The 130,731-nt window shown below is 35.8% G+C and overlaps 11 protein-coding genes, 1 long non-coding RNA gene and 1 other non-coding gene across 14 annotated transcripts in view; 7 read left to right on the top strand and 6 right to left on the bottom strand.

Annotated features, from left to right (window-relative positions):
- Positions 1 to 9,293: 9,293 nt before the first annotated feature.
- On the bottom strand, positions 9,294 to 10,526 carry LOC144425679 (uncharacterized). The gene has a single exon (XM_078115185.1). The coding sequence runs from the start codon at positions 10,524 to 10,526 to the stop codon at positions 9,294 to 9,296; it is 1,233 nt and encodes a 410-aa protein (XP_077971311.1).
- Positions 10,527 to 16,359: 5,833 nt separating this feature from the next.
- LOC120346592 (choline transporter-like protein 2) lies at positions 16,360 to 19,158 on the bottom strand. The gene is made up of 2 exons (XM_039416353.2): positions 18,673 to 19,158; positions 16,360 to 18,319 (listed from the first exon to the last, which is right to left on the bottom strand). Exons 1-2 carry the CDS (start codon positions 19,137 to 19,139, stop codon positions 16,360 to 16,362), a joined length of 2,427 nt encoding a protein of 808 aa, XP_039272287.2. The 5' UTR covers positions 19,140 to 19,158.
- A 2,032-nt stretch (positions 19,159 to 21,190) lies between these two features.
- Positions 21,191 to 25,395, top strand: LOC120346593 (sulfotransferase 6B1-like). Its single transcript, XM_078115447.1, has 7 exons — positions 21,191 to 21,475; positions 22,392 to 22,505; positions 22,589 to 22,698; positions 23,203 to 23,335; positions 23,570 to 23,685; positions 24,080 to 24,251; positions 24,666 to 25,395. The coding sequence occupies exons 1-7, from the start codon at positions 21,244 to 21,246 to the stop codon at positions 24,776 to 24,778; spliced, it is 990 nt and encodes a 329-aa protein (XP_077971573.1). The 5' UTR covers positions 21,191 to 21,243; the 3' UTR covers positions 24,779 to 25,395.
- A 15,991-nt stretch (positions 25,396 to 41,386) lies between these two features.
- LOC120346224 (uncharacterized) lies at positions 41,387 to 49,300 on the top strand. Its single transcript, XM_039415925.2, has 6 exons — positions 41,387 to 41,532; positions 41,901 to 42,166; positions 42,735 to 43,005; positions 44,506 to 44,664; positions 47,710 to 47,922; positions 48,521 to 49,300. The coding sequence occupies exons 2-6, from the start codon at positions 42,145 to 42,147 to the stop codon at positions 48,975 to 48,977; spliced, it is 1,122 nt and encodes a 373-aa protein (XP_039271859.2). The 5' UTR covers positions 41,387 to 41,532; positions 41,901 to 42,144; the 3' UTR covers positions 48,978 to 49,300.
- Positions 49,301 to 54,601: 5,301 nt separating this feature from the next.
- Positions 54,602 to 54,691, top strand: Trnai-uau (transfer RNA isoleucine (anticodon UAU)). Its single transcript is given in 2 exon segments — positions 54,602 to 54,639; positions 54,656 to 54,691. It is a non-coding gene; the product is annotated as a tRNA-Ile (tRNA).
- Positions 54,649 to 58,381, top strand: LOC120346238 (uncharacterized). Its single transcript, XM_039415946.2, has 5 exons — positions 54,649 to 54,764; positions 54,954 to 55,134; positions 55,990 to 56,154; positions 56,532 to 56,657; positions 56,721 to 58,381. The coding sequence occupies exons 2-5, from the start codon at positions 55,064 to 55,066 to the stop codon at positions 57,031 to 57,033; spliced, it is 675 nt and encodes a 224-aa protein (XP_039271880.2). The 5' UTR covers positions 54,649 to 54,764; positions 54,954 to 55,063; the 3' UTR covers positions 57,034 to 58,381.
- LOC120346594 (heme oxygenase 2-like) lies at positions 57,246 to 59,047 on the bottom strand. Its single transcript, XM_078115271.1, has 2 exons — positions 58,523 to 59,047; positions 57,246 to 57,937 (listed from the first exon to the last, which is right to left on the bottom strand). Exons 1-2 carry the CDS (start codon positions 58,911 to 58,913, stop codon positions 57,609 to 57,611), a joined length of 720 nt encoding a protein of 239 aa, XP_077971397.1. The 5' UTR covers positions 58,914 to 59,047; the 3' UTR covers positions 57,246 to 57,608.
- Positions 58,916 to 60,226, bottom strand: LOC120346221 (general transcription factor IIH subunit 2-like). The gene has a single exon (XM_039415922.2). The coding sequence runs from the start codon at positions 60,173 to 60,175 to the stop codon at positions 58,961 to 58,963; it is 1,215 nt and encodes a 404-aa protein (XP_039271856.2). The 5' UTR covers positions 60,176 to 60,226; the 3' UTR covers positions 58,916 to 58,960.
- Positions 60,227 to 77,751: 17,525 nt separating this feature from the next.
- Positions 77,752 to 90,318, bottom strand: LOC144425727 (uncharacterized). The gene is made up of 2 exons (XR_013477600.1): positions 90,184 to 90,318; positions 77,752 to 79,026 (listed from the first exon to the last, which is right to left on the bottom strand). It is a non-coding gene; the product is annotated as an uncharacterized LOC144425727 (long non-coding RNA).
- Positions 90,319 to 96,984: 6,666 nt separating this feature from the next.
- On the top strand, positions 96,985 to 106,744 carry LOC120346198 (lethal(3)malignant brain tumor-like protein 4). Its single transcript, XM_039415877.2, has 18 exons — positions 96,985 to 97,395; positions 97,468 to 97,635; positions 97,800 to 97,922; positions 97,995 to 98,061; positions 98,242 to 98,412; positions 98,487 to 98,663; positions 99,963 to 100,165; positions 100,533 to 100,668; positions 103,284 to 103,375; positions 103,520 to 103,853; positions 103,922 to 104,007; positions 104,077 to 104,219; positions 104,549 to 104,675; positions 105,282 to 105,343; positions 105,651 to 105,739; positions 106,012 to 106,077; positions 106,150 to 106,266; positions 106,373 to 106,744. Exons 1-18 carry the CDS (start codon positions 97,345 to 97,347, stop codon positions 106,618 to 106,620), a joined length of 2,460 nt encoding a protein of 819 aa, XP_039271811.2. The 5' UTR covers positions 96,985 to 97,344; the 3' UTR covers positions 106,621 to 106,744.
- A 7,533-nt stretch (positions 106,745 to 114,277) lies between these two features.
- LOC120346199 (uncharacterized) lies at positions 114,278 to 117,828 on the top strand. The gene has a single exon (XM_039415878.2). It carries the CDS (start codon positions 114,429 to 114,431, stop codon positions 116,847 to 116,849), a length of 2,421 nt encoding a protein of 806 aa, XP_039271812.2. The 5' UTR covers positions 114,278 to 114,428; the 3' UTR covers positions 116,850 to 117,828.
- Positions 117,829 to 117,973: 145 nt separating this feature from the next.
- On the top strand, positions 117,974 to 122,395 carry LOC120346222 (D-beta-hydroxybutyrate dehydrogenase, mitochondrial-like). The gene is made up of 8 exons (XM_039415923.2): positions 117,974 to 118,482; positions 118,790 to 118,963; positions 119,493 to 119,648; positions 119,764 to 119,908; positions 120,484 to 120,625; positions 120,944 to 121,087; positions 121,306 to 121,481; positions 121,869 to 122,395. The coding sequence occupies exons 1-8, from the start codon at positions 118,350 to 118,352 to the stop codon at positions 121,918 to 121,920; spliced, it is 1,122 nt and encodes a 373-aa protein (XP_039271857.2). The 5' UTR covers positions 117,974 to 118,349; the 3' UTR covers positions 121,921 to 122,395.
- Positions 122,396 to 122,827: 432 nt separating this feature from the next.
- LOC120346193 (lethal(3)malignant brain tumor-like protein 4) overlaps positions 122,828 to 130,731 on the bottom strand; it is a 15,213-nt gene continuing 7,309 nt past the window's right edge. For both annotated transcript variants that reach the window (XM_078115076.1, XM_078115075.1), the window contains exons 8-17: positions 130,437 to 130,572; positions 130,131 to 130,231; positions 128,715 to 128,943; positions 127,876 to 128,072; positions 127,516 to 127,658; positions 126,745 to 126,874; positions 126,150 to 126,217; positions 125,651 to 125,709; positions 125,313 to 125,414; positions 122,828 to 124,749 (exon numbers count right to left, since the gene is read on the bottom strand). In XM_078115076.1, coding sequence (XP_077971202.1) covers positions 124,514 to 124,749; positions 125,313 to 125,414; positions 125,651 to 125,709; positions 126,150 to 126,217; positions 126,745 to 126,874; positions 127,516 to 127,658; positions 127,876 to 128,072; positions 128,715 to 128,943; positions 130,131 to 130,231; positions 130,437 to 130,572 — 1,401 coding nt within the window. In that variant the 3' untranslated portion in view covers positions 122,828 to 124,513. The remainder of the gene's footprint in view (positions 124,750 to 125,312; positions 125,415 to 125,650; positions 125,710 to 126,149; positions 126,218 to 126,744; positions 126,875 to 127,515; positions 127,659 to 127,875; positions 128,073 to 128,714; positions 128,944 to 130,130; positions 130,232 to 130,436; positions 130,573 to 130,731) is intronic.

Here is a 130,731-nt window from a genome sequence, read left to right as displayed (position 1 = left end):
GTTGAATTTGGGCGTTGAAGCTTGAAAAATAAAAATACACGAGCGTGAACTCGGGCAAAGCATAGGTTCATCAGTTTTCGGTTTAGATTTTAGAATATATTCCATATTTGAAAATATCCTTTTGAGCGTATCCTGAATAGCTAAGTCTTAGGCCATCCCGATGAAAACAAAACTTCACTTCAAAATTACACTACATTGAAAAACCATCGCCATTACCTGGATCAAATCAAAAGCATTTAAGTACTTGCAAGTAATAGAATTACAAACAAGAGAGCAATGCTCAAATATATGGACACGCAGAACAATTCCCCAAAAATCATATGCGGTGACCAACGACTAACATACCGGCGGTGACTTACCAGTACCTGTATCGGGGTACCGTGACGGTACAGGGACTGTCATAGATATTTTAGGTCCTGTGACAATTGAAACATCAGTTGAAATATCTCGTGAATTATGTACCGTATTATCGGATCAGGTACCGAACCACAGTCAAACATTTCACATAAAAACGATACTAAATAACATGCGTCAACTTAACACCAGCCGAATCGGGGTACAATTTTTGGTACAGTGACTGTCATAGCCGTTTAGGGCTGATGGACAATTCGACTACACGGACAACTCACCAGGCCTAGGGTGGTGTAGCCAGTCTGCGGACAATTTCATTCAAACCGCTATAAAACAAAAACCAATATATCAAACCCGTTAATTTTTTCACCGTGGGTGCATTGGCGGCATTTATTCTACACGCTAAACCTCGTATTAACTTTCTACGACAAAGGGTTGAAGCTATACAAATCCCCAAAGTACGGCACTCGAAAGACGTATTTGCGACCGAACAACCAGTGTGCGACCACGGATTTCAAGCCTTGATCATCGTTTATGCTGCGTCGAGATATCGCATACGCAGCCATACAGCAATCAAACAGACAAAACACGGTGGTCGCAAATTGGTTGACAATTGTTGGTCTTGTGACAGCGTGAAAACATTGGGCTTCTAATTGCATTTCTGACCGTCTTATATTTCAAGAACACGGTTATTTCGAACAAAACTCGTTAAATTATAAACAAAGCACCACATCACAGCAATCAAACAGACGAAAACACGGTGGCCGCAAATTGGTTGACAAAGATATTATCGACGTATCGGAAATGCACACCCCCCTATTTCCCCTCCTTCAAATGTAGAAACGCGAAACTTTCAAATATGGTTAAAAGAAACACAACTCTACCCACCTGCCAAGTTTCATCTTTTTATTTCTCATATTTGTATGGATTTTCAAGCTTTTGACAGCTACGAGTTAGTTCAGTGTCACCGCGCTGTGTTACGGTACCAGAACTTCTCTATCTTTAGAAGGTCCTGTCTTGTGACAGCGTGAATTGAAATTGAAAGATGGTCCGTTGGACACAAAATGGCGTCCGATATCCGCAGAACGTTTAGTGACGTCATAGCAAACAAAAACAAACCTTACAGAGCTAACAGAAATATTTGAAATAAATAAAAGTAATAGCCTTCTGGAGAAAAATTTCATCTTCAACCACTGAAAATTTCAAAGCAATTAGTCCAGTAATCAAAGAGAAAAGCGACTTTTTAAAAACGTGTCAAAGAACAAGAATAAGAACAAGAACAACAACAACAACAACATAATATTGAAACGATCGTTATGTCCACTACGTGTCCAATAAGGCCTCAAAGAAGTTTCTGCAACACGTACGTAGCTCTGCAGCGAAGCCAATTTTCTGACTTCGTTTTGATTAGAGCTAGTGATGAAAATATTTGTTCGCACAACGCATATACAGTAAGTAAATGGTTGAAAATACGGACAACAGTTTGATTGCTTAGCGATGGGTATTCGTTATCAAGAGACATCCAAAATTGTGACAGTGATTCTTTTTTAGATCTGGACTGTAAAGTAGAATCTCAATTTTTATCAAGCTTTTTCATCTGGTTTATCATATTAATCCCTCTCCAGTTGATCGATGCTTCAAACTAAATGAATTTACATTACAATGACAAAGTCGTCGGTAACCTGGCACCAGGCTCAAAATATTGGAAAAGATCTCAGCGGCCCATGCTTTTTTGAGCGTCGCGTGACCACCTGCAGGGTCGCAACAAGTTCATATCTTACTGGAATATTATACTGTTCTTTACTTTTTTCTGGTTTAAACAAAGAAATATGCATAACGTTTTATAAGGATGGTCATATTAATCATGAAAAGCATGTAGAACAGAAAAAGCACGCTTGCCAATTTGTAGGTTTCTGAATTTTTGCGATATTTGATGGAGCGCATTCGCGATGAATCGAAGCTTAAAAAGCGAAAAGTGTGATTCCTCGGCGCCTAGATGTCGCGAAACACGTCGCCGCGATGTCGCAATATGATGGCGGAAGAGAAATTGCGTAACGAACCAACGTAATCCTGTATTCGGTAAAGCGATTGAGACGGCATAAAAATAACAAAACAACGAACTTTCTCGCAGACCGGCAAAAAAGCTTCGCGGACCGGCGGTTGGGGACCACTGGTCCAGCCCACCTCTTCATACCTCCAATGTGGCAATTCCGATTGGGCAATTTGCCATTAGGAGACACCTACTATAATCAGCTTGGCGCTATTTTTTTAGAAATATTTTTCTATACATTTTAGTCCTGTGAACTAATTCTGTATCCGATTTGTCAATTCTTACAAAATTATTAATATGGTTTTATTTCTCTTTACTTTTTGTTTGTAAATTTTTTACCAAGTAATATTTCTTATGCTTCTCTCTTTTTATCGCTTCTAATTTTATTTTGTCTGCGTGATTGTATGTATTGTGCGTGTTTTGATTAACTCAATACCTCTGAGTGGGCAAGCACGTACCACTTCTATTGACAACGCCTTTAAAAATCTAAAACCTGTACGTTTTAAACCTTACCTAATTAAGGTCTTGTTCGCTTTGCTGATTCTGTAATCAGATTCATTTATTTTACTTTTGTCATTTATTTTATCGTCTTTCATGCTGATTATGGAGTCAAAATATATACTTATTAAAACCAGATACAGAACGAAGAAAGTTTGGAAGAATAAATGCCAAAATGGCGGCGATCAATTGATCCCGCAATGAGACAACGCAGAACGAGAGAGTAAATCGTTCCATATAGATTTCCAGTTCAGTGGTGCGGTACCGTTACCGATATATGGCTTCAATAAACAAGCATGGTCTTCGTTTCTTCGAAATAAAAACATGGTTGGACGCAAGTATTGTTATAGCAAACGCAAATATAGCAATACGCAAATATAGTTATTATGGATGCATCTTTGTTTGTTTATGTTCCATCGTTGTCTCGCAACGCTTCAATGCGTAGCACTCAAGCCCACCCGCGGTTTTGTTGCAGTTTATGAGATTCAGATTCAGATAATTTATTTCCATCATGCAAGAATCAACACAAAAATTAAAGCACGAAAAAATGACAAACGTGTATAATGACAATCGTAAAAATGTAATTATGCACATAAGAATTCATACAAATGAGAGATTCATAGCAATAGATAAGGAGTCGCGAAAGACTGTGACAGTCATCGAGTCAGCGACACCTGTGGGCTGAAGTTTAAGAGGGAATGACAAAAAAAATTATACAAATTTAATCAATCAATATTAACAGAAAAACAAAATCACAACATATCACCAGAGTAATAATACACGCGACAGCGCCCTTGTGGGGTTCAACTGTGTGTTCATGGACCGTAACAAGAAGTTTTAGAGGGAATGACAGGAAAATTATATAAATTTAATCAATCAAAATTAGCAGAAAAACAAATTATCACCAGAGTAATAATACACGCGACAGCGTGACGAAAAATATAGAGCTCAGATCTGTTTCAATAGTCGATGAATATGGAATTATGGAATAAGTTTGGTATCATATAATAAAAAAAACGCTTACTTCATATTTTGTGCTTCAATAAAACTATGAACATCAATCATCCCGCCCAACATTTTTGAGCTAATTAATGTATGAATACTTACTAGTATTCGATTCTTTTTCGATTCCGAATCTCGATTCGAAATACATAAACGTAATGGCGATCCCGAAGTATGTGCACCAAGATGGCGCACAACCTTAACCTTGTACACATAGTATGTTCAGGTTCATTTCACAACAATAAGAAATGATACACTTAACAAGAAATGATATTGTGGTTCTCAGGTGTAGTAATCATGAAATATTTTGATATAAATAAATGATATAAAGTTGTAAAAGGAAATATTATTACCAGAGACTTACCAACGATAAAAAACTAAGTTTACGAATGAGGTGGCAACGGTTAGTTACCTATCACACAAGACATCTTATACCATACTGCAAAGTGTGTTATTGCTATTTTCGTCAGATATCGATAGATATTTTACAAAACCTCATCATCGTTCCAGTCATTTGTCTTTGATATTTTGTTCTTTTATGTTGTAAATGTTTGAATATTTGCAATTAGATTCGGGTCCGACAACGTGTAATTTATTATACAGGAGAATTGTTCACCACTCTTATAACAAGTCAATATACTGTGTCAACTTACACTGTATATAAAAATAAACGAGTTCTACTGAAATTTATAGCAACTGAACTGAGAAAACTTTTGCAAGCAAAAATAAAATATGACGCAAGGCTAACTTCCGAATTCTCTTACAAAACTAAAAATAATGTCATTTAAAATGTTTTTGCAAAATGAATTTATGTGCGATATATTCTTATACCAAAACTAATCCTAAATTGAAGATTTCAACAGTCTCCCAACGATATAATACGACCATTTTCTGCAATATGTAAATCCTTCCAAATCATGCATTTTGTAATTTGTAAAGTGAGTTTATACAGTTAATAACTACACAAAAGTAAGCTACTGCGACAAAATCTGAAAATAAAGAGAATGCGCCTCGACAGGAAATAATGTTAAAAAGACAATCGCGTGACATCGCATCTAATATTTTTGAAGACCACAAACTTAGACTATAGTAGCTAACTTGTTCTAGGATATGATTCCAAAAGAATGGTATTTTCTTCAAATTCATAATCCCCAAATGCTCTTTTTGCCGTCTATGCTTTGAACAAAGGAATAAATCTATAATCCTCTTACACGCTACATTCTATAGAATTGGAATCGAATGATTGTTTCAATATTTTCTTTATCATTGCAACTAATTTTAAGCTTGAGCTAAGCTGTTTCTCATCAGGAAGGTATGCTTCAAATTGTTCAACTGTAAATATTTGTCGTAATTATTTAATTTGGGTATTAGTCTAGTTTCTAGATCATAAACATGAAGGAACTTTTAAGGACAACATAACACACCCAAAGATAGAAATTGATGACGAATCTTGTGTAGCGAGTACATAGGATAGTTACTGTGTATTATAATACTTTTCACCACTTATTGCTAATAGTGCATGTTATTTGCCTGAAACAAGGTCGTTGCCCGATGTCATTTCCTTCATGATTATTTTCATGAAACGTTTGATGCGAACAAGTTGAGGATGTGTGTGTGTGGTATGGTAATATATGGCGCTTTAAACAATTTGAGTCTTTTGCGCCAGACAATTTAAATCAAAATTTTGTATATGCCTATAATACTCTCTTGGTAGATTTCACAAAATCAACAAGAGCAGGGAAAATGCTAGGGTCGCGTAAGATAGCTTTGAGTTGAAATTCAATGCGGCATTTCATCTTTAGTATGCGTCTTTCATTTCTATATGCACGACAGTTCATTAGAAAATGTTCTACTGTCTCTGGATCATTACAGAAATCGCAAAGTCCATTATTATGGCATCCTATTTTATGGAGGTGCCCATTTAAACGGCAATGTCCCGTCTGAAGTCGAAATAAAATTTTGTCCATTATTCGTGGTGACCAAGTGGAATTCTTGATGCTGTCTTCAATTGAGGGGGAAATTGTCTTGTAATGAAACGCTTGGTCACTTTGTATAAAATGTTGATCCCATTTATTAGCGCAGAATTGTCGAATTTGTGATTTGACTTTGTTTTGTGATTGGGATAATCTTTTGTCCACATCGACTTTCGCCGCTGATACCTTTGCTATTTTGTCGGCGACTTCGTTACCCGGAATGCCAACATGTCCTGGAGCCCATAGTAGTGTGATTTTGCATCCTTGTTCCTGTAACTCAAAAAGACAAGTCTGAATATTTGAAGATATATTACTAATTTGATCCGAGTTATTATTTATAGCGTGTATAGCAGACATACAATCCGATATGACAAGTATATTCCTTTTATAGTTATTTTTTGACCATGTAAGGGCACTATATATTGCAAAAACTTCGCAATCAAACGAGGAACAGTCTTTGTCTAGCCTAAAACCCATACGAGAATTATTATATGGAACATAAACCGCAGCACCGCATTTGTCATCAATTTTTGACCCATCGGTATAGATATGCACGTGTGATTGATAGGATTCATTTATATAATCCAAACTTATAGCTTTTGTTTGGTCGGGCGTGAAGGAAAAAGTATATTCGATAATGCATCGTCGATATTAATTTCGTCCAAATACCATGGGGGAATTTCTTCGGCTCTAATAATACTAATATCCAATTTGTCAATATCGAAAGTCCTTGCAATCATACCAAATGTACGAAATGCTGGAGAGTTGGGAAATATTTCATGCCATGAGTGTTCGATGACTTCGTGGCAAGGATGGTCAACAAATGTTAGCAGTTTAGCCTTATATAAGAGGCATAATTGTAGTCGTCTTATAATCAATGGCATCTCATTACAACAAACTTGTAAAGCAATTTTAGGCGTACTCATCATGCCACCTGCAGCGATGCGTAGACATTGAGATTGGATAATTTCGATTTTTTTTATGACATTTATTGATGCTGAAAAATAGGCTTCCATACCATATTCAATAATGGGTCGAACTAGGGATCTGTACAATGACAAAAGGGGTGATTTGTTAGCTCCCCAGCTAGTTCCAATAAGCAAACGCAGCAGATTAATCCGTTTACTACATTTTTGTACAACATATTCGATATGTCTCTTATAATTTAAGCGCCTATCGAAATAGACTCCGAGGTATCTTACTTCATTCCTGACTGGGAGTATTACACCGTTTATGTGTAGTTGTATTGGTGGTAATTTTCTCTTTCGGGTGAAGAGTACAACTATTGATTTTGTGACCGAGATCTTAAAACCCCATTGATTGCACCAGGACTGAATGCAATCCAACGAGTTCTGAGAGGAAATGATTAAATCTTCAATATTGAGACCAATGTGCCATAGAGCGCTATCGTCTGCAAACAATCCAACATTATCTGATGAAATAGTACTAGGCATATCGTTTATCATTATATTGAATAGCAGTGGACTGATTACGCTCCCTTGAGGAATTCCGTTTTCCAATGAGAATATACTTGAAAGACGACTGCCTACTCTAACCTGAAATGAACGATTTGTCAGAAAAGATGCAACAAAAATCCAAATTTTCCCGGTGACACCAATGTTATATAGTTTGTATAACAGTCCTCTTTTCCATACCATGTCATACGCTTTTTCCATGTCTAAGAAAATGCCAAGTACAGATCTTTTATTTGGTAAATCTTTATATATGTCATCGTGTAATTTTAGATATGCATCAGTTGTAGATCTCCTCCACCTAAAACCGCTCTGTTCTCTACATAATATGCCATTTTTTTCAACAAACCACTTCAGTCTGCGAACTATAATTCTTTCCAAGACCTTACATAAATTGCTAGTTGAAGATATAGGCCTATATGAAGATGGTTGGTCTTTTTGTTTATTGGATTTAAGAATCGGAATTACAACAGAGCGTTTCCAGGTATCTGGAATACTCCCTTTGTTCAAAATCAAATTGAACAATTTGAGTAATATGTCTTTACATTCTGCGGGCAATTTTATAAGCATCGCGTAGCAAATCTTGTCTAGTCCTGGAGAAGTGCTTTTTCTTGGTTTTAAAACTTGATTAAGTTCTTTCATTGTGATATTTTTATCCAATTTGTGATTAGCCTTGAAGATTGTTACGTCATGTGAGGATTCGAATGCGATCTTTCTTTGAAGAAATTTCGGAGTGTAGTTTTCATTGCTACTGACCGCCGAGAACGAACTCGCCAGAAGCTCAGCTTTTTCGGAATCTTCGATTGCTGTTATACCATTGTGTTTTAAGGCCGGGGATTTGTTCGTATACCTTGCTTTTAGTGAAGCGCCTAACCATTTTCCATACGTTGCTGAGTTTTTCATTCTTGTCCAGTGAGCTACAGTAATCATGCCAACTCTGCCTTTTAGCCTTCAATATTATTCTTCTTGCTTCAGATCTACGTTTTTTATACATTATCACATTTTCGATGGACATCGACCTTTTCATTTTAAGGAACGCCGCTTTTCTTAGCCGTATGGCTTTGTCGCAATCAGCATTCCACCATGGGATGCCATTTTTTGTGTAGGATTTTGTTCGTGGTATTGATTCATTTGCTGCTAAGATAATCGCATTTGTAAGAAAATCATTGAATTCATTTATATCGCTTGTGACTATATTCTCACTGATGCGCGTTTTACATAATTCCGAGAACTTATCCCAATTTGCTTTATCGAGTCGCCATGATTCCATGTAATTACTTGTGTCACCGACTTGTGTTACGTTAAAATAAGTTTTAACCATTACGTGATCACTTCCCAGTAACTCATTGGTCACAATTGTATTACATCTATGGGCAACATCAGGAGATGCTATTGTTAAATCCAATAACGACTAATTATTTACTCTGTTATGGGATAAATTTATCCTAGTGGGAACAGAGGTGTTAAGTACTACTAAATCAGTGCTGTCAATAGCTCCAGCAAGAGCTAGTCCTCGTTGATTGTTTGTTGGGCTACCCCACAAGAAATGATGTGAATTAAAATCCCCACAAAAGACTGTTTGTCGTGAAAATTGATCAAAAAATCGTTCGAAGGCATATTGAGAAATTCTAACATATACGTATACATTGACTATCTTAAGATTTCCCAAACTGACACTTTGAGCTTCTGCGCCATTTAGAGGTTGTAAAGGTATTTCAACAAAAGATATATTATTTTTTATAACAAATAAGATGCCACCACCTTTACTAATCAATCTATCTTTGCGTACTAGGGTATACCCTGGTATGCTAGGATTATGCTTTGGTGTGAGATTGCTTTCTTGGATGGCTATTACGTCAGGTTTCTGGTGTGAAGCACTAATAAAGTTTTTCAATTCACCTAGTTTCCGGTATATACTACGGCAATTCCATTGGATGATAGTTAATTTTACTTTTTGGTTGAATGTTGTTTTATTGCATTTTTAAGGTTGCCAGCGTCGACATCGAATCCAAATTGAGCGCCAGCGGACATCGAAACAATAGCGTAAACATCACATTCTTTTCCACTTTGAGAAACCTCTAGCGTATTTTTTATGACTTCTGCGATAAATGCAAAAAAATGTATTGGGTCCAGAGATATAGGTGCATTCTTATCTTCATTTACCTCTTTCGAATTGGGGCGACTATATTGGCCTATAATAGGCGCTTGTTGAGATGACTTGTCTGATGACAATATATCTTTCGACTTTCTAATCATAAGGACAGGTGTACTTCCTTGAAAAGGAACTTTACTGTGAAGAGCCGGAAAATCATTTGCCGAAAATTGCGCAGTTTCTGAAATAGTTTGCTTAATGTGGTTTTTTGCCCACTCATACGGTAGTTTAGTACTCGCCATTGTTTTTTGAAGCAACCGTTCCCGTTTATATACTTCGCAGCCACCATATGCGGCGCTGTGTTCTTGTCCACAATTACAACATCTTGGAGTTTCGGAATCACATTTATTATATTCGTGGTTTCTACCGCACTTGGCACAGCGAACTTTACATCGACAATTTTTAGCTACATGGCCAAATCTATTGCAATTAAAACAACGAATCGGTGGAGGGTTATACACTCTGGTCCTGAATCGCATATAGCCGATAGTCACGATTGATGGTACAATGCATGTGTTAAAACAAATTAGAACTGATTTACTCTGCACAAACTTGCCTTCGATTTTTCTATTAAGCCTTTTTACAAAGACAACACGTTGTCCAGATAATGCGTCCAACAATTCATTATCGGCCATGTCAATTGGCACATCGCTAATTACTACTCTAGTATTTTGATCATTGTTTACAAACAATTCAGTCTTCACTGGAATGTTGGTTGTGCTATCGCCGATATCATCACATTCCAACAATAGTTTAACTTGCTTTTCGTTTGAACATTCAATTTTCAAACCAGAACCAAGCACACGTACCGATTTTAGTGTTCCAAACTTCTGCACCAGATTTCTATGTATAACTATAGGATTGTACGTTCTCATCTTACGCTGGGTACCCCGTATAACAACGAATGTAGATATAACGTCATTTTCTTGACTTATTGTGTTAATTTTTACTTTACTTTGGGCATTAGAATTACTATCGTCCCCCTTCCTTTTCACTCCGGAAGAAGTTGGCGATTCATCGCCGTCCATCTTATAACATAAAACAGCTTTATCCGTAATAAACGTTCACTCTCCAAAAGAAAATTTGTACTGGATCTCAGTCAATTGCACTTTATATACAGCAATATATACAGATCGAATATAAAGAAACGATCTCACCGTATTAATGTAGTGTTGTATCCAGTTTAATCCACAAAACAGAAGATAGTTTGTATCCAGGTTTATGCTCACAAAGACGTCCGCACTGCGCGACGTCGCGTTGTCGAGTGTGAAGTTGAGGATGTCTTTCCCACCTCGCTCAAGTGTTGCTCGTCTTTGTTTTATCGTTATTTGTCAGCTAGAAAATTGGTTTCATCTCATATACTTGCGTTAAGTTAAGGTTTTAAGTGTAATTCGTTATCTGATATTAGGATCAATTCTACGATGAAACTGTACAATGTAGATACATTTGACCTACCACTTATTATGTGTAGTATTTTTGTTTCGTTTGAGACCAGCAGCGTCTCATATAGCGTAGCACTGGTTTCATACCACAAAATAACCAGTGAGTGCAAACAAATCTAACACAAGTTCACTGCCGCATCAACCAGCGATGCCCCCAATAAGCTCGGACGACCGCTTGGGATAAAATCGGGCATCTCACAATTACGTTGAAAGAGTCGTGTAATTATCGACCAGGAAAATACCTTTTTCGCGAATCTTCATATTTTGTTACAGTGTTCTAAGTTATTTAATACAAAAAAGTATGTTTAAAACAAAATTGATACGAAAAAATGAAGTTATTAAACTCCCAGAGGTTTGCAGCAGTTGCAAAACAAACACCACACTGGTTGCCTTGTTGGGAATTTTGTAATATTGAACTCTGGTTGGGACGCATGCGGTTAAACAGATCATCTGGTGTATCTTGGAGAAAATCTTTGTATGTTTACAAACTAAAGTTTACAAATGGTTATGAACTGCTAATCCGCAAAGCATTGTTCACATCTAAGTTTGAAATGCTTGCAGAACTTTGGTGTTTTGGATTAAACATAAATCCCCGTCTAACGTATCAGCTGTTGTTCAAGCAGGTCCGAAAAGTGGAAGGTGTGCGGAAAAGTAAGCGAAAAGATTAGAGTGTATAAAAGAGTGGCTCGGCATACTACCCACTGTTGACTCGCATTATTGCAGAAAGTTACAGAAACATTGAAGTTTTGTATCTATGCACCACAATATCTGCCCTCCACAGACTTTGCAAAAATATTGCAGAGGCAGCAAACAGGAGGGTCGATAGTGAAGCCTATTTCAACGAGATTCTCCACAGACACAAATACTCAGCTTTTATTCCCTGAACGGATCAATGTGGTAAGTGTATAGGTTACAAACATGAGTACTGAGTTAGTTGAGTATAGCTTGAATCAAACTGAAGGATGATGCTAGAAAAGATGACCGACAAAGATTCTGCAAGTGCAAATAAATCAGTTTGGATGATGGACCTACAGGCAGTGCTTTTATGTCCTGGGACCTAGAACCAGAGCTAGCACATCCTATTACAGAACTAAGCTACATATACACAATTCCACGCTATGATACAAAATCAAAAGCAGGTTACTGTTACGTCTGGAATGAAACTGATGGCAATCTTTCAAGTGAAGTATTTGCTTACTTGCATTTTGAGCATTCCAAGCGAATCACTTGTAATAATCCCGAGCTGAAGCATGAATGTGGAGCGAGGAATGTGGTTACCAAAATAGGAATACCACGGTAGCTAATGCATGTTTTAGTTTGGCAAGAACAACAACATAAATATTGAGCAAAAATTTTGGTGGCCGGGCACACACAAATAGAATGTGACTCAATGCACAGAGTCATTGAACGTAAGATAGTAGGGGACATTCGTACTCAACGAGATTTAATCGTACTCAGTTGTTCCTTCAAAGCATTAGATCCGGAAAGAGAGCAGGAGATCCCAGAGTGCATGACTTGCGTGACTTATAGTGATGGTAGTATTCGTTACAAGTTTTCGTTTGAGGTAGCAATCTGGAAAACGTTACCACTTCGTGTACAGTATGTTCAAACTCAACGGGTGCCAATGTTAGATCTCATATTCCATCCTGTGCAAGGAAATCTTCAAGGCCAATTGACTGCCATCGTATTTTTGATAACCTTCCTCACGAGTATATTATATGAACTTTAGAGGAGTATACTTTGAATTCATGTATTGAAGTTGTTTGTTCATGTTGATGTTGTAGGTTCAAAATAAGTTATTGATGTTTTGATTGAATTATATTGTTTTAATTGTGAAATTTTACATTCCTCATATCAATTGAATAAAACACATCTAGTCCAATGGTCATCATAGCCAAATTATAATCACGGAGGTACATCGCATTTTTTGACTTCTTTTTTTTGACATATTAATTCAATCGAAGTTACTCGCTAAATATTTTTTTTCAATTATTGCCGAATGAACTTAGGTTATGCGAATAATATTGCCCAACGCAGGGTGCGGGAATAAAAAAAAAATGTCAATTTCACCGCATATAAAAAATAAAATTTGAAAGTTATATATATTCTAGAATAATTAAAAATATGATAAGATAAATCTGAATAAAGAAATTTTTGAAACAGATTGAAAAAGTTATGAATTTTTTTTTTGATTTACTCAAAATGCGAAAATTGACTTAGGCCTTTTTTTATTAGGCTGGCGATATATGTTTGAAGATATTGAACTAAGATTTACAGTTCACCTGTTTGTGGATACGATGCCAGAAGAATAGTATTTTCTTCAAATTCATATTCTTCATATGCTCTTTTTGCGGTCTCTGCTTCAAAAAATGGAATGAATCTGTAACCTTTCCGCTCGCTACATTTCATAGACTTAACATCGAATGATTGTCCCAACATCCCCTTCATCGTTGAAACCAATTTTTGAACTATAGGTTTTTTCTCATCAGGAAGGGAAGCTATAAATTGTTCTATTGTAAAAGGCTCCTCTCTATGTTATTTAACTACTATTCGACGTTTTTCTGTAATGTTAACATGGAAGAACTCTAAATTCACAACATCGCACACACATAGTTGAAAATGGATGCTGATAGTTGCAATGATGGAACAAGAAAAAATTACTAAAATGAAAACCTTATATTGTTCCATTAGCAAACAAAATATATATGAGAAGGATACTTCTCTATGACACATGATATTCGACTGGACTCCTGAACAGCATGTGAGGATTTTATAAATAATTCATATTCTTTGAATCCCTTGAGACGATCTTGAATTAGATTAGAAAATATTATTTTGCTGAATGGTCCTAAATACTCAAACGCGACCATAGCGCATTGGAAACTAATTCAAACCACAATCTGTTATCATATGAGTGTTTGGTATACCCCAGAAGGTATAGAACTGAAATATCATATATTTTTCAGTTACGGTTCTCTTGAATATTCGCCCTCAAATTCTATATTATTAAAATATTACAAATAACCGATTATAATAACACAATTCTGGCTGTTTTATATTTATGTTTGAACGCACTACGAAGTACATGAAACATAATACACGTGCATGAATGTATTAAAATATCTATGCTCAATTGGCACCAACGAAGATTTTTGCAGTAGAATACCAGACGCCGAGGCTCACCAATTCTGAATTAAACATATTTAAAATAATACTCCCCGTTGTACTATGACCTTATCACAGTTAATCGCTCAATAAAGGCCAACAACGTCTTTTACAGCGAACAGCTTCAAAGTCCTACAAATGAATGATCGTCTGTTTGCTTAGTCATGTTGGGTTTACGATAAAATACTATTGAATTAACTTGTTTGTCCAAAGATAATCGTGACGGACATTATTATTCCTTTGTTGAATTTTCATCGAGATAAACCAAATCATAATCTAAGCATTTAGAATTTAGATGGCGGAAATTATATCATTTCTCAATAATTTTCTACCTAAAAATTTCATCTAAGTGGATCTACTTTACAAATTATTTATTTAAAAGCATAAAACTTACATGAACATTGTACTTGATTTGCATGCAGTAGCCTACGTATCAAAATCAAACCCGTTGCCAATTATAGATGCGCAAGGAGGCCATTCAAAAGTTCATTTGGATGATATGACAATCCACACACCGAATGTATTCTGCGCAACTGATCTATTACCTTCCACTGTTGCTGAACGGAGTTAGATCTGGGAATATTCGGTTAATCGGTGAACCGTTACTAGATGGTTAACGCTTACTATTAATATAAACCGTGATTAGTCACCCAAGGTAGGCCTCCATTTTCCAGTGTGAATTCCTCTAATAAAATCATTTTGCACGTATACCTATTTTGTGATATTTACTTCATGGTACCACTAACTGAATTATGCCGTGAATGTCATGAAGGCAACAAATTACTTCAAAAACCAGGACTGCTAGCAATAAAAATGTGACAATACAAAGTTCATAAACAGGTACCGATCCCACCATTCAATACAAATTATATGACCTTAATTTTGGGAATAACATTCGAAACATGCAAAGTCTGTGGAAAGAACATAAGCAATAAAATATCTTCGGGAAGTAGTGCCAGATGCTGCGAATTCACAATGTCGCCGCCGCACTTAATACAAAATTGAAACATTGACACGTAAGTTACATTAAATGTCCGAATCGGTATTAAAATACCACATATATATTTAAAAGAGTCCGCATCTCTTTTGTGAAAAAGTGACCAAGAAGAACTACTAGAAGGGAATTTTCGATCCGTCCACAATTTCTAGCAATACCAAGGAAAGTTTATGACAAACTGCTTTATAATCATAATGAGACGTGTTTTTCCATTTTAACACGTCAAATGAGACGGCGTTGTTTCATGCTGCGCCTTTGACCCCGCCAGTCGTTAACCGATCAATCTTGGCTGGTTAGCGGCTAAATTTTCTAAATTCCCAGCCCTAGCCATAGGAAGTAGTCCGAAATAGGTTCTATGAATCGAGTTTTGTTGCACATAGATGATGACTGAAAATATTTTTCGGATTTTATGGCAATATGCATATATATTTGAAAAAATTTCAAATCAACTTTTAAGTAAACACATTTTTAGGAAAAAGGCAGTATATAAACGATTCTTTATTTAGGATTTGAGAAGTAACACACATCAACGAAACTTGGCACAAAAGACTGTCATACGCTGATAAAGTTTTTCAGGCTTTTGGGTGTTCAATATTTTATTAGGTAGCCATCTGGGTATTTAAAACTCGAGATACTCTTTAATGAGATCTCCTTCATAAACAGATAAAAACTGTAATAGTTGAGGATTTTAGAAAACAAAAGAACAGCCGTTGGGAGAAACAGTCGAAGGAAGGACCTGGATTGTTGAACTGTTTAAATTTGCACCGTGCACGTGTGCACAGAGAAGAACGGAAATCTGTGAGTGTTCTTAATTGAAATTAAAAAAGTTATATAAGCATATACGACTCTTCACGTTAACTTTCGGTGCTGTCTTTTATTTGACTCTAGCGGAGGCAGCTCTAGACAATTGTAATCAACATCACAATATGTTCAAATCCCAGAATTCCATTCGATACCGTTTCAACTCACAACATGAGTTTCGTGTTGTGCAAAATTCATATATTTTAATTTGTTCGAGAATCGAGACAATTCAATTCTTTAATGAACATATACCGTTTAGGTACAAAATCTGAGAGGTGGTGTTACGAGACAGTTTACAAACCCCCTAGGTTTTTTGGTGTTATTAGAAAACAATAAAGAACAAGTGTAAACACACCTTTTTGTGTGTTTAAAAACTCGAAAAATCAAAATATAATTGGTAAATAAATGAAGAAAATAAACGTATATATTATGTGTAAAATAGCTGGAATGTCTTTGTCACCACCAACCGTCCCATATATCGCTGGAATCCTCCTTCTTAATGGATTTTATGATTTTTATTTTATTTGTTTTAGAGTACTGCATCATTTTTGCAGTTGAAAGTGCCAAAATTCTCCATTTGGGTAACCGTGTCTTCACTGTGAATGCTGCTGAGTCAGTTGTACGAATTGAAATATTGGCAGATTTTTTTCTATTGTTGCAAGGTTGAAATATATTATCATTTGCTGAAAGTTCATCTTCATATTTTTGGTTGAGTGAGTACGGAACTAGAGGCTGTTCTTCTAGCATTTGTTCTTCGCTTTCAATACTGTTTTTCGATATTTGAGACATTGATAATTCGTGTGATGAATTATCAATATTCGCACATGCCAAAAATTGGTTACTGACGGAGCATGCATCTTCACCAGGTATTATGTTTTCCTTAGAGGGAGACTGATAATTCAACAACTGACTTTCTACATGACAAATCCTTTTTAAGATTATATGCGAGCTAGCTACATGTCGCATAGTTGATTTTTTCTCGAGTGGTCCACTCGTATTTTTGGTGAGTTTATGAACACTCGTTTTTTGGGAAGGAGCTTTAGAGGGTTTTTGTTTCATAATCTCTATACGCTCTTCTTGCTCTTTAATCCGTATTCGTCCTTTATGTGTTGCATGTAAAGGAAGAATAACATTATGTAAAAGATGCGCAACTTTACGGTCACAATAATATGGCCTTTCGTCTCCGTTGTTCCTTTCAAAATCTTCACATATGCAGATAGCTAATCCGGTGATGGTCTCAAGTAAAGATGCCGTAAAAATCCCCACCACAAGCCAAACGATTGAACCAAACAGTAAAATCAGGACTGAAGGAATATACAATCGAATATTCGATGTCAATGCGAGAAACAGGCTCGTTGAAGCGCACGTTAAACCGATTTTGAATGCACAAATTGCGTTTCTAGTTTCATAGTAAGCTTTTGTAACTGCCCTTTCAACTTGTTTGCTTCCTGAACATTTTAAAATAGTATCTCTCAGCTCTCCGTACACTCCAATGGAAATAGATGACAATGAAGAAAAATATCCCAGAAACTTTGTGCTGTTGAATCCATTTAAAAAGAGTTCGATTCTCTCCGTGGCATTTCCAGAAAATGAAGTAGCTGCAAGACTGCCCATATTATACCGCAGTACATCTTGAAAAGCGGTGGTTATTGGGTGATTATGAGATTTGAAATACCAGTTTGCTGCAGCTCCTGATAGTATAGCTGCTTGACATCGTCCAACCAATTCTAGAAACCATATATGGAACAACAATAATGGTAATAGTATCCAAGTATCAGTGTTTGCTTCGAATTCAACATATTGATTTGTTGTTGATGCTTTGATTTCTCGACAGCCCAATACTGAGAGAAACAACAAAACAGAGAGAAAAGTTGCTCCGGCATTTATGAATAAGGTGAGCAGAGGTTGGCTCAATATTTTTGGATTTTCATTTATACAAAGTGATGCACTATGCCACAATCCCCTTGCTTTACTAAAGTTACCTCTTGATGAAATCAAGCAGTAAATTATAAAGGATTCTCCAAAAATACAGAACACGGATGTTAATAAATATGGAATCGTTCGCGATGTCGTAAATAATCTTTTATTGTTGTAAACATCGTTTTCATAATCTGTCATGCCGGGAAGTAACTTGACCACATGCGCTATCATGTATGAGCAGGCCAGTGATGTCATCAAGAAGGATGTCACATAACAGCACAGCGATGCATATTTTGGAAAGCGAACGAGAAGCATGTTCATAAATATGCTACCGATAAGTATGAGTACGAAAATTGATCCGCTTGCAGTCAGACTGCTTATTATATCATCAATGACGTAACTGAAAATAGTGAGGAACTCTGCAATTTCGACATAACCACCCTCCACCAGTTGCTCCTTTATACATCTGTTCAATATAACGATGCTGTTGCTGGCACTGTAAAATAAATGTGCAAATTTGCATATTGGATGTGGTTGAAGAAATCCTTCAACTCGTTTTTTACTTTATTTAAAAAAAGACTATTCAAGAAAAATCTTACTGATAAAATATTGCAAGCCTGATGCGGCGAATTTTTAGAGTTTATCAATACTTTCAATTTCAAGGACTTGTTCTTCTTTTTACAAAATATTGCTCATGCTAAACATTTGAAAAGTTTGCCATAAAATAGCAAATTGAAATTAGTATATAAATTAGATTGAAATAGACAAAATTTTCCCTATTATTTTGATTGGTAGTCGAAGTAACAATTAAAGCATACCACCTAATGTCTACTATACATGGCAACTCACTTCAATCGTTTTGGTGCACACGCGTCGTCACATCCATTTATCAATGTTGTATCATTGATAAAGTTGTAGCCATTTTTCCAAAATATGTTGGAACACGTAGACGAGTTCTCCAACCACTCAGGACATTTTTTAACGCAGAATCTCAAGGTTGTATTGATGCATTGCATTCTCCACAAATACGTCGAATCGGCCTTTACGTCGCCTGATCCTTTAACGCCTTCAACCACACGCGAAGAGCTTGGATCGCCTCCACAAACGTTCCCCCATGAGTCGGTCCCAGCCCATACATACGACGGATAACATTTCTGAAAACAGTGCATGGATATTGAAACAAATGCAGCAACGAATAATATATAGCAGGCAAGAAATGGCAAGTCTCGGCATTGTCGCTTCCGCAATGGTATCGTTTTTGAATCATATTCTTCGTCGCCACCTACGGGATGCACGACATTAGGACTTGAACACATGCCCACACAACAAGAGGATGCCGTTGTTATATTCACTGTATTTCAGATTTTATACAGTCGCTTAAATATATTGCACGCTGATTGTGACTTAATAATTCAAAATGGTTTATTTCGTCCTATCTTATCCTAAGCGCAGTTTATTGAACGGGAGGCGGGAGACTCGACTACACGGATAACTTACCTGAGACAATTCGACTACCTAGACAAGAGTAATGATGAGTTGTCCGTATTGTCACATTTTCTACAAGGCGTGTTTTAAGACTATAGAGGTGTAATTTCGATTATTTCGGGGTTCCAATGGCAGGAAAACACATCAATATTCTCACATTGATATTTTTATGTGCTTGAGCGGCCTATTTTCGAAAGGCAGACAACATATCGGCCGAGTAATCGCTCGGCGAAGTTGCGATATCGATGCTTGAGAGGAAGACCGAATACCGAGCAATGGGAGGCAGAAAACTCAACATCCGAGCAATCAGTCTGCAAAGTTACGATATCTATGCTCGAGAGACTGACAACTCACCTACTTGGATAGCGTTTCCCTAGTGCCGACTGATATTAGTGACAACCCAAAGCCACACAGTTTAAGTCGTGTCCATATATTTGAGCATCGCTCTCTTGTTTGCTTTAAAGGTTATATTACCCAAAGGTTCGCATTTGTAAATATTACAATGAGGTTTATATTACAAGATATTTCCATAAATTCTGCACCGTGTTGAGTAAACAATACATTATTTGCCGCGCTCATGTACAGTTTTACAGTATGAATATATTGATTATAAATAGTTGAAACTTTTAAAATTTATTAAAGTTTAATACAGTCTTTGTATTGTTCGACGCTAACAGTACATTCCACAATGGAACGATAGTAATATATTTGAACCAACAATCTACTATAGTGGTTCTCTTTCAAAGCATACACCGTACAAAGTGCAGTCGTATAGGGTCAACATGTACTACGTGATAAGACTAAGTAAACATTCTAACTCAAACTAGATAAATATATACGATACAGAAATTAGGTCATTGACGAGATCATTGAGTCTGATAGAAATGTGAACTCATTAAGTTCATGCAGTTGTGCATGGATGCAAAGTTTTATTTTTTTAGTGAATGTTGAAATTGAAATATCTTGTTTTGAAAATTGTACAGATTACGGTACATCATTTACATGGTTCCATTACATTTGAACCCACATACATTTGAACCCATGACAATTGCACCTGTATGCTATTGCACCTATAGAATTTTTTTTGTGTCACGGATAGTTAAACCCATACTAACCCTAACCCATGGGTTTTAGCACACGCATATAGATTGAACCCGTGGATATACGCATGGGTTCAAATGTACGGTCACCCATTTACATTCTCCTATAAACCTGACTATTTCTCCCATTTATAGTATGTGGTATCATTATTCGAGGGTGCTATATGTCCAAATTTTATTCTTATGTATATATATTATGTATTATATTTCATGTTGTATTGTCTCTATTTATTGATATTGGCTTGTCCTACCAACTCCTTTGTACAAACAGTTGGGCATACTCCACCGTTACCCATGTTGCCTAATCCACCCTCTTCGCACAACTGTCTGTATGAAGGACCATATTATACTTATTCGATTTATTTCATTTTATGCTTATCATAAGAGGTGTATGCCGCACGTTCATGTGTTTTAGGCCAGTGTGGTCTTGTGTATACATCCCGTCATCTTCAATGTTGATATTTACTAACTCCTGTGTTTTTGCTTTTACGAGACGAATAAACATACATACATACATACATACATACAAGAAGCTGACTTCGGTAAAAATAGTTTGTCGTGGACTCAAAGAAACAAGTAGGCCTACATATAGAACGAGCTAATCCGAAATAATAGTGGTGGCTACTGGCTACTGCAGGCATCGAATTTTAGAACATCATTTTTAGATGACTCAGGGCCGCAGTCGAGAGCAACGACATTTATTACTGATAATAAATAATAAAAGGAATGATACAGCATTTAATTGCATAGCGGTTCAACTATATAAATTTTTTTGATGATTTTCTATTATATACAAAGCTTAGCTAGATAAGTTATATGAAACCAAAACATTATCATGAATCAGTTATTTGCTTCGATACCGAACAACAAAAAGATAATTGTTCAAGAACTGACAGCTCTGGTTGAAAAAATTGTGCAACAGACGTTCGACTTTGGTGCGCTTACATGTAGTGAATGGAAAGGATACAAGTTTATTCCGCTATTCGAAGCAGATACTGCAAAGCGAGCATATGACAATTACGAATTCGAAGAAAATACTGTTCTACTGGCATCTTTTCCGAAAACAGGTTTGCAGTTAAAAATATTTTACACACCGAGAAAACAATTAATTGAGCCTCATGCCTAATGGCACAAGACTAAATTTCTCACACTCTTCAGTTATGAAAATAGCTCTACAAAGCATTTAATATCTATCCATGCTAACAAAAGCATGGCAGAATGTCTAAACAAACTGAAATTTGCCATGATAACCAAAACCTAAACGCAATCTAACCGAAACTACTAAAAATGCAAATTGGGTCTGGTGACAACATTTTCCATAAAAATAAATATTAAAAGCTTTTTACATCTACGCTTTGGGTGGATTTTAATGTATTGAGTATCAAACGTCTGATAATGTTCCCAATGAAGACGGGGATATTTTTTCGTAACTCTATAATTCCTATGCATCTGTTAGTTTAGATATGTTACTATATCTTTGTTTCGAAAGTTTCAAATAATTTGTAAAGATGTACTCAATTGGTTAAAGGCAAGGATAGAATTTTATTGTGTTTTGTCTGTCATCCCAGACCAGTGAAAGATCCATATCATTTTATCTGGTTCTTTTCATACAAAGAACCCCACAGTACACCAAGAGAGTACTATAGGCATATAAAAAGTTTGGTTCAAATTGTCTTGCGCAAAAGATTTAAATTGTTGAAAGCGCCATATATTTTCATACTACATACACACACAAAATTGTGTGGTAAATATTTCGAAATTAGGCCTTCGTTCTAAGCAGGTATTGGTGTATTCAATTTAACAGAATGTGATCTTTGAAACAAACACGTGCTTCAGTAAATAACACTGCTTAGTTTTAAAAAGTTCAATATCGTCGCATGTTGCTTGAACCATGTTGAGCTATATAAAAATTTTAGTTTAAATTTTAAACTATTAGTATTAAATTTTCAACAATTTTATTCTATATTAAAATTGTCATTCTAGGAACTAATTGGACGGCTGAAATTATTCGCCAAATATTTTACGGACAAGATGAAAAGCTCGATGCTATTTCTAAGTCGATACCTCCAGCGTTGTCAGTGTTAGAAATTTGGAAGGGTGAGTAACTTAAATTTTAATATATCTCTTGATTGATTTTACACAGAACTAATAGCATAATGATTGAATATATTTTTATGCAGCTGAAAAGCTTGATCTGATGGAGCACCTACCTTTACCACGTAAGCTATTTGTAACTCATCTTCCGGCTGAATTGATAAACATCGACAAGTTAAAAAAGAAAAACGGAAAGGTATTAAATCTACAATTTTGAATACAAGACAAACAACGCACCTCCCAGACCGAAATCAGGAGTTATCACTGATGTGGCGACTAAGATTAGCCCTATCACAAGTTTTGTTGCCTTGCCATTTCTCTATAATTTTTTTCAAATGCTCTCCATTTCATAGTTTAATGAATGTTCTTCGTTAGGTATTCATTGACATAACCTACCTTAGGTTGATTATATATATATATAAATATACTTTGAACAAAGATCTCGTGTATAAAATCGGCCACAAAAATCTATCACGATATTTGATTAGTAGAGCTACTTTATTATTACGCAATGGCCTTCATATTGGCCTAAAATATGGTATCTCACTGAAGCAATTTCTGGTTCAACAGCACATTTTTTATTATGCTTCATGCGTATAACTCACATTAAAAATGAGGCTGAAATTTATACTATATAAGAAGTAGAAATATATATATTGTTTTTGTCTTAACAAATTTACTTTCTTTTCCATGTCTAAAGGTTGTTGTTCTTGTGAGAAATCCAAAAGATCAAGCGGTTTCTTGGTATCACTTTTCGAAAAATCATCATTTTGATTCGGTGCGTGACGTGTTAAGCAGCGATTGGAATCAATTTTTCTCAGATTACGTGCAAGGTATAATGTAGCTAAAATCGTAACACAACTATAAAATACAGGTAGCAGGTAATAGCGGATATGAAGTGGACTACATGGCTTGTTTTCAAAATCAAGAAGCATATGCAGCTCAAATTTAATATTCGGACCGCTCGTTGAGTTACCCTGAACTATAGAGAGCCAAAACATGAAACGCGATAGTATTCTTGTTTTGATCTCTAATTGTATGCTTTTCGTGACTTATTTTTCTTTCAGGCAAGCACCCTCTTATAACAAAACCGGGTGAATGGTATCCTGAATTTTTGCTGGAGTGGAATAAACACAAAGATGGTAGTAACGTCATGTTTCTAATATTTGAAAATATGAAAAAGGTTAGTAATATGTAGGCAACTTCTCACTCGGTTAGCAGCTTATATCAAATACAAGCACAGGGCGACTACCAAGAATAAGTGTTGTTTTAATTGTCAATATCATAAATTTCAACACAGACCCATCTTTTAATTTGCGCTATTAATTTATTAGACACAAAGTATAACGATGGATCGTTTGGCTAATTTGTTGTTAATGTTGTGGGCAATCGCTTTCTCCGCAACTTTGCTGTTTCATTTTAATTTACGGGAACATTTTTATACGTTAAAGAGTGTATAGCCTCTAAAACAATTGCTGTCAACATCGTTATTAGTTTAATTAAAGCAATTGCTTTCCATATAGTTATGTCAATTATTGATATTATTTCCTAATAAATATTATATATTACTTAACAAGGATATTAAGAGGGAAATTCAAAGATTAGCTACATTTTTGGAAGTTGACATAACAGATAAAAGAGTAGCAGCGATTGCTGAATCTACATCGTTTGGCGCCATGAAAAAAGATGCAGAATTGGGCGTAAGTGAATTTGCGAAAGTACAGAATATCATGACAATGATGAGAAAAGGTAAAAACAAATTAATCATTAATTTAATTAACAGGATATTTACAGGGAAGGTTTCGTAATGCTTTATCTCAGTTGAGATATCATGCTTACACTAATTAGAAGTAAAAGAGAACCGAAGTTTCACATAGAATTTGTTAATACTATTTACATATACTATTATCTTCCACAGTAACTGTGTTTTTTTCAAACATGCTTTACTGCAAAACAGCCCTTTTCAATTTATTCATCATTGACAAATCTTCAAACCACGTGCGAAGTTTCGTACTTTCCCTTGCAACTTTTTCGTAAGAAAAATTATCAGCACACAAATGTTTTTTGAATTACTACTCTCGTGAGACGTCTTCTGTTTTGTAATGATATTAATATTAAAATGCCAGACCCTGTGTCACATAGCAAACATAAAATGTATTTTAGGGCAGGTTGGAGGATGGAAAGAGACGTTTACCGTTGCACAGTCTGAATTAATGGACAAAATAATAGAAGAAAAGCTTGGCCATACGGACATCAAATTTACATACATGCTTTGATATCTTAGCATTTATATGAAGTATATGAGTTTCATCTTCTGATATTACAAATCTAAGCTATAATTGCTGCTGCCAGATTCTGCTGGTCTTAGAGTTTTCATTGGTCTGAAAAGTTATCTAATGGCGAGAGGAATTCTTTTATGAAACAAAATACTGTATTCCATAACAATTCAGGTTAGATACAAGCGATAACAGAAAATAATCATATGAATATGATGCAATATATAAACTTTTGTCCGTTATGAGAATTTACATTTTAAGATATATATTTGGTGGAAGATCGATCCTGTCGTGAATGTCTTTTATTAGATTGGTAGGCAGGGACAGTGACGTAAATTGCATATGTATGCGAGGAGAAACGCACTTGTAATCATTAAGTAGTAAAATTTGAAATCAAATTTTCCGTTCTTTGCGGTGATAGTCCAGTTTTCCCAAATATAATACCAACAAGAATTTAGTACAATATCAACCTAATAGCCTCACCACGGAACTCTTAGTTTACCAACAATATGTAAAATTTCGCTTCATGTTCAAGTAATTTCATTTGTGCGAGGTTTATACTACAGCGACTTGTAGTTTGGAATTCCTTCACTTTCACCAAGTGCAACATCAAAAACTTTATTGTTTTTGAAAAATATGCGAAATAAACACATATTAATAGGTGTACAAGTGTGATTTTACTCGCGTGTCTTTGGTGGTGATTTTCAGCATCGCAGGCACAAAGTCATATACAAATTCAAGCAAATATCACAAGGAAAATGTATACTATATAGTATATAGTCTTATTTATCTGATATCACAACATAAATAATATAGGTATAAAAATACAAAAGTAATCTAAATGTTTCTCTGATGAATTGTAAACAAAACGATTCATCCATGCAAAACACATATTATCATCTTCGCTTTCTTTCTGCACTGTGATTATATCCGTAACCGAAATATATTGCCAAACCTAGAATAGAAGTGAAAGTATTGAGTAAAGCAACTGAAAGTAGACTTGAAAAATTACATATTAATTGAATTCCCGTTAAATGACTTAAATGCAAAGAGGCTTCTTTATTCAAGTTATGACTTGAAAATGGCTTAGTTGTTTGCCTCACAGCAGCCGTAGATTAACCATATACAAAATGAAGTTCAATCGTTACCTTGAAATAAACATGCAATGACCGCCCTAGGCAGATGACAAAACCTAAGCTGTGGTATTCTTTGCAGTATACTGTAAGATTACAACAAAATCGCGAATCGAGAGCTTTCAGCTTACAGTAGAAACCTCGATGCTAGAAGTTACAAGCTATTGTTTGGAAGATAATAATTACATAAATATCGGTTACTAAAGATATTTAACGTGTTTGATATTCCTTAGTTACCCAATCCACTGAAACTTACCCAATATTCAGCAAATTCCAAGTCTTAACCAAGTCATTGGCTGAAGTTTTAAAATAAGAATAATATTTATGATTGCACTGAGAAATGGGACAAACGGAACTCCAGGAACCTGTGTAAATTAAAATAATATAAACTGATGATAATAAATGACTGAATTATATTTGTGAGATATTGTATTGACATCGCATAATTTTTTTTTTTTAATTTGAGCACATATTGTGATGTCGCCATTCTGTAGTCGAAAGAATTTTTTCAAATATAAATAAAATACCTTAAAAGTTTTGATGCTTTCGTCTTGCTTGAATACGAGCAATAGCAGGATTGATACTGTCGCGATGGATGAAAATATGAAAATCAGAGCAATGTTCCACCATGAAGAGATGTAATCTTGAGTGAATATGCCGAGTGCAGATGTAACGGTAATAGCAAAAGTTGCCAATATTAGAAGATAATTTGGAACTTCTCCGGCTTCAAATTTCACTAGAGGTTGAAAAAGAAAACCAAATTCGCTAGATAAAATTTCGGCTTTCACACTACCGACTCCTTGATCAACAGTTGGCCCAGTCTCTTCGAAGAGGGTTACTTCGGACTTAGAAGATAAACTCGAAGCACTTTGGGTTTTTGTCTCATCTTTCTCGGGAGTTTTTACCACATGCGACATTAGCGGAAATTTTTCGATGCATCAGATTGGTTTTCATTAATGGTATATGAATCCATGAATCTGAAGAACAACAACAAAAATAAAACATTGTAAACAGCGTCTGCACTTATACTAATTTGCGATAGTGTACTTTTACCCATTATTAATAATATATTGAACATGCTATTTGCTAAATAATATGTTTACTCCAGTCATGTAGAATCATAAAAGCCTTGCAATTAAACAAATACATTCATTTTTAACCGATTCATCATTATCAGGAAAATGTTACCTCGTAATGGAATTTGGTTGATATCTAAGTTTTATGACGCAAATTGCGACGAGAGGTGCACGCAATTAGTTGTCCAATTGAGACGAATTCTACAAGTGCATCAACTTCAAATGCAAAAGCAAATAGTACACATACTAGTCCGCAAGTCACGATAGAAAATATAGGAACCTGTAATAAAAATTTGTTCATTCAAAAGCTGTTTTTTACAGTATTGCCCTGAGGGGACCTTCTATAGTCATTATTAAATCCTTTGTCTTTCTGCGTCTAAAATGCAACTATACTTACTAAATTGTATGGAGATAGAAATTTTCATTGTGGATGGAGCCATATATATGATGAAAAATTCTGTTAAAAATTTGACATTGCAAATTGAGCAAATTTAGTTCTTACATTATGTAAAGCAGGGGTGTGTATTCTTTAATACTGGAGGGCCAGATACAAATACCTTGGTGAAACCGCGTTGCACACAAATTCTAGTTATTGGTCTTATGACATAAATTGTTCGCTTTGCACAAGCTCGGTGTTAGGGCATTGTGAGGTCATAGTCATAGACAATAAATTGGACTCACATATATACAGGCTTTGCAAGGCAAAAGGATTGGACTTACTAGCACGTGCCAGATTAAACTAAATCAAAAACTCGTTTCGCAGGCCGTACACCTTTTTAAATGGGCACTTCTTCTTGTGTCAATTAACAACTTGTCCTTGTGGGCAGCAAGTTGCACACCCTGATTATAGCACATTCAGATTGAATGGCAGGCTTTGAATAACAGAATTTTTGGCCGTTACTCTGAAATAACAATTTGGTCAGAATTTTCGTTAGGACATAACACGGACACGCAAAAGACTATTATTTGAACAAAAACATGCAGATTGATTCAACTCGCAAAAACAGACAAACTGGGAAAATTGGTCTTGGATGGAAAAAATAATAAAAAATGGTTATTGAACCCGGCTGAGTAGTAATTGAATTGACATGTTTGTACTATTTGTTTATGATGTTTTTTTTTGCCGAGCATCTTTACTTTTCTTTCATTCATTTTACCTAGTTTTTAGCATTCTTGCTTATTCACGGAATACCCCATTAGCCACCTAGCAGGCCGAATGTTAATTTTTTGTAATTTGTGGCGCACGGTTGGTTAGTTAACAGTCAAATCCTCGCCCATCAATGATACCATTACTCCGAAATTCAATATTTTAGACCTCGCAAATGTTCAACTCGAACCTTGAGTGTCGCTGCTTGACAGCTTTGGTCCCTTCGGCTTTCCTTTCCCAGTAAAATGTGTGTTTATTTCTATTCTTTTAATTTGGCATGCTATTTTTACTGTGTGGAAAAAATAAACTTGACCATGACTAATATTTAGTTTAGTATAACGCTCTCATCTCATCATAAAACACATTTAATTAATATTAAATATATTTAGATGTTAAAGATAATATATTGTGTCAACTTACATTACACTGTGTACAAAAATAAACGAGTTTTACTGAAATGTATAGCAATTAAACTGAGTAAACCTGCGCAAACAAGGATAAACAATGACGCATGGCTAATTTCGTAATTGTACAAAACTGGAAATTGTGTCATTCTTTCAATATCAAATATATATAAAAGTTAAAGATAGTTTCAGATTCGTAAAGGGGATGTTTATCATATATCAACTCATCAAATACGGTCTGAGTAGAGCTGGGTGAACTTTTAATATTGCATTGACTGTTTAAGAAGACTTATATACCCGAAAAATAAAGATTTACGTATTTGCAATAGCATTGTTACATAATACAATGCATAGCACAATATACATATAATAACGAATGGTAAGCTTTCCCATGTAGTGTTGTCTGGAATTGTCTCGCAAAGCAGCAATATTTCAATGTTAAATTTGCCCTCTTCTGATTCCTGTACGTGCATCTGAACCAATACGTGCATTTAGTTTTGAAGAAAACTTGGAGATGCAAGATAAAAAAAAAATCGCAACACATTCAAACTTTGCGTATGATAGTTTTAAGATTGACAATGAAATTTTTATTGATTATCAAAATTTGCTACAATTATTTAGGGTAGCATTTTAAAATAAGTATTTAACGAATTATGTAGTTCAGATGTAGGAAAAATTATGGCCAATATTGTTAACGAGTATTTAGTTAGTATTTATTTAGTAGTTACAACCTATGGTCATAAGCCGCCCCAATAATCGTTGCTATATTAGCAGTGAATATGTTTGACTAGGGGTACGTCACCTTTTTATAAAATATTTGCTTTAGTCAAACTGTAGTCGAAACCGGTAAAATAGAAAATTAAACTCTCGAGGTCGGATATGCTTTATGTACTTCGCAAACGAACCCGGTTTGGTGGTAAATGTATAATGGTATATTTAAATTGATTTAAATCAAATAGTGTAAATAGAAATTAGTTACTTGCCGTTCCATCACACATACAACAAAAATGTCAGAATGGGAGAAATGCCGGCTAGTTTTTTCATTGCATATCATTTATCCCTTGTTAACCTCGTTAAGTGGTGAAGAATTATATCTAACTCCAAGTACTGCCTGAACATGGACCGAACGTTAAAAGCTACATTATAAAAAATGCTATCTAAGTATTATGTAAGAGATGAGTACGTGAGGTCGGCATTGGAGCGTTTAGCAAGGGTTCCCAAGTTTTTTTCAGGACGACCCCAAAGACAACTTTCAAGTGTCCAGCGTGACCCCAGTTCAATTTTGAGTTTGGTCATGTGGTGGTATCAAGTAAAATAAGCTAAAACCAAACAGTGATGTCGCAATAAGCACCTACATTTTCTATAGCATAAGCCAGTGTTTCCCAACCCGAATCCGCGGTCTCAAATGAGTCCGCAACGAGCCAGAAATTCACTGCGGGCCGCAAACGTTTTTGCGAAATTTAGGTATCCGCCAAGTTACGATTTACGTTAGAATTTACATGAAACATAAAAAGCAAGTTATTCACATAAATCAATAGTCAATAATTATTGGTTACTGAGTAGGGCTGGGCATATATTCAAATATCCAACTAATAAAATAGCAATTTACAATTCAAAAATTTGGTAACAGGTGACGCGACAGGTCACTTGTGCGTCGCTTAATCAAACAATTGGATTTCACAACTCACTTGTGGATTTCCGACGAAAACACGAGTCGGCACACGCGTCAATAGATACATATCGAAAGTGGTGTTCCTCGCCAGTTCGAACAACGAGGAATTAATTTTTTTCCTGGTAGGTGTCAATGATGGCAACCCAAATATTCTAGATTGAAAAGCGGCAATACAAAATACTAAAAATAAAACGGAGAACACCATAAGTTTCATGTTGGTCCGCGACCGATTAAAAACGCTTTTTTAGACATTGCAAATCGCAAACTTTCGGGTGCTACCGTAGTATACTAACCAGGGCATTTCCCCTCAGGATTATTTGCTTTACTGTCTCCATATTGGTACGTACAGTACTGGAGCGCCGTAGGTATTGTACGAAAAACTCAGATTTGTCGAATTTACAAAAATATCAATCAAAACATAATCGAGCACTTTACCACGCATTTTTGTGTCCACGAATTGTCACGATGTTTCCTGAGTGGTATTGCTTTCATTTAGTCAACACAACCGCAGATTAAAATGGTCACAATTAAATTAATAACAAAGCAAGGCGATGAATATGTATTTTTGATTTACTAATATACTTTAAATATATTTTTAATAAGTACTAAATCAAGTTGAACTTTCTGGAAATTGATAGCAGATAGTAGGATTTTTCTAACGGCGATAACAAATTCGCAAGATCGCAAAAAATATGTATCAAAACTAAATATAATCGGGTAAGTAATGCTCTCATCTTGTCGTAAGTCGACACAAACGTGAGTTACCATAAAATATAATTAAATTAAAATAGAAAAACATTTCAAATTGTCGTCGTTGTCATGGATTGAATATTGTGCCACAGAAAAGACCATTAAACACTGAAACAGTCGACCCTTTTAACGAACGCGTGATTGCAGCGAATATCCGATTTTGAAATTTGTTAAATTTCTGTTGTGGTTGGTTTTATTGTTTCTTCACACAGAGTACGGTTACAATAAACGCACCTTGAGTCCGCAAAGGTTTTTGCCGTTGAGAAAATAGTCCGCGATCAAAAAAAGGTTGAGAAACGCTGGCATAAGCATAGAGCGATGCCTATGGGCCTGTTTTACAGTGAGCCATGGTGCAAACTGCTAAATTTAACATGGTTTGTCAAATCTTAGATGTTTTGTACATCCATCCTCTACCATACCTCAGCGACCCCATGATCTGTTTACGACCCTACCCACTTATCACTCCGACCCAACTTGGGGTCGCGACCCCTGGTTTGGGAACCCTTGGTTTAGAATCTTGTTTGTTCCCACGAAACCACCTATTATATCACTCGGGGAATCCCCCTGGCGGTACATTTTTTCTCTCACACGATATAAGCACGGGTTGATCTCACTATACCTCATAACAAAATATTTTTAGCAGATAGAACCTTAAGAACAACAAGGGTAGAAAGATTGTGCAACTATTATGCAATCGGTACTTGAAAACATCTGTGCCTGGAAGGCACCAACAAGCAAGCAATACGAAGACATTCAAGAATATCTCAAAATATCATCTCTATTCTGTATTTACGTTTCTCGAGAATTGAAAGAACCATTTAGACACACAAGCGTTGTACTTTTCTTCGATGGAAAGCCTACTTTTCTTATAAGTCGAAGAATACCGGATAAGACTTCATTATGTAATGCATTATATGGATCGAAAGCAGTTACATACATTGAATCCGTCGAAAACAACACAAGAGAAAGCGAATACTGCGGTCCAATATGGGAGACTCTGTGCAAAGTCGAAGCCAATGCAATGATTAAACGTATTTTAAATGACTGTGAAATCATCTATAATTTATGGGATAAAAACTGTCGAGATCACGTGACAAAAACTATTCAAAATGCAATGCGGGGAAAAGAATGGAGATTTGTTTCGGAAGAAAAATTTTACGAAATTGTTGAAAATGTTCGAATTGCAGAGGGTATTCGTGTATTCCTCCTTGTCGTGTTATTTTTCACCACCGCATTTTTGTTCTGTACCAGAATATTTTTAATTGCAGCAATTTTGTTTTCAATATTATATATCTTTAGCGATACTTGTCACGAAACCGTGGACAGTATTTTTCAAACAGTTTTAACTACTAAACTGTGTTGTCAAAAACAACTTTTTCCACAAATTATTGGAAGTTCATAAAAATTGTGGTTGCATTGTTTTAAGACAAACATGATTTGCGCTGATAGGTTTTTCTTGATTTTTTATGTATTTATTTGCTTTTGTACATTGCCGAGTTTGCTATTCCGAGTATCAAGCCATATTATGTAAACTTTTGAGTTTATTTTATTTTCATACACTCTAAATTGCTTTCTTGTTTTTTCTATTTACTACCCCACAAATTTTACCTCAAAATTAATTAATTTAATAATTAAAAATATGCAATTTTTATATAATTTATTAACTTTATTTATAACGGCTATCATGACAAAAAATAAAATATTATAATAAAAATAGGAGTTTGTGCATGTTGAAGTTTGTAGCTTGGGAAAAGAAAACGAAGAAAGGCTAATAGATTTGGCATAACTGAAAAACTCCAGATGTAACTTTATTTATGATAATTCTATACCTGGGCTTGCGTAGAAATGATCTAATAGAAGTTAAATGCTGAACTGATATTGCCACATTTCTAATTCCATCTTTACTTTTTGATTCTTATGTTTATGGGTTACATAGAATTCCACATAACAAAGATTTAGGATTGAATTAATGATGCTTTGTGGCAAGATTCAGGCTTTAAAAAAAATAGGAAAAACTTTTCAGATTATCAAAGCTATATTGCTTTACAATATTGGCAGGGGTGGCTAACACGTCGATCGCGATATAGCAAGTCGGCAATGGTCGATCGCGTTTTATCGACATGCCCAAAACGAACCTGTTGCGAACCAGTTTTCAGCTGAAATCGACTATATTTTTTGCATGATTTTGCGATCGACTGATGGATAATATATTCACGTATTTTCTGATGAGGGTTGGTGACAGTATAATATATTTCTTGCATGATTAGTAATTATTGTAACGAGGCGAGCATTCGAGATATATTGGATTTTCATTTGCTGTTAGTCATTTTAATTTGATTTGCTATCTTTTAAGTAAGAATGCATTTTGTGTTTAGGTATGGTATTGATTGCTCTGGGGTTGACTTGATGGCCAAATTGTTGATAGTGTGATATGATCAAATTTCAGTGTTTATACATGGCGTGATAATCTCTTTTGTGCCCCAAACAGACTTTCCTCCTGGATCCTCCAACCATCAATATATAATGATAATTTCATGCTGCTTCCCAATGATCAATTGAAGTCTAAATGAAAAAATTTAAACAGACTCTTTTGATGAATCTTCCATGTTAATTGAAATAACATCATTAAAACCGAGCGGCTTAGGGACTTTTGACACCTTTTATAAAAATATTTTTTTTCTCTTCGTTCAAACGTGCTAGAATTACTAATCAAGTATCCCTAAAATGGATTTTGTAATAATAAGTTTGTATCATATATTTATTCAAATTAAGATACGTCAGTTTAACACAATCAAAGGATAACAGTTTACATTGAAGCACATTGACTAAGATAACAACAGACAAGAATAGAAAGCCAATAGCTTTTATATGTCTATCGACTTGTAGTGTGATTGGCCCAAACATAAATACGTCACAAACACGTGGACTTACAAAGCAGCCAATCATAGCATTGTCTACTTGACACATCATAAAATCACAACACATGACTTTTTTCTTTTTTTGGAACTAGCATATCAAAATAAAACAATCTACTAATATTAATCACAGTATTTTTCAGGTGGACGTCGGATCCTTGTAGATCTTTGTATCTGAGGTTGTTGAATCTTTTCAGCTTCATTATGTAAAGTATGTAACTGGCTTGAAGATACTTCTGCACTCTTTGAATTGATGTGAGATTTATGGTCTTCAGAACATATATCAGTACCAACATATGGTGGAAATTGATCTTTTGTTGTAACCAAATGATGCTGATTTCGCCTGAGCATTCTGCCATCTATGCTTAGAATATTGAATGATCGCAGTATCATGCTTGGAAACGACTACAGCTGGGTGCCACTCTTTTCCTTCTCGAAATCAAATTGAGTCGTTTGGCTTTATTGCTGTTCTGGGAAATGCTGCGCGATCGTAAAATCTCTTCTGGTCTCGTTGTCGTCTATATACAGACTGCTTGACGCTGAGATTCTTGGTTGCAGAGAATTTTCTCCTGTTGGAATTCCGCTTCTAAATTTTCTGCTCATTAGAAGTTCTGCTGAAGACTCTTTCATCCCAGTGATAGGAGTATTTCTCTTGAACGGCAAGAAAACAATCTTGATTAAAAAATTTGGCCTTTTTTATTAAATTTTTCATTGTCTGAACATTTCGATCTGTTGCTAAACCATTAGAACGAGAATATATTGGACTGTGTGTAATCAAATCAATTTTCCTATTTCGACCAAATTTATGAAAATTCTTGCTATTGTCTGCAACAAGTTTTTCTGGAATACTATGTCATGCAAACATAGTCTTCATACTTCTTATTACGGATGGACTAGTTTTGTCGACAAGTTTGGTTTTTCAGAGTATTTCGAATAATTGTCAGCGACGAGCAAATAGTCTTTGCTGTCAAAGTAAAAAAATGTCTGCTCCAGCCACAGCCCATTGCCTGTTAGAAACTTTGTGTGGAATCAATGGTTGTTTGAGATTATCTTTCTGGTATCTCGAACATGTAATGCAGTTAGATACAGTTGCCTCGATATCAGAATTTATACCAGGCCAAAATACGCAACCTTGTGCTCTTGCTTTACATTTCTCTATTCCAAGATGTGCATAATGAATTCTATTCATTATTATTTTACTCGTGGATTGAGGAATGATTACGCTTTTACCTTTCAATGAAAAACCTTCAGCATACGATATTTCATCGCGAAAATTCCAAAATTTAGAAGTGAAATTTCGTACCTTCCATCTTTGGGACCAACCTTCCATTACAGCTTTGTACAGATATTGCATTTCGGGATTTTGGCTGATTTTCTCCACAAGTTTATGATGAATGTTTTCTGAAATTCCACCGTTACTGAGCACGTGTACTCCGTATCCATCAAATTCTTCTTTCTCATCTTCGTTCAATTTCTGGGTAGACCTTGACAAGGCGTCTGCGATCTGCAATTGATTACCAGGTTTATAACGTGCATTGGGAGAATAAGGTTGAATTCGTAAAATCATTTTCTGCAAACGAGTTGATGCACAATATATTGGTTTTTTTAATATGGATTATGATCGGATTCTACGTGTACGATCTTTTGACCGTAAAAATAATCGTGGAAACGCTCGCAGCCAAAAGTGATGCTAACATTTCTTTCTCCATTTGTGCATACCGTTGCTGACATTTTGTCAACGACTTTGACGCATATGCAACAGGCTTTCCATTTTGGATCATAACTGCACCCATACCTTTGGAGCTGGAATCTACAGAAAGTGTTACTGGCTTTGTTACTTCAAAATATTTCAGCACTAGAGCAGCTGTTATAGCAGATTTCAAGTCACTATATGATTTATTATGCACATGTTCCCAATGCCAACAAACATCTTTTTCCAGAAGATTACGCAAAGATTAATTTGGAATGAATTTTGCCAAACAGGTTATTACCCGCAAAAAACTTTGAAGATCTTTAACATTTCCTGGAACTGGCATATCTTGAACTGCTTTGACTTTTTTGGATCGGGTTTCAAGCCTTTATCAGTTAGTAAGTGTTCAATATAACTCACCTCGTTGTGTCTGAATCGACACTTACTTCTGTTTAGTTTTAAATTACTTTTTCTGGCAATCTCCAGAACTCTGGCAAGAAGTTCATCATGCTGTTTTATGTTTTCGCCCCAAATTAGCAAATCGTCGATGATAACTTCTACACCTTCTAGATTTTCAAAAAGATGAGTCATAATTTGTTAGAAAACCTCTGGGGCAGACTTAATACCAAATGACAAACGTTGAAAGCCGAAATACAGCTCACTTAATATGCATATGCAACCATTTAAGTCAGTGCCTTCCAACCAGTAGGTCGCTTCCCACTGGTGGGTCTCGAAGCTATTCAGGATGAGTAGCGAAGTAATTCCAAATGTAACGTACAGTTTCCGATTAGTTCGGGCAATTGTGGCATTATCATTACGTAACAATTGAATTATTCGTTGTGTCTCGTGAATAATTTCAGTGCGCCCCTACATGTTGGAAACTGTAGATAGGCTGCTACTTGGCAGATTATTAATTTGTTGAATTCGTGTAGAGTGTAGTAGACAGTAGCAAAGGCGCCGATTTATATAATTGGTAATCTTATGTCTAATGAGTTGCATTTTAAATACTGACTAAACAGGGTTAATATACTTTATTTCAACACCCTAACTTTGTTTGATTCTTATAAGCCGCAAAATGGAAACGAGATTATCGGTCTGAGACCGAAGACTTATCGATCGAAAGTTAAGGCATCCTCAAAACCGAAACTGCGGTGTCCCATCACTAATCAATTAATAACTCGCTAATTATACGACATAATTCATCCGACATAATTCAAATCAATAGGCTTCTGGTCCGAGATATGATGAATGCACATGCAAAATTCGAAGCAGATTCAACCTTGCTTCCGTGAGATATCGCGTACCATACGAAAGTGTCTAACGGACAAACAAATACTTATCAACATACTTACAGATCAAGATCGATAAGTAATTACCGATCACGATCGATAAGTGATGACTTTGAGCCAAAAGCACAATGCGTAATGCTCCTATCAAGCCTCGACTTGATCAGATAATATGCAAACTCAAGTTTCGCATTAATAGTAGGGCTGGGCATTTTCGAATACCTGATGATTTCAGAATCGAATCGAATATTTTTTTCGAATCGAACCTCGAATATTTGGGATATATATAATTGTATGTACCTTCCTTCTTGTATTTGGTCCTCCAGACACATGAATTACTAGAAACGTAAAATACATCACTCCGACAGATTGCTGAGAGTTCACACACAATAAAAAATACGTTTTCATCGATAACTCACTACAGAAAAAAGTCATATGTCAGGATTGCGTTGAAAAAATATGACTTCCATAAAAAAATTGAGAAATGTACCTCGACAATTGGCGGAAAGGAAAAAAAAACAAAATGGCGGCGATTCGAAATTTCGCTCTGAACCGATTCGAATAATTTACTATTCGATTCGATTTGAATATTCGATTCGAAATGCCCAGCCCTAATTAATAGTAAATTGCTTGAGGATACATTGTTTCGTTTCTTATGTATCAACATCTCATTGTGGGTCGCACAAAAAAAATGGTTGGGAAGCACTGATTTAAGGGCACTCCCGAAGTATGTGAACCAAGATGGCGGACACCGGATCGTTAGTGTGTGTACCAGGTTAGGGTTAGGCCATAATTTCAAGTACAAGTACTACGGAAGTCACTTGGCTAGTCCCCGAAATCGTAATAAAACTAAAATGAGGAAAATTGGAATAAAATTATGGCCTAACCCTAGCCTGGTACACATACTACGTTCCTATGTCCGCTATCATGGTTCACATACTTCGGGAGTACCGATTTAAGTGATATGCATGCACATCCAATGTCTTAGAACGATATCCAAATCAATATAAAACCAATTCAATATATGTATATACGTGTACAATTCAAGTAATGGCTTATGCATGTATGGTCAACTCAATATATATTTTTCGACATTTAAGTGATATATATACATACAAACCATAGGCATATACAGCCAACTTAATATATATATATATATATAGCAAAGATAGTTCACAAATTTATTTCGATTATTTTTTTCCAGATTACTATCAATGGCCTAACAGCAGTTTGAATTAGGGGTTTTAATGTCGTTGTTGTCAATTTGCTACACAGTGTAATTAAAATTAGGTGTTTTACTATGAGCATTTTAAAATTTGCTCACTTTTCTTTCCGCGAGATGAGGTAGTTGCACATACCATTTTGATCGAAATCTCCATTTTGAATTTTATTCACCCCTGGCCGCAGGTATTTTAAAATACATAGACAAGGGCCCAACCAGCAACCACACAAACAAAGGGAGGGGTTTGATGTTTTCTGAATCTAATAAACACTCACCTGACAAACATCGTCTTATTTTGCATACCATCGACAAACATCGATTGAAATTTTCTGACATTGTGGTAGTCATTCAATCTTTTTTTTCCATATATATATTTTAAGCATTGCTCTCTTGTTATGAATCCATCAGTGACAATGCAAGAATATGTTTTTTCAAACTTGTTCAAGAATATTTTCATTGCGTTAATTTCAAACTTTTCACTTTTCCTATAGGCTATAGCTATTAGGAATTCATGCTTATTCGAAAACATTTTCGTTTTTCGTCGATTTAGTATATAAACGATAAGTTACAGAAGACTCAAAAACGCTTTTTGTTCATGGACACAAATACATTTTGGCTAGAGCCAAGTACCGGCTATTGTGAGTCCCCGATGATGATATGCGGATTTGATTTTCGATTCGATCTTCTCCTTGAAAAATCCTAATACATTTGCCCGAATTAGTCGGCTATGTCAATCTAGTCGTGTTTGGGGGGAATTAGAGGATGTCGCGATTAAAAAACCAAAACAACACATAGCTTGATATTCGGTTTCACTCATTGCACTCCAAACAAAATTCAATTAAAGTAGGTTTCAAACATTGTTTTTTTCATATGCATGACAGGTGATCAGGGTATGCATGTATTTATCATACGAAACGTGAATAAAACGTTTCAAGATTATACGCAATCTATTATGCATGTGTCGCATAGCTGCAAAAATCGATGTCAATTAATTTTTGGTTGATCTATTTGGTGATCGTCGGATAGAACGTAATTCGTTACAAATCGTATAAACATAATTCCCATTTGGTTTTAAGGCTATTTTTGAGCTGACTGGCAAATTTCCAAAGAGTTGTATATGTGCAAGTTATTGGTGCTTCTTTAAAGCATACCAGAATAGAAAACAAACAATAGCTGGGTTCAATATAAAACACAGTTTTGGAAATTGCAACGCTAACCAAAGGAGCGAATGAGTCGGATAGATTGGCGCTCATATCTGAATTAAACCGTTTAAGCTTATATTATGCAGGGATGTAGGGGTTCGCATGATAGTCATCATAACTTAAACCCGTATTTGTTAATTTCGTGTCACACATTGCGTACGTGAGAAAGTTTTCTAGCCAGAATCTAGAAGATATTGCCTGCTGTTCGCTTTCGAATTTGATGCAATAAGCTCAGAACAGAAACAACGACAGTAGCCGAAATATTTTATGCAAAGGCAAGCTAGAGGATTGTGAAGGCGATGGAGGCAATCGGGGAAAGATAAATAATCAATATATAACCCGTAATTAGACAAGTAGGACTGATTTGCAGATCCATGAAAACAATTACTTCATTGCATATCATATTCAATTAGGAAATCAGCATTTAGTTTCATAACAGTAAAAATATTTATTTAATTGGATCATTCCGACCGGCCTACCTTCAGCATGTTTGACAACTTCTGAAGTATCTTAATCAACGCAAGAATGTGCAAAATAGGTCCAATCAAAAAAACTAATAAAAAAAAAAAACTTGCTAAATATATTTCAACTGCTTGTTAAATATATTTTAACAATTTGTCAAACAATCTATACTGGAAATAATTTAGTTCATTTAATTTTCCCGTTTCAGCCTTACTTCAAATTATCAAACATTGTAGGTTTTCCTGACTGAGCATCAGTTCTCATGGTATGTACATGTTCATGTCTAACTAGTAGAAATAAATTAGGAGATCTAGCATAAAGTTAATTGTATAGTTTGGTGGTGCCCGAACTCTTTTATTGAATTCAGCACTTTGCCTGTATTGAGATTTTTTGCCCCCCCCCCCCCCTCCATTTGCATAAAAATGATTTTCTTGTTCAATCCTTAATGGAGAATAAGCTAGTATTATGCGTCAGTAGCACTCCCGCTTTTTGAAAGTTTAAGTAGTTTCTGTGTTCATGGATTGGCATTATGGTAATATTATTAAAAAATATTAGTAGTTGTATTACAATAAATACAAGCAAAATTCCTCCCAAAGAATGACAAAAGTTCTCCCTGGAGAGTAAGTTCTCCCCGATAGGGAAACGTTGGTATATTCCAATTGACTGTAGTTTGTGATGACTGCTAAGTTTTCATATTTGTGCGAGAAACTCAACAAAACAGAGAATCCATAAATTGTTGGATAAATTGATAATGCTTTATTGACTGTTTTATGCATCCTCTTTGAGATAGAAACGCATTTCATGGATAGGTCCAGAAAATGCAAATTGCACTATAAGGACAACGAAACCCACCTATTAACTTATTTGCTGGCTCAACTAAACGCTGACAGTGACATGTAATAACCGATTTAAAAATTTCGATGTTAGATCTTGCTTATTCCAGATACGATCTGACATGGTATGACCTTGCAATCGTAACTAGCAAATGAATAAATTATGAAGGCCCTTTCCGGTTGAATTCGAAATTACCCATGGCGTCTGAAATATCGCAAAAACTGCCTATTAAAATCGAGATAAGTCGTAGATTTGGCACAAAAACTTCAAATGACACACGTTCCGGACTGATTTGGATTTTTCAAAGGCTATAATCCAGTTATTTACTAAAGATCTGGTTTTTCATCTGTTATTTTCACTCCAAAATAAATGTCATCTCTGCTATCCAAAATCAAGTATAATCAGTCAGTCTCGCTCTGACCAAAGATATTCAAATAGATATGTTGACTGTTAGAAGATTTAGAAACAAAAACATTTGCATTTAATAGTTAAAATTCCTGAAGCGCCAAGGTATACACTCTATTTTGTCGACCATTTACAATAGATGCACCAGCGATGATGTACGTAGCCGAATTGGTTGAATGTAGCGCTTGAGATATCCCGTACATAACTCGATTTCAACTATGACTTGTCTTACTAAGTGATTTAATATAAAGATAGAGCCAAAGTGAGTTATAATCGTTAAACAGTATTTTCAAGAATACGCGCTAATTTTAAGGCAATGGATGCCCGACATGAAATATTAGATTTTAATCATTTCGTAGCTAATGTCAAATTTTAATCAAATAATTTGCCATTTATACAATTTTAGAAATGTGTTACTATCTTTAGGATGTAATTTGAGTGCTGCGAATGTCTGGCGGATGAATAGAAAAGATGACATATGAAATTTTAATCATTTTGAAAATTTTCATCCAATGATGCTGCGCAATTTAAAGATGGTCGTAGCGAGTTCGTTTTAGTAAGCATTGCTATTCATAATTTTTTTTTTGAATCGAGAAATAAAGTGTATACATAATTATTGAAAAATTTACTTTGTAATGATGATCAAGCATTTGCCAGTATAAATTTATTATAAATGATAGAAAAAAAGAAGAAATGAGAAAGAAAGTATGTTTTATAATCTTGGATAAATTATCATCGATTCAATTATTGAATTTCATACTGCGTGAAGATATTAATTACTCGTATGCAGATATCTGGATTTTGGTAGCACAGTCCAGATGTTAAACAAACACGAACTCTTTATAACCCCGACTAAATTTATTGACTGCCCATGCTTGATTAATTATATTTATTTTACAAAATTCAGTACGTAATCTCTATTAGATTCTCCCCCAATGTCATCGATAGTCCTTTTAATCTGACCGTACTTCTGAGACTTGGAAAACAACTAGCCAGATTGCTTAAAGCTTGAGGATCGATCGGCCCGAATTATACCTCAGTTTAAAGCACATTTCTTCAATTCGACGTTTTGGAACTACTACCATCCTGGGCCGAGGAGAGTGGGAGTTACTGTCAATCGTCAACTTCGTCGGTGCTATCAAGAGCGTTTTCCATCTACAAGTATTTTATGATGTTATTCATTTATTCAGGTGTGTATATATTTTATTTGCCGTCGTTGATGCATTACGGGCGGTAATGAAGCGTGTATCATATCCGAAAGCTTAAATTTTCTCAGGGTAAAAGATTAACATAACGTATACGGCACGAAGGTATTTTTGTGTAAAGAATAAATATTGGCGTTAAAATTGCTTCACAGCAATGGTAATGGAGGCGATAAGAATTAAATCAAATTAACCAGTGGTCATATTTGCTTCACCCCGTCCATCTACCGCTTGAATTCCGGAAAGAACTACACACTTTAAACCTAGTTCAGTTTTCCTATTTCTATGATGGGAGTGTATTTATTGCAGTAGTTATTTTTGTAATTGCTGCACCTCGAAGATTAAACTTACTTGTAACTATCGTCGCAGATTCAGCTGTGTGCTGATTACTCGTCAAATTTATAACATGTAGGATTTATTGAGCTTTGGTTAGAAGTATTGAGGAATAAATTTCGAAAAATTATATTGAAACAGAAACGCTTCATTCACTGCTATGAATTCTGTCAATTTAAATTACTCTAGTATCAGAAAATATTTCAATTTCGATATATTTCAGATATTGTTCTTTATCTCTTGATATATGTTGAGCTGTTTGGCGGCAATAAGGTTTGCACTTCTACATCGATCGAAGCATCCCCCAATCACATATTTTTTTACGCTTCACAAGACTATGACAATGTTGACAGCTCTAGAGCAAAACGTCAGATTGGAAAGTCAGAAAGTTCAGCGAATAAGGAATGTGATTTTCAAAGTCTAGCATCAGCGACTCAAATCTGCGAAACACTTTTCTTTAACGAACTGAAAAGGAATAAAAAAATATTATGTTCGTAAGTATGTTTGATGTGCCTAATTTGGGAGGGAATATGAATCGCGGTTGCTATCAAACAATTGCTAAATAACCAGCTATTCTGTTCATTTATCTCAAATAGTGATCAGATCGACTCGTTAGCAAAAGTGTGTTCTGGGGTGGTGTGTCTTTGTCAACGTTTGTCGAATCCAGTTACAAAACAGTTGCATATACCCCTTTTCATAGAGCAAACTAAATGCAACTAAAATTCCGATTCTTGATATTTTTATATTGCTTATAGCATAAATTAGGCCAATTCAAATTTTTGTGGTAGCTTTCTTTACCGTAATGCAATTTCTATTCAAAACTAATGCACGCAATGTACATCATTGATTGTGGTCATAACTCCTTTCGTTTGTAAATATGAACTTTGAGCGACTGAAGCGAATTAAATATTTCTTTTCTTTTTGATTAGCTTTTTTAATTCAATTCCCCAGGGTTGAGCGGTGTCGTGCAGGTACGTAATATGGTGGGTTTCGGAATAACGGACTAAAATTGACGCATGGCCTCTTTAAATAAAGCTTACTGCTTTTATGCGCTTCTTCTAAACATCGAATGTTCCATCCTTCACTCATAATTCTCCCTCGCTGTAATCTGACTACAGAAAATAGAAATCCATTGAAAATGTACATTTCAACGTTTTCTCAACGTTACACGAAACCTCAAATAATCTATTGGTGAGAAACAATTTGAGATCTAGAGTAAATAAAAAATCACCCGTCTTGGCTTTCAAATATTTTTCAGTATTACGATATTTTCAATAATGCATATTAAATAATGATAAGATTTCAATTGTTCCTTTTAACAGTGTTGTTTTGCTTCATATTTTTGCGAAATGTCTACATTAACAAAGCCTCGAATTAAATTTTTTTTAATGACAATATCCGTTAAATACGAATGTATTTGCGTCTTGAAAATTTTGTCATGGTATTACCGCCATGTGGTTACTTTCATTTAAAACAGTTTTGGCGTGTTATAGTATTTAGTATAAAAAAAAAAGACGAAAGCTTGTTTTCAAGGCCTAGCTGAAATTTAAAAAAAATTTCGCGTACATGAAAATTCAAAAATTAACCTAATTGGGTTCATGCTTTGCGTCCTTGTTATTAGATAGCAGAGTAAGTACTTGCATATTCAAATACCAATATGCGTGATTCTGATCTGTGCCCTAGAGTAATAATTTTGTCGATTTTTAATTTCGTGTCTATATTCTTATCTTGAACAATATCAGTCACGTCACATAAAGCCTTTGTTGGGAATGATATTTTCTTCATGATATTATTATGCATATAAAACAGTTTGCCACGAATTTTGTTCAGTAGTTCATTTAATTTTTCACCTACAATTGTACAACAATTGAAAGAATTATATTTGTAAATGTTGGTTGAGCGATTTCTGAGTTTTACATGAAAAATCAATTTGGTTTATATATTCTTTATATGGAGGTCAAGACAAAGTGACTTATTGGCTTTGTTATTTTCAGGAAAGTTTATAAACAGCTTAGGCGATGTATACTCTCGAAGTCGGAGGAATGCAGTTCCAGTAGCTCATCGAATACCAGGATCAACAGATCTGTACAAAAATCACTAGCTTACTACATGGAGGCAAAATATTGCAACGATGGGTCATTGTCAACTTCCAGGTATAAAAAGTTCGAGTTGGAGCTTGACCACAGCGACTTATTAAAATACAACGTAATAGTTACGCTTTTTATTTGCAGTGTAGCCCAACTATGGTTACAATTCGCTTGAGACTAGTTAATAATATCAATTCTTGCATATGTGATTTTCCGTACATCGACGTCGCGGATCAATTTATGTAATCCCTAATGGCAATAACATTTTCTAAAAATGACATAGAGGTCAAAGAAAACTAATACCAAATCGCCTTATTGAAATTCTAGAATTTCCAGATGTCAATTAAAAGTGTGCAATAAAATATGAGTGGAAACAGTTAAAATTATTGGAAACTTAAAAAAAATATAATAATAACAGTTGTTTTGGTCCTCGCATATGCCCTAATACTCCCACATCCAAATATTCAAAGCGCGATCTCGATTTATGTACAAATAATTAGTAACCAAAAAACGATTTCTGGAAAAAGTTTTACCAAAAGAAATTATTCAATTAGTAAATAGGAGTGCATAATCGAATTCTTTAATTATAATTGCACATTTATGATAAAATTTTGATGTTGATCACAGGCCAATGTAAGGTCTATATACTTAAGTTTCTCGGCTGTTGTAACCTTAGAAAATAATTCCAATCTTTTAAAGTCGCTATATGCACGTTCTAGTTTCAACTTTCACAATTTAGAGACAATTTATTTTTCCTCTTACAAATATGACGTAAAAGCACACGAAAGTATTTTCCATAACTTGTTTCCAGCTATCCGTAAAATATATTGCTCTTGTGGAAAATGACAACATTCAAATATTAGAATGGTTGTCACATCATATTTGCCTCAATTGTTGATTGATTTATATAATTAAATTACATTATGCGTCGATCAATATTACTTCAATTGTCACGCCGCCTACTTTATGCATGTAATATTCATGGTTCAACATGAAACACCGGTCTAGTCTAATTCAAAAATGTTACGTGCATGTAAAGAGTCATGCGACAACGAATTACTTCGCTTCAACATTTTGAGTCAGAAGTATTATATAAATATATTTTATTGGGAATCTTTCCACACCTTCTTTTAAGTTTTAACTTCGTAAACGAGTTAGAGAAAATATAATTAAATTCCATCATTTTACCCTCACAAGGTTTTCAGAATGCGAATGCGTCGATTGGGGGTGATTTTCGATATTTTTCATTGAAAATATTTTCAAAGCTAGTCTGTTCAATTCCACTCAATTGTCGTAAAGAAACAGCAAACGATTTTTTAAGATTCGTTCTTATAGATCAGGGATCACCAAACTACGACCCGTGGTGTTCTTCCATCCAGCCCGCGATAACACAAAAAAATGGCGAAATTTTTTCAATGAATTAGGCCGCGAGTCGAGGACGTTTATATTTCAGTTTCGTAACGCACATAGATAACTACTTGGAAATTATTTCAAAATGTTCCTCAGAAAATAAGTAACAAATAATACCTTGTTCCCATTCCCAAAAGTTGCACGTTTTACGAAAAAGACCCTTTTACTACAAGAAATATGTGCTACCCAAAATCGGTCCCAAATTCTCTGCCATTTCGGCAACATTGGCGAATGAATGCAGACTTCTGCATGACGTAAGAATTAAAATTTTATCAGCTGTAGGCGGGCGGATGAATCTAAGTTTGTACTTCTCGCTGTTGCGCTGAGTTGGGTAGCCGTTCCATCGTCTATTTAAGTTATTAGGCCTACTACTTAAGTTATGCTAAGGAGGTGTTAAAAGGCACAAGTAAGCTATTAAAGATTAGTAGATCCTTACCATAGTTCCCAAAAGTTACACAAGAGCACTAGCTGATATAACGTTGTTGAATAGATACCGTGCGGTAACTTCAAGGAAGGCTATAGACCTAATCGGTATTCTCGTGCTAAAATGATCGTCGAACGAATTTCACAAGTCACGTTGTACTGCTTACATGCAATTCTTTTGCAACCTCAGGATAGCTGTATAGATTTCTTGTATACCGGAATATGTTTTGCTATGATGTTCTTGATCTATATTCTGCGATGTAGAATTTGAAATTCAAGACTTCAGGAATGTAGAATTCATATTGTTGAATAAATAGAATGGATTTCCCAACTTTTGGGAATTTATTGTATTGCAATGACAAAAATATTTGTCCGGCCCGTTTCAACAAAGTTTGAGTCATACCTAAATTTCATTGTTAGGAAAAACTCGTTAATGTTTTATTTCAGATACTTATTGAAATGTTTTCAAAAACTACACCTGGGTCGCGTTTCGTAGGGTATTATGCCAGAAAGGTGTGTATTTTTTAACTTATTTTATACAGTAGCAGCAAATTCGCAGTACTTCACCTGAATGTTCAAATTAAATCAAGTTGTAATATTTCATTAGGAAATCCATAAGTATACAATCAATAACATTCTTCAAAATATTCAGTCTAAAACTAGAAATATATTCAGATGCCTATACGTTGCATTTTCTATCGCATATTTTCTGCATAAATATCGAGTAACATAAAAAACGTTTTACGTAAAACGTGGCGAATCGATTCGATTTGATATAGAAAATGGACGCTTTCTCTATAAATGAAAAATTGAATACTGAACTCATATGATAGAAGAAAAGTTGTTTTATGTCGAACATCTCTTCTAAACATATCATCACACAATTTTATGTATAAAATATGGAATTTAAAATGATATAGCATATATATGGCAGTTAAATATTGGACCAGTAGCAATCCGCCCACTGCATAGTGGGGAATTGAATCGCTATGAGAATAACATGTAGGTATATATACTTGTTTCTGATGGTCTTTCCCATGTTTTTGATTTAGTTCATTGATCTTTCTAGCAATTGAATGTAGCCGTGGTTATAAGGGGGTAATTTGAACTCTTCTAAAATATCGAATACAATAATTCGAAATAGGGCAGGGAAAATAGGAAAAAAAAACTTATGTTCGGGCTGTCTTCGCATTTCACGCAATTATCCTCCCCATGTAGTCCTTTCAACTTTGTATTTCACGATTAAAGTCGTTTCTGATATTCCCTGTCAATTTGCAGGCGCCCAATCAACTACTGTCGTTTGGAATACAACGACAAAGTTAAGGACTGCTACAACGAATATCACAGAACTTTTCGAAGAAACCCCAATGACACAACCTTGTGTAGTTTATACGCCGAGTCTAAATCTTGCGCACTGAATGCAGAGAATGAAATGTGTTCTTTCAAACCCATACTGAAGCAGGTGCGAGAAATATCTGAAGGCATCAACAGGTAAACATCAATTATGTAACTTAATAAAGCCATCGAGTTTCAGGTTTAGCGAGTACACAATGGTTACTCTGGATTTCATGTTTTTACCTAGTAATGCTGATAGCGAATGTTTGCGAGAAACAATTCGGGAACCCAATCGTTTCTTGTATGGCAAAATGCTGATTACGTTTTGTCCCCGTCTCCGCGCAAGCGTCGGAAATAGTGCTTTTATATGAATCACTCGAGAATGCAATCGAGAAAAACTCCTTGATCGGAAGGGTTTTTTTCGTCTAAAGTTAGGTTTGGTACTTACAACAATTTGTAACCAGGAAACAATAGAAATAATAACTATCTTCCTTTCCTGCTGAAAGCGATATATATTAATTTATATGACGACATCTTGTTTTAGAATCGATTGCACATTTGTCACAACTTAACATTAAAAAGTCAGTTTGTCTGCAAAACGAGCAGAAACCCCGATTCAAGAACAGAAAATCGATTTTGAGCAGAAGCGGTTGTCATTGCTGTCTAATTCCGAGATATTTTAGACGTGACAGGCTTGGGTACTTATTACGCATTGTGTTCATAAATGCATTGATATTTCAATTTAATATTACAGGTGCTGGAATCCCTTTTGTTCGGTAGATACGTTTGGAAATAATAAAGTCAGTGCATCGGAGAAGGGTTTGAGCTTTTCATTTCTTTTGGGTATGATACGAGGGAAACTGCGGCTAATAAATCGAAGAGGTATTGATACAATGAAAGAATATAAGAACGCAAAAACAATAAAAAGCGGAGTTCCTAAGGATTGTAAATATAATCAGGCGGTCGTAATTTCCATTGCCCTGGACCAAATCACAGAAGAGTTTAACCCAGTCGCTAAAGACGATTCGAGTAGATATTTTTTAGTTGGATATCAAAATTCGACGACGACTTCTAAGCCACAGGCTTTAGCAAAAATAGCTGAAATTGCAAACAAAGAATCACAAGACGATGAGAATGGATGCAAAACCCGCATAACCTTGTCTAACCTTTTAGTAATTATCTCCATTGTAATTTCATGTATTGTGTCATGAAACATATATTTACCACATATAGTCGCAGTTCAAGTTGGTAATTCCAAATTAATTAAGTTTTCGTAAATTTTGCCTCAATCGGTATCTACTACCTGGCTAGTACAAATTTTTGCATGTTCATGTAACCAACGAACATTTGAATGGAGTGTATTCCTCATAGAATTGTATACGTATTTCTCACCGAATGAATGCTTATTTAGCCCGATAATTGATACTATCGGACAGCGGTTCCCAAAGGGTGCGCCGCAGCGATTTGCTAAGTGCGCCGCAAAAATTAACAGAATTGTGTTAAATATAACTATATATGATTGAATATTTCACATATTATTGCATTTAATATAAATGTTTCATTGTTTCTTATTTTAAATGCTGTGTATATAAATCAATAAATTCATTTTACCTTTCTATTTCACTTACTTTCTGTTACGTAGTATCTGCCTCTATTGGCACGTAAAAATAGAGATAGATTCTACCTGCTGCACTTTCTTGAGCTGCAGATTATTTATTTCCGAACCGAGTGATTTTAATATTTCAAAGAAAAATCAGGCAGAGATCAGAAAGGAGAGTTGATATTGCTTTTATTCTGTAGACCTGCATTTAAAAGGCATAAAGTACACGTTAACGATCACAAAATTGATTTTTTTTGTCGTGAGTTTTTACCCTGATAATTTGGTGCCGCACGAACAAAAAGTTTGGGAACCGCTGCTATAGGAATTTGTAATTAAAGTGGTTACTTGAGACTGAAAAGCGTACGAGTATTGAATATCTATAACGGTAGGGTATCTGACACCAACCTACTGTAGGGTACACTCATCTATGATATGGAATTAACCGTGTATAATTTATTACCCGTTTTAAATATGAATATATTACCCGTGAAAAAGTATGAATACTATATCTATATACTGCAGTCTATTCATTGGCTACGACTAGGCATAGTGCGCTACATCATAGTGTGATCCAGTGCACCACAGTTAGGAAACATGGAATATTTCCATCGTTCCAGGTCTCAGGGTAAAGTTCAAAACCACTAGCATCCCTTTGTGATCTGATGAAGGTATACTCATGGCCCTCACACTATTGATGTACCCGTTGATTACACTTCATGTCTTTCATACACATACACCATGTGATCGATAAGCGTTGGCTGTTCACATGTGGAAACTGTTGCTCAGGTAACGGTTTAATCTTCTACATGCATCGTAGTGGGTTTCAGTCCCGTGTCACCCTTGTGCATTTGACACCGAACATGTGTTTACGTCTATAGCTACCTCGAAATGCCTCGATAAAGCTGACATCACTATTGACTCATATAACACTGTAAAGTGAATTGATCCGCTTATACACCCAAAAATATATTCGGACATCGGAAAACGCTGACCCAATAGATAAAATTCAGAAATCAAATTTGATTAAAACAAAAAGTAGCTCGTTTATATATGGATGACAATCGAGAAGATCAACTATATAGTTTAGTATCCCTGATTATGTGAGTTTCCATAGCATCCAAAAATAAATCCATATTATACGCAGAAAGGTAGTTTAAGGCTTTATAAACCATACAGCGTCTCAATCGCCAACAAACACAGCATATCTTTAACAACTATCTCATATACTTGGACTGGTCTTTCCTATTTGTCGTTGACGATTACGCTAGGCATGGGCGGCTTCTGGCTATGAAGCTAATCACCAATTCTTTTGCATCGACACCACAATTATTATAATTAGAGATGTACTGATACCACTTTTGTCGCCGATGCGTTAATTGATTCAGATGTATTGTGTATTGACGCTGTAGTAATCTCGGTGTTTAATTAGAAAACGCATTGGGTTTGGCTACTTTGAGTGGTAAAATAAATGAACATCCTATTTACATATCCTATTAATTAAACTGATACATTGAGTTACGTGCGCAGGATTTTGTGCCAATTTAACGACATGTTTCGTGTTTCACACATTGGAAAATCCATTAATATACTATTGATATATTTCTTAATAATTATCAGGTAATACTAAAAATGTCATTATAACATTGTAGCAGCAGCAAAAATATCCAAATTAGTTGAGCTGGATTAGCTGATAAATAGCTAAAAACATGTCAGAATCCTATTCCCGTTTCTACTCGCGGGTGTGGGGACGTACATGGTTATAGTTCACGATCTATCCAAAAAACAAAATTTAACATCAGTATTCTAACGTATTTTTTAAAACATTCTGGATCATGTTAAAAATTTAAATATATCGGTCTACATTTGGCTGATACCGATACACATCCGTTACCGAAAATTTTGCCGATATTGCTGATACCGATACATCTCTAATTATAATCAGCACTCAATCACGACATCGAAAAATTTAAGTACATATGGTGTGTCCTTTTTCCTCTATAATAAAACGAAGTGCCGAATATTCAATACGAATTTGCATTGTTACTGATTAAGTGTCCTTTACAATGAATATATATAATTTGCTGATGCCATTTGCATAAGTTGTTTCAGATCTATCTAGCTAGGAACGAGTTTATAAAAACCTATTTAAGTAATTTGCATATCACAGACATACTACAGTAGATTGTAATTTCCCAGCTTTCTTTTCCAGTATTGCTTCATTTTGAAATGCGGAAAGCTCATCGAAGAGTTAAACAATTTCAATTTCGGTTGATACCGGAATGTTTTTTACGACGCCACCTATTTTTCAGTTATTGAACGGCGCTCCCTAAACGAGATACTATGAGTACATCCAATCAGCGTGTGCATATTTCGTATAAGAATCAAATCCGAAATTTTTCGAATCAACGAAAATGATCGCGATTCGATACATCAGCAACGCGCGATTTCAGTAGCATATTGTAGTACCTGTGTGAGTTGAACAAGGTAACCAACTTAACAATCATAACGTGACTTGCGAGGCGTTAATTGCCCTGATATTGATGCTTCGGAATGAGTTCGCTAACAAAGCTGGAATAAATGATTTGGACTAAATTTGAAAAGCTATGCCCCTTTAAAGTACAAAATAATATATACCAAATTGAATTTTTGAACAGTTCTTACCCTGAAAAAGCCTTTATATTTTTAAAAAGATTTATATATATATATATTCGTTTTTTGTGTGAGATGGCGTCATAAAAATCGCGCAACCTTGTGGCGGTTCCGCGTTCGCGATTTGGTGGTCAGGCGACGTCGTGAAGACTGCGGCACCGGTAGCCTATTTTGCTCTGGCTTTCGTGTCCATATATTTGAGCATCGTTCTCTTTTTTTATTTTTATTTTTTATTTTATTTCGGTTTTTATAAAATAAAACAATATTGCAATAAATAATATTCATCAATAACAGTAATTCATCATAATAAATACATGTTGCAATATTACAATGATTGTATTACAAGAATTCTCCACTTTTTGTTATGTTGAACAATTTTTCCTTTTTTCACTGCTAATTCTTGTTCGTTCACTCGGATCGAGTCAATTAATTTAAAAAAGTGTTTAAACAATGGCTTTCTTTTACCAATTTTACAATCATATAAATAGAATCGCCCTGCAAGTAGAACGCAATTACAAATCTGGTCAAAGAAATTTCTACAATAGCCGATTAAACATTCCATCTTGGTGAGGGAGAAATTAATACCACTCTTTGTAAACACCCACTGGTTCAACTGTTCCCAGAATATTGATGAATAATTACATTCAAAAAAAAGATGATTGATGTTCTCAACAGATACATTGCAAAAATCACATAAATTTGAAGGCACTAAATTAATGCCCTATAAAACATTATTCATGACAATTGCCCTGTGAAATAGTTTAATGTGAAAGGACCGAAGTTTTGTCCCAATGGTGCAAAAATAAACATTAGAATAGCATTTATTCCAATTAATATCGGTAGGTGCATTTAAATCAATAGGCCATTTTTTTTCTACTTTTATTGGTGGGATAAACTGTTTTTCGTTCAACTGACGATATATTTCTTTGTTTCTATTTTGCACAATATCACTTATAAAAGAGTCTACATCCAAATTATGAAAAGTCACATTACATATTTTCTAACCAATCATCTGGAATACAACCTATAAGTTTATAGTATTCGGTGTATTCAGATGCACTGTATTCAATGTCATATTTTTTACACAATTCAAAATAGGTAAACAAATCATTGCCATTAACTAAATGTTTAAACAGTTCAACACCTTTATTATACCATGACTGTATAAAAAATGGCTTTCTTCTATAAACAACTTTTTTGTTGTAGGCTACCACAGTGGATGGTTATGGTAATAAAGTATTTTATCATCAAACAAAGTTTCTTTACAATGATACCAGTTTTTTAAGACATTTTTTAATGTAGAAAACGGAATACTTTTCATAAAATAAGAGTTCCAATTCAAACCTCCTTTTAGCAAGGGTATCAGTGTATCACCTAAATAATCCAATTCAATCTTCTTCCATTGGGGGTTCGGCAATATATATATGACTTTGGAAACAACATAGATCAGTGCTCTTCAACAGGGGTTCCGCAACACATGCAGTGGGGTTCCGTGAGTTTATAGGGTTCCTTAGGGGTTCCGCGTAAAGGAAAAATTGACTGCTGGGCCAGTAAAGTTGCAAAAAAATGATTATTCTTCTTTTTCGCTTTTGGATGAATTTCTAAGTGCGCAACAGCAAGAAGTATAGGGGTTAGTTGCTATAGAAGGACTCTTAGATATCCGTAATGATATTAATTCGGAGGAAACCTTCGAAAAACATGGAAAAAAATATTTTTGGATTTTTCTTCACAAAGCGGGTATACATACAGCCATTGCAAAAGAAGCATTAAAACTTCAGTATCAATTTCCCAATACCCATTTGTGTAAATCAGACTTTTCTGCTTTAACAACTATTAAAAACAAAAAAGAAGTTTTTAAAGAGTGTAGACGTGAGTATGATAATTGCTTTGAGCGCCGTGGAGCCACGATTCAAGAAGATTGCAAAGGAAAGAACAACCTAGTCATTGAATTTCACGCTTGTTACCTTCTTTCTGTTTCGTTGTTGAAGTAGAAATATTTGAATTACAAATATTTCGTGTTTTATTTTTGTTATTTGGGGTTCCATAAAAAACGAAAAATGATATCAGGGGTTCCGCAATAACAAAAAGGTTGAAGAGCACTGACGTAGATAGACTAAGATTGAAACCTCGAGGAGAAAATGTACTCAGAAATCGATTTTTGCAACTGAAGTAGACATTCCACGAGCTATTCGTCTTTTCGCTATTTTCTTTCCGTGCCAAATTTGATCGGGGTTAATATTTAATTGAATCGCCTATTTCCAAGAAATTCGAAATTTGCATATTTAAGATGTAAAAGTGTTCCCGGTTCAAAAATCACTGGCCCAGGGGCGGCATCTCAGCGTCTGATCACGGCGCATATATTATGTATGTTGATTTTTTAATTGTAACTTGTCATGAAGGAACAAACATTACGCGAATGTCCTAGAATTGTATGATACTGGTCAAATGATAGCCAGCGCAATATTCAAAATATACCCGACTGATCTAAGCGACACACTTCTATCACTTTCAAATGTCGACAAGCCAACACGCGCTATGCTTGCGTTCATACGAATGTACACGCGATTTCGATCCGAGTGAACGCCCGCTCCAGTGGCGCAATCGGTTAGCGCGCCGTACTTATATGACAGCTACGGAGCTATGCGGAGGTTGTGAGTTCGATCCTCACCTGGAGCAAATTTTGCGCTGTGTATAATAGCTCTATAAGGTTGATCTCGAGCCAAAGTTAACGTATTCACGAACACACCAGGTTACTCATTTCTTTTTCTTGACATAGGTAGCTACAGTAGTTGATAAATACCGTACCGGTATCATGCAGTGATGTGAACATCACAACTGATTTTACTATAGTTCAGTACCGGTACTTGTAAGTTAGTTAACGTTAGCTAAATTGCTGCAATTTTACCGCGTTTTGAATTTATGTCTGGTTTGTTCACAGCAAATTTTTGACGTCTATCGTTGTGTCATAAGCAATGGTGTGAATTTCAAACTATCCACGCAGTTAAAATAGATAGGTATGATTAACGACACGAGACTTCGTCTAAGAACATGTGGTTAAACGACACAAAGTTGAAGATCATTGAACGAGGAACAGCAAAGAGAAGGTGCGGTAGCCCAAGGTACGTAGGTATTCAAAGTACAGGATTAAAATCATGTGTACAGGCAATAGCATGTCGAGTTTGTCTCAAAAGCCACAGTACCTGTACAGCTGTAATGGTATACAGGTATATGGTTAATAACGAACCGAGATGAGGCAATGGAGAAAAAATCTACTTAATTTCTTTCCAACATCTCTGAAGGTGAATACCACTTACAGACTTATTTTGTCTGTATGTTCGCTGTGTATATTCGGTATGTCTGTATGTAATGTTAAGTCTATATTGTATGGTATCCATAAATTCCTCAACTGGAGAAACGGTGTGCTTTATCCTAACATCTTCCTGTTTTCTTAAATTTTAATACCATTTTTTTTCTCTTGTTGAGGGTAATCAAAATAAGACTGGGTCTTATTTCAATTTTCTTCAGAAAAATAACTTTAGGGCTTATTTTGGGGGGATGTCTTATATTTTCATTTATCAAAAACAAAATTGAAAAATATAGAATTACAAAAATTTTCAAAAAATATCCATTTACTTATAAATAACATTGATTATCAAATATTTGAAATGTGTAGGAGAGATTTCTTGCTATCGAATAGGTCGCGAAATTTCGCGTGATTGACTGGGTCTTATTTTCGGGGAAACACGGTATGTGTTCAACTTTTCGCTGGTCCTGGTAATTTGGTTCAACTATTTCGCTAAGTGTATATCACTATCGCAACATACGCATATTTTACTGCATCTGCATTATCTTCTCCCCTGCATTAAACTGTTTCATTTCAAATCTAACACCAATGATGGAGTAACTTTATCATGATATAATGGGAAATTACCACTTTGCATAGTAATATATAGTTTTGAAACATTTTCTCACAGGCATTTTCCCAGAAAAGTTCACATATCAGAAGAGAAGGTAGCCGAAGAACTGGGAAATTTATGCATTGGTATAGATTCAACAGGGCCATCAACATCCACCAGAATACCTGATTTTATGTATGGTAAACCAGGAACAAATCAATTATTTAAAGACATAGAAGAGGGGTACATTCTAATTTTATAAAGTTTTAGCACAGCCATCATCTCTCTGATTACCTTGCACTGCTTAACCATTTGCAGTCTCTAACGTCATGCATCACTATACTTACTTTCCCATAGGAGTATTCTGAAACACAATGAATAGGAATTTAAGGACTCGCTGAAGGGCTCAAGCCATTATCAATATATGGTATAACTCGAGCCCTGCACCTCACAAAAGGTCAAACTTTGGCTCATAGTGCCTGTCATCAAGTGGAAATCCCACTGATGATGCTGTAACAATCATCTGCCAATCTATCTTGCTATTGTATCATGAAGATAATAACCGCGGTGATGCCCCATATATAGTTCTAATATATATATAAAATTCGCTCTAAATTTAGCTTGGAGATTGATAGTGATGTCAATGATGAAAAGGGCACTATTCAAATTGCACCAGAACTTGCTGCGGAATTAAAAAAATTGAATCGCAAAATATTAACAGTCGGAAGCTACTGGCAATCAGCTAGGTAAGTTGAAAGTTTTAGACATACTGCATTTCCAATGCCACTTATTTGATATTTTTATGGCAGGTTACCAAAGCCATGTCAAGAGCTGGTTTTGTGGAAACCTCCATCAGGTGCAGTGGCAGACATTTTAAATGCAATGAAGGAGACTGAAGAAACTCAAAACACTTCATCTAAGATTGGTTCGAACTCTACAGATGAAATAAAGTACATGGCGACTGATGATCAGAACTGTGCAAATCGCGCAGATGAAGATTTTAATAATACACCCAGTTTGTTATCACACCATTCTTTTTTTACGCCACAAACTAATAAGCAAGAGAATGAATATCATCCAACTGAAAGAGCCGATTTTGTAATGGATTACATGGAATTGTGATATTGCGATACTTGTTATACTAATTCCTAGTCTAAAGCAAATTAGCATGACATGTATTTGAATGGTTCTCCAGTCCAATGCACTTGTTGGATGGATCAATTAATCTTCACAACGCGCTAAACAAAATAAATTTTCTAAAAAATCTCTTTGACAGATCATCCTTTGCTATCATATCTGCTTGTGTAACAGCTTGTTGTCACTTCTTAACCAACCACGTTCACAATGTAAATTTATTGTTATTAGTAAATTGTTTGCATAATTGCAGTTTGTCAATAGATAGGCTTCTTATTCACCTTTCTGTACAAGGGGTGATGACATCAGTACAAGATTACCTATATTTGTATTGATGCATGTAAACTTTCATAAAAATTAAGCAATCATTCAGTATTGTAGCAAGCAATTATACAAGAAAACCTAATAACATTACAGTAGTGAAAATATCCTAGGCTAATGTGGGTAAGCAGTAGTTTCGAATCACCCTGTCACAAGTGTTGTCATTGAAACTCTGTCAAAAATATCATGGCAGGTTTGTATAACTTTCTATTGTATTTTTGTCAATTCAGTTACATCACAATCTAGTTTGGCACCAAGCAAAAAAAGATGATAGCAACGATGAATACTAAAATAACCAGTAAAAATTTCAATAACCTGCTGTAGGAACTGAGCTTGGGTTGCACGTTGGCGATGATTTCATTGTTCATTTCAAATATTTTAATCTTTTCCTGCACAATCTGTTCTTTCAAGTCAACATCCAGGTCCATTCTATTTATTGCATTTTTTATATGATTTTTCAGTTCTATTCTAGACCCTTCGGAAAAATGAAAGATCATCAATCCATCATCTGTAGATAATCCCAGAGTTCGTCTTATAATCTTCCGTAATATGTAACCACCAGCCAGAAGGGCTGCAAAAAAATAAGGTCATTGAACATTTGACTGAATTTTCTAGCTATATGACATCAGGAAAGTTATTTTAAATCTATTTATAAATAATTATTTCAGAATTTGTAAAATACTATTAAGAGCAATTGAAATCCCACTCCATGACCATAAAAGCTTTATTTAATTTCTTCTGTAGACTGGAAAAAATGAAAACTAATTGAATCGTTGTGTATCTCGACTGTCCTGCAATGTGTCGTTAACTTTGTGTCGTTTATTTATTATGACCCAACTCTGAATATATTCAAAATGTAATGAAAAAACCATCTATCCTGATCACATTCTATATCCAGGGGCTTGGGTCCCCCTCGCGAGGGGGCCACAATGCTAGGCACAGAGTTAATTACACATTCACAAGGAAACCCCCTATTCTTCCTAGTTCCATTGCGTAATAAGATTATTTCACAGAGTGTTTTCAATTGTTTGAACATAATGGGATTTGGAATCTACTACTAATTATAACACTAGAAATACCACTGGAATGATAAACAGGGGGGCCATGAGCCATAAAGGGTTGGGAATCACTGTTCCAGATGCAAAATGTCACTCACCCAAGTACATGGTGTGCACATAAGCAATTAAAATGTCTGGATTCTCTCCACAAATTTCTTCTAGGTGTGAAACATATTGTTGTGCAGCCGGTGAAGGTTTTGTGATATCTTTCCAACCCAAGCCCAGATAATAGGCCAAATCTTGCTCAATTTTTTTTCTTCTGCATAACTTAGGCAGCCAAAGTGCTGAAATATTGACTGAATGTGCATTCTCTGAAATAAGTTCTTCAATTGTTTTGAAAACGTAATAGAAATCTCCCAAAACTTGAGTATAAATTGTTACATCCGTTAAAGCTACAGCAAGCTTGATCCGAGTAGCTTTATCAGATTTATCATGAATTGATTTTGTCCGTCTATTTAACTCTGCACAGAAATCATTTGAGTCATCCATTATACACTACATTATAAACTTTAATCACAGAAGAAAGGCAGAATATTTCACAAACTATTAATTGTTAAGTCAAGTTCACGACGATAATTTACACATCCTGGGCAGCAATGTAAACTCTCATGAATAAATAAATTGCAGTCTATGCAAAAGCTCTCTTTACATCGATTGCAGGAATGAATAGTGGCAGCACTCGGGTTTTGATTAAAAGAAAGTAAACAAGAAAAGCAAGTAGGGGCAAATTTTTCAGTATTACGATTGTCATAAGTTTGCTCATTATACTCTGGTAAAGGAAAAAGGTGATGATAAGACCTAGCCAAATGTGGGGCAGAAACGAGCGTTAAATTACAAATAACACATTCTACTGGAAGCTCCGAATATTTTGCTTGACATTGAGGACAATAATACCCACCAATAGAAAATTTTTTGGAAGACATGCACATTGAAATCTTTTCTGTTTGGCCAGATGGTATATGCTGAGGGAACCCCATCTTTATTAAAGACGACTCTACTCTAGAGCTAGATGGAGGGGGAGGAATATGATCTCTTAGGAGATCAAGAAAGTGACTCTCATCCAGAACGACGCCATAAACTCCACCAGTGTCTCTTGCTAGTTTTGAGCATATATGAATTTCAGCGGAGAGTCCCACGACACTGCATCGGATGCTTTGCTTTTTCATTCCTTCAATTGTATCGTACATTGAACCAGGATCACATGTTGTCAAACTCCCTAAAATTATCAATACGTCACGACTGGCATGGCTCGGCATTTGTCGCAATGTTCTTTCACACATTTCTAATGAATTTTGAAGAGAGGGCTCTCCAACTAAATTTTTTCCATTGTCTTTTATAATGCCATCTTTCATTTTTCGAATTGCCTCCAAATGTTTGTGTGATGTACCTGACATAGCAGTCACTGATTTGGCCCGTTTATCACTTGAGATTACTATACCCAACTGACCAATGGGATTTTGGTCAAAATACTCCTCAACAAATATTTCGAGCATCTTCAATGAGGCGATTGCACGATTTGGTTTCAAGTCTTGGTCATTCATGGCAGCAGACATGTCTAACACAATATATAGATGTCTCATCATTCCAAGACGCACATTCACTTTTCTTGTTGCTAAGCGCTTCCTCTTAGCTTTGTTTATTTCTTCCTCAATACTTGCTTGTAGAGAACCGCTTTCATCTTCTTTTAGAGCTTCCCAAGTTTTTTCATAATCTCCTTCCCATCGATATGTTGGATCCACTTCATTTTCCATACTGCTGTACTGGTACTTAGATCAAAAACCTACTCAATATACCTAAATCTGTAAATAGAGAAAGACAAGCTGAAATTTAATTAAATAGGTAGGCAGGACAGTCCCGCTTTTTAGCGTCTTGTCCCGACAAGTCAGTCAAAAGTCCCGCTCTGGCCTTCAGCCATCCCGCATAATACACGAACATGTTCTCGTTACTGTTGTTGCTGTGTAGCGCAACGTTGCTTAGGCTACTTACTGAAGATGAATGCGTTATTTTGTTTGTTTTGTTGTTTCCTGCTAACATTGTTAGCGAACGTATCACATGTAAAATCAATTCTAATTGGTCCTGTTCAGACGTTCACGCTGTCACGTGAATGTAACATTGAACAACGTCATTTTGAAGGTGTTATCTATAGAAAAGCATGCTTGGGCGAATAGGTGAATTCTCAATGCTTGAAAACGGCAGACTATTTCATCATTCTTCATTCCTTTTGCTGTACATAAAAAATTCGGATCATTTGTATCGTTAGCATCTATTCCTTTTTATTTTTCGAACTGAACTCGATATTTAGACAGAGAATATGCGCATGAACTCTCAATGACAATATCAGAATATGGTCAATGAAGACAGCCGGGATGGCTTTGAATGTAGGCCTATGTTGTAAAATCAGAAACTGTAAAGTTATAGGATCACAGCTAAGGGCTCGTGTCTTTGGAGGCAGCACGCTTTTAAGTCAAAAAAATATGGTACCGTTAACCCTATAAATAGGTAATGTATGACAACCATTGCCTAGTATTGATCTATTTTTAGTAATAGCCTACAGCCAACATCTGAACATGCTTGTGCTTCGATAGTACAGCCGTGTACTTACACTCTATTCCAGTATTCAGTGCAGCAGTGTTTTACATCAGTAGTTGAAGCCGTAATTGAAGAAAATACAATTAGCATCTTTCAGTCTTTGGCTCACATCAAAGCTAGGTCCAACGTCAGAACGTGCAAGGTGCAAGCAGCCCCTGATACTGTGATATCTAAAGATGATATACCGGTATAAGTCTATTTCGACGCCATATTCACTAATCGGCATAACAGACGGTAAAATAGTTGATGAATACAAGTCAATAAAGACATTACTTTAAGTAAAAGCGTGCAGAATTTAAGTTTGAAGGTTTGCCAAAAGAAGTGGCAGTACCGGTACCGGTACGGTAGGCTACCTGTTGTACCGTATAACGGTACTGAATATTGAGACTACGGTACGGTACCTACTTCGCTGACCGCTGCCAAAGTTATTCAAGCTATCCAAGCGCGCAGTTTCATATATCTCAGTCCGTTCGTTTAGAGTGCAAGTTCAAAAATTGTCTGCTATAAATGGGGATTTTCCAAATGTGATACCGCAAATAGAAATTTTGCATAACCCCTCATGTCGCAATCGACTCCCGCTGGATAAGTGTGCATGTGTGTGATAGGAGTCGTTTGGTAGGCAGGTCGCGACTCGCGTCTATTCATCATCCCGTGAAAAATGATTCGAGAGCATTCATATGTTGGTATTAAATGGCTAATCAGCAAGATGCAAAGAGTGACGTAACAATGACGATTTAGCAGCCACTCAGACACTTTTGTCACTCACATAGATTTTCAGGCATTGATGTAAACATCACCTCATTTGGGCATTTTGCATGCTATTTGTTAGTTTTTAGATGTTGTTTCGGAAATTTGAGTATGAATCAAATAACCCAATGATCATTACTAATCGATCTCGATCGGTAGGTATTTTGATAGGTATTTGTCTGTTTGTTTGTTTCACTTTCGTATGTTACGCGATATCTCACGAAAGCGAGGTTGAATCTGCTCCAAATTTTGCATGTGCATCCATCATATTTCGGACCAGAAGCCTATTGATTTTGGATGAATGTCGTATAATTAGCGAGTTATTAATTAATTAGTGATGGGAAATGCGGTGTCGATATTGAGTCCGAGCGAAGGAATCAAAACCGCAGATCGATAGGTCGGCGGTTTCTGATCGCTATCTAGTTTTGTCTTCCTGGAAGCTTTATTTTGTCTCGGCGGTGCGGCGCATTGTGCTAGGCGTTAGAAATACGCTCGCCTCCTCACCTCTGATTACCATGCGTTGCTCCGCACGTTCGAATCCATCGTTCTGTTTGTAAGAGAAACAACATTATTTCGTACTTCCGAAGTAAGTTCGAATATTGAATTACGGGTAGTTATGGGTGAAACATCTTATTATGATTTGCGTATGCACTTTGTATATATTAAGTTTTCCATTTGCGATGTCTAACATCATACAACAAATATTTAGCTTCATTTTCTCCAATGTCTATAGTCTATACCACGGTACCTCTTTCGGTTAGCGTGCCAAAATCGGCTAAATTTACTGGCAAAATTCTTGCGCGTGCCGACCAAAATTGTCGAGAGCTCACTCAGTTGTTACTGACCGCCGTCGGGTGCGCCGCCGACGTGGTACCAGTATTAGATTATAGAGTACTGGAATAAGAGATGCTTTTTTGGACTAAAACTTATAATATGAATTATAAAAACTGATAGGAGGCTGAACAATAATGAAAAATCTCTCACAACAATTCAGATTCTGGAACATGATATTTTGTATAGTAGAGATCATTTAAACTTTGTATTATTCCAAGTGTATATAATTAGTGGTGTCACCTAACATTGTACTTCTGTCATTCAAATTGAAATTCATTATTACAAATTGTATGTCTATTATATTATATTTTCGTATTTGATCGAACGGATCCTAGGTATATTAAATATATATATTATGTATAGTATATTGCAGCTTATACTCTTCTTTTGAGCATACATGTCTTGAGTACTTCCTGTATATATTATACAACTCGTTCGGGCCTACTGTGGTTCTAGGCATCATTGAATAATTTCCTCCTGGTCTCATAATCCATCATTATAGTTGTGGAGTAGCCTACTACCAACTCAATAGTACATCCTGTTAAAATGTGAAAATTTTTCGCATCTGTAGACAGTGGCTTGTTAAATCATATTGTCCATTAAAATCAACTATTCACTCAATCATAAAACAAAATTATATTTCAATCATTTAACATTAAAATAAATCCTCAAACACAACTGTCAATGTTAAATGCCTGTTGTGTTTAGGTTGAATTGCTCTACATTCGAGACCCTTTTAACTTGATATACTAATCTAGTACTATTCCCTAGAAATCATTCTCCTCCTATTTATGTACAACTCGCCAATGATGCTTTTTATATTCATATTTTGTGATAATGAAATTACGATACTGAATTATATTTTGCTGTTACATCAACTCATACTATTATAATTATTTACATTTTTATTAATCATTCACTTGTCTTCTTATATATTACTTTGACACCTCTCTGCAAGCAAAAAATATTATGCCAAAATAATGCTTGTTAGGCCCTATTCTTGTCAAATTTGATGACATTGCCCGAATAACTATTTCTTTCCCTCTTAACTAGACAAATCAAAGCAGATCATGTTCGTTACATCTTCAATGCGTACCTATGCCATGAAATGAAGCATTTCTGCTAATTCATCACAAATGCGTATAAATTATTTAAATTCATTCAGTAACCTTTGGAATCTCTTCAGATTTTGAAATCCCGCTCCACATACACAAATAAAAATGATTTACTCTAGCATTCCCCACTCTAATTTTATTCTTCCATTTTGAGAATATAATTTTAAATTCTAGAATGTTCCTCCCCAATATTTAGTCATCTGAAACCAACGACTAACATACCGTCTGAAACTGTGGATCATAAACATAATAGATTGAAGGGGGGAGTTGACTTTGATGACCGTCTGGTCGTATCATTCCCTCCTGTCTATATCAAACTAATTTATTACTTATTATTATTTTTGAACACGTAGTGGACATAACGATCATTTCAATATTATGTTGTTGGACACGTAGTGGACATAACAATCGTTTCAATATTATGTTGTTGTTGTTCTTGTTCTTATTCTTGTTCTTTGACACGTTCTTAAAAAGTCGCTTTTCTCTTTGATTACTGGACTAATTGCTTTGAAATTTTCAGTGGTTGAAGATGAAATTTTTCTCCAGAAGGCTATTACTTTTATTTATTTCAAATATTTCTGTTAGCTCTGTAAGATTTGTTTTTGTTTGCTATGACGTCACTAAACGTTCTGCAAATATCGGACGCCATTTTGTGTCCAACGGATCATCTTGCAATTTCAATTCACGCTGTCACAAGACAGGACCTTCTAAAGATAGAGAAGTTCTGGTACCGTAACACAGCGCGGTGACACTGAACTAACTCGTAGCTGTCAAAATCCATACGAATATAAGAAATAAAAAGATGAAACTTGGCAGGTGGGTAGAGTTGTGTTTCTTTTAACCATATTTGAAAGTTTCGCGTTTCTACATTTGAAGGAGGGGGAATAGGGGGTGTGCATTTCCGATACGTCGATAATATCTTTGTCAACCAATTTGCGGCCACCGTGTTTTCGTCTGTTTGATTGCTGTGATGTGGTGCTTTGTTTATAATTTAACGAGGTTTGTTCGAAATAACCGTGTTCTTGAAATATATGACGGTCAGAAATGCAATTAGAAGTCCAATGTTTTCACGCTGTCACAAGACCAACAATTGTCAACCAATTTGCGACCACCGTGTTTTGTCTGTTTGATTGCTGTATGGCTGCGTATGCGATAGTCCCGACGCAGCAGAAACGATGATCAAGGGAAATCCGTGGTCGCACACTGGTCGTTCGGTCGCAAATACGTCTTTCGAGTGCCGTACTTTGGGGATTTGTATAGCTTTAACCCTTTGTCGTAGAAAGTTAATACGAGGTTTAGCGTGTAGAATAAATGCCGCCAATGCACCCACGGTGAAAAAATTAACGGGTTAGATATATTGGTTTTTGTTTTATAGCGGTTTGAATGAAATTGTCCGCAGACTGGCTACACCACCCTAGGCCTGGTGAGTTGTCAGTGTAGTCGAATTGTCCATCAGCCCTAAACGGCTATGACAGTCACTGTACCAAAAATTGTACCCCGATTCGGCTGGTGTTAAGTTGACGCATGTTATTTAGTAACGTTTTTATGTGAAATGTTTGACTGTGGTTCGGTACCTGATCCGATAATACGGTACATAATTGACTCATATCACGAGATATTTCAACTGATGTTTCAATTGTCACAGGACCTAAAATATCTATGACAGTCCCTGTACCGTCACGGTACCCCGATACAGGTACTGGTAAGTCACCGCCGGTATGTTAGTCGTTGGTCACCGCATATGACTTTTGAGGAATTGTTCTGCGTGTCCATATATTTGAGCATTGCTCTCTTGTTCTTGTTGGACACGAAGTGGACATAACGATCGTTTCAATATTATGTTGTTGTTGTTGTTCTTGTTCTTTGACACGTTTTTAAAAAGTCGCTTTTCTCTTCGAATACTGGACCAATTGCTTTGAAATTTTCAGTGGTTGAAGATAAAATTTTTCTCCAGAAGGCTATTACTTTTATTTATTTTAAAATTTCCTGTGGACTTCGAGAGATTCGTTTTTTGTGTTCAAAGAAGTGATCAGAATAAAAAATAGTGACACCTTGTGGCGATTGCGCGAAGGCATATCAACTGAGAAGCGATCGTAATTCTTGCTCCGCTAAGAGTTGTTTATGGGGAATCGAGATGTTTGGGGTTACCGGTACCCGCAATGCAGCAATGCAACGGTTTGCGATTTCAATAAACTCGAAAGGTTTTTGAGGTTAAGTTAAACTACCGATACTGTTTCGCTCGGTGTTCAATCAATCAATGTTCACTTTCCATATATTTCAGTATTTGTAGACTGTGGTTCCCGTGTTAAGCGAAAGTGATACCGGTACCGGTACGATAGCTGGGAAAGCTATGACAGTCCCTGTGGCCTGTACGGCACGTACCGGTACCGTTTACAGGTTTACGTACCGTCTTACCAATACCGGTACCGTAGTCCGTTACGGTACGTACCGGTACAGCTGTACAGGTACGATATCGGTAGACTAGTACAGTATTACTGTACTAGTTGCATTAATTATATTTGTTTAGAGTGTGTGCCTGCATTGAAATTAAGTTTTTGTAATGAGCCAGCATGTCTGCACAGCTGCTATGCCTTTCTAATTTTTCGCTGTTTCGTTACATTTTTTTGGAAACAACATTTGCATAAATACGTATGGTACCGTATGCAGAGGAAGAAACTTCACAAAAATTTCAACATGTGCAGCAGGTTAGTGTACATAAATCAGTAAATACAGAAATATGCAGAGGAAGAGACTTTACAAAAAGGATAAGATTTACATAATTATCCCGATGGAGAGGAAAGCCTATAGAACGGCTTAACCATATTGCGAACCACTGCCTCTTGTCTGGTTACCGGTAAGGTACCATTCCAAGTCTGGTATGGCTGTATGGGAGAAGCATTACAATCTTTCCAATAGAACAGCGTGATGCAATTATTGCAAATAGTTTTCGTGTCCATATATTTGAGCATTGCTCTCTTGTTGTTATTTGACACAGAATAACACACCTAGTGGAAATATTAAAAAACCGCTTTTCTCTTCGAATACTGGACCAATTGCTTTGAAATTTTCAGTGGTTGAAGATAAAAATTTTCCCCAGAAGGCTATTACTTTTATTCATTTTAAATATTTCTGTTAGCCCTGTGAGATTTGTTTTTGTTTGTATGACGTCATTAGACGTTCTGCATCGGACGCCATTTTGTTTCCTACTGTACTGCTTCGCTTGGTATGAATATATTTGTAGACTGTGATCTGACGGTACGGTACACCGTACTGTACTGCGAACAGACGTGTCCATATATTTGGGCGTAGCTCTCTTGTTACTATTACGATGATTGTTATTTTTGGTTGACGAAAAAATAAATCTCTCTCTCTCCAGTGAATCCGATTTCATAACAGTACCGGTAAGGTAACTGGGTGGAGCCGAATTGTTACAATTATGGACAAAAATAAGAATGGTGGACCACTGATCTGCTTTAACAGACTACAAATGTTGGGGTTCTCAAGCGAAATACGAAAAAATGGTCAGAACAATGAATAATCCTGTGACAGTAGTAAACCAATACATAATTCTATTTAATGCAAAAAATGTCCCCGGTTCACCTGAAATCTATGGAAACTTTAATTGTTGGTTTTTATGTGCAATAATTGGACTGCCTTCAAATTCTGGTATCTACATGTATGCGTGTTCTCGAGTTTGTTTATTTTGAGCTCACTTTTATTTTTGCTCATCGAGTCTTTTTATTATTTATAAATATATTATTTGGGTTAATTTTGGTAAACGAGCACGTGCATTGCGCGTTATAAACTTTATTCATAACTTTTGCTCTGCTCGTTTTCCGGGCACTTCTGTTATGTTTCGTTCGTTTTATCCAGTTTTGTGTTTTCAGAATGCCGAAATAAATTGTATTGTATGTTTCTTTATAACCATTATGTCATGAAAGGACAAAAAGAGCTCAAATGGATAACGGATTGTTAACAAACGAAAGATAAGATTTTATTTTGAAGACTCCATAATACACATGTATATACAGTATGCTCATTGTACACACAAAACATAAATGGAGAATTTTGTAGAGCGAGCAAAACCTTTAAAAAAGTTTAAAACATGAGAAATATCATGTGCCCGGCCACCAGCACACACACACAAAAATGGTGTAGTGCAGCGATTCCCGAAGGGGTGGTGAGTTGCCAAATGCGCCGCGAAAACGAACAGAACTTAAATACAAGAGAGCTGTGCTCAAATATATGGACACGTTAACCAGAGCGAAGCAGTATTCACCTTTGACGCCACCGGTACCCACAAAAAATTCCCGAGTTTCGCGTAGAAATAATTTACAGAATCAAACCGGACAGCCAGTGTTCCCATGGATAAAATAATACAGCGAAATTTTAGACGAAATATCTGATTTCATGCGAAATTTAGAAATAAATAGAAGTAATAGCCTTCTGGAGAAAAATTTTATCTTTAACCACTGAAAATTTCAAAGCAATTGGTCCAGTATTCGAAGAGAAAAGCGATTTTTTTTAAATGATGGAGACAAATAACAATAACAACAAAATTTTGAAACGATCGTTATGTCCACTAAACGTATCCAATAATTGAATATTTTACATATTGCATTTATTATATTGTTTTTTTATTTTAAATGCTGTGTTAATGAATTAATAAATTCATTTTACCTTTCTCTGCTGACGGTTAACGAAAATGCCACTTCCCTCAAAAAGTTAGTTTTCTTTAGGTCGACGGTGACGCGATATTGAACGCTAGTTGGTCGACAACTTCACAATGCCGAGATCGCCATGGCGACCAATTTAGTCGTAATTTTGATCCCTTTCCCACGGAACACTCGGAAGACGCTCGCGGAACACAGTTTGGAAACGCTGGTCTTTACAAACAGAGTCTAGAAAAGTAATATCTCTCTTTGCTAGTGTATCCACATGCTCATTTCAAGGAGTAGTATTATCATGAGCATAATGATCCGTTATGCTGTAGGTCGGATGATAATAGATAACATTTAAAAGTAAGGTATTCCTCCGCTTGCAATGGTTTGATGCTGACACTTGACATACATTGAGCCACAACATATCCTTAGTTACGAGTTTTGAATTTTCATGATCGGAACGAGCCATGTTCTTGGTGCAAATAATATGCGTCTAAACAGTATTTAATCAATGAACGAATGAGTGTCCTATATAGTGTGAGCAGCGGACCTATAGCAGATCCCCAAGTAGTCCCCGAAAGTAAAATTTTGCCACAACAGATAATTTTGTAACGTTTGCCAAATTGGTTACCGAATGTAATGCATGGAAAAATATTTTTTAAAAGATATCGCCAGGCTGATGATAGTTGGAGTATCCTAATTAATTGCCCATCACTTCACTCACCAAAGCCAACTTAGAGTCCAGATTATATCGAATTATATTATCAATCAGTAAAAGTAATTAGCATTAATAAGGCAGTATGGTACTGAGGTAGGAAACTAGATTATGGGAACATGTAGGTTTTTGAAGGTTCAGGCAGGGTTTTCCCATTTATATTCATGGATTTGAACCCATACTAACCCTAACCCATGGGTTTAAGCACCCGCATATAGATTGAACCAGCGGCTATAAACATGGGTTCAAATGTCCGGTCACCGTATGTCTCATATGATTATGATTCAGCGCAGGAAATTCATATTGTGAAATTGATTGACTTCTTGCTTGGGCAACGCTATCTCTGGCCGCGATGTATGAAATATTTTTTTGTTGCTGTCATGGCTGGAATTTTAGTTTTTCTTCGATATCGTTTACATCCTGTGTATGCTGCGCTGCGCTAGTCCTCCACAGTTTACATAATATAGATGTATCGGAACAACTTTTCTGAGCGTGTACCCGACTACCACATTTGGCATATTTTTTAAAACCTTGGCAATACTTTGCTATACGGCCATACATACCTATCGTACTGAAAATACCAGGCCCGGAAAGGCTTATATGGCCTCGTTCTGAAATTAAGATAACCTAATTTCATCTTGGATGGGAAAATGTGAGTATCAAACAAATCAGTACTGACACGCTATCTTTTAGTACAGTTTTAATCGAGAGAGATGAAGTGATTTCCCTGGGTTGCAGTTTGAGTCATCGAAATTTATGGACAATAATTATTTTCGATTCTTTCACAGAGTATGTCTTGGTTGGGCATTACAAGTTGTACTTTGCTAATTCCAGCAGGCGTTATAACTCTATTCTAAGATCGAAGAACAACCAGATATTTCAATCGCCACTTATGCGACACCTGTATTGGTCAGGATACACGGAGAAGGAGTTACATAATATGGAGGAAGGTTTGATGGTAATTGGTAAGCCAAATAACTTGTTGGGTTATCAGAAGTGCCGAATTTACCATTAGGCAAAGTAGGCTGAAGCCCAGGGGCCTGGACATTCAATTTCGAAATGTCATGTCTTTTTTAAAATTGGATTCTTGTTCAAGATTTTTACCGGTTCAAAAATTTTGATTATATATATGGTGAAGAACCCCACGACCCAATCTGGGAAGGGGGAGGATCTACATATGATACTAATCTGAGAATAATTTTTATTCTGAGTTATTTTTCGAATGGTACCTTTTTTTTAGCAATTGGGCGTGCCATCCCTCACGTCTCACAACTAACTGTAAATGGTTGTCATGCAGCCGGGTATCCTGTGCACCGGCGTATATTCAAATCTAAGCCAACAGCAAAGATGAAATAGGTGACGTGCCATTATCAATAGAGTTACAGGTCAACGCGTTATTCCTATAATATCTATCGATGAGCCCGCGTCTTTTCGGACGATGCTGACGCTAATACTTCTGGCGTGAGATACCCCCTTTTCTCCGATATCGATCCGATGCCAACGAAAAAACGCCGATTCCGGTAATTTGCAAATATCATCAACGTATATACAATGTTCTTGAATGTCAACCTGAAGAACAGATATTTCAGAATATGATATATCGATATTTGGGATTTTTATATGTCGCAGCTTTTTTTTCTATCTTTAAGAAAACATCCACTACGCTAAAATCAGAAGTTCCGAGGTTAGACAGCGGCTTTAATATTCATCAAATATCAAAAAAAAAACTTAAAGTTGACAATGATAACTCTAACAGAACCTTCTCAAACGAAACACAAAAGCGACTCTGCTTGTCGCAGCTAAATCGGGGCAGACGATCCCTTCTTGCCTCCACGTTCGGCGGCAATCATCATCAAACAGAGCAATACTCAATCAAATCACAAAAACAATCGGGAAAACAAAAGGATAAACACACGGAAAAATCCTATCACACAGTCACTGCCTTAAAATGTCATATATATCAGAAACTGGGGATATACTTAAGTAACACTATCACAAAAGTCAAACTCAAACGAAAAAATCATACTTAAAATTCTACAACATCCTATAAATTATACAAAATTGTAATCTAATAAGTATATCGAATCAGTGAAACTGGTGCTATACATACACACAAATTACAAATGCGTTTGAAATCAGAAGAATCGTGAAGTAAACTACAAAAGTCGTGTGCTACTGAGGGTTCGGTCTTATTCGAGGATCAACATCGGGGTAGAATGTGTGTCTATTTCTGACGGGGCGATTTTGTCTAGCATCAAAATAAAATCCGAATAGTTCGGGGTCTAGGCCGGGTATTCTGATGGTTGTGAAATGCATTGCAATTATCGGTTGTTCTATATTTTAAAATATACTTTACTCTGTTTCAGACGTTTGAAGTGAACTTTCATAGTTTTACCACCATACACGCTAGTCCCTGAGAATTAAACGCGCTTGACGACGTATGGACCTGTATGTATGACATTTTAAGCTTTCTGTTTCAGCCAGGTGAGGCAGCCGGATTATCAATAATTCACTACAGAAAATAATTATATGTTAGAATTTCGTTGAAAAAATATGACTCCGATGAAAAAAAAATTGGGAAAACAAGATGGCGGCGATTCGAAATTTAGCTCTGAACCGATTCGAATAATTTACTATTCGATTCGAATATTCGATTCGAAATGCCCAGCCCTATAGCTAGGTCTCCAACTCAATATTCACACGTTAACGCTTGTCTTGTCGTATCTGTCTTCCATACGATCCTTTAATGTGATAAACGATCTTTGGCAATTCCGCGAGTCAGATAAAAATCTAAGTCAGGATGGTCCAAGGTTGTCGGCTCCGCGGGCCACAAAATTATTTTTGCATTGTTCGCGGGCCACAATAGTGCCAAAAATAGGTAAACAGTGCAATACAAAACAAACACCTTTATTGTGCAAACACATGCTTATCAGGCATAGCCATTCTAGGATAATAGAATCCGCATTCGATTTTTAGTTTTCTATGATGCCTATATTGTTAGCATATATTCCCGACTAAAAAGATAGAAAGCCAGATAACAATTTAGACTGCCAAGCACATCATTCAACTTCGCTAGTTTCCCCAGCTAGCCATCATTTAATTCAGTGACATTAGTGATGACAATATGTCAAAAGATTTTTCTGATTAATTTTATGACGAAACAACACGAAATGCGTTTTTTTGATTACTCTCCGAATGTGATGCGGGCCACAGATAATGAAGCGACGGGCCACATGTGGCCGACAGGCCTGGGTTTGGACCACCCTGATCTAAGTCCTCGAAACACGATCGTCGTTAATGACCATGCAATAGATCTACCGGGAGACGCAAGTGGCTACCAGTTAACGAAAAGTGCGGAGTTATCCCTGTGCTAGCGTGGACACGGGCATTGCTACAACACACGGAAGCGCAATATCCCAAGTTGCGGGGTTGTTGTAAACGTAGTTTTGCAACGGTGACAGCAAGTTTGAACCCACGTACATTTGAACCCATATACATTTGCACCCGTAAATCCGCGGGTTCAATTTATATGCGGGTAATAAAATCCATGGGTTAAGGTTAGTATGGGTCCAAATATCCGTATAGGGGCAAATTTCAACATTTGGATTACAGTTTTGTTCGATCTTTTAACGTTGCAATTTCCCATCGGATGATACGCGGTAGTGCGAGGCCACTTGAATCCCATTTTCCGACCCAAGTCTGCTTTCGCAATTTTCTCCCCGGCCGAATGTACCACTTCTGGAACGCCATGAACAGTTAACCATCTTTCGTATAGAAGTCTCGACGTTTCTTCTGTAGTTTACCTTTCATTGGCCAAGCCTGTGAGTATTTGGAAAATGTGTCAGTTACACCTCCGTGGTAATCATCATTCGTCAAACGCGGCATTTCATTCCTCATTAGGTCAGGGACCATCAGTTGTAAATCGAACAAACCCAAATTCTCAGAATCATTCACTCTATGTTTAACTGACCCCGCAAATGGTTTAAAGCTGGAATCGTATGCCTAATCTTCAAAAAAGGCCGTTCACCTGCTGCAATCCAATGGAATACCTCTGACAAATTCGGGCCAGAATTCTGCGTTGCACTCAGATTGTCATCTGCGTCCTTCAACTCTCGGCGGAAATATATCAGTCTCATCGTTCCCATTGGTATGTTATATTCTATCTTCTAAGTCCAAAGAAGCATCACATTTCGGAAGATGTCTTCGAACTGGCCTTCGATTGATTGCGCCTGCATTTCCATGCTTCACAAAGCGGTGATTGCTGTCTAAACGTTTACTATTTGATATACTTTGATGATTCAAGCACATTGACGGGGCTTTCAGGGGCGGGGACACTTCTAACGGCGACCGCCCTTCCTCATGCAAGTCGAAATCTGCGGTTCTGCGCTATGAATTGTTGCTATCGTGATCCAAATTTTATTCGCGGTTACGCCTATCGAAAGCGTCTCTAATTTCATAAAAACACGGGCACGTCGGGCAATCTCTTTTGAAATGTCCAATTAAATTTGATTACATTTAAAACATCTCGATCAATTCATCGGCCGTTGAGTATTTTAAATTGTTGGGTATCGCGTATCTGCATAATTTCGTTCATGATAGAATCTCTTTCGTCATTCAAACCGAAACTAGACTTTTCTGTTTTTGATGCATTAACGATCGCAATCTCACCATTCGGCTCAATGTCTCCGGTTTCCATAGATCAGGGGTGGGCAGAATATATTAGAATAAATCATTTTGCAATATAACTGTTACATTGATATATATATATATATAGTAGTTTGGGAGATGCGCTTTTGTGTAGTGTGACGCGAAACGGGCGTTTGGGCTATTGACTGCGACAACATCAGCAATATTTTTTACACAAAATACAGTCACAGTATTGGTGTTTAGCATGAGCAATATTCCATGGTATACCAAAACTAGCTTCAATTGATGCATCGGATACCTTGTCGAATGATATCATAAATTTCTGCTGTTTTTTTTAGTATTAATTTAAAGTAATTTAGTCTGTGTTTCCACAGTTGATTTACGAGGGTAGTCTCGTACGAAGGTTTGATTCGTTTCATGGTGCCAACATTGACTTTATTATGACTTATCAGCCTATGAGAGATTAATCACAAAAGTTTATCTTCTTGACTAGTATTCTTCTTCCCATTCTGACTTAACAACTCTGTTCACATCTTCGTATTTCGCTTCTTACTTGAGGACATATCGTACTGTAACTGAGACTAACTGCGAACGTGTCAACATACATTTGACCATTGTGACACAAGATTTCTCGCCACAACGTTTTTCATACTAAATCATAATTTGTTTTTTTCATTGATGTAAATTTTTTTATCGCCCAATAAATTTTAAAAAAAATGTTGCACTACAGTTTTCTCTCCAGTAAAACTTGGATAATAATAAATGCTAGCGAGATGAGCCGCAAAAAAACTCTGGCAAGTCGAGCCGAGGTTTGCCCACCGTTGCCATAGATAGTAACTTTCTAGCGGCTCCATGGAAATCTATGCGTCTTCCTTCGCTGGCGACAACAGGTTTTTGATATCACGATCTGACGGATCGGGGTAAGCCATATCACCGAGTTCGGTTTAATTAAAACTATACTCTTGGCTACTTCCATGCTCCCTCTGGATCCTATTAGAGAGTTCCTACCTCAACTTATGCAAACGCGATGGCGCAGATGCGCTTGACCGTATTCGCTCGATTATTTCGTCAGCTTCTAAGTCGTAAACATTTCCGCGACCATCTTTGATGTCCCACAAGTAATCAACATATGGTTTCTCAACTTTGGTGACGCATCCGCATTCCGCACCGGCGCAATAGGAATCGAATCCTCTCACAAATTCGTCAAAATCATTTCTGGTGAAATCTCTCCTGTGGAGATTATTGCGTTTTTACGAAATCAGTTAAATATAAATGTTTCCACTTATGTCTACTGTGTAATCGCTCAAACCACCATATTTTTCCAAGAACAGGATCCACATCAGGCTCTACATTCCTAACTTGAATATAATTATATATCCAGAAAGTGTCGCATGTGCCAGTGCAGATGATCAGTCAAATACAAAACACATTTTTATGGGTTACAAATAGTTTTATGGCTAATAGCGAAATATTTACCACCTCTAAATCTGGAAAAACTCCTCCAAATTGCAAAGCTCACGAGCATACTGATTTTGTATAGTATAAGCAGTTGATGAAAATGAAAGTCTAAAATCCGGCTGAAAAGTACAAAACGAATTGAATATTCAAACATATTAGAAGTTTTTTATATTCGAAGTGGTAGATTCCTGATTTTAGTATTTTAAAATATCTTCAATTCACAAATTGTCGAGTTTGAGACCTAAATTTGGCATCAACCAGATGTAAATAATGATTCTAATATTCGTGCTATTTCAAATATGATGAAAGCAAAGATATTCAGTATTGTTATTTTCCAAAAAAAACGTTGTTTACAGTTTAGAATACATCCCATATAGATTCAAAAATATTATTCGGAATAGTCAAGTATTTGGTTTCGGCCATCCCGCTGAAATACAAACTTCACTTCAAAGTCACGCCATTTAGCTGGATCAAATCAGGAGCAATTATTGTAAGACCAGACTCAACTGGAAGCTTTTGGTATCATCTTCTTATGACACTCGGATATGATAGAGCTAGATACAAGACTTTCCTTTTGTGGTGTACACTTCTGCTTCACAATTGAATGTAGATTTCTTTTTGTCATCGATTTTGTTTACCGGCCTTGTAAGATGATATTTATGACGTCATTATTGTTGCTTTATTTATGCCCCCTCTCTCTAACTGCGCTGCATTTTCCTTAGTGCTCTGATTTATGATGTCTATGTTATGTCTATGATATACCCAAGCATTTCTGAACAGTTGTGTGTTTAGCCACAAACAAACGGGTCTGTAAGTAATTTAGATAACCATGAGCAATGTTCAGCTGCGTTGGTAGAGGTTTAAATAAACCCAATCTTGCACATCACATAAGCTAGCAAGCTTATGATACAGATGATCCAATACCATTTGTAGAAATTAGCAATTTGGTATAAACGACACTTAAACATAATCTACAGAGAATTATACTTCTCATCTGTAAAAATTTTAGGTATGAGACCACGAACTCCGGTATTTGATCAATATACATATTGATCTCCATTTCAGAATGCCATATTAAAATTTTTAAAAAATACCTCAAAGAATATGTGACATGACTTTTTGTCGAGCTGGGTACAAGGTACCGTATTTCTGTATTCAAACTTATTGAGCCTTTAGGATTAACACACTGCAGTGGCGGCGCGTCAATAGGGCCAACCGGGGCAATGCCCCGGTTGTTATTTCGGTATAATAAAAAATATTCGAAAAATACCTCAATATCGGTTGCACAGACTGTCTACAGTCTACACTAGCCATATTCTCCCGACATGGTTCGTTTTTCGCTCGCAAAGCCTTCGCCGAACGTCGACGGGGCGACGCCGATTTTGCCCCGGTTGCTCATTGTATATCGTATTCTCTCTTTTATCTTCCACTCGCCGCGTTTGTCTCGTTTGTTTTCTGTTTCTTTTACTGAATCATCGGGGCTAGCCCCGAAATTATGACGACACAATGCCGACGTTTCTTACAACAACGTGTTAACATATTCACGCATTCCTTCTCGTTCGTTGGTTGCTTGAAGAGTTGATTGTTTCCTCGCCTTCGTTTTTGTCGCTTGTTCCGCTATTTGAATCAGTTAGAGACCTTTAGTCCATTTGCTTTCGATTTTAAACTATGTCTATATTTATTAATCCCTTGACTTGGACCGGTTTTAAAGACACTTTCTTATCGTTAAAAATTGTCGCTTTTGCCGATTGGTTGTTACCGATGGAATGGTTTTTATACTCATAAAGTGATGGGAGAACTTACAGCGCTCATCCTGTCCCCGTAGATGGGGGTGACTTGGTCCCGCAGTAGCTTGCCCCGGTTGTCAAAATGACCACGCGCCGCCACTGCGTGCACTGCATACCGAAGACGGCATATCGGGTCCGCAAATTCTCCACATCCCACAACTATCTGTCGACATATGTACGTCTTGTGCCTCGGGGACATCGATAAATGGTAGAGTGAGTTCGGAGCCAAAATTTCCAAACGTGAATGAGAAACGCTGTTATAAATTCGACCCTTTCTTATCTCTTTTGTCGATTGGCCAACTTATCTCTAAAAATATCGCAATTTCTTGCATTGTATATTTTCAGCAACAAAAAGTATAGATATCTACTGTCAGTCAGATCATTCAAAACGGAATTTTCGACCCACTCCCCCTTTGGACCGCATGGCTGCCCGTTAAATAAAAATGCAAAGTCAATACGATAAAATCATATCCAATTTCAGGCGTAACTTAATTTATTATTATACAATTTTTACCGGATTCTTCTATAGTATAGAATCTATACAATAATACCTAACGTTGAAGTTATACGAAATGAGAGCGTTATTATCCTAATTTTAAAATTCCCATGGTTTCCACAAGAAAATAACGACGGAAATTACCCATAAATTATACATATATATATTGTTCTTCAAATACCTTTACAAAATTTTGTACTGTGCGTGACAGTTAGGGTTGCCAACTATGAAAAGTTTCAATAAAGGACATAGATTACCGTCATCATTTATTTTGTAACTTGCAAGAAAGAACAATATAAAACAATGAAATAAAAATTATATAGAAACTAAAAAGATATATTAAAAAAATCTTCATATTTTTTTCATTTAATGTTTATTTAACATTGACCCAAACAAGCTCTAACTTTGCAGTTGCATAAGTTTATATTTCTTAAAGTTATATTTCTTCTGACTCTTTGCTGACTTCAGGAATTGTGGATCATTTTTTATTTTTTCCGAAAATTTACGACAGTTATTCAGTTCAGTTATTGAACCAGAATTTACTCAAATCTTGGGAGTGTTGCCATTTTCGGAAAATTAATGTAAAATATTTGAAATGTTAATAAAATTGTTATTTCTTTGGCTATTTGAGCCGGACCAAAGCGAAATTAAAAAGAATAGATAAAAGCTTGCAAATACATGAACGGAGGCGATTTTTTAAGAACGGAACCATATCAAATATAGTACTATGACTATCGGGCAAAACGACGTTGGAAAGAATAAAGGACAATTAGCATATTTTCTAAATGCTAAAAAGGACAAGGACCAAGAAGTTTAAACGAAGAATTGTCCTTTGAAATGAAAGACGGTTGGCAACCCTAGTGACAGTTTAAGTCAAACAATGCACTATGATAGAATTAATAAAGCCGTGGTAAATTTCTTTATATAAAAAAACTTTATTGAATTATTTTACAAATCGAGCAATCAAAATTGGTCGTTTTTAAAAACATCAACTCGGGTCATTAGATCTTTTGTTGGAAGAAGAATTTCTCCTCCCATTTTTGAGGCAAAGAAATAAGAAAACGCAATAAATTGCTGCAGAGATACTCGCGGTCAGACTGAGAACAACAATGCATATAGATAAGTTAAAAAATGCGCAATCACTATTTTTATATATAGGGTTACAGACCTCCTTCATTTGTGAGGCAAGCCATGCAGAGATAGACATAGTAACTATATAAAATACAGAATATAATCCAAAGTAGACGAACTCGACAAAATTTCCAGGAAATTTGTTCGGTAAGAGTTTCTCGCACTTTTCCACTGTGATGAACAATATGTGTACTGACATGGTGACGACGGAAAACACAGCATCAAATATAATAAAAGAAATCTTGCTCCAATCAATCTGTAAACTTTTATCTACCAATATTCTCACTTTTATCATGTAAACGAAGATTGATATCATAATTGCTATTGATATAAGTAGTTGAATGAGCTTGCATATTCCAATTGGTGTTTTGAAAGAGCTGCAGTTCGCCATTAAATTCTAGTTTTCCGTTGCAATATTTTACCTGTATTCAAAACAATTAAATATATATTACAATGGATCGATGACGCGTTGACTTTTACATCACATTTGTCGCAATCAAATTTATTTGTTGCATTCAACTTAATTTGTTTAACTCACTATCGAATTTTCGCAGCCCTAAGTCAACTTTAGCCAGCACTTACTAAGTTTCAAATGCTTCAGTTCGCCACTCATCTCAGTCACTGAAAGCCAATGCAACGAAGGTCTAATTTGGAGTACCGTATATGATTTTACACATATATACTATTGAATGCCACCGTAAACGCACTCTGCCCAATGGCGATGCCAATATCGATTACAACAGTGGTTCTCAACCTTTTACTGACCGCGTACCACTTTACTGTTTTTTTACTCAGGCCGCGTACCACTGGAAAAGCCATTTTTTGGCGCGGCGAACAATGGCACAAGACACGCGCTATTGGAGTATTTTATAATGTGGCTCTACATCCTCAGTGACCTAATTCGCGAGACGGACGAAAACATGCCCATCTCGTTTCGTTCGTGGGCAATAGCAGGCTATCTCTAAAGACGTTTCTCCGACCTATGACCCCAGAATATACACAATAAAAAACACTTTGAACAGTAATGATGGTAGCTAATTCCCTGACAGCAACCAAAAATACAACGCAAAAATAACTGCAATTGCACTGTACTGAAACAATAGTATCAGCCTACTGTCCAGCATAAAAACATCCAACAAATCCCCATCCCGCAGTCACAAAACCACAAACAAACATCCCTGATAACCCACTGGAGACCAGAGGCACTCCCACAGACACCCATGAACAGAATCCAACCGAAAACCAACCACACTGTACCGATACCAACCACAGCACACGCTAACAGGATACCAAAAGGACAGATCGACAGTGTCACAGCGCCCTCAGTGTTAAAAATACAAAATATAGCAATAATATCACATGACATCATTTAACAGATAAAACAAGGGTCGTCACACGTGTTTGAAACCCTCATTTTTATTAAAATTAATCAACCATGTGCCGCTCACAGGCACTGATAGCTTAATTTAGATTAGTCTATCGCAGCATTTGCGAGATTCATTTTTGAGTACAGCAACTAAATTAATGCTCCTTTGAAGACATAATGACAATTAGGATATTTAATTCACAACTATTTTTTTGAAACGCAACTGAAAACTGACAAATACCACGCAAAACTACAAAAACTAGGCAATGTTTACTGATTGTTGCTGGTTACGGAAATAAACAAGGAAATGGATCCAAGCAAAACTACAAAAACGAGGCAATGTTTACTGATTGTTGCTGGTTACGGAAGTAAACAAGGAAATTGATGCCCGGGGAAACATTCATGGAGGCCGTTCAGCGAATACATACAGTATGGAAAATAAAGCGTTGTCGGCATATTTTGGCCAACTCAAAAGTTAATTGTTGCCATAATTTAAAGCTGCTCGTATACCACTTGATCATCTTCCGCGTTCCACTAGTGGTACGCGTACCACAGGTTGAGAACCACTGGGTTAGAACATCGCGAATGAATGTATTAACGTTTGCCTAATTGTACTTATTGTGGAATTCCCCTTGTCGCCGACAAATATTTGTAATAGAAAGCGTGGTACACCCACTCTTGGATTTTGACCCGAAAAAAAACTTTACACTAATTTGAAGTATGATAAAATAGAGGCAACAATATAGTCACGTCTCGCTATCATGATTGATTCGATAATTATCATGGCAGTTTGGGCGCCTTGATTACAAATAAATATTGTCATAGGTATTTAAGAGGAATAAACAATGAAGGAAGTAAATTAAAGGTGAGTTTGAAACTTGAACTCGTAAATAATTGGGGCGTGACTACATCATCAACAGACTACTCGTAACGATAAGCCGTTATGAAAATTCATGCCTAAATCATTCAAAATGTGTGAAATGCACTGGTATTTTCACATTTATACTGATATGACATTGTACGAAATATGATCACAGAGTCCCATGTTCCAATCATTAGGCTATTTCTTTATTGTGTATATAAATAGGATTGATGAATGCATCGCCAATTTTTATTATATAGCACCTATATACTTGATTGTTTCTGGGCAACAATAGTGTGTGAGTAGAAACGAAGCACGGAATCTAAATGCCAACACAAACTGTGTAAAATGTATCTTCAACAGCACAGGGGAGACCGGAAAGTTCAGAGATTTCGATTAGAAACTTATTGATTTGATGGAGAGAGAAAAATATTAACTTTTGGTAACGAAAATTATAATACCAATGCCATCATATTAAAAATGAATGCCGTATTACGAATTAATGTAAAACACCAGGCTTTTAGTATATATAGAATTATTTTAAGAGTAAAACATTATTTTGACATTTCCCCCCAAATTTTCAGTTTTATTTTTCTATATTTGGATCCATGCATCTGAAACAAATAACTGGCTAACTTACCCCCAGACGCTTTGCCGTGGTTCGCCATATGATATAGCCGACTTATTAACTTTTCCTCTCCCCCGAAATAATTATGTAAATTCTATCTTATTCATTGAATCCTATCTGCATTTTTCAAAAACATTTTTATTAAAGTTCACCATTCCAAAACAGAATGAGGGAACAGTACAACGTTCACGTTTGCATTCTATCGCAATTAAATGTCAGCGGTGCTTTCCAACTACCGCTGAACTATCTACCGAACACATCTATTCAGGAATTTTATACAGTTCTTCAGAGAGTATTGAATGTTCGAAATGAAATGCAAACCAGGAGTTTCAATCAATAACTCAGAATTCAACGTATTGATGGGGGTAGCTCTTACTACTGCAACATCGTGTCACAACATGGATTTTAAAATGATTACCACTTTAGGAATGTTGTTATACTTAAACATTGAAGATCATTGTTATCGTTGAAGGGACTTATTTCATTTTGTTTCTTACAAAACTATGATGTCGTAATCCAATTTGTTTTGTAGTGCTTCACGCTCATGGAATTAAATTCTGTACAACAGGGGTGGCCAACCTGCTTTCTACCGCGATTGACTAAAATCTTAAAAATAGCTCGCTCGACTGATCGGTAATAAGGTCATAAACAAAAATATATGAATACTGAATACGCAGATAACCTCACACACGCATACAAAAATTCCACCGCTGCCAATAAGCTCGGCCTTGCGGGCGCATTCTCAATGAAATTGCCACAAAAATTTGCATTTTTTATATTTTATTCAATTTGTTAATGTGAATATATAATTGTACAAACTTTTTCATCCTTAATTTTAATCAAAACGAAGCAAAGGAATGGCTGGACGCCGATGTAGAGCTACGTTTGCAGAAACTTTTTTGATGCCTCGTTTGCATCTTTACAAAACAGCAGCAAAATTCCCACTAAAGTTAATTGTGTTTGTATACAATTTGGCATGTAGCTAAATGTTTTTTCATGTGAGATGTTTTCTGTGTGCCGTTTTTACGCATAACAGGTGCCCAGCACTGCATTTGATTACGCAAATATATTATGGTAATATTTTATGTTCCACTCATTTCAATTTTAGACCAGCATTATTTGATAGTTTTTCTTCATTTAAAATGTTTTCTGTGTGCCTTTTTGCCTCCTGGTACACATACTATGTTCCGGTGTCCGTCATCTTGGTTCACATACTTCGTGAGTACCGCGAAAGTTTGGGTATTTCCGAATAATTGTAGTTCCTTACATGTCGTTAGATTTCAGTGGTAGCTCATACAAAGCCTACTTCAGGGCGAACGGCGTAAATAAGTGCCCTATATATGAAACTAGTAAACACGATCGAATTATTGTTTTTTGAGAATTAGGAAGTTTTGAGTCATTTTATCGTCATTGAAAGTCTGCGATTCCGACTCTTGGAGTTACAAATCATGTGATAAAGCGTAAACCTTGCAAACTTTTAAAGGTGAAAAATTAAACGTGTTTTATGTTCATGAATCGCGGTATTTCAATGCATTTCTACGTCTGATATGTCAATTTTTGGAATTATAATAAGGGTTTTGATTCAAATTATAATCAGAATACCTTATGATTTATTTAGTGTTGAATTTGCGTTGCGCTGTTTGAACAGAAAGTAAATAATTGACGTGAACTTCCGCGATTTTTTTAAACGATATTAATCTCCTATAACCATGTGTGTTTTGGAAATGCGATACTTTGAAATCATGGTGTCATCTATGAACAATGAAACGGAAATTTAGTTCAAAGATAGCTGGAATTGCACAGGAAGTATTGAGAATATTGTGTGGTTCTCAGCGCCATATGCTATTGCTATACCAGCGGTTTCCAACTTTTTTAAACTGGCGGACCGATAAAATTAGATAAAATGTACTCGCGGGTCGGCAAAAAATTGAAATGAATGGAACATGATATAATAACATATATTAACGTAATAAATCCAATGGCGGGCACTCACTATGCTTCTAGGTAAAAAGGCACACAGAAAACATTTTAAATGAAGAAAAACTATCAAATATTGTGCTGGCAATTGAAATGGGTGGAACATAAAATGATACCATAATATATTTGCGTAATAAAATGCAGTGCTTGGCACCTGTTATGCGTGGAAACGGCTTAAAACTAAGGAAGATGATAATCTGAATTGCAATGAATTGAAATAAAGTTAAAATAGAGTTTATGTCGGTTACTCACTGTTGAATCAGGCAATAATTACATACTCGGGAGTTGGAAATATTAGTGATTATTGTTGTGTTAGGCAACGTGCCCTTTTCCTGAACCCCACTCCCATTTCTTTTAAATATTTACTAAGTCGAAAATTTGCCGCATAATTTTAGTACTATGATTTTGAATTAAATTGGTTCCGGGACGAATCAAGCAGGCGCGGCCATACTGTTTCATACAACATTTTTGTGAGAAATCTTCTTCCATGTGTGAGAATTATCGCGTCAGTTTTATCCCGATTCCCACTAACATAATTGGAATTAAATCTTATTTTGTGGCAAATGAGACCCAACACTCGCCGGTGTGTTTGGAATTTTAGGGGGGTGTTCATCTCCTATGGGGATGATCTGGGGAAATCACTGCACTCCATCAGACATTGAACAGCTAGTTGCCAGTAAATAAAGGAAGCTGTCGCATTAATTGAATACTTTCTTTTTCCAATAAATGAGCACTGAAGGGTGCATTGGGGGTAAACCTAGTAATCTAAGTAAAGTGCTAAAGAGTTAAGAACCGCTGCTATGAAGTGATATAGTGGGACTCAGGTTAGATTCCCACACAGGGTAGATTTCCTACAAAAATATTGTTCGCGTGTGTTTGATACATGGGTGGACCGATTACGGCCCGCGGTCCACCGAAGTGTTTCATCCGCCCACTTGTGTCTGCTTAAATTACGACACTAGTTTTTATAGATATAAAATTTCGTTGAAAATTACGTCATAATAATCCCGATTGTTACATTGTGCTTATTATATAAACGTTAGCCTAGTTGTGGTAAATAAACAGTTTTTATTTATAGTTTTTCCCGTGGAGTTACGAGCCTCTGATTCAGTAACTAAGTTCAATTTTGGTAGCTCTTGGCCCACTTGGAAAAGTAATTGCCCACCCCTGGACGTCAGCCAATGATTTTGAAATCGGGGTACCGAATGACGTGGGGATACTTCTGACATACTATGAATATTCAAAAATATAGAAAAAAGTTTTTGTGGGAATAAACGGAAAAGCTGCATAATCACTTCTATTTTTAACTCCCGTGTGTGTGATCATTGCCTGATTCATTATTGAGTAATTACCAGAAACACTATTTAAACTTTTAGAATCCATGTTACTAACTCTCTCTGTTAGAATTGTCTTTGTCACATGTATTTCCGGGTTATGGACATCAACTCACTGTTTTGGGCGGCGCGATGGCCAAGCTGTTGAAGCGTCCGACTTAATATATATTATACTAAGCTTGTTCATGTCTTTCGCTCTGAATAAGGCCCTTCACATGCGTCCACTCATATTTGAGGAATTACAATTATTTGATAAATTTTTTCGGTTCGGCATTGTCGACCCGATTTATTACACTCTGAGTAAGGTGGGGCAGAGACGTGTCAAACTTTTCTGCTGCCCGGGGCAAGTTTCTGATAATGATGCCCTTTAATCCAAACTTCAATTTGTGAGATAAACAAATTATAGATGTTGTTGTACATGAGAATAAATGAATTAAAGATCAAGCAAGAGTGAAATATTCGTTTTATTATTAATTGAATTAATAAATCATCAAACTCAATCATATAACGTGCTGCCCGGGGCGCCATTTATCTGGGCTATGTTATTAAATTTACTCAACATCAGACGCGATCGACTACCTGAGACGTGGCGATCGACCGGTCGATCACGATCGACGTGTTGGCCACCACTGCTGTACAACAACATTTAACTTTGGACAAATAGTTCAGCCTAAAACAGAACAGTTGTCATCAGATCCAACGCCTCCAAAAACTATTTTGTTCTCTTGCTCGCCATCCAATAACGTTCATGATAAACACGCATGGGCCTAGCCTTTGGGCGCTGTTGGGGTGCGGGTCAACTCACTTTTGGAATGTGTAAAAACGACGACTAATTGGCTCGACTCGCCACGCGCCTAATAAGCGCACAAAACTTTCTCCGGATGCCGTCAAGTATAAGCAACGTGATTGTGACCAAATAGTGCGATTTACGTACCTTTCCACGACCTTTGACCCCCGTAACATTCTTCCTGTACTATACCATTGCAAAATTTTTGGTGCTTATTTTAAGAGTGGTTTTGCGAGTTGGCGCCTGGGAAATGGGGTATTTTTGTTTGAAATTATCATTCTGATTCATTCATTCAACAATCTGTTTTTTGAAAGTACCGGTAAAGAATTTTAGCCTAGTCTATCGCCGCCATTTCTACACTAATTTTCGATTACTGCAATTAAACTGAAGACAAAGTGATCATTGAATTATTTGATATATATTTAGATATCCGAAACACTACTAAAAATTAACGAATAGATTTCAAAAACGCGAAAACGAGGTAATGTTTACGACGACGCCTGAAAATCTGTCTGAGCGAGAAAAGTGTCTGAACGGATGCGAAATACGTCACTCTTTACACCTTGCTGATTGGCCAATGTCAAGGCCAAGTAAACAAGGAAGTCGACGGTCGGGAAAACATCCATTCAGTCCGCAATTTCCATTTGAAGCCCTTGTTTCTGGCGAATCCTGAAATATTTAGTTTCGATTTCTAAAAACCTTTTGTCGCACACATAGCAATTTTTAGAACATCAGTTCCCTTAGAAACTCGCGTTTTGCGGCCTCCGGCCAGACCACCTGTTACAGTCAAATCTGGCAATTACAAATTTCGGCGCTCCGGGAGTATGTGTACCAAGATGACGCACAACCTTAACCCTAACTGGTTACACATACTATGTTTAGGTTGCGCCATTTAGTTCACATACTTCTGGAGCACCTAAATCCCCCCCCCCCCCGAAATTTTGAAAATTCCTGGCTAAGCCCCTGTAAACACGATGTGGACGATTGAATCGTTTTGCTGAATTTTTTTTTTTTTTTGCGGGGTTGTGAGAAAATACCCGTTCTTCGCCACTGGCCCTATCGATTTCAAATTTTTGATACTAGCTATAGGAAGTCGATAGCAGCTGATTATATTCGTTTTCAATTGTACAATTTAATCGTACGATTACCACTATCTGATCTAAAATGTATCTGTTTTTCATAAATCACGGACACACCTTCATACAATAAATTGGTAAAATCATCTGAAATTTTGCTCATATTACGGTGACATATTGGTGATTAGACTATCGTGACTTTATTTGTTAGCATTGCTGTATTGCTACATATCGCAACAATGTATTAATTTGTTTTAAAAATAATAATAGTCAGCAAACCAACTGACAAAAGCTCGGTCGCCATTACGCAAGAACACGCAAGTGGGCTAGTTCACAACCGTGTTCATCTATTTTTATTCTCGAACACTGCTTTGGCTTATATTTATAAAATATATTAGCAATCTATGGAATTTATATAGACTAAATAAAACTAAGTTAGGTCTTAAAATATGTGAAAAATACTGTCTTTAAATAAAAATATTTAAAACCACGACATGTCTTATAAAACGAGGGGAACACTGCATTGAATAAGTGGAATACGAGAGTTCACACAATCGAAAGTTTGATAAATAAAAGAGAAAAGATGAAACGAGTTTGAATGAGATAGAACGAGTTCGAGATAAATGAGCGAGAGAATTGATGCGAGCTATCATCTGCATCGTCAACAGGCCACTTTGTGTAGTTATTGGACTTTCCACTGTACGAGGAGCTTAATTAGCTTGGATCGGACTAGCAAACTATATTTACTGTCCAAGAACATGAGAATTGCACTGTTCAATGTCAAGGTTAACAACCAATTCATTGCGAGGCAACGAAAATTTATTTATGAAAGCGCTCACACCCTTGAAACAAATAGACCGTGGTCAATTTTTTTCAACTTCCTAGAGCTTTTTTCGATAACTTGAACGAAATAAAAAGGTTGGAACATGACCTAGAAGTTAAGCCCGATATTTATGACACTTCTTGACCAAACGTTTTCAAATTTAATATATTTCTTTGATGAGATGCTATCTATGAACATTTTTTTCAAAATGTAATTTTGCTTTCATTTACAAATATATATAAACTTCCTTCGGATTCAGTAATGTCATAAGTTCCTCAAAGGAAGTATTATCATCTTCTCAATTTGTATGTAACGGTTTTAGTCTCTATGCACTTTCACTTATCATGCCGTAATTATATTCTTTTGATCATAATTTAATACCTGGGCAATATAAAAATATAGTCTTCAATTTGATACCAAAACTTTCAATTAAACTAGAGTTACAAATACTAATTTACTTAATGTTCTCATTTTCTATTTAAATATTAGTTTATCTCCATCTGTTAGCGTTATTCATGCAATATTCGGGTTAGAGGTATGAACTTAAATATAAAATGGCGCTTAAACGTCCAACAATGTTTAAAGCATGTATATGGTCAAATTATTATACTATACCACACTCTCACAGCTTATTTTATCAGTTGGGTATATTTCGAATGGTACTGTTTATGAGAGATATTCTTATCTGCGTTCATGTTCATCTTATTAGAATTAGAAATTATAGTAACAAATTTATTTTAGTGATCTTTATTTAAATTGTATCAAGTTATTTTATTGTTTGTTGTAACTTTATGTTGTTAATATTACTTGATCAACCGAAATTTTTCAAAAATTCATTCTTCGGGCTATCAGTAATATTTTATGCTAAGGAATTTAAAATAAAAAGCTACCAAATTGATTAATTATTGATTCTTGATAACTTATTGTATTAGGTGTGGTCCCAATCGTCATTTTAATGGCGTAGAGGGCTGGACTGTCATATATAGAAAGCAGGTTGGATATATTGAGCTATACAAGATGTGCACTGCCGACTACAATCGCGTACAAGCTATTTACAATATTAAATTCCCATCTTAAATTTCTTCCTAAAAAATTGTTATCAAAGTAAATTTTTATGTACAGATATTTTCACAAATATAATACATTTTCACAAATATAATACATTTTCGACAATATCGCAGAAAGATTAAACACCCCTCGTTTCAATATGATTGGGCCGATAAATGGATCCCATCTTGTATACAAGATAGTAACGAAAACAAAAAGTAGTTTCAGTTTTGCGTGTTGTTAAGTACTCCAGCAGCTTTGAATTTAAAGAATGTTTTCTTCTAATTGAAGTCTGATTTTCTTTTTTCTTTATGTGTATCTCTAATTATTAATGTTTATCGACAAGTAGGCCACTGACTAGTGTTACGACATAGTGGTGACTTTATCTTCAACAACTGTGATTTACATATAACGGGCGAAGCTTTGGCATACACGACTGATCACAGTCACGCTCAAATGATATTAAATAAGGAAGGGAGATTTGGCTTTCTGCTTGCCTACGTTAAGCCAGGGTGACCACCTTATTTGCTATCACGGGCCATTTTATCAGTTACCGCTGACTAAGCGGGCCTCACAACTTTTTAGTTATACCATTAAGTTTGCGACGAGGGCCGAATATTCCAAAGTGGAGAGGAAAAATATTTTTCTTTCTCGCGCATTTCAAAACCAGTTTGCTTGATATGCTAGGTACTCACCGCAGTTATTAAGGTGTTTAAAGTTAAACGTGTCATTGCAAAAACGAAATTCGACCTCGAGACCGCGGGCTGCGCCACTGCTCATCTGTGCGACAGTGTAAAACTTAAAGTGTGCATGTTCGAAAGCACAAATTGCCGTGAGCAGCTCTATCTAATTCTTAAAGATATTACACTAAGATTAAATTTCGTACCCGCTTGACAGATCGTCAATTGGACGACGTACTGCGGGGAAACGAAGGTGCCGCTTTGGCCAGGGCACAGAAACAAGAGCATCCTTTACACTGTTAATAAGTAAATAAAAACATGTATTGTTTGATAAAATATATGAAAGAGGCAACATACACGCCTCATTTTGGCAGCCTTTTAACACAGCAATAGAAGGTGCGAGTGCGCCATAATTTGAAGTCATTTTTGGCTATTGTTTATAAGCGAAAATTAATGCAGCTACCGGAAAAGTGGATATATGGCCCGCAAGTACATAAAGTTTGCCGACCACTGGTTTATATGATCACGTGATAAAAGTTTTTGACAAGAATGCTATATGGATATATATACAAGTTATATGGACAGTGGGTTTGGTAGCTGCGCAAGATGATGTCAATTATGTTGAAAACTAGTTCTTTTGATGTTATTAAATATCTCTCGCCTGAATGAAAATTGGGATTTTTTTTGTATCAAGATAGTTGAGAACTGTTTTAGATGAGAATTAATGTACAATGGCATACTTAAGAATGTCGCCTGTTCGCGGACAATACTTTTAGTGCAAATATCGTTTGATAATTGAGCTAAGTCGACTGTCATAAAAATATATTGTTATGAACCTTTAGGTTTAATGCATTAAATTTTAAGGTGCAATGTTCTTGGTTAATTAGAATGATTATCTCGGCCATGCGAATGGATTTACTTGACAATTTTTTTCAACATTCAATATTAAGGGTAACTTAGTAAAAGCAGCTTGACAAATATTTGTTAGTTATAACTTACTTGTTGCCAAGTCCCAGCATGAGAAGAACCAAAATTGTTGTTTTCATCTTTCCTGTTGTTTGTCTCAGTTTGATTCGACGAAACTGTGATTTACAGTGAGAAATGACGGCTTTTTATACACTTCTATATCCGATATTTTGAAAAAAGTTAACAATAGTCTTCCTCGTGACGACACATAAAAAATAATACTGCATTGAATTCCGTGGAATTCCCCTAATCAAATTCTGATAATCGATTCCAATAAAACTGATGATAATGACATCCACATATAGAAATTTGGAAGTTCGTGAACGGTATTTGGTAAATTCAATTCATCATCTTTATAACGGACATTATGAGCCATATTGGTGGATATAGGATATCTAAATGAGGTATTTTTTTAATACAATTTTGGAGGATATACAATCACAATTTGTCCTGAAAAGAGGTGAGCTGTGACTGGTATCACATGGGTTTATATCAGGGGTCGCAAACTGCGGCCCGCGAACGAATTTTTTGTGGCTCTCGAACGACTTGTAATTCATAAATCAAAAATTGATTCTAAATGTATTGTATCTACATGGATTTATTTGGGAACAAGTGCCGCTTGTTTTATAGCAAGTAGTGTCAGTTGTATGTCGTTTACTTGATGATTACATCGTTTACTTGATGATTACATCCTTGGTTGTAATTATATGTTAAGTTTATCTCGATTTTCAAACTTTGAAAATGTATGGGAAACGGGGGAAAGTTTGCGACGAGCACCAAACATTCCGAAGTGACAAGGAAAAACATTTTTCTTTCTCGCGCATTTCAAAACCAGTTTGCTTAATATGCTTGGTCAACATCGCAGTTATTAGGGTTTTTAATGTTAAACGTGTCATTGCAAAAACGATTCGATTGCAAATTTGATCTCGAGCTGGCCACTGCTCATCTGTACGACAGTGTAAAACGTGAAGTGTGCACTTCGAAAGCACATATTGCTGTGAGCAGCTCTATCTAAAAGGTATTACACTAAGATTAAGCAACAACATCCTCCACATTGTTGATAAGTAAATAAAAACATTTGTTGTTTGATAAAGGTATATCAAAAAGCAACATACACGTCTCATTGTGGCATCCTTTTAACACAGCAATAGAACATGCGGGTGCGCCATAATATGAAGTTAAATTTGGAGATTGTTTATAGGCGGAAATTAATGCGGCCGCATGCTACAGGAAAAGTGGATATTTGGCCCGCAAGTACATAAAGTTTACCGACCACTGTTGTATATGATAAAAGGTGATGTGAACGTTCAAGATGTTGACTATAAAAGTACTATTGAATATACAGTCTGAAATAATTCCGTCTTCTATCATTGCTTGGTGAGATAACCACTTTGTTAAACAACAGTCTGAACGACGGTAAAACTAGTTTGGTAAATGTTGATGTCTGCATATTGAGGTTGTAAAGCCCCCTTACTTTTCTAGTAGAATCATTATCAGAATTTGTGTGATCAATAAATTTAATATAATCACTGAATTTGAATAGCGTTTAAGATACTGACACATTCGGCAGTTATCGGGCCATTCAGTCTGCCAGTGGGCTTCAGAATCATGACAAAGTTTCTATTAATTTACACGTGATCCACCTTCCTTTGCAATCATGGCTACGAGGGAGTTTGGCCATAAAATGACTTGCATTACTACTTGCGGGGTCAACAGTCAGACTATACCTGCCAACATTTCCTACTTGGAGGAGCCCATATCTCGACTGATTTCACTCCCCCGCCAAATCAGGCCGCAAAACAATATCATAACCATATCCAAGTAAACAAGACATATTGGAAATAGTGTTGCCACCAATATTAATAATACTGGTGCTCCCGCCTAAAGGTTCATGGCTTTACGGCAAACACATACTAAATGCTTCGCGGGCCGCACGAATTTTTTTTGCTGGCTACATGTTCGTTACCGCTGGTTTAAACTAAAGATGCGCTTGTTTCATATTTTACACCACTTATGAGTGAATGTTGTCGAACCTTAATCCGAAAAATATGACAAAATGACTGACTTTCTAAAATTGCATAGGCCAAGCCATGCAAGCCATGCACGAGCCATGGCTGCCACACCCTATTTACGCCAATGCTTATACCTATTAGCGCAAATACGTGCCTCGATATCCTAAGTACCCGAGATACAAAATATCAAACAATCATGGGCCATTTTTTGTTCTGTTTTTAAAATTCCAGAAGATAAAAAAAAATCGAAATCCGTACATTCACACTAAAACGTATGGCATATATTTAAGATAATATAAGATATTATATATGAGAAAATTTTCGCATCAAATAATACTATTCATTTTTGCCTTGAAAAATATTCAGTAAACAATATAAATTAAAAGTCGCTTCACTTTATAATCTACATTACAGGGTGGTTCAAACCCAGGCCCGCGGGCTACATGTGTCCCGCAGCTACATTATCTGAGGCCCGCGTCGGAATCGGAGAGTAATCAAAAAATCGCATTTAGTGTTCTTTCGTCATAAACTTAACCAGAAAAGTCTTTTGATATATTGTTACATCACTAATGTCACTGAATTGACTAGTGTTATGGCACGTTTCCCGGTACACCTGTAGTATGCGTACCAAGATGGCGGACAACGGAACGTGATATGTGTACGACCCCAACCTGGTACACATACTACGTTCCAGTGGACGCCATCTTGGTTCACATACTACGCGAGTACCCTTTTCCGTCGAAATCTTACACTAAGTGTAGATATAGGATGCCTTATGCAGGTTTTAGACAGTTTTTTGCGTGTTTCAGCTTGATAAATGACAAATACTGATCAATGTGTTTGCACAATAAAAGTGTTTGTGTTGCATTGCACTGTTTACCTCTCTTTGACACTATTTGTGGCTCGCGAACAATGCCAAAATAATTTTGTGACCCCGGAGTCAACAACCTTGAACCATCCTGATCTACAAAGTCGCTATGTATGCTTCTTTGCCTCAAAAATTTAGCTGCATCTGCATAATGGATAAACAGTATAACAGAGACGACGAAGTTGTAAGGAGCCGCATAAAATACAAAGTAGGCGTATGTATTTTAAAATAACAACATCAATAAAATTCAGGGTTAAACTGATTTAACGCTAAACTTGACATTGGCTTTGACTTTTAATTCTGAAGTCTGATAAAGCGATCCGCAATATATTTCAATTGGGAAATACTTCTCTTTCCAATCACATTGAAACGCCCGATTATATTTATAAGGAGTGTGAGGTTTTTTGAATGTGTGCTTGACATTTTGTCTTGATAAACTAACAGATTGATATTTTGTTTGAAAAATACCCAAACTGCACAGTGCACGGGATAGCCTGTTTGTGATTACCGAAAACAATGAATTCAGCGTACTGAAACGCAGGCTAAACATTGTGGGGAAAACACTATGGCATCATAATGAAAGGTTGGAAAGTTGCACTCAAAGCGACCTATCAGCTTTGATGGCATCAGTTCAACTACTGGGGTTCAGTCTCTCAATTTCAAGTTCTTGATTAATTTTCAATGAAAATGATTAATTCTCAAAGATAATAAGAGCCACAGAAGGAATAGTTGAGAGCCACGGTTGAGAATTACTGCTTTAGGATCATAAAAGCAGTTTAGAATGGCTATATTATAATTGGTCAATAGACATGAAATAACGAAAATATACCAGTAAAATCATGTACAATTCACGAGACAGATTTACGGTGCATGCACGATAGTCAGTTTACGACATGTCCATGTCCCTAGCTTCCGTGTATTTTCATGTACAAATAAACCAATATATTTTTGAGATAAAAAGGTGTAATAGATAAAAGCATATTGACATAGAAGTGAAAAAGCATTCATTTCAGATTAAATCTCGAAAAACCTCATAAAGTTATCAAATCGCCAGCACACTCTCTCCCCCTTTTCGTTCAATACATTTTGTAAATATGAGTGCATCCATCTATACTGACTACTAGATTTGTCTGAGGCAATTATGTTGAAAAACCATAGAAAAAAATACCGTAACCTTCATGACAAATCCTAGCACAATAGTATTAAAGTTTAAGATTATAACAGGATTTTGAATTTATACAAATCAATGGCAATAAAATTTAACGAGAGGGTAAGATTGCTGTTGGACAAGGGAGATCAATTATTTAATCCTCAGCGTGACAGATAAGAGCGGATTTTAAATAATTATGTGAACTCGATAACCGCGAAAATTTGACGATATATTGTATCCTCTTATCTAAATATATATATACTCTTTGAATATTTCTATCGAAAATGACAAAACGATTACAATATGCTCAATTTAATTTTTTCAACTCTACTTTGGCTTAGTCTACGGAAAACTCATCCGATTTTGTAATTTCTGGTCGATCCAATGAACCCGGATGATGCACTCTATCTGCAAATGCTGTAGTGTACATGAAGATAATTTCAAGTGCCTAAATAACATGAGCAGTACAAGTATTGAAAAAATTTAAATAGCACAGCTTCAATTTTTGCTTACGTTGGCGTGCAGCGCAAAACTTAATGTTTTTAAAATGATAATATATTATAAATTGTTGCAAATTCATATTATCCATACGCAGTTCGATATATTGTGAAAGTACTCAACGGTGATGTATATTAAAAACGTCCGACGATTGATTTTACATAGTTTGGCTTTGTCTACTTGCGCGTTGTTACATAATAATGATGTCTTGAGCAAGGTGTAACGTTTTGACGAGATTTGAGAAAAACACCTCCGCCGCGTTTTTAAAAAACAAATCAGTAATTATCCATTTGGGGTTAGGAATGATTTAAAAATTTGAATTGACGAACATGAAGAAAACAAATTAAATGAGTAAGATGCATCAGATTCACAACTACCTACTGACGAAAACATGGTGAAGTACGATTTCAATAGTATCCAGGACGCCTACGTAATCAATTTTTCAGAGGGGAAGAATGACGTCATATATTCTCACTTTGTATACAATTGCCCTATTGTTACGTTATAATGCTAGTCTAACGCAAGGTGTACTATTATTGAAGCTTCATTCATGGCTGCCCTTTTGTGCTGTTCGACATGTTTCATTGTTCTTAGTTATGTTTTACTGCCGAGTTTTAAGTTGCTTAAAGTGGTGGTTTAAATACAACAACGGTATTGTTTTAATGTAATATAATAACATTCGCATGTAATTAAGAGACGCTTATTCAAAGTATATATGTAAGTTTGTTTACTTTAGTTGCATCCAACTTCTCACTTTTTTGTTGTAATTTGCTTTTTCATATTTCTTACCCATATATATTTTTGTACATTAAAAAGAATTTTATCAGAAAAATGATTTACCCAACAATTCTAAGATTTTATCTTCCTCCGATAATTTCAAAGTAGGATTTGTCAATTATTACTTGAAGGGAAATATTCTAATCTATACCATATTGAGGCACTCTGCCTAGATCCCAGTCAGCATTAAAGCTATCGAATGCTCGTTGCAAAGGTTCGTATTCCGGTTAATACCACCCACAGTTGGTTATTAGGAAATTCTTTTCTATGGCTTAAATCCCTGAACTGCATTGTGTATGATATTTAATAACCTGTAAAGCGTATTAAATTGAGTCGCATCGCGGATGACACAGCTTAATACTTATGCCTTGACTGAAACTTAATATGCAGCAACGTTTGGATCTTGAAAAAACCCTGAAAATGAAATTGCCTCGAGCTGTTGATCGAAAATGCATTTGGAGTGAATTATTTTCGTCCATTTGGCCGCACCATCATCTTTGCAGAAATATGCTGTGACGGGTCAGCATTCTATACGCGGACTATAAAACGTTGAGTTGATCTTTTTGCGCTTCCTTTGGCGAAAAAACTAGTGAGGGTTTTTCTGTCGTATGAAATCACGAAAATTAGTTTAAACTGTTGTGATTTATAAATAGGATTATAGAAAATATATGAAGTTTTTGTTATATTCTGAATAACAATTATGTAACAACGGCCGAGGTGGAAATTGTTGCGTTATGCGTGGAAATAATTGTATCACTTTTTCACGTTTTGTACCACGTGGAAATCCTGGGTGTTTAGGATTACTTAATATTACGATTTCATATGTTCTATTGGGATCATTATACCTGAGTTTCAAATTGACGTAAAGGTTGATAAAACGTTATTTGAAGGCGACCACCTTGGGTGGAATTGATACCTTTTTTAGGCTAAAAGACTAAACAATTGAATGAAAAACTATTAATAACGTGGCGATGATCTGCAATTATTGTGAAAAATTTACGAAGTCTCTTCGAGAAGTGTCGATATACTGTACAATATGATTGTTTGATCTGCGAGCCACTGAAACTATCAAAATTGTAACATGGTCCACATGACGACGTGTTTAATGGCAACCGCGTGAACATGCTTTTGCGCATGCGCGAAACACTGACAAACATCGAGCCATCATATTCTCTCTTCGTTTTATTTGGCCGAGAATTCGCGTGGTTCGCATTTTCAGTCAGTACAGTGCGTCCTTGTACTCAGTTCAGTGTTTGTGAGATAAATAGCTATGAATTTTACCGTTTTAATTTGTTATAAGTATTCGAATCAGTTATATTAGATGGTGTTACATTGAATACTGTTTTTTTGATGATATTGGAGTTTTTTTTGCTGTACCTTGTGTAAATGTAAGACCAACACGCCTTCAAAATGGCCTGTTTTGTCGTTGATCGCAGATATCGTTGGATTCTCTCGTTTGTTTTACTCGTTCTCAGTTCTCTCTTAGCAGAGACTCGTTTTCTTTTCTCTCTCTTTTATTTGCAAGAGGAAGCGACCGTCTGAAATTTCCCATTTCGCGCGGTTGTTAGATGTGTTTACCTTTGATATTCTAATGTATGAATTTTCGCTTATAATTTTAATTTTATTTGAGGGGAATGATTAGCGCATTACATGATATCAATTACACGAGCGTTCTCGGCATCTGCTTTTTTATTTTGATCGATTAAAAACACGCAATTAAACATGAAAATTTCAGAGTGAACACTGTCGTTAATCTCGTGCTGTTCAAGCATGGTATCGAGTTTCCACCCAACCTGCTATTCCAGCCTGACTTGGTTTTGTGCGGATAATACAGTTAATAACACCATTTTCCTCCTGTTTTAAGCTGATACAATTGATTTTTATCCATAATGAACCTGGTGAAAGGCTCACAAAATATCAGCAAAGAAAGAACATCTGAGGTGGACTTGATTTGTTAAATACTTACTGATAAGTGGGATTGAATAATAATGATAGCGTGTTAATTTGATCAGGTTGACGAAATGCCTCAAAACGGTAATCGTGTGATTGACAAATCAGGTCTTGATGATCGAATACCATTTACAACAGAACCCAGTGATGAATTGAAGAACGAGGAATTCGTAGATGGTTTAGAGTGGAAGGACGGTATTGGTACATTACCAGGCTGTGATGATTTGAAGGTAACGTTACCGAGAGAAATTTTGCAGTAGAAAAATGTTCATCATTAAACATGGCTTGTAAATATAGCTCGCGTCACTAGTTGTATTAAAACTAAGAAGCGTTATACTATCTTTCTGCCTACACCATGTTTCATATTTATTAAAAATTTTATTTACTGCATCAGTTTCGAAAAAACAAATTCGGCGTTGTGGAGTTGATTACCGACGACCAAGTGGTAGATATGAATGGAACAAACTATGATGACGTCAGAGATACTACGCTTCAAGATGGCTCCCAATTACCAGATGTAAGTTCGGCATAATTGAATATTTAAAACAAAAGAATTACTTACATGCCAGCTACATTTTGTGTTTTGCAGATTAGTCGAAAACAGACATTGGGATCAGACATGCTAAATCTTTCAACGGATTCAAAAAAATCGGAAGGTAATTTAAAACTTTGAATATCTAGGCATAGAATTTTGACGACAAATCGAAAACATACTAGCTTGGCGCTCGATATTGACATTTGTATGACTAAATATATAAACTATGAATTTGAAAATAAAATTAAGTGTTAGAGTAATTATTAAAGGCAGTTAAAATTAGGACGGAATTGTCATGCAGATGGATCGAACATAGAGATAGTCAGCGTCAGGTCTGAAGCGACCATGATGAAATGCTCCGTCTGTGGACAAACGGGAACTCACAAGACCTTTTACGGTAGATTTTGTAGCAGAAAATGCGTTGCAAAAAATGCGAATAGTTACAGAGCTTCAAATCAACATTTGCAAGCAGGTGAGTGTTTATTCCTTACTTCACGCACATACATTGACTTATATAGGTCTTATATATGATATTTTTCATTATAGCTATGAAACAACCATCCAAGTCAATTCCAACTTCGGGGGCATCTGTTGTTCACAGCAACAATAACAACGAAAATGATTTGAAGATTAGGATTCGCCTGTCATCATCATCACCTCCCACAGAAAACCACAGTTCGTATAATAAAAAGAAACAAATAGAAGCGACGATTCAAACTCAGGGTAATTAATTTTAGTAAGTTTATTGCATTACTTTGGGGTTCGCGTGAGAACAGAAATAGCGGAAACGAAAAATGAATCATTTGTCAATATGCAACTCTTAATATTATTTGTTAATGCAGCTCGTAATAGCTTGCTAAACCGACGTGATAATGGAATTACTGCTTCAGCCCGATAGACCAGCGATTACGACTGGCTATTGTCCAGAAATCGGCAACTTTTTTTCAACCTGTGGACCGATTGAAATCTGAAATTAATATACGACTGGAATTCAACAAAACACAAATGATGTAATTAGCAAAATAATTTTTTTATAACTCGTACTTATTTAGCAATCAAACCGTGCGTTTGATCTGCCATGGTCCATAACGTGGCGCTTCCGCCTTGGAATTAGGGATTGCAATGACGCCCGAAATTAGTCTCGCACATCACGTCTATTTCGTGGTTTCTAATCACTAGGAAGAGGATGTTGACCAATCTCCGAAAACTCAGGAGGATAGATGTTTGTTTTGTAATTTCACAAACTAATAATTTCAATCTGCATCATTTAATCGGTCAAGTTTCAGTTCTAAATTGACCTTCTACTGCGGATTTTCTCTCATTCATAGCTTCTCGGACCCATTTTCTATAGTATTGCTTTTTACTCAACTTGCTAATCGGATCTAGCTCCATAACGGATCTGTTGAATTAGTTGGCCATTCAATGACGATAAATTAGCATTGTTACCGTGTCATTGTTAATTGCTTGCATTGCGCATTTGCATTATTTCATCACAAGATGTTAAGTTTCTTTTTCATACAAAGCCCCGCAGAAGATGAGTATAGCTTTAACCATAATATACCACAGAATTTCTCATAAACAACGAATGTAGAAAATACTGTTAATTCAGCCAACGAAATTCAAAATTAGGTGATACAGCAGTATCCACAAAGCGTAAGAACCCGCCGTTCATTGGATATGTTTGTAGGTTGACTGCTGCTCAAGTTTGGTTGCAGGGAACTGGTGTAACTGTGTTTTCGTTCTAACGTGAAGAAATTTCGCTCCAGCATAAACGATACTGTTGGAGAGAATAAATGGGTTCTGTGGCAGAATTAGTGTCAAATTCATTTTCTAGCTATGTGGACTTTTTAGAAAAGATGAACATTGTTGGAACATTCTGTTATTCATCGGAACTACGTAAAATTTCTGGCTCAGGCTGATGCAAGAGAAACGGGAGCCTTATCTTCACAAATCAAACACCGACGACAATCTTGTTCTCGTTATCGACAACATTTTATTGTTTTTCTCATTCGTATTTTGCAGGAATGACTGAACGCCGAAAGAATTCCTTCATCTGGTCGGAGTACATCATGGAAAATGGATCAGTCATGGCACCCGCGTCTGCCTTTCAATCTCTGACAAAAAAAAATCCGTTCCCCGGAACTAATCAGTTCAAACTAGGGATGGCTTTGGAAGGAATCGATCCAATTCATCAAACGTTAATCTGCCCACTTACAGTCACAGCGGTACGTTACTTGTTTATTTATATTCACCTCTGTGAGACTGGGTGACCAAACAACAGGTTGTCAACATTTTTCGATTATTGATTCCTCACAAAACTCACGCAACGCGCACACGTAACCATCTGAATCAATACTTCCACCAATGCAGAAAATTAGTTAGTCTGACCTTACCAACATAATAACTTCTCAGCGAGACTATCGGTAATGGCTAATCAGAATAATTAAAGTTTTGGGTTATGCCCCTTTGTGCTTTTAAAATGAACGTATAGGCAACAGCAATTGTTTATGCTTGTTAAACTTTCAGTTTCTTGGTACTTGCCTTCGAATTCGCGGTGCAATAAAAATATTTTTTAATAAAATTCAATTCTAGGTGAAGGGCTTTAGACTCAGACTGCATTTTTGTGGATATAGCGAAAGTTATGATTTTTGGGTCAACGCCGATAGTACTTTGATCTTTCCTTGTGGATTTTGCGAACAGACTGGTCGAAAACTGGAACCGCCAAAAGGTACACTCTAAGAAATATTTACCGGCAATCGCCTGGCATTACATATTACTGGAATGTAGTTGTGAAATTTTAATGCGATTTTAAGGTAAATATCACAAGAATTTTCGGTAAAATCGCTGTTGAACACCTGTGAATTTTACAGGATTTTCCTAGTAATCCTTACAATTATTTTCTAGTAATTTTCACCGGCAATGCGTAGTAATATTTACCGACGCTAGCCTGTGAATTTACATTACAAATTCGGTGAATTTACATTCAGAACCCGGTAAAAAGTACCGTAAATCTCCTGGCATTACATTTTACAGGACATGATCAGTAAAAATCACAGACTATTCTATGAAACAAGGTTTATTCAAAAAATAAAAGTGAACGTGAAATGAATGATTGAAAACTTGGAAAAATGAGAAATTGTATAGTGAAAAGTTAGAAATGCGAGGTAAACAGAAACTTCTCGTTGAAGAAGTTTATGCTCGCAGGGTATCCGTTCACATAGTCACTTTAAACAAGTCTCTATAGACAGCCTCTAAGAGAGAATAGTCTATGGCAGAGGGGGAGTCTTTCCGGGTTAGTGTTGCCCATGCTGATTGTATTGCATTATCCATTTGCTTTGAGGAACTCATGGTATTTTCTTCTCCATAACTTCAAGTTATCTGAAATGGAATGTACAAAGAGTTTTACCCAAACAACTCCGAAATTTAAAAATATTACTTAATTTTCGAATAAGATTTAACATTTTGTAGTATTCAATCAATCAATCTAATTCTTTTGCAAGTTGGAAATATCTGAAATTATTCAATTGCATATACTAGCATTCATTACAATATCCCACCTTTCTATAAATTTTCATATTTTCTTTTCCTCTTGAAGTTCAAGGACAAAAATCTGTGGGCAATCAATCGATACAGACTTTTCCAGTATTACCAAACTTTGTAGATGAGATGGAAGAGGTAGGCTACCTGAAATAGTATTGAAATGGAATAAATTATTCAGAAGTCCCTAAATAATAAAAATTACACTCCTAATACTTTATTGTCAGAGCAGATGACAAAGTTTCTCTTTTAACAATTTAAAATTAACATTATAACTAACCTCTAATTCTTCTTCCTTGAAATAACATGTTAGTAAGAATCTCAAATATTATGAAGCCTTAGACATTGACATTTTCATAGTTCAGAGTTGGGGCAGACAATTTGTTCATGCCTGCATAATCAGATTCTTCAGTTTCTAAAAAGAAAACACTGTTAAAAAGGATTGTATTCATTCCCCACCATCATTATATGTAATATGTTCAAATTCGGTCTTATTCAAAAGAGAAATTCAACAAAATTTATAGAATTGGTTTTGGTAAATATGCAGAATAAGGTGGATAAATGTTGTTTTGATTAATTTTCTATTTATAGTGTCATAAGTTAAAAGAAAATCTAGTGTTTTTATGACAGTTAAATGTGAATTGCCTAAAATTGCTCTTTTTCAAATGAAACTGTTCTGAATTAGTCCTAGAATCAATAACTTAAAATATCATAATCAAATACAAATCTGTCTGTCTGTAGATGATTTTCAATCACTGAATCAGTATATAATTATATGAGTAGGCCTATATAATTAGTTGATACCTGTTTCTTTTAATGCCACATTCTTCAAGTCACGGTTTCTGGGTCTAGAGCAACGTCACCCCCTCCCCTGTCTGCCTGTTCATGTGTTTCTTGTAGTCCAGCCTGCCAGTAGTCTGAGTTTGCGATCATCATAAAGCTGTTGATAATTTTGACGGTTTACAGGTTTATCTTGATTCAGTAATTAGATGCTAACATTTCATAGTCTAGAGCTGTAAAATGGGCATATTCAGATATTGTATTGCCGTTTCGGCATTTTAACATTTGCCAGTCTACTGACAAAAAAATTCAGATTTGGAAATACGAATCAAGCTCTGGCTGTGTTAAGTATCGACAGGCGTAACATGGATCTGCGGATGTACTGATGTAAGCTAGTCCAATCAACCTTATACCAGTACCGTATACTGCTGTACTGTTATAGCCAGTATGTATTCATATTATCATATATATATTAATTCAGTAATTGAAACGATAGATCTTACTCTACTTCCCGACTGCCCCATACTGCCATAATCCCACTGAACAATACATTAATACCCAGCACTAAACAACACAACACCTACACTGACATTATTGAATCCAAGATGGCTTACAGAAATACTGCCAACGCAATACTGCAGTAATTACAAAAGCGACCAAGATATGACTGTCGGCCGACCAAATATCAAAATCCAACAGTCTGGAATTCGTCAAATCAAACGGACAAATTAAGGAGTAAAGCAACAAAAAAACGCGCGTGATTAATTACGCGTTTGAAATATAGCGTCTGATTGGCTGCTCTCCTTAACCAGTGTGCGCGCGCAACATTGACTAATGCCACGCCTCCCATGTCGGTGATTATTACCGACATTTGTCGGTGAATCATTTTACCGACCTCATTTTTTAATTTTTTACCCCTAAAATGACGGTAAAATTTACCGAACATTTCTTAGAGTGTAAGCATAACTGTTGTCATGTTTTCGTGGTTTCACTTATATTTATTTGCAATAAAAATATTTTATACAGGTCATTTGTCTGAAAACTTCGTCTGGGAGAAATACTTGAAAAAATTCAGACTTTACGCGGCACCTGACGTCATATTTTCCGTCATCAGTGAGGTAAATATTGACTTATTATTTGCGCGGTTGGAACCAAGTCAGCGACTTACGAATAAAATTTTCAATAATTTTTTTTTTGTTATATTGAGCATCATTGAGTCCTTTTCATCACGGCGCTGATCACTATATTAGGATACTTTTCAGGAAAAAGATTGCTCATTCAAACCAGAAGAAAAACTCGAAGCGGTCGACAAACACAATCCTGATTTGGTATGTGTTGCCACAGTGAGCGATGTGATTGGGGAAAACATATTAATACATTTTGACGGATGGACACATGATTTCGATTACTGGTGCACTGCGTCATCTTGCCTTATTCATCCAGTTGGTTGGTGCGAGAAGGAAGAAAAAGTTTTGACACCACCAGAGGGATATCTCCACGGCAACTTTTCGTGGAAAAAATACATAGAAGAATGTGGTGCATCTGCTGCAAATGCTGGATCATTTCATAAAAGAGAAAAACATGGGCTAAGAACAGGTAAAAGTATAAAGATAATTTACCTTTTACATGTTAGAAACTTGTAAATTAATGTATATTTTCTTTAGGAATGAAGTTAGAAGTTGTTGATCCAAGAAATCCTATTCTTATTCGCGTTGCTACCATAATTGATATGAGCGAATTTAGAATCAAGGTAAGTGAGATAAAATTATTTTTTGTCGAATATTTCTTCGTTTACTATTCAATTTAATTTTAAACGTAGATTCATTTTGATGGATGGAACGATGTTTACGACTTTTGGACAGATTTGGATTCGCCTGATATTCATCCTGCTGGTTGGTGTGCCAAGACTAGTTATCCATTGCAGCCTCCTCTAACGGAAAGGGATTTCAAGAAAGTTCCAGGGTAATTTTCTTGTAGTAAAGATGTTCAAATATAATATCCTTTACAAATATTTTTAGATTGTCAATTCTGAAGTCGAACCTTATTCCAATATCAAAGTTCTAAAACTAATACGACGCAATACATGTTGATGAAAACAGTTTATGAGTTTTTGTTGTCATTATTGAGGTATAAGCCCATAAGTATGCAAATTAGCCTTTATGGACACTGATTGCCATGGTTGATAACCTACGGTTTGCTAATAATTTATGTTTATTTGGTATAATGCTCAGTACTTTCATTTGAAGTACTTTATTGCACTAGAATGATTTACAAATATTTTGTTATTTCAGACAAGGCGGGTGCCCAATACAAGGATGTATCGGCGTTGGTCATATCAGGGGCTCGAAGTTTGCTGGTCATCACAGTGAATTCGGATGTCCATACTCGCAACAAAATCTCCATAAACAACTATTACATGTAAGTTAGCTGTACGATTTTACCAGTCGCCCAATGTCGCATATTTTTAATATAGAATCCTACTTATTGCCACATAAATTACTCATCTATCCAATTAAAGACTCCAGCTGCACACTAACACAAAAGTATTTTTGTAACATTTCGGCCGACTTCCTCAGACAAGCAGTTTACAACATTTTGTTACTGCTTGTCTGAGGAAATCTGACTTCGGTCGGACGAAACGTTACAGAAATACATTTGTGTTAGTGTGCAGCTGGACTCTTTAATTGGATAGAATAGTAATGTTTATTCCAGCTACAGCATCCTTGCAGGCAGTATACGCATGCGGATCCACTAGCATAAAGGCATAGAGGAAAGATGGGGAGTTAGTCTCGCTCAGCCCAATTCATAAATTACGCAGTTTGAAATTTTACCAAGTTTTCTCAAATTGAGAACTGGAGAAATTTTATGACTTGGGAGTAAATGGAGTTGAAACAGCTTGTTGATTTCTGTAAACGATATACTGACTAGACCGAAATAAGGCCTCAATTCAACATCCTAGAAGACTCCAAATCAATTGGGAGTCGATACCATCAAATTGTTTATGCTCTGTTTCGATATTTTCAGGACAGATTAACAAGATCACGACTTTCTACCAATACAAGAGAGGACATTCCGCGTAATAAAAGGTGAATGATCAATTATCAGTAACACCGTAGCAGCTAGCATAGCTCCAAGAAAAAGATTTTTCTTGCCTACGACTTCGTTCGGATAAGAATAGTGTAATATTAATAAAAAAATATTTACAGTTTTCTACACCTTTTCTCCGAATAAGGCTCTGAAAAATTAGCCGCTGGTGAGTACTATGGTTTTGGAAGAACCGGACTATTTTTTTATGGTTCGAAATTTTATTACATCTATCTCTATATTTACGTGACATCTGCGTTACATTTCCTTGTGGATTATTCCAGCAACTATCTTATAATTTTGCTACAGTGGTTCGGATGTAGAAGCAACCAACAACGATGATATAAGACCTGCAAAAATCAGGAGAACAAGAAAATCGTTAATATCCGAAAGAGAAGGTAAAAAAATATTGTCCTCAATTTGTTATATCGTTTTGAGGGAAATTTGAATTTTGAATACTAACCGAAAATAAAATCATGAATTTTTTTTCAATTTAAATATTACAATTAATTGTTTAATAATTTGTCTAGAAATAAAGTTTTGTAGGTTTTGACCATTCGCAACCTCAATACTCGAGACTGCAACAATCCAATATCAGTATCGAATATATTGATTAATTTCTATTTCAATCGTCTACAAAACGACAACTGTGTATGTATTGTATTTATAGCAACGCCGACAAAGCCTGAAACTACAACTTTGGTGTCAAGCAGGGAATTGGATAATTTGATTGACGGTAACTTTATATATATTCTACCATCTGTCCAAAAGTATACCTTTTGTATAACGTTTTCAATTCTAATTTCAGACCAAGGGAAAAGTCATTTCTCAACGACGAATCATTCGGTCTTCATTTCTGCTCTGTCATCATTTCCTAATTATGATTTGCCACTGTGCTGGGACCAACAATCGAAAATTTTACCAGGTATGTTGAATTCTCGTACCCTTGCTTTCGCGGGTCTCGGCCTGTAATTAAAAATGCGTGCCCTGCATTTACTACGGATGCTCCAACCTCTTTTAATATTTTTCAGGTGTCAAAGGTTTAACTGTGAATGAGATGTCAAAATGGTCGATATCTGAGGTAGTTAAGTTTATTACTGACCTTACTGGTCGTTCGGAGTACGGAAATATTTTTAAAGCTGAGGAAATTGACGGAGAAGCCATGTTACTTTTAACTCAAACTGACATTGCCAAAGTTCTTAACATAAAATTGGGCCCGGCCGTGAAAATCTACAATGCAATACTGCTTGTCAAAGCGGCTGAACATTTACCAGTTTGATGACTATCAGAGGAAGATGTCAATTCTTTCATAATACCTTTTCTAGTTGGCCTTTTGTTTCTTCGCGTACCGGTATCTTGCTCCATTGCATTGGTTTCTTTTTCATAAAAGTTCTTCCTCAGAACCGGTTCGTAGTTTTAGCAAGCTATGGAGATCTTTTATCTGAACAGTATTGCAGCATCGTCAAAATAATGGCTTGCAGACTAAAGTAATCGACCTCGTCATAAGTGCGTAGATGTTGTAGCCTAGCTTGGTGTTTTTGCCATCTGATTGAAATTTCGTATGTCATATCAGATTGAATCATCATTTGAAAACATTTTTGAAACGGTGACGCTATTTCCGAGGCTTCAAGGGGACTTTGTTGCCCTGCATTTGACACGATATGAAATATGCCAAGTTTACACGCGAATATTTAAATTTGTCGCGGTTATGAACAGGACTTAGATTAATTACCAATTTGAATGGAAGGCTAATTCGCGAACAAGTGCAGTTTTAAACCGACCCACGGAGCAAAACTGCAGCCAACAAATATTTATCTTGGTTAAGGGATGGAAAACGATGGTCGTGCAGGTAAGCTACAAGCCTAAAAATGTAACGACGGTCACTAAATTCGAAAATAAAGATGAATATTTGCTGTGCCACACTGATTGAAGGTAATCCAACCGGTGATGGGATTTGCGTAATCGGTAATTAAGATTTTAATTTGTGGAATGTGCGAAGGTACTGTCGGGGATTATGAGAGGAATTAAAATATCAATAGAAGAAATTTCGTTCCCACTTCGTAACCTTTTAGCTAGATCCAGCTTAATATAGATTATGCTTTCTGCACAGCCTACCGGAAACCGTTAAGTCATTTCCGAATGCATCACTCATGGATGAACTTGATATTGTAAGCAACTTACGCTGTCTCTGCTTCGCACAAGTCGACTCTGTCAGCTCAAGACTTGCAAACAAACAAACTTTTGCTTTTTGTTGGTTTCGCAGCTATCTTCATAAAAAGTAGATAAAATGTTTATAATTGAAATTTGGAAAATATAGACAAATATTGAAAAGCTTCACAATTTTGAGATCGGTAACGTGTACAAATACGGAAAAATATTTGCAAATTGAGCCGATTTTTAACCTATGCATTGAACAAAATACAGCCAATATGATATAAAGATACAGCCAACTCGATATGCACGCACAGTCATTATAGGGATATGCCTGCTTATCTGGTCCAAGTACGATACTTTGGATCTTTTTAAACACGAAGTGGACCCATGGATCGTTTTGTTATAATTGGACACGAAATGTACATATGGATCGGTGTGTTATTATGTTGTTGGCGTTTTTCTTCTTATCGCTGTGAAAAAATCCCTTTCCTCGTTAGATGCTGGACTAGTTACCTTGAAATTTTCAGTGGTTAAAGATTGCATTTTTCGCTAGAGGACTAATACTTTTATTTATTCATATTCTTTTATGAATTCTATGAGATATAATATTTCGTCTAAAATTTCACTATATATATTATTTTTCATTATTAGGAACACGGTTTTTTATTCGCCAATCGAACATCGCCGCCCTATAGGGTGGTACACGTAGCCGCTGGTCGGCTACAACTGGCTAACTAATCCCATACCCAATATGGGCTGATATCCGAACGAGAGGCTGTGGTTCGTCATACGATCAAGCACCAAAATCAGTTTCTGAATTACTGCTAATGAAATCACTTGATGAGAAAGAAATGATTGCTGGTGCGTCCGTAATGTAGGGTACTTGTGGTTACTTTATCACTTGAAAAGCTAAAATTTTGGAAAGCTCGAAATACATACATTTATAAAGGAAGAGCGCTATATAAATAAATATATAGTTTATGGATTTCACAGTTGTTTGTTGACTAGCAGGTCAACAAGTTGACTAGCAGGTTTTGCTATTTGTGATGATGTTAATCATTATTCTTTTCATCACGTTTTCAGTACAAAAGCACGAAGTCCTTTCTATGCAACAACTTGGTTACCGGAAAAACTAGATTTGTGATTCGAATAAAAAATAAAATTAGAGGAGTGAAAAGGAAGATTGATTGCCTTTCAATTTTTGAACTGCTTCGGCACCCAAAATCTCTTCAGCTGGAGATAAGATATACGGCTTTACTATCTCTTCCCCAATTGTGTACGGTTTTCTTGTTTTAGCTATTTGAAGAGAAATTAGATATGATGCACAAAGAAGAGATTTTTCTGAAGTGTCATATTTTTTAGTTGCTTCTTTTGATTGCCCATGTCGATGAGAAGTCGTTCAATAAACATAGAGGCAGCAGTGATTGTTCACTACCAGAAGCTACAGTAAAAGCAAGTTTCATGTATTTTTCATCGTATTGTCTTACAAATTCACACTTTTTCTTCTTGTGACAGTCAACATATCTGGGCACGTCCTTTTCTTGGCTCGTTTCACATTTATATTATCTGTACCTGCTTCATCTCTTCTTGAGAATTATCTGATCCAGAAGAAGACTTATCCTCATTGTCGTATTAATCCCGCTGCAGTTGATCGACGCCTCAAACAAAATCAATTTGCATTACAATGACAAGGTCGTCGGTAACTTGGCACCAGGCTTAAAGTCATGCTGTGCATCACCTGGAAAAGATCTCTGCGGCCCATGCTTCTGTTGCGCGTCTCGTGACGACCTGCAGGGTCGCAACAAGTTCATAGCTTACTGGATGTCAAGGCTAAGCCGTGGAATATTATACTGTTCTTGGCTGTTTTCTTTTGGCTTCGGTTATAAACAAAGAAATGTTGATAACCTTTTATTTGGATGATCATATTTAGCATCAAAAATACGCGCGCCGATTTTTACGTTTCTTAATATTGCGCGATTCGACGGAGCGCTTTCGCGATGAATTGGAACCAGTAAAGCGAAAAGTGTGAAAAGCAAAACGACGAAATCTCTCGCGGACCGGCGGTTGGGATCCACTGGTTTAATCGATGTTTTCACCAGATCTTGCATGAGGCTAATCTGAATTTATTTTTAACATGGAGTGTTTAATTATTTTTATCCAAGTTTTGTTATTTTGATTTGTTCCAATTTTACATGACGTGTTCGTAACTTGTATTTTTTTAAAGTTTCCCTTAGTGACTCGTTTTTAATCTTTGTCTCGCGACAATCTATTGATTGCAATGATATCTGGTATGCAAAAATGTAATGATTTATGTTTAAGTGTATTTATAATTTCTCGCAAGACGAAACAAAGTTATTGTCTATACTCTATATATCAATGGTTGTCAACCAGAGTTCCGCCAGTACATACTAGGAAATATGCAAGTTTATATTCAAATACCTTATTAGATTTGTCTATATTATTATGAGGATTTTTACACTTCAAATATCGTTTTGTTTCGTTGGTATTAGGTTTGCTGTTATATATATTTATAGTTCATACAATTCTTCTGAAAGCTTTTATTTTACTATGATAAAATCATTAGTAACCCTGATCAAACTATTGCGCAGGGGTTTGAAAGCAGCGCTTGGGTCTGGAGACACATCCAGTAAATCCAAATTAGACCCATATTTCCTGTAATAACCCATTCCCAGGCGACAATCGCTCTCAAGAAGTATTCACGTTTCTAACTGGGTTAACCAATAATTCCCGTATTATTAGACAGATGACCTGCTAAAGGAGTCTGTATATTGCCAAAGTATCTGTTCTTTTAGAATTGTACATTTATTTTTATAATTTCTAGATGAGCGCATACTTCATCTTGCAAATATATACCTAAAAATGGTTGCACATGATTTATAGTTATTGGCTATTTTATAGGTAAACCGTTAATTCAACCTGGTAATATTGTCTCATAAATAAAATTTCCCACTGATGTATTTAGAATAATCGAATACCAGGTCATCTTAATTCGAATTTGGGAATACAAATTCAAGGAATACAATAAGTGCGAGGAATAAATTTGAAAATGTGGTTGTAAGGCTAGAACCAGTGGCGTTGTATCCATCCCCGCGGTCGCGGGAGGGCCCACAGCGCAAAAGGGGCCCAAGCTGTTAGAATTTAGAAATTTAAGCCGCAAAACCAAAAGTTGCCGTGCAAAACCAGTAATGCGCATCTTATAACGTCGATGTTAAGCTCAAATCGTTTTGCTACGTGACAATGCCAGGGAGTCGTCGATCTTCGGCGTCTTGTGGTTTGATCGCACCGGTAAAATTACGAAGGCTGTCAGAATGTCATGTCGAAAGCAAAACCTCTCAGTGGCGCACAGAAAAAGGGCAGAAGAAGAAGCACGTATTTGAAAAAAATTAAAGTAACCAAGATAAACGGCAAATTTTAGATTACCATTGCCTTTTAATAGTGACATGTTATGCTTTTTGACGAAATAAAAAAATGCGTTGTTTTAGCTTATGTCCGAGAGTTTTAAGGGTCATTGCCACGAACTATTTTTGCGGGGGGCCGACGAGAGTCTTGCTACGCCACTGGCTAGAACAATATATCATAATACAGGGTGACCCAAAAAAAAACGGAATCCGTAAATTTCTGAATTACTTCTACGAAATAACTATGTTATTTGCACTCAAACTTCTGTTTGTGTATAAGTGTATAATTTCATAAATCTGGGACGCTTTGAACAAAAGTTATGTTTTCTCTCGAATATATTCCAAATTTCCTTCTTGGCATTCGAGTCACACTTTTCAATCACTTACTTGATTTTCTACTGGAGAGCACATTCTGCTATCAGGACATGCTAATAGCATGTTTCATAGCGCAATAACATGTTTACTGGGGCACAGCACCTGCGAAGGAAGTCATAAATAGACCATTACACTTAGTAAGGTACAAGGCATTGGTCATTTCCAAACGTTGCATAATCGGTCTACCGAAAACTGTAATATATATGTGTTGTTTTCATTATGTTTTCTGGTTTGATGAAAAATAAATTCTCTTTCTCCTTAGATTTTTATATATATGGGTATTCGAAGGAAAGTGTGTATCCCCAAAGAGAGAAGCGTGCGCGAATGATCGACATTTTTGCCCAACAGATGCAAACTCGTCTCCACCGCTTAAGAGGGCAATTAGAACATATTCTAGACCTAACTTTCTGTCCATCGGTACCCATTGAGCAATTTGTAATCCGCTCGTGTACCTCCAAAATTGTACTGTGAACGGACAAAATAAGTCATTCGAAAGTAGACTTGTTAGTTGCTATAGCTGTAGTTACAGCTTATACTTTAATGTAAATGTGGAGTTCTTAAACTCAGGTGTTTAAATTATAAGGTTATGTTAGGCGACCGCAGTCGAACATTTGCTATGGTTATCTTTCTCCAACTTTCCCTGTCCTCCATTACACTGGCAAGATTCTTCGTTGGTATTCCCGTGTCCTGTTCGAGCTGAAAAATATATGTACGTTGTTGTCTACCCACGCTTCTTTTCCCATGTTTTGGTTCCCATGGGATCAGTTCATGTACGATTTCTTTTTTGTTTCTATAGCAGTGTCCGCTGGATCTTAGGCGCCTTTCCTTTATTACGGTTGTAATGCTTGGTAATTTACTGTATAGTCTTTTGTTTGGAATCTTGTCCTGCCATGTTACTCTTTTAACTACTCTAAGCTTTTGTGTGGCCACCGTCTAGCTTCTTGCTTGCTGCCTTTGTGAGTGTCCATGTTTCCGATCCATATGAGAGACACGTTTTTACTGCAGCTGTAAAAACTTTATCTTCAGTTTCCCTTCAATCCCGATTTCCAATTTTTTTTCTAGTTAGGATAGTTCTGACCAGGCCATGCCAATTCTGGTATTTATATCCTTTGAGCAGGTATTTACCCATCCTCCAAAATATCGAAAGTCCTCTACTTGGTTCAGCTCATCTTCACCTGCGTTTTCAATTCTTCATTGTCCCGATTGAAGAGCACGATTCCGTTTATGTATTCTGTTGAGTCCTATTTACCTTGCTGCTTGTTCTAGTCCTGTTAGTAGTGTTTACGCTTGGTTTAGGTTGTTTGTCATTAATGCCAAGTCATCCGCAAAAACAGCATCGCAAATTACTTTTGATGGGTGTCGCCTGCTCCTAGCTCTATCGAGGATAAATCCCGGGTTTTGTTCCTCTTCAGTTGTTTGTCTCATGACCTAGTCTTCTAAAGCAATTATAAAGAGATATGGCGCTAAGGTGTCTCCTTGTAGTACTCATGCTAGTATTTCAAAAGACTCAGTGTTGAGTCCGGAGATATGACTTGAGCATGTATAGCATGTAGCGGTGACTATTTTGGGAGGGGTTCCGTATGCCGTCAGTATCTCCATTAGCTTTCCTCGATGTAGAGTCAAAGGCTTTGCTAAAATCGACAAACGTGAGAATTGCTGAAAGATTCTTAGTCTTTATTCCTTTTATAGGTCTTCGTAGTGTGGGTATTTGGGCCAATGTTGATCTGTTCAGTCTAAATCGGTTTTGATTAATTCTCAACACTCTAAATTATTACCAGGTGATAAAATTTTAAGGCATATTAGAAGTTATGGAAAGAATATCCTCATACCTAATCTACTTCTTGAAAATTTGTACCCCACCTTGGGAGCCCCTGTTATAGAGCAAAGCAACATCCGGCCCGTGAAACCTATTTACGTGGCCCGCGGTTGATTATGAATGGCGAAACTGAATGGCACGCCTTTGTTCTAGCTAAATAAAACATAAATTTTGTGCAAAACGACCCAGATTTCTGAAACTTTTGAGTACAATCATACACAAACAAAGAGTTCAGGTGTAGATAAAATTAAAGAATTCACTACATTTTCGTAGAGTTAAATAAAATAATTTATTGGTTCTGTTTTTTTTTTTTGAGTCACCTTGTAGTTATATACAAAAACATTTTCGATGTTTAAATAGGTGATAGCCCGGAAAATTACACATTGACATACAATAAGAGCCAAACCATGTTATTACGAGGATAATAAACCAAATGAACTATCAAATTTACTACACACAATATCAGAATATAGTTTAATTAAAAAAAATGACTTGAAACAAGTTTTAATTTGAGTTATGCAGCACAACGTGCACATCGTTCTCATCACTTATGCTGAATTTCAAATATATACTTGAATGTAGTTAAGAGGACCGCGGGCTCAAAGAATATGTACTGGAAATAAACACATAATGAATCGATATAGCCTACACCATGATTTTAAAATATACTAATTATGGAAATGTATAGCAGCAATAGTTATGGCATCCAAGAAATCATGAAGGTAATACATTAATTAATACAAGAAAAATATTTAATACCGAACGGTTTTTGTTAAAAACCTTTTAGAACGAAATGGCACAACGAACGGCCAGCCAACCAATCGGAAATAAACCTATAAATAATGGAAGTAGCAACTAGTTCAGCGTGTTTGTGGATATATATATCACTTTGTAGACAGATAGCTGAAATAAACCAAACGGGCGATAAGCGAACCCGGACAATACCACGACTGCGAATGTCACACCCCGCGCTTGCGAAACCGCCGCATTTCGAAGCTGCCGACGCCGCGGGCAATTTACCTCACTGTGCTCGTTCATGCATAATATAATTGGAAAGCTATCAATATTACTTCTGTTGTTGTTTTTTTCTTTTTTTTTATAATGTGAGGCAGCATATAATATTCGATGATTTTTTATGACTAACAATTTAATATATGCGCAAGTTTTTTTAGTTACGTATGCGCGATAAAGTAAAAAATATCCTTTCTTCCTGAGATGACGTCATATCCAGACGTCTGATCACGTGACATAGGCGTAAGAGCCAGCAAGCGGCTGAGAAAATTTTGGCGATCATTTTGCGAGGTAGCGTCCTTGATCGCCACCATGTCGCAAGCTGTGGATTCTCTTGGGGTCGCTAGAGATGGTTCAGAAAACGAAAACTCTTCCAGATTGGTTGCTGTCGGTGAAGCGGATACTGTAAAAGATGCAGGGGGTGACTCTTTGTCTAAGGGGAAATTGCAGAAAACCGCCCCAGCCGGCGAAGAACTCGGCGACATCGTTGCCGAGATCACAGAAGGCCAGGGCAATTCTGAGTTGACCCAGCAAATTGAACAACATGGCGTCGCTGCCCAAACTACCCCACTATTGCAGGAATCTGCCCAAGAGGAGCAAGATGCAAGTGAAGAAGCAGAAGCCACTACAACTGTTCAATTCATAGCTGTTTCAGCAGAAGAACATCAACGTATGGTGAATTCTGGGGAGTTACCTGTGTCTGTTCAAGGCGCAGATGTTCACATGCAAATTCCTGGTGCTGAAGCACAACAAGTTCGGTTGATTGCAGTTGACAGCAATGGGGTCCCTGTCACAGAAACAGCAATTCTTCAAGCTGCTGCTGAACAAGCAGGAATTGTATTTATTACGAAGGATGACAAGAACCAGGATGTACAGATCACAATAGATGAAGCGATGAAATTATCTGAAGGTGGAAGTGGTGCTCGACATATAATTACTGCCACGACTGCAGCAGCTTTACTTGAGCAGCAAAATAAACCTGCGAAAGGCGAAAATACACAAAATTTCAAGGATGAAGGAATAAATGAATCCGATGATGAAAATGATGGTCAGTCATCTAAACCAGCTCTACAAATCCGTGTGTACAGTCAACGGGATTCGCAACCGAATGATGAAATGGGCTTTGTGTCATCTGGTACTTCAAATGTCACTTCTGGTGTGGTTACAGTGAATGTGCAAGATGGTTATACAACTAATGCAGCTTTGATTACTGTCCAAACTGGCGAAATTGCTGATGATTCTGTTTATGAATTTCAAGAGCCACCAACTGGGAAAGATGTTGAGGATTCTACAGAAAAGATGGCAATCATTGATTCATCGATGTTCAAAAAAGCTGGGCCTCGTCGCACAGCGGATAAGACCAGAGATCGTCGCAAGATTTTCCAATGCAAGGAATGCGCTTTTTATAGTCATCGACACAGTAATTTAATACGTCATACTAAAATTCATACAGATGAGAGACCTTATCAATGCCACCTGTGCGAGCGTGCTTTTCGTACAAATACATTGCTCAGGAATCATATCAATACTCATACTGGTGTGAAACCATATAAATGTGCTGAACCAGATTGTGTAATGGCCTTCGTTACTAGCGGCGAATTGACGAGACATATTCGGTATCGTCATACACATGAAAAACCTTTCAAGTGTACATTGTGTGATTATGCTAGTGTGGAAATTAGTAAATTGCGTCGTCACTTTCGATCACATACTGGAGAACGCCCATACTCTTGTGATGAATGTGGAAAAGCTTTTGCTGATAGTTTTCATCTGAAGCGTCACAGGATGTCTCACACTGGTGAAAAGCCCTATGAATGTCCAGAGTGCAATCAACGTTTTACCCAACGTGGTAGTGTTAAGATGCATATCATGCAGCAGCACCTAAAAACCGCCCCTAAATTTGCTTGTGAAATTTGCCACACCCTTCTGGGCCGCAAGAGTGATTTAAATGTGCATATGCGTAAACAACATGCCTACCAAGCAACACCCATTCAATGTAGATATTGTGGTGAGTTGTTCCACGATCGTTGGAGTCTCACGAAGCATCAGAAAACTCATAGAAGTTATGGTGGTGCTCGTCAAAACCAAAATGGCAACACACAGACTAGAAAAAGACAGTGGACCGATGATAATGCTGAAGGTGAAACTCAAGCTAAAATTCCATTGGCTGGTGAGAAACCAAGGACTAGAAGTAGACAAACTGTCACTGTATTTGTTGAAAATGATGAAGAGGATTCTGGAGAAGAAGAAGAGCAAGGAGAAATATTATTGCTAACAGAACAAGATCAAGGAGAAGAATCTTCTTCAATGGTTATGATGTCAGGACAGGACCAAACCACACACAGAGAGATGCTGGATATCGATTCAGAGCCAGTGCTGATGATGCAGACAGAGCCAAATGAAACCATTGGGGACATGTCACCGATGGTAATTAGTGGCGAAACTGATCCATCTGATGACCAAGTCACTGCTTTAGTTATGTCTGGAGATCTCCATCAACAAGGAGCGGTGGTGGTTACAAGTGTGTCAGAGGGGGCTGATAATCATGTGACTGCAGTACTCAGCGAATCAGGAGAAATTGTTCATCTTGTTGATAGCACAATGGTGCAAAGCTTACAGGAAGCCCATCAGCAGCAAATAGAAGAGCAGGGTGATGATGAAGAAAATAAACTTCAAATTGCAGATGGGGAAGGAGATGCAGCCAACATAGCTGTAAGTCAGACTCAAGATTGATTGTCAAACACTGAAAGAGCTATGACTGAGAGACATCTATTCAGTTTCGCTGCTGCTGCCCAGATTCTTTTGACTGTTTTATATGACTTTTGCGATTGTCCCTGATTACTAGGCACAAGTCTCATATGAGCTGTGTAACTACTTCATTGTTGCTCTGTTTTAGGACCTATAAAGCTGATATCTTATTTGTAAGCTGTGAAGCTCTACTCTACCCCTTCCCCATTTTCATATTGAAGAGTTATAGGTAATACTAATAACATAACATTTTAAAACTGGACTTTTATTCTACAAATTACTCTTAATGCATTAGTCATGTTGTTTCTCTATACATCAGAAACTGATGTAGAAGTACCAGCATATTTAGCAAATTTTTAGTTCATGTTGAATTGAATTTATGGTAGTTGATTTATGTAAATGCAAATGTTCAAATTTACAGTCAAATATTGGTATAGATTGTGTGCTCAACTGATGATATTCCTTAACATGATTGATTGCTTACTTGGCATGTTACTATATGATATCAGATATTTTGTCATTATTAAATCTAAAAGCTAGTGTAAAGTAACTGTTCTTTTCAGTGTATGAATAAACTGTTGTAAGAGTCTGTTGTTTTATATGGTAAAGGATTTTTTCATTTTCAGATTGCTGCTTATACCTAAACAATGAAATATTCCCAGTTAGTGAATTTATCATTGTAAATTGTGTTTGGGCCATGTTGAACTGTTTTTTCAAACAGATCAAGGTTTTTACTGTAAAGCTTTTATATTTTAGCAAGCGCTCTTGTGTTTTCCTCTTTGTATCATTCATTAACTAACTGGTTGCTTCTGGTTAAAGTAGTACTGGTTTAGTATGGTAGTTCTTTTTAAAGTAAATAATTCATGAAAAATGGTAATTTTACCAAACTTTCACCTCATTTGTTGCTTCTTTATTGATATGTGTAATCATCATTAGGTTTGAATGAATAAACTTTGGAGTTATATCTTTGAATGTTAATTATTGACAGAAAATGCTAAAGATAATAGTGTTAGAACAGCTATGTGACTGCGTTGATTATTATCTTCTATGAGAAACATCAGATGTTTCACACAACTGGATCATTGGTGATATAGATCTGACTGAATGGAGCATTGAGAATTATAATCCAATCGTTTTATGCTTTCCGCACTCTCTAATTGGAGATGTAAGGTTTCCCATTTTGAATGAACCTTGTGGTTTTAATGTCAAAATGAAAACAAAGTTTCCCTCAATCCAAATTCTTAGAATGGTAAAGGTTATATAATAAATAGAAAAAATGTCCGATGCAACCAAATTTGTAAATACACCCCACATTTGGAGTAGAAGTATTATAAAATTTCATTTTAGATAGCTTAGGTCTGTAAAAATAGAGATTCTTAGTTTGACCCCGTGACCAATTGAGTGATTGGGCTGTTAGTACAAATAAATCATTGGTAACAAAGCAGCCATTCAGTGCTAGTGGAATATTCTCACACATCCTAAAAGATGGGTAAATTCGAGGAAATGATATTCTATTGTGGAATATCATTGTTGATGACAGCAACTTTTGGCCTGATGTTGCCTTTTCTAATTCTTCAAATATCAACTGCTACAGGCTTCACTGGTGATCACACAATAGGTAAGGAATTTGAGGGTGAATTCTATTAGTATTGTTGGAATATAGGTTTTACTTACAAAAACAACTATAATTCTAAACACTTCAAGTTAACTGAGATTGTTCTTCAAACTCCTTTCTCAGACATATCTGTATATATGCAAGTACAAGTTTGGCACTTCTGTATTTCTAGATTCCAGAAATTTTTCAAAGAAGTGAGAGTCAATAGTTGTCTGTAAATTGCCCATTCGCCATATCTATTTCCCTATTCCTTGCAAGCAAGCTATTCATGATTTTGTTATTATGAGAATTTTCTTCGTATTATCTTGAGGTGTATCATGGGTCTATCTGTCATGTGTTTTCATCTTCTGCATGGTTTTACAATGGATACCAAGAGGCAGGTTGAATCCTAAAGGAAAAGCTGTTTTTATCACAGGGTGTGATACAGGATTTGGTTTTCTGTTGGCGAAACAACTTGATGCATTGGGAATGTATGTGTTTGCAGGTATCATCTGAAGCTTATTAATATTTTCAAGATAAATCAAATTTTTAGGGGTTTTTTGCTAAATTTGTGAGCTTGCAATCGGACGATTTGTTCAATTTTTGGGGCTCCCGAAGTATGCGAACCAAGATGGCGGACATCGGAATGTAATATGTGTACTAGGTTAGGGTTAGGCCATAATTTTAGGTATAAATACTACGGGAGGCTCTTGGCTAGTCTTCGAACTGATAATAGGACTAAAATAAGGAAAATTGGAAAAAAATTATGGCCTAACCTGTTACCCATGTTACGTTCCGATGTCCGCCATCTTGGTTCGCATACTTCGGGAGCGCCCAATTTTTCTAGGAGAATATAATATATTTCAAATAAGAATGTGTCTTTAACAGACATCGAATAGATAGTTTCAAATTGACCTCTTCATAAGCAGCCAAAAAGGAGAAACATTGCATACATGCGCGAACAAACATATGGCAAAGTATGGCATTTCATTGATTTCCATTTGGGTTACTATCTTGATCATCTTACAATTAAGGTTGTTACTTGAAAGACAAGGGTGGAGATGGAGTAAAGCATTTGGAAAAAACAGGTTCAGATCGATTAAAAGTTGTGCAACTCGATGTGTCTGATGAGGAGAGTGTGAAAAAGGCTGTTAAATTTATTGAGGACAATCTTCCTTCTGGACAAAAAGGTGTTATAAGAATATTCAATAAAATTTATTATAATATGTTATAATATTTAGATTTGTACTATTTGCAATTAAAATGATACAATATTTACTATATAGCATTAATGTCCTTATTCAGGTCTTTGGGGAGTTGTGAATAATGCTGGAACATCAGCATTTGGTGATATCGAGTGGTCATCAATTGAGCTATATAAAAGGGTTGCTGAAGTCAATCTATGGGGAGTTATCAGGGTCACAAAGGCTTGTTTACCAATGATAAGAAGGTGAGATCATTTATTATGAGGGCAGTACGGTAATTCTCAATACATCTGAGGTTCAAATTCTGTGCCCACTGCCTTACTCAGGGTGTAATAAATTGGGTAGGCGATGCCGAGCTAGAGAGATTTGAGTCCTTGCATATCATCAGATCTCAATGGCTGCTTGTTCCTAGCGAATATCCTGGAAAAATGTCAGGTAAAAAATACTGTGACAGAGTCATCTTCAATTTCTACTGTGACTGCTCCATTAGAAAGCAGAATATATGCCAACTTGAGTTATAGATATATAATTTCCTATAAATGATTAATGAAAACTTTATTATGAGCAATAAAGTTGTTGAATTCCTGGTTTTCATTGGGGTAGTAAGTTGCAAATTATTTGAAACTGAGTTCTTTGATTGTCAGTGACACTGCAGAACTCTGCTTCTTTTTTTTACCTATTATCTGCATTTTGAAGTGCGAGGAGTTGTTTTTGCTTTGGGGTCAAATGAACTGCTATCGTCTATTATTATGCTTGTAATCTAACATAAATTATTTTTAGTATGTGATGAGATTTTATTAACAATGTATTTATCATTCAGGGCTAAAGGAAGAGTTGTGAATATGGCAAGTGGTCTGTCACGTATCACTGCTGCATCAAGATCTGTATACTGTGTGTCCAAATATGGAGTTCAGTGTTTTTCAGATTGCCTGCGATATGAAATGAGACAATGGGGAGTAAAGGTGATTTGATAATATTTACAAAATCTCATCCATCTTTTCATTGCCAAGATTTTATTCTGTTCACTCCAAGAATTATTTATATTAAGTGCTGAATCCGTAGTCCATGTTATTCTACTTTATTTTGACGAAAATTTTCTTTCCACAACATTAATTTAATTACCGGTAACAAAAGGAATGTGGCATCCTGTGGCTACTTTTCATAGTCTTGTTAATAGTATTCATTTTTGAAAGCCTCGTTCTTGGAGGTTTTATTATTTTTGGAGACTTCATATATATTAGCAACATTAGATAATGTACTAATTCCAAATTACTGGCCAGGTATCAATCATAGAACCAGGAAACTACATTGCTGGCACGAATATCTTCACTAAACAATCTGTTGCTGCTTTGGGTAATAGAATGTGGGGTGAAATGTCTGAAACAACTAAGGCAGATTATGGAAGAGAATATTTTGATAGAAAGGTAATAACAAATTTTTATGACGTCCTATAAGGCTAATCATATGATCATTTTATGGATGCTACCGATTTAACCTGTCTATATGCATTTCATTATTAAGACAATTTGATTTTCAGCCTAATTTTTATTTTTGTCCATGTTCATCAACTAAACGTTACCACAACAGCTACCAGGTTTGGCATAGTCACACAATCTTTCATAAGCCATCAATTTATTTTAAGGTAAATGAAATGGTAGGATACTGCAATGCTGGTGTGAAAGACCTCACTCCTGTTACTGATGCCTATGAAGATGCATTATTATCAAAACACCCTTTCATTCGCTACAATCCCATGACTCCATATTGGAGAATCCGGCTGTTCATAATGTCAATACTTCCCACGCCCATTGGTGATTAGTAAGTATCATGCTTATGTTCTCAAATTAGAATTTTCACCAATGTTCTTAAAAACTGCTTTGTCTGAAACTATTGAACTGTGGAATAAAACCATGGTTATAGATTGGGATCTGTTCACTGTTGTTGAAAAATATTATGCCCATCATGTAAACAATACATTGTTTAATTACACACTTCTTAGTTTGCTATTGCAATCACAGCAGTTCCCGAAGTTCCTATAAAAAATGAAGTAAAATCTAGTTTGATTCATTTTGATCAGTAATTTTATAAATTGGCATTAGTATTTAAAGTTGAGTTTGATTTAATAAAAAATTTTTACATTCAAGTCATTTATTTATTGGTATAAAAGTATGCCTTATTTATATAATATTGATTTATCAATTGCAGCATGTATATCTACAAAGATTCACAAACCATCAATTCATCCAAATTCAACTGATTTGGAGACATGGAGCTTTATTTTGGCCTGGTAATTTAATTAGAATATCGATGTGAATCAAACTTTGCACTCATTGTACCATATGGGTACTCCTGAAGTATGCGCACCAAGATGTCGCACAACCATCTTGGTGCGCATACTTCAGGAGGTCCACCATATGTTTATATATATATAATATCAGCAATAAAATCGTTCATGTGTTCACTGATTTTATTTCCAAATTTTATCTTTGCTCGGCATGATTTCAGTTTCTTTCATATGGAACAAAGTTTTTATCCAGACCTTTTTATCATGCATTGTTTGTTGTAAATACAAATTAAACCAGTGTGGTGTTTACTATATAGCATTCTTTAATAAATATAACCATCTACATTGTCAAAGTTGTTATATGATTATCAAAGTTCAATATTTTATCTAATCATTTGTGCTATGCATTCATTGTACGGATATATAATTCGGGCCAATAAAATGGTAATTAATAGTTTTGTGTATGATTCAATTATTTTGGGGTATTTAACTGGCATATCAGGTGTCATCCACATCCTACGTTTGAAAAAAGCCATAAATAAATATCTGTATCAAAGACGCGACTACAACAAAACGCTTCTGCCAGAATACTAAACTGTATACCCACATCTTTTAGTTGCCATATGGTGGTTCATGTAACCGCTGGTCAGTTACGGCTTCCTCCACAAGTGCATGCATCAGAATCAGAAACATTTATTTTATAATTGGCCAACTAATCTCATACATTGATAACCAGACGGAGAGGATGCAGTCAACCAGTCCTATCAACTTTCCTTTCCCCCGAAATAAATATTAAAATCTTATCTCTTGAAGGATTGCTTACCTTTAAATAAACAGCAACCCGATTAGTCCTGAATGTGGCATAAAATAATGACGCAAATTTCTTATAACTGATTTTATTTCTTCTCCATGTTCCCGTAAAACAACACAAGAGAAACCTTATTCATAAATAATAATCGACATAACTATTTATAACTCACAGTGAAAATAAAAAATGAACCTTAGATGACACATCTTAAAAATCATTGAATATTGTGCATAGGGCCAAATTGTTCATGAAGCCGCAAGAAATTTTTTATTAATTCATGACAAAACAAACCCAATGTTTATTTACCTTGATCACCAACAAGCTCTGATGGAAATGAGGTTTCAAAGGTTATCGAAACATGCAAAGGTTATCGAAACATTGGAGTGAACAATGCACGGTAATATGTGTGAATAACATCCAGTAATTACCGGTATGTATTTTATATCAATCTTGATTCTGACATATATGAGGTTTTTCAAAGTAGACCAAATAACAGTATTTAATGTTTTATGAAGATTTGCACAACGCAAGGTCATGTTCACTCTTTCAGACATAAAAGAAATTGGTCTCTGAGCAAAGTCACGCCACTGAAGTTATTTCCGTCAAAGTAAATTTTTTGGACATTCTACACAATATTAATTCATGGTCCAACAATAAGTATTGCAAAGGCAAATAGATGCCAATAATGAAGAAATGTAAGGAATGAAAGAAAGATGACAAAATAATACATTGAAGATATCGTTTGCATCCCACAGAAAATAAAAGTAAAGTACGACCAATTATGCAAAAAGCGCCATATCAAACACAATATCTATCTATTTTTTGGTAATGACTTTGAAAATCGTTTTAATAATGCTATTATAAACTTCTCAATCAGTTTTGCCAAAAACTGTCAAGAAGCATGAAAACTTGTATTTGTTACAGTTACAGTAGAATTCAACACCACAAAAATCATCATGGATTCACGATATCAAAGATGATAAGCACTATAAGAGGACTGATATAGGAAAGTATTTTTAAAATTGACTGTCGAATTATTTCGATATAAACAAAAGCACTTCATCACGGATTGAACAGACGGTATTAAACAATGTTGTAAGAGCATTGCAATTTCAACAAAAAAGCATCAACCTGCCCAGAGCACACGTTACAATTCTCATATTGAATCATAACCGGTTGACAAACCCTACAGCTACAGTTACCATTCAGGTAGACAACAGCCTACAAATAACTGAGTATCAGAAACCAAGTCCATGCCTGATTCTATTCAAAAAAAGTGGGTACTCTCATAATGTGTGAACCAAGACGGCGGAAACCGGAATGTAGTATGTGTACCAGGTAAGGCCATAATTTTATTCCAATTTTCCTTATTTTAGTTCTATTACGAGTTTGGGGACTAACCAAGTGACTCTCGTAGTATTTGCACCTGAAATTATGGCCTAACGTGGTGCACATACTACGTTCCGGTGTCCGCCATCTTGGTTCACATACTTCGGGAGGACCGAAAAGTGTCACAAAATGAGCCCTTGTGTGTATTCCAGTCTATTTTTATAATAATATTTGCTCAATGTATGGTCCACGCACTCAGAAGTAAAGTAGACTGAAGTTACAGTCTGTTGTAAATGTTAATCGTTGAGAATACTACTTCCAAATCCTTGGATTTCCAATGTATCCCTTTCTATCTCAATGAAAAATGGTCAATAAACTGACATCATTCATGCATTGCATAAGAATTATTTTCATAACAATCATACCCAATCATGCTGCCTCCTTGATTGTCATGATCGCATTATAAATTTTCACAGCAGGACCAAGCTTTATTTTGAGAATTCGCAGCATATCGGATTGTGTTAACATTAGCATAGCTTCACCATCTATTTCTTCACGCATAAAAATTTGTTCGTATATTTGTTGGCTTGTAAGATTCCTGATGAATCTCGCAACATCTTCGATTGTCCACTTTGAAACAACTTGAGCTGTATTACCTCGGCTTCCTGTAAGAATTTATTTAGTTAAGTCTTAATCATTGAAGACTGTAGTGTCTGGCAACATATTCGTCATTATACCTTTTTTTATTATGATGAACAGGTAGTGAGCGTTCAAACCACTTTCAGAATGATCTGTGCACAAAGTGTTTGCTATATGGGCAGGATTAACTATAGCAAATGAATACTAGTGCGACTTTTTTGACTGAATCCCTCCAGCTAATGCTCAGAGTCAATAAGACAAAAAAATCTTGACCATTGATATTTAGAGAATTTTGCGTATTAAAATTTGTGGTTCAACTAGATTTTCATTTTTTCCCGCTACGCTTCTACAAGTCTTTCACTCTCAACAAGGCTCAGTACAAGCAGCTACATATATCTAACGATTAGCTATTATTTTTGGAAGAACCAGAAGCTTATTACACCATGGGTGAACTGGTGTGCATAGGATTAGAACCCGATATGTATAATCTGCAATGCAAACGCAGATAACATTCAACACATTAACCGCCAGATTCATAAATCAGAAAGTGCTCAAGATAGTTATATGAGTAATATATTTAAAGGCTCACTTTCATGTTGGAAAGAGTCCTCGGAATTCTCTTTCAACTTTTTTTTACTGGGTGATGTAAGATGATTCTGATCGCTATTGCTGAGACGTTTACGAGTCAGGACTAAAAAAAGAGGAGAGTCAATATAAATGGCCACAGTACCAGTGGTATAGTAATTATCACAGATTATAAAGGTATAAAGTTGTTTTATAATAAACCGCAACAAATTTCTTAATCATCTATTAGCCTTATTTTTTAACCATTGTTTTTACACATTTCTTTGAATTTATTTATTCTAAATAAAAATTTATTCAATGATATTTTAAAAATGTACAATGATTACAATTAGCTAATTTTACCTTTTCCAGTCTTATGCGTAATCACTTGTTCTTCTATATAATCTGGATCTCCATCATTGCTAAAATGAGGAATTCACATTGGATTAACAGGGATATTAACAAGCATTAATGGCAGAGAACAAATTGTCACAGAGGAGTTTCTACCCCAATGGTGTCATATGTTGGAGCATAGTGAAAATCATCAGGAATGAGATAGTCACCATTACGATAAATATAGAGCATTGGTGCATCGACTTTGCGGGTATCTGAATACCAGATCTAAACTTATGGACTGTAGCTGAAGGGAAGAAAGGGTCATACAATCAAATATGATTCTTGTGAAATTTAAAAAAATACAGTGTTGTGCATTAATACCAAGAACAAAAACATAAACATTATCACATTGGAATTATAAATAAAAACCTGAAGCAAGTGTCATTTTTCACAGTTTTGAACGATTCACAGTTACCGGTACTTAACAATCAACAATCATCCACTTAATCACAGAATTTCAACATACTTTATAAAATTATTCTCATCTGTTATCATATGAGCACTTCTTCGAGGCTTGTGTACAGCGAGACGATCCTAAGAGAAGTAAATCATTGATAAAAAGAGAGATCACAATTCTTGAGCAAACTAAATTGACTTGTCATCGGGGTCGCATTAATTTCATTCAAAAGCAGAAAAATTTAAATAATGGGTGGCGATGTCTAAAAATTTTGACATTCAAAGCTTAAACTATTAAAAAAAAGAAGGTTTTCAAAAATTCGGACAATCAAAGCTACTGGGTTTTTTATGTAAAATTAGCTATTTTTGCCATAAAATCATGATTTTACTCCAAACAATTTAACTCTAGAGCAGTAGTTCTTAACGTTTTTCCCGATATGCCTCTAAGGATGGGTCTAATCTTTTGTGCCACATATTTTTCGACAAGACATAAATGCCATTTTGGGGGTTAAACCACTGCTCTATAAATTAGATAAATCGAAATAAAACAATTGAAATTGAAAAAATTGAATTGTGAATAACTGTTTTGATTTTTACATAAATAAGAAAAGCTTATTAACAATAAGTAGTATGACAAAAGAAAAGTTCAACTAGTTATAACTTACTTTTAAGACTTCTTTTGTTAGATTTTGTGGTGAATACGGACATCCAAACTCACTGTAATGTGTCATGTACTTAGCACCTTTAATATGTCCAAGGCCTGCACATCCTGGGATTGGACAACCACTAGTTTGCCTGTAATATAATAATTCATAAGATAAAGCAAAACGGAATTTATTTTCAATTTTTTGAAATCTGCAAGACTAAAAATCTATAACGAGGTGCACTGATCAGAATAGAAATCAGAATGAGAATAGATAACTATATACACATTTGAGAAAATGGCTCAACTGGCTAGCAATTTCGTAATGGTCTGGCGAGAAACATATCAAGCACAAAATTTGAAGCTGCGAACTCATCCATAGTATTCACACTGGTGCAATGGACAGCTTATTTCTAAACTTTAGCATGATGCACCAATAATTAGACTTGCATCGTCATGGCTTATTTAACATGGCTATTTAATGGGCGCTCCAGAAGTGTGTGTACCAATATGGAGGTAACTAATTTTGTTCGCCTAATTTACATCATGTTGTGTAGAGGACGGAAGCCTATGGGCAGGGGGTGTATCCACTTGGCTAACACAAACAGTCCCCAAACTCGTTATAGAATTAAAATAAGGAAAATCGGAATAAAATTACGGCATAACCTTAATCTGGTACACATACTATGGGAGTACCGTTTAATGTGTTGTTGTAATTTTAATCACTGTACAATGCACACTCCAAATATACAGTAATTAACTTCCTTTTTGCAATATATATTTGATGACTCACCATGCAGAGTCTTCCATGTCACTGAGAGATACAGGAGGTTCTATAGGATGTCCAGATTTTGCACACCAGCCAATTGGATGCAAATCTGAACTTTCTAGGTCGGTGTAGAAATCATACATGTCACTCCAACCATCAAAATGAATCTGAAAATGACATGAATATAGAAAATTCTTAGCATTGTCAGGTCAACTCGTAAACTACAAAGCCATCATAATAAATCAATATGCATACAATATGCTGTTTAAAAAATTGCACAACTGCTTGTAATCACATTTTAAAAAGTCATTCTTAAACAATCGCAACTTAACTAGAATAGAAAAAAAGTTGTACTAATGTATATTCCTTGTGTTATGCACTTACTTTAACCCTGATATTATCAATTTCCGCAATTGTAGCAACTCTTATCAAACGTTGATTCCTTTGATCAACAGCTTCGAGTTTCATTCCTTGTTTAAACTTATTCGCAACTCCAGTGGAAAACAATTTTTCATCAACAGCTGTAGTTTGTGTTTGTGTGAGGAAGATGGACCAATCAAATTTTTGTGTTGTGTCGTAATCTGAAATATCAGTTAACAAGATTTGATAAGAACTTTCCTATAGATAATGTCACTTTCCAGAATAAAATCACGTAGAAGAGATTTGGTGGCTGAACTTTTTCTTAATATGGCTTCGGTCACATGGATTTACAAATGATGGAACACTAGTATTTTATGTAACTGCTAGTCTAGTCATTTTCAAGCATTCATGGTCCGTGGCCCCCTGTTCTTATATAAAAATATAAATTTTTTTTGCGAGTTTTTATCAGTTAATTTCTGCGGCATGTTTTGTAATAAATAAGACAAACAAAAGTAAAGAATAAATGCATTAGAGTCGAAAAATAAAATAAATCAGTCCCGGATTGGTGAAACAGTTCACTATATATTTCAACCGTATTATCGGATTGCCTGTCCCTCGAATAAATATTAAATAAAAAATAAAGTTAACCATCATTATGAGAACATTAAACGTGGATTGTCAGTGTCACAAATGTAAAGAGGGAGAAATCAAACAATAGGTTTTATATGGGAAGATCTTTGACCTTCAGCACCAACATTGGTGGTGGTTTTCAACCGAATGATGTGATGTCAATAAATTTCACTGGTAAAGTAATCATAAATCAGCAAGCATTAACTAATGTTACAGTCAGTTTACCAACCAACCTTCAGGTAATAAAAGAACTTTATTATTCTTCTCGCACCATCCAGTAGAATGTATAAGTTGTGATGAAATTGGACACCAAAAATCAAATTTATTGCTCCACCCATCAAAATGAATAAGAACTTGTTCATTGATAACATCTTGCACAGTAGCAACACATATCAGATCAGGATTGTGCTTATCTACAGCTTCTAATTTCTGGCCAATTTTGAAAGTGATATCTTTGGACTTCTGGAAATAAGTAAAACATTTGTCAACAAAGTTAAAAAGTAAGGTAGTGTAATGAATAATTTAAATTAATACGAGGTAAAAGTAATTTATAGGTTGACAAAAAAACAGAACCCACGTCAATTGGAACATATTCTAGAGAGAATATACAATTTTTGTGCAAATTGTTCTAGATCATTTAAACTTCTTATACAAATAGAAATACGAGCGTTAAATAAACTTTCTTCATTTTCGTAAAATTAATTCAAAATTCATGTTTTTTTTTTTGGTCACCCTATATAATTCACGATATAAGAAATTAGCTTCAACATTACATAATAATTTAAATTGAAAATTATGAAAGAGTGGTTGTTGTGTAATTGCTCAGTTATAAATTGAGGCAGAACATTGGTGGATATCAGTGCAAAAATTTTGTTCAATTTGGCATATAGATTTTACCATATATTTTTTAAAATTATGTTAAAAACAAAATAAGATAAAGCATTAAATGGCCGAATTTGTGAACCAGTCATCAGTATATTATTCATACTAAAATTTGAGGGGATTTCCTGTGGCCATTTCCACATTGTCATGGCAAGATGATTTGATTAATCACCCATTTAGAAAGCACCAATCCAAAAATACAATTGATGGAAATGGTGTCTGGTAGAAGATCTGTTTTGTTTTTTATATAATATTCTACAATTAATATTGACATAAACAAATAGCCTTTCTAAAAAAGTCACAACTCGGAAGCACAAGCATTAACCCCTCAGAATTTCAATCATAATATATGGGCTACTACAGTGGATGTATTATTCATACAGGGTGCCCCTAAATATCAGAACCCAGGTCAATGGGCAAATATTTTAGAGAGAATGACCAGAATCATACAGCTAGCCAATCTGCTCACCGTCCGCTGTGTGGAATACTATTATCATGCTGACGATTCTACATGGTTTGCGGTTTGTTCATGTTATTTTATAGAAAGAATTATAAAACTTTTGCAGTTGAAAGTTGGTTTATGTAACTTCTGGAATGATTACTTTACTAGCTATTGCTATTCCAGGTCTGAATTATTAATCTACTGGTTGGCCTCAGTTTATCACAAGTTCAAGCCATCTTGACAGATTTTCTTTTCCCAAGCATAAAAATTATAAACTTTATCTCATCTTAATGTTGAATGAAATTGAAAACAATTATTCACTCACCGTTTCATTATCTGATATTTTTACAAAACATTCTTTGGGAGCTGGATATATTTGATGAGATTTTGCATATTCATTCCATACGAAGTTTTCAATTTTACATTCTAATAAGGGAAAATAAACAGATTAAATTTAAAAATATGATAACAAATCTTAATATATAATATAAGTACTAACTAAACCAGTGGTTCTCAAACTTTTATGATCCGATGGCCCCCCTCGAATGACCCTAAACATTTGAGGCCCCTTTCTCTTTATTTCTATTATAAACAAATTTATTTGGATATAAAAACAAAAACGTTTTCCTACCTTTTGGTGGTTGAAGTATTCTATTCGTCTCTTCACAAAACCCACAGGGAAATATAAAAGGTGAATCACAGTTTCTCCAAAAATCATAAGATTCGGAATATCCACAAAAACTCAGCCTGATGCGACATCCTCTGAGCTTGAATAAAATGACAAGAAAATATTTATTGGAAATATATTTTAAAATGAGATCTTTACGGTATCCGAGTTCAGAACTGCTGAACTGATAAAACAAGATGCTGTAAATGATCTATTCGAGAAATTCCATTATTCCACGACCAATTTCCAATATTTTAGG

Source organism: Styela clava, chromosome 8 (genome assembly GCF_964204865.1).
Source record: "Styela clava chromosome 8, kaStyClav1.hap1.2, whole genome shotgun sequence".
Lineage (NCBI taxonomy): Eukaryota > Metazoa > Chordata > Ascidiacea > Stolidobranchia > Styelidae > Styela > Styela clava.
The sequence above is the reverse complement of the archived record's forward strand: the minus strand, read 5'-3'. Positions and strand labels throughout refer to the sequence as shown.

Coding starts and splice junctions, on each gene's coding strand:
- LOC120346224 (XM_039415925.2), top strand. CDS start 42,145: ATGATGTTATTCATTTATTCAG. Junction 42,167..42,734: donor GATGTTATTCATTTATTCAG/GTGTGTATATAT, acceptor GATATATTTCAG/ATATTGTTCTTTATCTCTTG. Junction 43,006..44,505: donor AATAAAAAAATATTATGTTC/GTAAGTATGTTT, acceptor TGTTATTTTCAG/GAAAGTTTATAAACAGCTTA.
- LOC120346221 (XM_039415922.2), bottom strand. CDS start 60,175: ATGGAAAATGAAGTGGATCCAACATATCGATGGGAAGGAGATTATGAA.
- LOC120346238 (XM_039415946.2), top strand. CDS start 55,064: ATGTGGTTAAACGACACAAAGTTGAAGATCATTGAACGAGGAACAGCA. Junction 55,135..55,989: donor AGAAGGTGCGGTAGCCCAAG/GTACGTAGGTAT, acceptor ATTTTCTCACAG/GCATTTTCCCAGAAAAGTTC. Junction 56,658..56,720: donor AGCTACTGGCAATCAGCTAG/GTAAGTTGAAAG, acceptor TTTTTATGGCAG/GTTACCAAAGCCATGTCAAG.
- LOC120346594 (XM_078115271.1), bottom strand. CDS start 58,913: ATGGATGACTCAAATGATTTCTGTGCAGAGTTAAATAGACGGACAAAA. Junction 57,938..58,522: donor TGTGCACACCATGTACTTGG/GTGAGTGACATT, acceptor ATTTTTTTGCAG/CCCTTCTGGCTGGTGGTTAC.
- LOC120346593 (XM_078115447.1), top strand. CDS start 21,244: ATGAATCAGTTATTTGCTTCGATACCGAACAACAAAAAGATAATTGTT. Junction 21,476..22,391: donor GGCATCTTTTCCGAAAACAG/GTTTGCAGTTAA, acceptor TTGTCATTCTAG/GAACTAATTGGACGGCTGAA. Junction 23,686..24,079: donor TATTTGAAAATATGAAAAAG/GTTAGTAATATG, acceptor TTACTTAACAAG/GATATTAAGAGGGAAATTCA.
- LOC120346592 (XM_039416353.2), bottom strand. CDS start 19,139: ATGTGTTCAAGTCCTAATGTCGTGCATCCCGTAGGTGGCGACGAAGAA. Junction 18,320..18,672: donor TGTGCACCAAAACGATTGAA/GTGAGTTGCCAT, acceptor TTTATTTTACAG/TGCCAGCAACAGCATCGTTA.
- LOC120346198 (XM_039415877.2), top strand. CDS start 97,345: ATGAACCTGGTGAAAGGCTCACAAAATATCAGCAAAGAAAGAACATCT. Junction 97,923..97,994: donor ATGGCTCCCAATTACCAGAT/GTAAGTTCGGCA, acceptor TGTGTTTTGCAG/ATTAGTCGAAAACAGACATT. Junction 103,376..103,519: donor TATTTTCCGTCATCAGTGAG/GTAAATATTGAC, acceptor GATACTTTTCAG/GAAAAAGATTGCTCATTCAA.
- LOC120346199 (XM_039415878.2), top strand. CDS start 114,429: ATGTCGCAAGCTGTGGATTCTCTTGGGGTCGCTAGAGATGGTTCAGAA.
- LOC120346222 (XM_039415923.2), top strand. CDS start 118,350: ATGGGTAAATTCGAGGAAATGATATTCTATTGTGGAATATCATTGTTG. Junction 118,483..118,789: donor CACTGGTGATCACACAATAG/GTAAGGAATTTG, acceptor TATTATCTTGAG/GTGTATCATGGGTCTATCTG. Junction 120,626..120,943: donor TGAGACAATGGGGAGTAAAG/GTGATTTGATAA, acceptor ATTACTGGCCAG/GTATCAATCATAGAACCAGG.
- LOC144425679 (XM_078115185.1), bottom strand. CDS start 10,526: ATGGACGGCGATGAATCGCCAACTTCTTCCGGAGTGAAAAGGAAGGGG.